A 143,628-nucleotide genomic window follows, 5' to 3' on the forward strand; every position below is an offset into this window, starting at 1 on the left:
CAGTGTGGAGATTACCTGGACATCTCTCAACAATCTCACCCAAATTCCTCGTTTAAAGCTCTTAATCAGTTGTGCCAGCCTCCATCCTAGAAATCTATTTCCCTCCTTACTCAGGTGAAGTCCATCCCGAGAGAACAGTCCTCTGTCCATGAATGCTTCCCAGTGGCCGTACATCCCAAAGCCCTCCTTATAGCACCACTGCCTGAGCCATCTGTTGATCGTTAAAATCTTGTCACACCTTTGTTGCCCTTCTCTAGGAACAGGCAGAAACCCACTGAAGATCACCTGAGCCTCAATTTCCTTAAGCGTCTTCCCCAGTCTGGCATAGTCACCTTTGATATGTTCCAGCGAGAATCTAGCTGTACCATTTGTTCCCACATGAAGGACAATCAATGGATTCTTTCCCGCGCCCATTAGGATCCTTTTCAGCCTCAGGTCCACATCCCATATCTTAGCACCTGGCAGACAGCACACCCTTCTTTTCTTCGAATCAGCTCTAGTTACAAGCCTGTCTAGTGGTGATATTCTCCTGTCTATCCTCTGTTCCCTCTGGCTGCAAATCCTCTTGATTCGTATTCACCCTTGCAATCCTCTGCAACCCATCCCGTATCCTCCTGGGGCTCATATTTATTTGGTGTTGTCTCCATTGACTCTTCCTCTCTTCCTATGGGGCTAGCTGCTCTTCTCTTCTTCCGTGCCCTTTCACCTTCAGCGACCGCCTGCTGTGCCACTTCTTCAATTTCCAACTCTGCAAACCTGTTCCCGAGTTCTATTTCTCCTTCGCTAGCCTGTCTTTTCCTCTGCCTGGTTCTCTTAGTCACATGCTTCCACCGTCCACTTTCCTCACCCAGCAGTCTCCCTTCAGAATTCTTTGGTCCTGTTTCCATCTGCAAGTCTGAGCTTATCCCTTCAGCCTCCTCATGTCTTTGCTCCATCATCCGCTCGAACCCCCTTCTACACTCTACCGGAGTTTCCACCTACTTCTCCAGTCCTCGGATCTTTTCTTTGATCAGCTTTATCAGGCGGCACTTCATGCAGACGAAACTCTTTTCAGGTACCCCCTCCAAAATCGTGTACATGCCGCAGCTTCCACATCCAGTCATCCTTCTTGTTTCTTGCACTGCTGCCTCTGTATCGGTCATAGCCTTCCCACCTAAATCCTGTTAGTCCAGGAAACACAAATCAAAACAAACCCCCAACAGGCACCAGAACACCAGCAGACCACCCCCCACTCCCTTCACTAGGCTGTCAGTTCCTCTGCTTAGGTCTCTACATCTCTCCCACAACCTCCCCCTGTAAACTCCTACTGAAAACCCCCTGTTTACAGCTCTGTTTGCTGGCTCCTGTGCTGCTTCAGCTGTCTGTATGGTTCATAATGTTACAGAATTGTAACAGGACAGCTATATGATACTTTTCTGAGTTTATCAATGATGTCTGTATCAGTTCAAGTTTGGAAAGGCTGGATTTCTAATGGCCAAGCACTGGTCTCCAAAATTCCCCCCGCCCCCTCGAAAGGGGAGGGGGAGAATCACAGTATCAAGTACAGGCAAGTCTCCTCTTACACAGGGGTTCCGTTCTGCGGTTAGCGCCTAAAGCGAAAACCGCGTATAGTCAAAATTACATTGAGTTGAATGGCAGGCGGAATTGCCCGCACTACAAAAACAGTCTTTAAATTATTTTTTTTTGGCCGACCCATGTAAAGCTGAAATCGCGCATGTTAAATGCGCGTAAGATGTGACAGACCTGTAGTAAGGTTAATACTTTCAATATCAAAGCAAAATTTGGAAATGCCTTTTGTATTCTAAAATGCCAAGGTCTAGAGTTGGATAGTATAGTACGTTATGTGTATAATGCGCTCACTTGTGTTGCAAATGTTTCCTCTGGGTGATCTTCAGAAGAGAATTCAAATGTCTTCAGAGAGTGGCTCTTAGGAATTAAAAAAAACACAACGCTATTTCCTTTTTATAATAAAAATTGAGGTAATGTTTCTCCTGGAGAACTAACATCATACACTGGTGATACCATACAAGTGAAATCTGACTGAGAGGAAGTGATTTTTAGACAGAGTAGGGGGATGGACTTAACACCTGTAACTAAAATGCTAGAATAAATTGTCTACTAGACTGAATATCCCTGCCTCATCCAGGGCTGACAGCTCCTGTTCCACATCTAAAATATTCAGCAAAACAAGGAGAAAACAGTATTGACATTCTTGATACTTTGAGGGCAAACACAAACAAACTTTAAAAAAAGTTAAAACTAATGCCTGTGTTCATCAAACAAGGAATTAATATCTTAGTGAATTCTATAATGATGCAGTTATATGCTTGGCAATGTTGAATACTACTTACCAGTCTTTTTTTATCTTGATATGAATGAGAGGTGATGTGTAACAAATGAAATTTATCACAGATATCCCCCCCCCATGCAAAAAGTAATAGTGAAAACAGAACACTTAATCTTTAACTGCATTGAAGGGCAAAACTAACTGAAGCAAAAGAGCTTTCAGATTTAGTCCATACATCAATGGCTTTCATAATTTCACTTGCTTAGAAATGCATTGGGTGGTTTTCAGGTGTGGAGAATGAGTAGGATCCCAATTTTCTTGGAAGATTGGAAGATATACGGTACTATAAAAGCATTGTCCTGACTTATGGTAAGACTTGAGGGAATTAAAGTTTCTACATTAGGGGGCTTCTAAACATTGCTATAATGAGTTAACATTTGCATTAACCTACTAAATATTGAATTTGAGGAGTTTATTATGGTTGAGACCATAGCTCACTTTGAGATCTACAAATATATAAATATAAAAAGCATTTTACAAAGGAATGGAAATCTCCATTTTACAGATGAGCAGACTGAGGCACAGAATTCTCAAATTTAAAAAAAAATGGAGAAAGAGGAAAGATTTATTTTTAAATGTTATTGAGAAATAAGTCACTAAAGCAGTGTCCACTACAGAAATTTGGCACACTACCATGGTGGTTATAGCACACTTCTAATATATATTTTGTTCACACAAGTGCTTGTAATGCTATAATAAACTTTTAAGTTAGTCTTGCAAGACTATACCACACTGTGGTCCACCATTGTCGGTGTCCACTGGTGCAGTGTTGGTATGGACAGATTGCTGGTGTAATTGGCCTATGGTGTGCCATGCAGTGCTTAGGTGGGCAGTCTGGTCTACTTTCCGCATTTCACTTTCCAGGCATCAAGTTAGCAACAGCCTCCAACTATACAAAAAATATTCACTGTGGAGCAAACCTGTGTGAAGCTTGTGCTGGGAAAACTGCAGTGATTAATTCGATTCAGGTCACCTGCATGTCTCCAAAGAGGTGCTCTCAAGCATTTGTTCAGTTGGCCAAAGGCAGACATGTTGACACTGGTAGCTGAAGAGAGGTGATTTAGGGTCAATTGAATTCTGCTCTGCAATATTTTAGTGCAGTGACAGTCAGCTAAAGGGCCAATCATACATTGGGGGAGATACTTTTGGCCTGCTCTGCTCCATTTGTCCCATTCAGGTAATACAGAAGAAGCAGAAACCATCCCCAAATCCCCCTCTGGGGATTCCATCAATGTGAATGAGGTGTTGGTAGTATATTCAGCACCTTTTATCTTCCTCCCCATAGTCTTTGGTGCAGGGATCATGTTGTGGGCAGGAATGGTGAGTGGCTAATGTGTGCTATCCTCTGGTTATCAACAGCTGGCGTATGGTTCTTGGTAACCATTTCCAGCTGGGCAGAGAATCAGTCAGTCGTAACTGTTTTTTTTGCCTACAGTTTTTTGTCCCTCTTGAGCGCAGAGAGGAGAGGAAGCTGCCCATTGCTAGGGGCTCCCCTGAACTCAGGCAGAGCCACTCAAGCATCTGTCCTTCTCTCCTGGGGTTCTTACAGCTTTGCAGATGATGGAGCAGCCAGAACCATCTTCTCCTCCCTCCCCAGCAAAGCAGCAGGAGAGCTGCTGATCAACTGCAGCAAGCAAGAGAGCAGCTTCTCAGTCCTCCTGCCTTGCATCTGGTAGTGCAGAGGAAGCAGTAAGAGGCAATGTCCCCTCTGCCTCCTTGTGGTCACAGAGCTGATTGACGTTCAACTGAATTACTAGGTGCAATTCGAGAAGCACATTTTTCGATTCATAATAATGACAAATTTTCTTAAGTTACCCTGAAGGGCCACAAGTTTGGAAACTGCTGCTTTGACGCATTGGTTCTCAAACTTGTCCAAGAGAATGTGCTAGTGGCTTGTAGAGAACTGGCTTATCATATAAAACAGCTAGAAATATTTATTACGTAGGTGGCACATGGATATTAGCAATTGCGAATGAAGCAAGGTGGCTCACAAGTTAATTTTAAAATACAGCCTACACTAGAAAAGATTTTGAGATGCTCTTTTCATGTATAGATAGGCACCATTTAGAGTGTCAAGCAGTAAAGCAAGAAGATAGAGATGGGTCTTGTATAGTAAGCCCTGGAACAATAAACTAGTCTGATTTACAGGGGAAAATTCACCCCTTTTGCAAAGAGCTGGCCTGAGTTCTCAGGACTTGCATTTCTATCTAGCCCAAAGTGCTTTTGGATTGTATTGGTGAGGAACACGAGGTTATAGATAGGAACAGGAGAGGCAGACCTCCCACTATCTGCAAGAGGTAGGTGAGATTCCTCCACAGGCAAGACTACACACTCCTTCAGGGATGAATTGTGGCCATTTCTGATTTGTTGGTAGATTGCTGTATACCACATGCCATCTCTACCATCTTTCTCCTAGTGTGATGATGATGGGTGAGGTAATATTTTATTGGACCATCTTCTGTTAGCAAGAGAGAAGCTTTTGAGCTCTAGGACACCAATTCAAGTTCAGCTCCAAGTCAGTAGTGAGTGAAAGTTCTTGCTATCGGATGGCCACCTGATTGTCTTCATGGACTGATTTTATTGGTCTAATTCACTTTCCAGTGGACAGGTGTTTATATCACATTTAGCTTCGCTGCTGGTAATTTCATTAGGGAGGGTTAAAACTGAAGGCTGATATACACTAGACCAGATTCTCAAACTTCATTGCACTGTGACCCTCTTCTGACAACAAAAATTGTTACACCACTCCAGGAGGGGGGAACTGAAGCCTGAGCCAGCCCAAGCTCTGCAACCCTGGACAGGGGAGCCAAAGCCAGAGCCCCACATCCCCCAGTTGGGGTGGGGGAGGCTGTAACTTGAGACCTTACACCCCAGACTGAAGCTCTTGAGCTTTGGCCCCGGCCAGTGGGGCTTGGGCTTCAGCTTTGGCCCTTGGCCCCAGCAAGTGTAACGCCAGCCCTGGTGGCCCCATTAAAATGGGGTGATGACCACTTTGGGTTCTCAACCCACAGTTTGAGAACTGCTGCACTAGAAAACTAGATTGACCCAGCTGCATTGCTCAGAGTCATGACAAATCCACAATCCTGAGTAACTTGAAAAGCTGCGACTTCTTAAGTGTAGACCTGCCCTTAGACTAGACTGCTCTTTGCCTCCCAGTTTCCTCTTCTCATTTGTTCCAGATTCTCTTTGAGTCTTAATTTTGCACATTTTCACTGTAGTGAGTTAATGTGATAGTTCTGTGCAAGGATCCATTGTAGTCTTGTTTTGTTTTGGGTTGGTTCTTCCAGTGAGTTGTAATTTTCAATTAGCATGGGATTGGTTGTACCACTGATCAGGAAGATAAGGTTGCTGAGCCCATGGAGTGATGATATATATGTGAATCATAATTTGTTTGGATTTAGTTTTCTATTTTCTAGTACTTGCTGTTTAACATATATCATAGTAACACCTAAACACTTCAACCAAGGTGGCCCTATTGTGCTAGGTATATAAATGATTGTCTCTGTCCCAAAGACTTGTGGTGTTGGAAATGTTTGTGGCTTTGGTTGAGATCCCCTCAGAAGTTGGTCATTTTGTTGATTAGCCAGAGGAATCTGCCTGGTTCTGCTCTTCAGCTGTTGCTGCTAGTTTATGTGGATGATTTGTTTGCAGTATTGCAGATGCAAGGAATTCTGTTGGGGTTTTATCCCAATAGTGCAGTCAGTTGTTAAATTTTGACCCCAGCTTTCACACTATTAGAATGGCTTGGACTATGCTGAGTTGAATAGTTCTAGCAGAAGCTTACACAACCCAGTAGGTATCTCTAGTGGTTTTATTTTAAGGCGTCTGGTTATACCCCCCCCAAAATGTGGGGACCTGCCTGAAAGACCCCCTATGATTATCTTATACCAGTTGAGGTTAAAACTTTTCCAAGGCACAGTTTTCTGCCTTGGACAGATACTGCTGCCTCTACCAAGTGATTTTTTTCACAAATATTCTGGGAAGGGTCACTTGGAATCCCTATCCCCTCTTCCCCCCAAAAAATATCCCCCCAAGCCTCTTCACCCCCTTTCTTGGGGAAGCTTGAGAATAAAATATCAACCAGTTGCCTTAGCAATGTGAGCACGGACAAACCCCTTGTCTAAGGACTTTGGAATCAAAGGATTCTTTAAAAAAAAAAAAAAAATCTGAAAACTTGGGTTTTAGGGATTAAGTACCAAAAATAGCTTTCTTGGGGTTCAGCTTACAGGTTACAAGCAAAACAAAAGCACCTGGGGTTAGCACAGAGGAATCCACAAACCAAAACAACTGAAAAGGTTCCTAATCACATCTGTCTTAACTTTTCCTTGGTTACTTATATATCTGGGGTTCCAAATGAGTTTATAGGTATGATGCTGCTAATTTCCCAGATCTGGCTTTAAGTTTACAGCTCGTTGCTCCCCTCCCCTTTCTCCAGCCTTAGAGACAAAGACAAAACCCCCAGACCAGCAGTTTTTCCAATTTCAAAAGGTACAGACTCCTTATTGGTTCCCCTGGTCAGGTGCCAACTCAGGTTAAGCTTCTCTTAACCCTTTACAGTTAAGGCAATTAGGGTACAGCTGCTAAGGAGGATTCTATAGCTACTGATTGGCTGTGTGTCCATAAAAAGGAGCTACCCACCCCTCATTTATCACATATGGTATGGAAAGTCTGTAAAAGTTTTGATTTGTAATTGATTTACAAATCTGAAACTCTGTGGTGCATGTTTTGTGAGAACTGGGTGTGTATAATTTTAGGGTGTGTTCAGGCTCCATGTCTTTAATACAATTCTGGTTTGGGTTGTTCTGAGGTTTTCTGATTCTTTCCCCCTTGTCCCCCAGTTGACCTTTAAAGTCCACGTACTGCAGTAGGTTTTTGGAAGATGTATGTTTCTCTCGAGACCATCCTGCATGGGTGATCGTATGCCTGTAATCTGCGTACAGCAGGTGTTTTAATTGAAGTCATTTAGTGGGAGTCCTGGGCTTGAAGATTGCTGCCATAGGGGTGTTAGTACACTGGCACACAGGTTGAACAATGTCAGGTAGAGATTACCATCCCTGTTTTACACTTTCGTTCTCAAATATTCTTTCTATTCTCTCTTTGCATATGATATTAATATTTTTAGCTTCATAGATTCCAAGTCCAGAAGGGATCATTCTGATCATCTAGTCTGACTTATAGTACGACAAAGGCCATAGAACTTCCCCAAAATAGTTCCTAGAGTATAGCTTTTAGAAAAACATCAAATCTTATTTTAAAAGTTGTTGGTAATGGAGAATCCACCACAGCCCTGGGTAAATTGCTCCAGTGATTAATTACTCACTTTTTAAAAACAGTATGCCTTATTACAAGTCTGAAATTGCCTAGCTTCAACTTCTAGCCATTGGATTATTATATCTCTCTCTGCTAGATTGAAGATCCCAGTATTAAATATTTGTTCTTCCATGTAGACACTTAGTATGTAATCAAGTCACCTTTTTCTTAAGCTAAATAGACTTAGAGCTCACTTACTGTTAAGCATGTTTTCCAGTCCTTTTATAATCCTCTTGGCTTTTCTTTGAACCCTCTCCAACTTATCAAGATCCTTTGTGAATGGTGTACACCAGAAATGGACACAGTATTCCAGCAGCGGCCTCACGAGTGCCGAATACAGAGATAAAATAAGCTTTCTGCTCCTACTCGAGATTCCCCTTTTTATACATCACAGGATCACGTTGGCTCTTTTGACTATAGTGCCATACTGGGAGTTCATGTTCAGCTGATTATCCAACACAACCCCCAGATCTTTCTCAGGAGCACTGTATCAGAGGGGTAGCCGTGTTAGTCTGGATCTGAAAAAGCAGCAAAGAGTCCTGTGGCACCTTATAGACTAACAGATGTATTGGAGCATGAGCTTTCGTGGGTGAATATTCACTTCATCTACAGTGGGTACAGGAGTAGTAGTCATCCATCCTGTAAGTATGACCTGCATTTTTTGTTCCTCAATGTAACCTTTATATTTAGCAATATTAAAACACATGGTTTGCTTGGACCCAGTATACCAAGAAATCCAAATCAGTGACTTGTCTTTTGTTGTTTATCACGCTCTCAATATTTGTCATCTGCAGACTTTATCAGTGGTGATTTTATTTTCATGCAGGTCATTGATAAAAAATATTAAATGGTGTAGGGGCAAGAACCGATCTCTGTGGAACTCTTCTGGAAACACACCTGCTCAATGACAATTCCCTGTTTACAGTTACATTTGAGCCAGTTTTTAATCCATTTCTTGTCATGTTAATTTTATAGAGACAAAGTGGGTGAACTAATATCTTTTAGTCAGTGGATCGAATTCTGTTGGTCAGAGACAAACATTCGAGCTTCCACAGAGGAGTTCTTCAGGACCTGAAGCTCAAAAGCTTGCTGTCACCAACAGAAGTTGGTCCACTAAAAGATAATACCTCACCCACCTTGTTTTTCTAATATCCTGAGATCAACACAGCTACAGCAACACTACATACATTATTTTATATCATTCTAATTTTTTAGTCAAAACTTATGGTACCAAGTCAAATGCTTTAGAGAAGTCTAAGTATATAACATCAACACTTACTTTTATCAACCAAACCTTTAATCTCATAAAGAAAAAAAGTTGTAATTCATGCAAATCAACATGAGTTTATGGAAAATAGTCAAACTAACATTACCCTCCTTTAATTCTTTATTAATCAAGTTTCTGTACCAGCTGCTCCATGAACTTGACTGGGAGTGATGTCATGCTGACAGGCCTATAATTACCAAAGCTTTTATCCAGTTTTTGATCAGTAGATGAGTTTATTAAGATCATAATGTCTTCTGATCAGTTCTATTTAGCAGCAATTTCAGGTTCAAACTGGGTGCCTTTAAAGTCTATGAAGCTTCCCTTCATCTGTTGTGTATATAGATGAATCTGTATTCTAGGTTTTGTGTAATCAGGGAATTATTTCATTAACAGTGGTAAAAATGGGTAGGCAGGGTTACCCAGAATCAGTGTGACACACTTAATGTCAATATTGAGTTAGGTTTGCAACTTGACCACAGCATGAACATATGGGCAGAAAGCAACTTGGTCATCAGTCAGCTGCCCTTCCCCTCTTGGTACTATTTTACCCATTATCATCTGCTCACATAGCTTGTAGGTTGAGCAAAGCAATGATACTAGTCAGTAACTTTTTGCAGAAGTAGGGTCTTTATGTGGTTTAATAGTGCAACTGCTTTAGACTGTCTTCACAGCCTGGGTATCTGCATTATCGCCATGCAAGAATTAAGTCAAGCAGCAACTTCTGTGCTCTTGTCCTGAAGTGTAGTAGTAGTTCTAGTTCAAAAAAGAAGACACACAATGATTCAAGACGTCCACTGCTTGTACACATTCCACCATCCAAGAGGCTGAAGTCTGGATAGAGCTGGGGCTCTCAACCTTTTTCTTTGAGGCACACCCCACCCATCCCCCACCACCCTAAACATGCTATAAAAACTCCACAGCCCAGCTGTCGCAACTATTTTTCTCCATATAAAAGCCAGGCCAGCGTTAAGGGGTAGCAAGCAGGGCAATTGCCCAAGGCCCTGCAAAGCTAAGTTGCTCAGACTTTGGCTTCATCCCCGAGTGTTTGGGGCTTGGGGTCCTGGGCTGCTGTCCTACAGCATGGGGCTTTGGCTTTCTTCCCTGGGCCATAGCGAGTCTAATAATGCTGGCCATGCTTGGCAGCCCCCTAAAACCTGCTTGTGGCCCCCCCATGGGTCCCCAGACCCTGGTTGAGAACCACAGGGATAGAGCTTTGCCTCTGAAAATCCCTTACCCCAAAATACTAATGCAGAAGGCTACACAGAACAAAATGGAGGGAAGTGCTGATGATCTTGAAGAACCTGGTTCCTTCAGAACTCCTCCCTCCTGGCACTGACCTCAAATGAAAACATTGGTGTATTCTAAATCAAGTGAATGCTGAAGTGGCAAAGACTAGTGATAATGTGACCAAATGGAAGCAAAAGAATGACCCCAAAAGTGAATGTGTAGAGCCTAGGCAAGCAGTTGCATCGCATCAGGCAGCGTTCCCCTGTCAATATCTTGTACTCCCACAGATCTGTTCCAGATAAGTGATAACACCAGATCTTGACTGTGGTTTTGGAGCTGCTGCTGCTTATCAGATGCAGAACTTGCCAAGCCAATTTGTGGCAGCTTAATCAGTGAAGTGTAGAGCCCTCAGATCACAATCAAATCTGGTCTGAGGACAGTTGTCAATGATGTGTGATATCTGTCTTTGGCCACAGCCGCATGTGGAATTCTCTTGTTGGCCCCAGGAGTGAAGGCTGACTGCACATTGACCCTGGCCTGTTCAAAATTGGTTCAGAAGGGCCAATAAGTGGTGTGGCAAATCAAAGCTAGGTCCAACCATGATCGGGTTAGTTACAGGAGACTGGTTTCTGACATGAGCTGAAGACCATTCTTCACACCACATTGACATCACAGAGAAATCTGAGCTGGACAAGTGGCACCACAACAGGTGCCTCGACCAGCGCACTCTTGGGTGGTCCAAGACATCTGTGTATAGTGGTAGGCTTGGGTTTGCCCTGATCATCTCAATCATTCTGGATGTAACATCCTCATGATGGAAGTCTGGAGAAGTGATTCTGATTAACACAGGGAGCCATGGAACTGGTGTGGGTCGAATCATCTCAGTTATGATGCACATGGTTGAGTGTAGTTGTGTGTTAATCAACTTGACATGAGATTGATCTGGCTCTGTGTCAAGCACAGTATTGCTACAAAGTAACTGAGGGCTAAACCAGATTATCTGAGAGTTGGCTCCCTGTGAATATCAGCCAGTTTGCCTAGAAGGTTGTTACATGACTTCATCTTAGCAGCAGTTTTCCTCAGGTGGTTAAGATATGAGAGAGATCTATCTAGGGTTACTCTGAGGTAGACTAGGTAGGATTTGTGTGTTCAAGTAATGATCCTTGAGAAAGATATTGAGTTACTGGGCTACTCTGGCCCTGTAAAGATGGAACACACTCAAAACTGGGTCACATTTAGTTGTAAATTCAACCAACTATAGTATCAGGCCATCTTAAACAAGTGAGCATTTAGGGTGTCCTCAAGTTCTGGGAATGACCGTGCTTGGATGCCTAAGCAAATGTTATCTGAACCTGCAGAAGTGGGTAAACAGAAGATCATTTGTGTACAGGTTGAAAGCATTGGTGCCAGCACAGAACCTTGGGTAGATCATGCCACACGCTATGAAGAATGTCAATATTGCACAGTGGTAACATAGTACCCCAATGTCCACTCTTGAAAGTCACTGCCTGGCCACCACCCTATGTCCAATAGTCTGCTTCTATGCCTAGTTCACCACTGAGTAGTACCTTTCTCTGCTAATGTAATCCTAGACTGCTGTTTTTGTAGGGTGAGGGACGGAGGGGAGGCAGACAGGGCTGGCTTGGGGAAGGAGAAAGAAAATGGGCATATGGGTTCCTTCCACTGCTACAGCACAGTGCATGAATCCCAACTGTTTAAAGTTCAGTGATCTCTGCCAGTTGGTTAAGTCCCTGTAACATACCAGAAACATTTGGGCACCTCTCACCTAATCAGTTCCCTGCCACTGCAGGGGCCTCAGACATTGGTAGAAAGTTGGGCTCTTCTGTTCTCTGCCAGTGGCACACAACAGTTTATTCCCCATGGAGTTAAAATGTTTTAGTCTAACCCAACATATTGGACTCAATACAGGGATAACAGGGTGAAGGTTAATGGCCTGTTATATACAGGTCAGACTAGAAGGGACCATTGGATCATCCAGTTTAAAACTGGAATTCAGATTGCCACATAAACCTCCACAACAAAATTGACCTTCCTAACCTGAACTGGTGCTCAACTGACGAATGGTTATCTGGGATAGGTAGGTTCCATAGGGTAATTCATGGAGAGTGGAAATTTCATTCTGGTGGTGGGATGTTGGGGCTAGCTCACTACAGAATTAGGAAGGAGCTTTTCTGTAACTCTGAAGTTCAGCAGCTGTTGCTGCTCATCCCAGATCTTAACAATTTTGTTCTACCAATCTGCTCATGGTCCAGACCCAAAAGTTGTGCTCTTTCATTCTCAAGTACCACAAAGACCCGGTTTCTTTGGGGTAAGGGATATACAACCATTGCAACAACACCTCCAACTACTGCTCTGTCTCTGCCTGCCTGCAAGTTCAGGTACAGCTTTCGTTGTATTGCTGCAGACACCATGCAGCTGCTTTTCTCAAGCTCTGGCAGAAACCTTTCTTTCTTGAACATTCACCTTGACCTCCATTTTGAGAAAAGCCCTAGAGGAAATGTACTGGTGCCCAAGGATTCATAGGAATTTCTCTCCTTCCATACTTCTGTTGGCTTCTTCAAAAGTTGTCAGAAGTCTCTGCTCCTGGAACTCTAGGATAGGGCAATGCAACTGCAGTACTATAAGTTTTGCCCACATCCACATATGCACTGAATTAAACATGGACTTGCTGTATTGTTGATGCTCAAGTGTGCTAACCAATCAGTTCAATTACCAATGATTCAGTTTTTCACTGTAGACACAGCCTTTTTGAGAAACAGATAGCACTGTTATGCTTGCTCTGGTGCAGCAGTGAATGCAACAGCATGCTTTTAAGAAGGAAATAGTATTTTTAAAGGACATATACTTAAAATATAGGGCTTTTTATAAAGAGTATACACCTTTTAGTGGCTTATTTTGTCAATGTGCTCTTAAATTATCTAGATTTGTATTGCAAGAGTTTCTGAAAGTCCATCACTTTGTATGATCTGTGTTACATACTTAAGCCTGGCTGTATTAAATATTTTCAGGCATATCGTCTACTTTTCTTGTGCTCTTTCATCTATTTGCTGATCTACTGCATCTTTCTGACCAGACCCCTCTCATGCTTCCTCTGAATGCCTTTCCATTATAGAGAATCATTACAAGCTACTGTTCCAATGCAACTTTGCCTTTCTTGAATCAAAAATATGCAAAAATGTAAATATACAGAGTGAGTGGGGAGAGAGATTTCCTTGCACGACTGGTGAAAATGTTTGGAAGTGGCCACATTTTCAACTTGTATTTTGGATTAATCTTTAAAACCACTCAATCCAGATTGCCCTTGGATACTTCAGTGATATGTCTGGGTCTAACCGCAAGGAAATCCTTTAATTAAAAAATTCTAAGCTTATTTTTCAACTCCTTAGAAGTAGCAAACTGCTCCCTAGTGACCTATTTGGATACAAGTGTTTGGTTTAAAATCATCTGGGACTCATTTATTATGGAAAAGTTTACAGACAATATAGAATAGTTCCTGCATAATTTGCCTCCCTTTTTTAGAATGTAAACAAAATAACCGTATTGATTCAACTTGTTTTAATAGAAGCTGAATAGGGATTACATGCAATGCTAAATCCAGTATTTGACATTTAACAGGAATCTGTGTTTCCTGCTCATGCTTGGTTTAAAGTGAAAGTGGTGTGACAGTGCCTCCTGGTGTCTGAGTCAAACACATGGTGAACAAACAAAAAAAACTTCCTGAAATGATTTGGACTATTTTTAAATTGTATTTTACAATGTTTAAAGGACCAGTTTCAATGTATTGTGTGCAGAGTGTGTAACTTGATGATGTTTTTGCTACTATGGAGTGACTTGAGTTTAACAGACCTTTGACCTTATAGCTGAGAATGGGAAGAAAAAAAATCCTGTAACATCTTGTTGGAGAACCTCCATTCCCTACAGAGCATAAAAGACAAAAATAAGAGCGGTCCATTTGGGAGATATGTGGGAACAAGCAACTGCTACTTGTCCTGTACCCCAGCACCCTTAAGCTGATTTTTATAGGGGTGAGCTGTAAATTTGAAGCTGGAAAAAAAAAGTGCCTTAATTTATAAATATCAATATGTATTTATTGACAATTTAAAGAAGAACTGTAAATACTAGAGAGGAATTATGACTAGTGCATGGATTAAGGTGTGAGATTAGATAAATCACTTCGCCTCTCTGTGCCTGAGTTTCCAAGAGTAGTTTTTTAGGGGTAATTTTTAGCTACCAATGTGTGAGAGGATGAATTGTTTTGTAAAGTGCTTCGAGGTCCTTGGATGAAAGGTGCCATAAGTGCAAAGTATACTGTACATTTTAAACACTGTTCTTGGCCACACAAACTGCAGGCAGGAATTGATGCAGATTGATTTAACTCAGATACAAGCATGAAGCAGGAAAAAGGTTCAAAAGAGCAGATTTCTGCCTGGCTGACTTAGCCTTATACTGCCAGTGTTCCCCATTTCAGCCTCTTCTATACAAATTTATAGCAAGCAATTTGCACACAGACTGACCCATTTGCCCCCTGCCTACAGAATACGTTTAATCTCCAGAAGCCCACATGCCCTTTCTCACAATGTGATCACTGTCTCAGTTTCTAAGTGTCAGTCAAGTGTACTCCAGTTCGTCTGTTTGGTATTTTGTCTTCCCACTTTATTTTCAGGATCCTGTGCAGGCATCTGCTGTTCAATCTGATGTGCCTAGCCTATGTAGCCCACATTTCTGAACCATAAAGCAGGGATGACGGCCCGTGAGTCTCATAAATTCGCATCGTCACCTTAGTCGATGATTTGCTGTTATTCCAGGCACGTTTCTGTAATAGGCCAAAATTCTTAGCTGCTTTTCCAGCTCTGTTTGTCAACTAAATCTGAAGAGCAAGATTCCCGCTGTGTATAACCCAAGTAACAAAAGCTGTCAACGATGCCAAAAGATTTACCTTGCAGAGGGATGTCAGGCATTGGTTATTCCACCCCTTGGTACATGATCACAATCTTCTTGAAACTAATTCTCAACCCAAAGTTTCTGCGTGATGCAGAAAATCTACCCAAGGGATTTTGCAGGGAAGATTCACGGTGGGCGACCATGGCCGTGTCATTCACAAACAGGAAATCTCTCAGAATCTGCTCTTTCACCTTCTTTTTCACTCTAACACTTGCGATGTTAAACAAGCTTCCATCTAGTCCAGTTTGAAGATAACTGCCATCACTGTTGCCCTTAAATGCATGAAGAAGCAAGAAACTCAATAGAGTGTCTTATGGACCTTCTTCCCTCTCATTTGCAATCAATATTTTTTGGGGCAACTAAGGTAATTGCGTGCATGGAATGGTAACATGAGGTATTTGTTTATATATTTTAACTCTGATTTTTTTAAAGTGAACAGTGGTTTTTTTTTTCATTTCATCTCTCTCTCCCATCTATTATGTTTCTCCTTGAAGGAGCCGTGCTTAAAGTCTTTGCCCTGTCTACACGGCAGCTTCTGTTAGGATTGGTGGAATTTGCACCACTATAGAAAAAATACACATTTTCCCAGTATAGACACCTCTCCCCCACAATGGCTAGCCACTCCAGTTCCACTGGACCACCCCATTGTCAGTACTGTCAACCCCAAGTGTTCAAAAGACATGAATTGGGCTCTCCAAAAAATCATTAGATTGGCTTAAAACTAGTGAGATTTTAAAAATTCAGGATTCTTTTATTTTCCTTCTAGGTTTGGGTTTTCAAGCTTTTCCCTGCAACCCTGAAAGCTAGAGACTTGGGGGAAAATAAAAACTGCTGAGTGTCTCATGTAATATCACAACACCAGGAGCTTGGACTTTTAAAAAAAATCAAATATTGTGAAACTCACTATAAAATTGGAATTTAAAATTGTTTTTACAGTGGGAACACAAGCGCAAAGTAAGATGTCAGTGGAACTCAAGTCTCTTGACTCCCCATTGTGTAGACTCCGTTATTCTTCAAGTTACAGTCCCAATGTCTAAGTAAGGTGTGTGCACTCCTGTCCACCTTTGATCAGAGATGTTTTAATCAGAAGTGTATAAGAGGCCATGTCTACACCCTACACACCCCTTTGCTCTGAACCGAGGATATAGGGAGGGGGAGACGTGCTGCTGCTCTAGTTCATCTCAGCTGGCTGTGGATAGAGATGGAGCATTGCAGCATCCATAAGCAAAGCTATTTGACAGTTTACATTTCTACTTAATGTTCTTTATTTTTACTTTATTTCTTTTCCTGGCAGTTTCAGGCCATGGGGTCCCCATGCCTCAATCCTTGGTTTGCTACAGCTAACTAGGGCATCTGTCATGTTAGCCTCTGTAGCTTTTTTTCTGCCCAAAATTCCAGGCTTCAAACCCTGCCAGACCTGTCACAGATCCTCCCTCCTCCCTTAAGATCTGTGGAGCATTATTGAGAGGATCCAGGTCAATGGCTAGAGGGAAGGAGCAAAATTCATCCCCCAAACACACTGCTTCTCCTCCTTGCAGTTACGTGAGCTTCATGTATAGACTGGGCTAAAGGCATCCTTACTGAGAAACAGGGGATAAATTCTGCATACACAATTGGTCAGCAGCATGCTCTGTGTTGGGATTAACTTGCTAGTGCAGTCATGAGAGGGTTTTTTTTAATATTTGTAATGGGATATTGAGTTAATACTGTTAGTCAATGGAAAAGAATCCCAGTAGCTAGTCTGAATTTTATATGTGTTTGACATGGTATTAAGCAGGCTGAGGTCTCTGTCTATCAAACCCTGGACCTGGTTTAATACTGTTTAATATTGGACAGTGACTGGATTATGTTAATACTTTTGGCCTGTGTATTATATCTAAACTAATACAACTCCTCACAGGGTTTGTGCTGGGATCCCATTTTCATCCACCTCCCTCAAAGATCATCACGACAAATGTATCCTTGCTGGGTTGGGGAGCTCACCTTACGGACTCCATAGTACAAGGTAAATGGATCCCTCTAAGGCTACGTCTACACTACAGCATAAAATCGAAATTACTAAAACCGGGGTTGGCAACCTTTCAGAAGTAGTGTGCCAAGTCTTCATTTATTCACTCGAATGTAAGGTTTCGCGTGCCAGTAATACATTGTAATATTTTTAGAAGGTCTCTTTCTATAAGTCTATAATATATAACTAAACTATTGTTGTATGTAAAGTAAATAAGGTTTTTAAAATGTTTAAGAAGCTTCATTTAAAACTAAATTAAAATGCAGAGCCTCCTAGACTGGTGGTCAGGACACAGGCAGTGTTAGTGCCACTGAAACTGAGCTTGCGTGCTGCCTTTGGCACGTATTCCACAGGTTTCCTACCCCTGCACTAAGAATTGCTGCTCCACATCAACATTCTTGCCCTCATTTTCTGCCCAGGATCAAGAATCACAACTGACAACAGCACAATGATGTACTAGATCAACAGCCAAGGAGGAGCAAGATCTCAGTCTTCGTGCACAGAAGTGATGAAGCTCTGGAATTGGTGTCTAACCCACCAAATCAGTAGCTGCCTACCTATTGGGTCTGAAGAACATCTTAGCAGACACTCTGGACAGGCATTTTTGCCAGGACCACAAGTGGGAGCTGGGCAATCCTAATTCTTGCAAGATCTGGGCCTCCCCACAGATAGAAATCTTTGACATCATCCAACATGAAGTGCCAGCACTCCCCCTCAAGGGGAGAACTCAGCTGCAATTCTCTGGGGAGATGCCTTCCTCACACCTTGACCTTGGATTCTGTTATATGCCTATGTTCCAACACCACTGCTCCTCAGAGTCCTGAAGACACTGAAACAGGAGAAAAGTGGTTAACCTCAGAGCCCCATCATAACTGAGACAGGTTGGGTTCCTGGACCTGATTTCTCTAAGTCAAAGGCCACCTCTTCTTTCTTTGGTCACAGACCTCCTGACCCAGGAGTCTGGCCATGTAACTCATCCCAATCTCTCCTCGTTACACCTACATGCTTGGCTTTCAGGCCTACAGCAGGATTGTTCTCTTGAGGTGCAGTCCATGCTGCTGAAGAGTAGAAAATCCACCACAAGGAAAACCTACCTCCCAAAGTGGAAGCGTTTCCAGCTTTGATGCGCACAGCGGTCATTATCTCCATGTGAAGCTCACCTCTCTGTCATACTTGGCTACATGTTAAACTTAAAAACCCTTGAGTTATCATTCAGCTCCATCAAAGTCCACCTAGCTGCCATTTCAGCCTTTCACCAACCAGTTGAAGGGTTTTCAGTTTTTGTGCATCCTACTACAAGATTCCTGAAGAGACTGATCAACCTCTTTCCTCACCTAGGACAGCCCGCTTCATCTTTGGGTCTTTATTTAGTTCTCAATGTTAAGAGAACCTCCATCCACCTTGAACCCTTGGGGAATTGTTTGGTTCTGCACTTATCCTACAAAACCATGTTCTTTTTAGCCATTATTTCAGCCAGAAGGATAAGTGAATTGGGAGCTAATGATGGCGGTGTGGTATTTCAATCTTTTCCCTTCTACTGGCACCTCCTGTAGGTTACCAATCTTGCTAGGTGGGTCTTCGATGGCTCAGCCCTCTGGCCAAGAGACACAGTCAAGAATAGACCCCTTCAAGGACAGCAAAGAGCTCACCTGTCTGCCCTCACCAGGACCTTGAGCACCGTCTCTGGGCCCTTTAAACCCAGTCTTTTGCTCAGGTTTGTGAAGAAGCCTTATCCTCTTCTCTGGACTTAGGCCACTTTGCCAGTGTGGAGAACCTGGACCTGCTCACTACTCCAGGTTCCAGTCCAGGGACCCTATAAACAGCAGGCCTGCACTGCTTCCATCAATTGGTTGCTGCTGTGATCCCTAGGCCTCTTCCTACCTGGTCCCTTTGCCTTTGCCCATTACCTGGGTTATAGTTCTCAGGTGCTGTCTCTCCCCCAGATCCAGGGTATTCAGTCAGTTAAGCTCCTTTGGCCATGGAGCAGAACCCTTCCTAGCCCCTCTGCTCCCAGCCAGGAACCACCTTGTAAAGAGCCTGCAGCTTTTTATCTAAGCCTGTGGGCTCTGATTGGCTGCTTCCGTCAGACCTCTCTAGGCAGACCTGGAAACCCCACCTCTGCTGCTCCCTCCTGGGGCAGGGTTTAACAGGACTGCAAGGCCTCCAGCAGGGGACACTGTCACGGGGCTTTTGTAGCTGATCCACTGGATACAATTTTCTATCAAGACAAGGTGACTCTTAATCCTCATCCTCATTTTCTATCCAAAATGATGTGAAAAATGAACCAGAATCAGGACATGCAGCTACCGTTTTTTTACCCCAGAACCTCATACTTCAATGGAAGAAGCCAATCTACTTACTCTAGGTGTGAGAAGCCCACTTGCTTTCGATCTCAAGAGGACCAAATCCTTCAGATCCTTTCCTAGGCTCTTTGTCTCCATTGCAGAGAGAATGAAGGGAGTGTCTCTTTCCACACAAAGATTGTCTAAATGGGTCTTCAGGATGCACCTTAGTCTGTTACAAAGCTTCTGAGGTGCACCTTCCAGTTAGGATGACAGCTCATTCCATCAGAGCTCAATCCATTTCTGTAGCCCTGCTTATAAACATGCCCATTACAGACATTTGCAAACCTGCCATCTGGTCATCTATACACACCTTTTCCCAACATTATGCTGTCATTCATGCCTCCAGATCAGATGTGACCTTTGCTGAGGCCATTCTCCAAACTATTGTAAACTCAATTTCTCAGCACCCTCCTCCATAATTGAGATACTGCTCGGGAGTCATCTAACATGGAGCACTTACAGGGACAATAGCTCGAAGGAAACTACTTATATGGACACTGGAGTTCTTGGAGATGTTTTCTCCCTATGGGTGCTCCACTAATGGCCCTTCTTTCACCTCTGCTTTGGAGTTCTCTTCTTCAGACTGTGTTTAAGAAGTAACTGGAGCAGTGGTGGTTCCACCCTTCCTATATATCCTCATTCTGGAGCATGAGGGTGTGTATGACAGGGACCCGTGGACTCTGCTGATGAAAAAAATCTCTGATTGAAGGCTAAAACATGTGAACATCTAATGTGGAGCAACCAGAGGGATAAAACATCTTGAAGAACTCCAGTTACTGTACAAGTACCTGCTCCTTTTTTATCCTGGGCTCTCTCCTCTCTTTCTTTCATGGGTGTAGTTGTCTTTCTCATCATCTTTTTCCAGTGTCTGTTATCCTTCTGATTTAATTTGTAATTTTTTTTTACACCCTACCTTCCTCTAAATGTTTCCTTCATCCCTCTCATAGAATGGCTTGCCATTAAAGGCTAGAGATCTGGGATCAGTGAACTCTGATTTCCAAGTTGGCACACCTGAGCAGGAATCAAGTGATTTCCCCTATAAGATCAAGAGGAAGTTGCAGAGAAAGGGTTGGGGTGTTGCATAGGGAGACTGGGAAGTGAGACTACAGGCAGAAAAGGCATGGGAGGGCATCAATAAGAGGGTAAGCAGATGTACCTTGAGTTTTATTTTAAGTTTACTTTGTAAATAAACCGAGACCCCAAGAAACAGTGTTGTGAATAGACAAAACAGGTATGTGAAGTTTGTTTGAGGAACTAAGAGGAGAAACTGAGGTAAGAGTCCACTACAGGTCTGCTCTGGGGCCACTAGGGGGTGTTTGGGATGATTCTACTCAGGGTACGTCTACACTACGGAATTATTCCGATTTTACATAAACCGGTTTTATAAAACAGATTGTATAAAGTCGAGTGCACGCGGCCACACTAAGCACATTAATTCGGCGGTTTGCGTCCATGGTCCGAGGCTAGGGTCGATTTCCGGAGTGTTGCACTGTGGGTAGCTATTCTGTAGCTATCCCATAGTTCCCGCAGTCTCCCCCACCCCTTAGAATTCTGGGTTGAGAGCCCAGTGGCTGATGGGGCAAAAATCATTGTCGCGGGTGGTTCTGGGTAAATGTCATCAGTCATTCCTTTCTCCGGGAAAGCAACGGCAGACAATCATTTCGCGCCCTTTTTCCCTGGATTGCCCTGGCAGATGCCATAAAACGGCAACCATGGAGCCCGTTCAGCTTTTTTTTTTACAGTCACCTTATGTGTACTGGATGCCGCGGACAGAGGCGATACTCCAGTGCTACACAGCAGCATTCATTTGCTTTTGCATGATAACAGAGATGGTTACCAGTCGTTCTGTACCGTCTGCTGCCAGTGTAATTTGACAATGAGATGACGGTTATCTCCTTCTGTGCTGTCTGCTGCTATCATGGGTGCCCCTGGCTGAGATCGGCCGGGGGCGCAAAAGCAAAACTGGGAATGGCTCTCCGAGTCAATCCCTCCTTTATGGTTTCTAAAAATAGAGTTAGTCCTGCCTAGAATATGGGACAAATGTACTAGAGAAGCAGTGTATCAGAGAGCACAGCTGCTCTGTGTCAGATCCCGCAGAAATGATGAGCTACATGCCATTCACAGGGAGTGCCCCTGCAACAACCCCACTCGTTGCTTCCCTCCTCCCCCAACCTTCCTGAGCTACCGTGGCAGTGTCCCCCCCATTTGTGTCATGAAGTAATAAAGAATGCAGGAATAAGAAACACTGAGTTTTTAGTGACATAAAATGAGGGCGAGGCAGCCTCCTGGTGCTATGATAGTCCAGGCAGGACATTAAGCATTGTGGGGGAGAGGAGCCCAGCATCCCGCTGCTATGATAGTCCAGGTAGGACAGAATCTTTTCTTTTCACATGAAAGGGAGGGGACTGATTGAAGCTCAGCCCCCAGTTGCTATGATGAAGATGGTTACCAGCTGTTCTGTACCATCTACCGGGAATGACTGGGAGTCATTCCTATTTTCACCCAGGCGCCCCCAGCCAGCCTCACCTGAAGCCAGCCAGGAGCGCTCACGGGTTCATAAGAAGGACGGTTACCAGTCCTACTGCACCGTCTGCCACCACGGAGGGGAGAGCAGCAGATACTGCTCTTCACTGCTGCAGCATCGCGTCTGCCAGCAGCATTCAGTAGACATAGGGTGACATTGAAAGAAGTCAAGAAACGATTTCTTTCCCTTTTCTTTCATGTGTGTGGGGGGGGAGGAGGGAGTAAATTGACGAGCTATTCCCTGAACCACGCCGGACAATGTGTTTGAACATACAGGCATTGGGAGCTCAGCCAAGAATGCAAATACTTTTCAGAGACTGCTGTGGACTGTGGGATAGCTGGAGTCCTCAGTACCCCCTCCCTCCCTCCATGAGCGTCCGTTTGAGTCTCTGGCTTCCTGTTACGCTTGTCACGCAGCACTGTGTAGCCTGTAGATTTTTTTTTCAAACGCTTTGGCATTTCGTTTTCTGTAACGGAGCTCTGATAGAACAGATTTGTCTCCCCATACAGAGGTCAGATCCAGTATCTCCCGTACGGTCATGCTGGAGCTCTTTTTGGATTTGGGACTGCATTGCCACCCGTGCTGATAAGAGCTCCACGGTGGGCAAACAGGAAATGAAAATCAAAATTTCGCGGAGCTTTTCCTGTTTACCTGGCCACTGCATCCGAGTTGAGATTGCTGTCCAGAGCGGTCACAGTGGTGCACTGTGGGATGCCGCCCGGAGGCCAATACCGTCGATTTGCGGACACACTAACCCTAATCCGATATGGTAATACCAATTTTAGCGCTACTCCTCTTGTCGGGGAGGAGTACAGAAACCGATTTAAAGAGCCCTTTATATCGATATAAAGGGCCTCGTAGTGTGGACGGGTACAGCGTTAAATCGGTTTAACGCTGCTAAAATTGGTTTAAACACATAGTGTAGACCAGGCCTCAGTGACAATCTCTCTCTTCCTGCCTGGCTCCAACCCCCTGTCAAATTTCTGCACCTCCCCACTTTGGATGTCCTGTCCCTCAGATCTCTTGTCCTCTCCATTCTCCTAGATCAGTGGTTTTCACTCTGTAGTCCGCTGACCCCTGGGATTCTGCAGACTATGCCTAAGATTTTCTAAGGGGTCCACCCCTCCATTTGAAAATTTTTAGGTGTCTGCAAATGAAAAAAGGTTGAAAATTGCTGTCCTAGACGCTCTTTACCCTTTTTTGCTTTTCCCTGAATGCTCTCTCTCTTCTTGGGACTCTCTTTATCTTTTCAATGGGCTCCTTCTTCTAACCTCGCTCTACACAGATTTCCATTCTTGGCTCTCTTTCCTTTCCCCCACATAACAAGAAGTCTCACCCTCTCACCCCTCCTAGTAAGTTCCCACACATCCTTAGTGTTTTCCCCAGGGCTGGCTCCAGGCACCAGTGAAGGAAGGAGGTGCCTGGGGCAGCCAATAGAAAGAGGAGGCACTCTGTCCATTATTGGGGCGGCACATCCGGGTCTTCGGTGGCAATTTCACGGCGGATCCTTCAGTCCCTCTCTTCTTCTTTGGCAGCACTTCGGCGGCAGCTCAATCGGGTTTTTCTTTTTCTTTCTTTTCTTTTCTTTTTTCTTTTTCTTCACTGCTTGAGGCGGCAAAAAAGCTGGAGCCAGCCCTGTTCCCCACACTGCAGTCCCCTTCTTTATTCCATTTGGACACTCAACCTCACTGAAATCTCAATAGTGCCCTGCTTCCCTTTGCATCAAATCCTCTGTCCCAGCACCCCCCACCCCCATTGCACAGCAGCTTCTGCTCCTTGTATCCCAGCCTCTAACTCATCCCTTCTGCCACTGACACTTAGTCACTTTCCTGTTCTGCCCCACAGTGCTGCACCATCTCTCTCTTACTCCTTAACACCCCGCTGCCAACCTATTCTGTCTCCAGCAGCTCCTCATTTCCCCCTTGCACCTCTAACTAGTGGCACCCCAGTAACTCAGACTTGATGATCTAATGATCCCTTCTGGCCTTAAACTCTATGAACCCCCATCTTAGCAGCCCCTAAGCACCAGTCACCTCTTCCCCAAAGGTCACTAAGTATTACACACCCTCTACCTTCCATCCCCCTGCTCTGCCCCCAGCCTCCCATCTGCTTATCCTCTGCTATCACCCAACCTCCCCACACAGGATCCTCACGGCTGGCCCATTCTCCCCTGAGCCACCTTGGGCTGAAGAGGCTGGGCAGGGGCAGAGCAGCAGGAAAAAGGAGTGTCATGGGGCCCCCTGCCTGCTAGGAGGTGGGCTGCAGGGAGTTGGCCGGAAGCCCCTGGGGCAGGCACTCTGGGTGGGGGCCCTAACTCTGTCTACAGCCTGGGCCTGAGAGACTGGCAAGGTGTGGCGGGACTTGACTGTGGCCTTTCCATCTGCTGTCTTGCCTAGCAACAGGGCTATCCCTTTTGTGATTGGGTGATATTAGCCTCACCCCCGCCCCCCCCAAGGAAAGGGCCTGAGGGGAAACCAAAACCACCTAGCGCCTCAGGATGGCATGAGGCAGAGTCCCTCGCATTCTCATTGGCCGAGGCTGCTCTATCCTTGCCCTGATTGGCTATCCAAGGGGTGGGCTGGGCGGTCTTTAGCCAGAACAGCCTCGTGCTGGTCTCTGCGGTGAAGGTAGGAGGGAGGCTGGGAGGCAGCCGGCTTCTCCCCCCACCCCCCCCGTTGCGGTGCCCAGCCTGAGGTAACTGTTCCAGCAATCTCTGCCCTGCCCCCACTCGGAACAACGGCCCCACCCCACAGTGCCCTGTGTGTTGAGGGGGGAGGGTTGCTCTCCGCTGGGCAGTGCCCCTTCCACGTCCTGCCTCTCCAGCAGGCAAACTCGGCGCCGGAGTCAGGTGGTTTGGGGCCTCAGGCACAGCACACGGCCAGGCCCACGGCTCACCCTGCACAGGGTCCTGGGGCTCTCGCAGGCCCCTTTTCTCCCCAAAGTGGCAGGGACATGGGGCTCCTTTAGTGAGTACATTGGCGAGGGCAGCTGCGCTGGGCCTGCCGTGCTTTTCTCCTGCTGCTGCTGCTGCTGAAGTGGCTTTGGCAAGGCCCGGCAGAGCACTGGGTCTTGGCAGTTACGCCCCAGTGAGCTGCACAGGGACATTTGCACCCTTCAGAGCTACTCTCTCAGGCTCTCTACAGACTCAGATATACGTCACCGCATCAATGAGACCTGGGCCACAGGCTCCAACGTAATTTCACAATCACAAGGCTAGAAATTTACTTAAAAACAAAAAGCTCAGATTCTGATGCAATCCCATGACTCCAGGAGCTGAGGCCCTTGACATGGGTCTGTAGTGCCTATGTTTTATTTTGGCCCTGCACAAACTGCTCTTTTAAGAAATCTCTGTATTTTGTGCAGGGATAACTCTGAGAAGAGAGGATTATGTTGGGGGTAAGGGAGAGATGGATTAATTTTCCCTGGGTATTAACACCATCTCTAAAGAATACTTCCCTTCCCTTGTGTTTGCTACCAAAGATTGCTCCTTTCTTTTCCTAGAGATTAGCAATCCCTTCTTCCTCCTATTGTGGTGATTAACAGACCATTTCACCTCTGCCACCCCCAATTATTTTTCTTCGCCAGGGGATCACACTTCTCTTCTCTTCCCACTCTCCACCCAAGAATCTTCTGCTCACCCTCACTCTGGTATCTTCCGGAAGCTGAAATTGTATGCAACCTCACTTTATCTAAAAGCTTGACTTCCTTGATGATCTGTTTAAGGGGGAGTTTTCTCTGTCCAAGCTATACTTGCAACACTTCAGAAACAAATGTTATAAAAATAGTTCAGGATCTTACTGTTACTGTAACATTATGTTGTGCTTGAATTTAATAATAGTTTGTTAAAATTGCCAATAATTTAATTTCATTGGTATTATTTATGAGCACACAGTTAAGATAAGGAACAACGCTGGGAAAAGAACAAATGGGTATAAACTGGCAGTGAATAAATTTAGACTGGAAATTAGAAGAACATTTTTAACAATCAGAGGAGTGAGGTTCAGGAACAGTCTTCCAATAGGAATAGTGGGAGTAAACAATTTAACTAGATTTAGATGGAGCTTCATACATTTATGATTGGGATTATATAAACTGGTTGCCTACAATAGCAGGAGACTGGACTCTGATTCAGGAGGTCTCTTCCAGTCCTATGTCACTAATTGCAAATAAGGTAAAAATAAAGATGCCTTTGATTACTATAGTTTTTAATGAAAAAATGGGAGCATGTAAGTCTGATCATGCAACCTTTTTAATAAGGGATATTTCACTGGAAATTCTGAATGAGAAAAGAATGATGAAGTCTTTCTCTATGGGAGAGTTTTACCTCAAGTAAGGCCCCTGTCTTCAGTTCACATTGATATAAGATAGGGCCTTATCACAGTCCTTATCTCAGAAGATATAAAGTTCTTTGAGATGCTGGGATGAAAGGTACTATAGAAATTCAAAGTACTAGGGTTATAGCATGGGTGCCTGGGTGGCTTATGAGGGGGAGTCATACCATTTTTGGGATTATAATGTTCTGACAGTTTTGTATTATTATTATTATTATTAATACAAGGTGCTAGATGGCTCAGAAGGTTAGTAATGGGTTATGTTAGAATTTCACCCCTACATCATTAATTTGAATTGGTGCAGGTAGGTAGCATCCAGCTGAAATTGTTTGTTAACCTATAGAAGTTAAATTGCTGATTTCAGTCTAGATTCTAGTTGCAAAATGTATTGACAAATCTGTATACAAGTTAATATATCTCTAGCATTCATGAGCACATATTTATAATTGCATGTAAAAAATCAAGTTTCCAATTCCAATCTTTAATACACACAATACTTATCTAGTAAAATCTCATATTGCACAGTTTAATACAGATGACCTACAGGGAAAATATTTATCATAAAACTTCATATAATGTAGAGAGAATCTTTGACTATGGGCACTTTAATGCCAACTATTATTTTATTTTCACAGGATGACCATGCAATCTGAGTGGTACAAAAAAGCAAAAATAAAATGTGCATTATATTGCTCATTATAACACATCATGGCCCCAATCATGCGAATACTTATACCCGAGTAACTTTATGCATGTGAATTGCCACACTGAGTTCAGTGGGACTACTCATATGTAAAGTTGTTTACATTAGTGTTTGCAGGATTGGGACTTATGTTAGTACAATACAACTGTTCTGTATTTCATCTTCCATACAAACTATACATGAAAATGCTTAAGCTAAATAATACAGTTACAGAGAGGGAGTCTGCAAAGCAGTTGTGTATGAATTTTTTGTTATATCTATGGTTTCTCTTGACACCAAAATGGATATAGAAAAAAGATTTATTGGTGCCTTTTATTTTACAACTTATCTATATAATCATCTCTATTGTTAATATTGTCTTTTTTTATTTTAACAGGAATCTTCAATACAAAAATGAGACATAATCTGGTCTGTCAGACACCTCGCACTGTCACTGTTCATATAAAGTCAAGTGCATCTAGATCACACCAGCAAAATAAATCTATTAGTCTAAAACGTCCTATTTTTAAAGACAGTCAGGAAAATTGTGAAAAAGATGTGCACAGTAATAAGTCTAAACGTCCAAAAGGTGCATGTCTGGTTATTCAGCGTCAGGAAATGACTGCTTTCTTTAAACTATTTGGTAGGTTAACAATTATACATTTGGAGTAAAATGTGTTGATTGAACACAAATACTTTTTATAAGCAATTATGTTTTCTAAATATAACTTGAGAGTGCTTCTCATGCATACGTTAACAGCCATATCTTGCGCTGAAGTGGCTGAATATTATTCCTCAGTTAACTGAAAACACTCCCATTCCTCCACCACAACTGTTATATTTCAATGTATAAATATTTACATTTTAAATAAAAATAACTACAAAAGGGCTGTCAAACTGCTGAAAAATACACTGCTTAAAGATAAAACAAAAATCATTTGGCCCTTCCTACACATATCATTTCCTTTCTCTCCCTTTTATTTCTTCCTTCATCCCGATCCCACCCTAGATGTCAGCAAGGCTCTCTTTGCCAATATACATTTGTTTTACATTATGTTTCTGAACAGATCTGAAAGAGGCTAAATTTCCCACCAATGTAAGCAAATACATTATTGTGGGAAGAAAAGCCTTGTAGTTATGTATGGTGGAAAGTGAAATGAATGTAGAAGGAAGAAAGGTGTTTGGAGAAATTAGCATTTTTCTCCCTTCCATATAATTTTTGTTTTTTTCTGCTTCAACTGAAAAGAGTGAGAAATAGAGGAAAGCTGTTTTAATGCTGACTTGAAAATATTGAGTCAATCAGAGTAGAGAATTTATAGTAGCCAATTACAGTAAATTTTCATATTTGCAGAATGGTTATTAAAAGTGGTACATTGATTAGCCAAGCCATCAAATTTGTTTTGCTTACTAATGGTTGTCAGACAGAATCTCTACACTCTCAAAACTGTGTGGTTAATCAGAAATAATTGTAAATTACAATGCAAATTATATACAACCCGTTAAGAGTGCAGGGAATAAAATAAACAGAAAAACACCATACAGTGACTTTCAGTTGAGTTGCACTCACTAATGTTAACAGAGAATTTGGTTCTTTGTGTTCTCCATTTTGCCTTTGTTATGGCTTCTCTTTTTGCTTTTGTTTAGATTTTTTTCTAAGCCTAACATATCTCTTCTGTCAGCCGCTCTGCTCCTTACTGATCAGTCCAGCCAATCTTTTTTTCTTTGGCTTGATAAAATGCCCATCTGTATCTATATCTGTAGAAACAAATGCTTCCTCCCTTCCCCACCCAATTAAAAAAAGATCATTTTTTTCAGTTGAAATATCACCACTGTTTTTTTGTTGCAGATGATGATCTAATTCAAGATTTCCTGTGGATGGACTGCTGCTGTAAAATTGCAGATAAGGTAAATTTGGTATCGTTTTGGTGAATAGGCCACTTTTTGCGCCTTTTACTTTTAATGACTTGATATTGTAATATGAAAATAAACCATATTCTGCTTTCTAATGTATTCACACAGCTTCTGGCAAAGTAACATAGGAAACAATTTATGCTTTTCTGAGTGTGGGAAATTAATAAAATATAATCTTGTGGTGATGTCAGAAACAGATTTAAAAGATGTTACGTCCTTTTAGGAAATTTTATATATAAAACCAAAAAATACTAATGTTGTATTTTAATATTTTTTGTTTTTCTAACAGTATCTTTTGGCAATGACTTTTGTTTATTTCAAGAGGGCTAGCTTCAGTATAAATGAGCACACCAGACTTAATTTCTTTGTTGCTCTGTAAGTATTCTTTAAATATTTGGTTGAATTATAACATGTTTTTCATTGATTTAGTTCTGTGTTTATTCCATTCATAATTTTGATTTATAAATTAGGATTCTTATGGGGAGAGGTTTCACATCACAACCCTTCCCCATATGAGCAGGATAGAGAAAAATCCATTAATTTGCCCAGGTTAAAAACTACTTGAGATCTTTTCTTTGAATAGCGCCCCCAGACTTTGAAGCAGGGACTTGAAATTTGGCAGGGGGATTGCCTTTGTATTAAGGGAGTGCCTTTTGCTATTCCTGTGACAATCTGCCCAAATATGACCAAATTATAAGCCTTTAAAAACTGCAGTTCATACATGTTGTTCAGTAGACACTTCTTCAGTGTTAGCAGCTGTAATCTCCAAAAATTCTTACTCATGAAGCAAGCTGAAGATTCTCACAGCTCCTAGCTGACAAGACTGCGACTGCACCTACACCATCCCCACAGAGCAACTGAGCATGGTGCAGAGTCTCAGAACAACTTTCCCTATAATGGCTCCTCCTGGCTTGAGGGCAGGAATGGGCACTGGAACTGAGAGGAAGGGAGTCTGTCTCTTCTGTGTTCTTACTGTGCTTTTCCCCACCACTGCGTCTTTATTACAATTGGGACCCAGGCAGCATGGAGAAAGATGTCTGATTCAAATGCAGAGTAGACAAACCAGACCTGGGAGAGGGAAAGGAGTAGGTTGGGACAAGGAGTCTCATGAGACTGGAATTGGAGCAGGGAGAGAAACTGTGACTGAGAGTTGAAGGTGTGAGATGAGGACTGGCTGGGCAAGGAGATTGGGAACCAAAGAGAACGAGCTAGGGTGTGGAAGGAGAAAAGAAACTGGGAAAAGTAATCAGGGACAGGTGGAGAGGGAGACTGATCCTTGGAGGGAGACTGAAACTTGGATACAATGGGGAGGAGGGAGAGACTGGTTCAGGAGCTGTAAGGGGGAACTTGGATTGCCGGGGCATGGGGACTGGGGACAAGGAGTTGGGGCCGGATGGGGGACAGCCAGGGCCACCCAGAGGATTCAGGGGGCCTGGGGCAGGGCCAGGTCTTCGGCGGCAATTCAGCGGCGGGTCCCTCTCGGAGGGAAGGACCCGCCGCCGAAGAATGAAGTGACAGCGGTAGAGCACCCTAAGTGCCACCGATCACGGCTTTTTTTTCCTGCTCTTTGTGGTGCTTGTACTCACCAGGCGGCACTCCGAGGCTTCGGCAGCACTTCAGCAATGGGTCCTTCACTCACTCCAAGTCTTCGGCTGCACTGAAGGACCCGCCACCAAAGACCCGGAGTGAGTGAAGGGCCCACTGCGGAAGTGCTGCCGAAAACCCGGAGTGGCTCGCGGGGACCCTGCGGGGCCCGGGGCAAATTGCCCCACTTGCTCCCCGCCTCTGGGCGGCCCTGGGGACAGCTGGGACTGTCTGGGTAAGGAGACTAGGATAAGAAACCTGAGGAGTGGAGACTGGATTGGATAGACAGAGTGAATAGAGCTAAACTCCAACGAAGAAGTTTCTTGTTGTTCCCCTTGGCAGGATGAAGCCACTTTAGCGCAGCATGGTCAGTTTGTAGCTGGAACCGCCGTCCCCAAACATATGGGCGTAGCTTTTTCAGGGCCTACACAATGGTGTAGCATTTCTTTTTACTGACTGACCAGTGACTTTCCCTCTCAGACAGTTTCTTGCTGAGAAACACGACAGGATGGAAGTTGTGATCCGGTCCTTCCTGCATGAGAACTGCTCCTATACCACGCTTAGATGCATCCGTGGTTACTAGGAATGGCTTATTAAAGTTCGGGGCCCTGAGCACAGGGTCAGACATGAGCGTCGCCTTAAGTTGGGTAAAGGCCTTTTGACACTCATCAGTCCAGTTAACTGCATTTGGCTGGGTCTTTTTGGTCAGGTCGGTCAGTGGCGCAGCAATTTGGCTGTAGTGTGGTACAAATCGCCTGTAGTACCCGGCCAAGCCTAAGAAGGATTGGACCTGTTTCTTTGACCTTGGGACAGGCCACCTTTGGATAGCATCCACCTTGGCCTGTAGGGGGTTTATGGTTCCTCGACCCACCTGGTGCCCCAGGTAAGTCACTCTGTTTTGGCCTATTTGACACTTTTTGGCCTTAACAGTTAGTCCGGCCTGCCTGATGCGCTCAAAGTCCTTTTCCAGGTGTAGTAGGTGTTCGGGCCGAGTCTGAAAAAATGGCCACATCATCGAGGTAGGCAACTGCATATTCTCCCAGTCCTGCTAGTAGACCATCTACCCGCCTCTGGAAGGTGGCGGGTGCATTTCGAAGCCCGAAAGGAAGGACATTGAATTCATATACCCCCGCATGGGTGACAAATGCTGACCTCTCCTTGGCAGGTTCATCTAGCGGTACTTGCCAGTACCCCTTGGTTAAGTCTATTGTAGAGATGAACTGGGCACGTCCCAACTTCTCCAATAGCTCATCGGTGCGTGGCATTGGATAGTTGTCCGGACAAGTTACTGCATTTAGCTTACGGTAGTCCACGCAAAAGCGTATTTCTCCATCTGGTTTGTGTACCAGAACCACTGGAGATGCCCATGCACTGGTAGATGAGCGGATTATACCCATCTGTAGCATGTTCTGGATCTCCTGTTCTATAGCAGCTTGGGCATGAGGAGACACCCGGTAGGATGGGGTTCTAATGGGGTGAGCATTACCTGTGTCAATGGAGTGGTATGCCCGTTCAGTCCATCCTGGGGTGGCTGAGAACAATGGGGCGAAGCTAGTGCACAGCTCCTTGATTTGTCGCCGCTGCAGACGTTCCAGAGTGGTTGAGAGGTTCACCTCTTCCATGTCACCGTCTTTTTTCCCTTGGCAACAAGGATCCAGTGGTGGGGAGGAGACAGACAGGACAGAAGGGATCAAATTTCAGGGAAAGGGGCAGAACAGTCTGTGCCTGAATCTAGAGCACACTCCCTTCCAGAGCCTGGAATTGAACCCATTTTTCCTGTGTCTCTCCATGTCTCTGCTGTCAGCAAATGTGTGTGAAACTAAGTGGCAAAGATGGCAACAGTTACTGGAGCAGGGGGACTCAATTCTGGGTCTCCCACATTAGTGGCTTATCCTCCAGGCTATAGAATCATTCTCACTCTCTTTCTGGCCTAATGACTATTTAAAATTTATCCAAAATGGACAGCTGCAACAGAAGAAACTGAATATCAGAATATCCCCTAGGCCAGTGGCTAAGACACTCCTTTGGGAGATGGGAAATTCCAATTTAAATCCTTTCACCTGATCAGGCAGAGGGGAGAATGCAACCCAAGTCTCCCATATCCCGAGTGAGTGTTATAATCCCACTAGGCTGAAAGGAGGTGCTGCCATCTCTGCTGCCTCCTCGGTTTGTATGAGCCCCAACCCAATAGGCATGCTTTGATGACATCTGCCAGATCGGGCCCTGAAGGTGAGATAGGCAGAGGAACACTTATCTTTACCTGGTTAGAGGATCTCACCGGAGCTTAGGCATTAGATAGGTGTCTGGACACCCTAGAGTGAGGCAGCAGCACGCATGCCCAGAGGCAGAAATGTAGGCACGTAGAGGACTTTTACAGTGAAAATTTAGATGCTGAGTGAATTTAGATGTTTATTGGGTTAAGCAGCTGCTGAACCATGGGTTTTAAGGACCTCACTGGTGCCTAAATTTTTCACTTAAGAATCTAAAGTGGGGAGTTAAGTGCCTTGTTCCTTTTGTGAACCTGGACTTTTGTGTCTGGGCTGCTAAACTTTCACGACCCTTTAGCAAGCTGTACTAATAGCTGATTGTGGTGGGTTTGTGGCTCTAGATAGGAGGTAACAATATTTGCCTGTGGTCGGGGGCGGGGGGGAAGGTAGGAGGGACAAAACCAAGGAACAAGAAATATTTTCTGAAAGAACGGAGAAATGTGGATGTTAAAAAAGTGAGTTCCCCTTAAAAATGGTGTTGTACCTATTGTATGTTTTTATTTATTTTGCTGCTTTATTAATGTTGAATATTTTTTGCTTCCTGGTTTCTAAACAGACTTGGTTTAGGAAGTACAATTTTCACACGTAGACAAGGCCTGTAAGGCCTTAGTTTTAAAGCAGATCTATCACTGACATTTTCTTTAAACTTTTATACCTCAGACAATGTATTTGTGCCTCATATCCTAAGGAGTCAATCAAAAAGTATTCATTTTAATGTGAGGATGCCCTGTTGATTTGGCAAAGTAGTGAAACTGGATTATATTTAATGTATGTGCCCATCCAGTGAACTTTAGCACAAAGCCAGTTGTTATGCTGTTTCATATATGTTTGTATTAATGGATTGAAGTAAACCAGAAAATTCCTTTTATCCTGGGAGAAGTCTAAAATTTGGTAGAAAATTTCCCCAAACTAGTGGAAGTCAGGAATTATTTTAAAGGTGTGTAAAGTTAAAATCATGTGATGTGGTGACTCGTGGTTGGAGATCCTTAATATACATTTTTGTAGGTATCTTGCAAATACAGTTGAAGAAGATGATGAAGAGTCAAAGTATGAAATTTTTCCATGGGCATTGGGAAAAACCTGGCGGAAGCTTTTCCCTAACTTCTTAAAGTTAAGAGACCAGCTCTGGGGTAGAATTGACTACAGGGCTATTGTAAGCAGACGTTGCTGTGAAGAGGTAGGCAGGCTTTTCATGCATTCAATTCTTGAGCTATTTACACCAGTTGAGGATCTGGTCTGATATATATTAGATACATTGTCTTTAACAGAAATGTATTGATAAACCAGGGATTAAGGGGAAAAAAGCACCTGAAATTTAATGATTTGCCTATTCTGTTTTTAAATGGATTATTTTCCTTTGCATTTAATATGCATTCTTAGGAACTCTGGCCTGGATTCAGGAAGGGACTTAGGCTTGCAACTGTGAGCACTGTGGCACCTAACTTCTAGGTGCCTATAAAACCACAGAAATACCACCATAATCCACAAAGTCTAAATTAGGTGCCTAGGGTCCCTATATAATGAATGGGAAGAGTTAGGTGCCTTAAATACGATCTACAAAAGCCATCATATTAGGTGGGGAGCTGCCTATGTGAGCCAATAAGAGGGGTATGCAAAATGGTGTCATGGAACTAAGGGGGGCAGGGATAGTTTGGTGGTTTGAGCATTGGCCTGCTAAACCCAGGGTTGTGATCTCAACCCTTGAGGGGGCCATTTAGGGATCTGGGGCAAGAATCCATCAGGGACAGTACTTGGTCCTGCTAGTGAAGGCAGGGGACTAGACTGGACTTAATGACCCTTCAAGGTCCCTTCCAGTTCTATGAGATAGGTATAGCTCCATGTATATTTATATAAGTGCCTAAATCTAGGCCTCAGGGACACACCTATCTCTTCCTAGCAATCCATATATAGGAACCTGTCTCCTAGAGCCACGTGTCTTAAGTATCTAAATAGTTTTTTGCAGGAATGTTAGGCACCTGCCTCACTCTACACAAAACAGCCAGAGGAGAAGGAGATAGTGCCACTTATCTTCTAATGTTTATTGCAGTGGTTATAGCACTCACCTGGGCTGTGGGAAACCCAGGTTCAATTCCCCCTTCTGCCAAAAGGGAAGATGGGATTTGAACAGGGCTCTCCAGTCTCTTTTCTCCCACTCTGGCAGAGGGAAGAATTGAACCTGAGACTCCCACTGGGTGCTCTTACCACTGAGATAAATGTTATAAGCCAGGCACCACTACCACCACCTCTGAACAGATTTTGAATGGGACCTGATTTGGTATGGGGCCCATGAGCACACCTTCTGGATTGGGCCCCTCAGATGATTTAGGGGGATGAATGCATATCTTCCCCAAGCTTGTGAATTGCTCTGGCACTTAGGTGGGAGACAGGTGCCTGGATACCTAGAGTGAGGTAGCAGTGTGCATGCCCAGAGGCAGAAACTTAGACACCTTGGGAACTTCTACCCTGAAAACTTAGATGCTGAATGAGTTTAGGCTCCGACAGGGCTTGGTAGGAGTTTTGTGGATTGCAGTAGAGCCAAAAACTGGGACTGAAGCCATTGGGTGCCTAAGTCTGGGGTTTCATGCCTAGCTACCTTTGTGGATCCAGGCCTCTGTTTTTAGGGTAAACTCAATAAACCCCTGTTTCAAACTCCATATCCAAATTTTTAAAAATTTGCTCACATAGCCAGTCCACCTTGGAAAGTTTTACATTGTGCCACTGAGCATTCACTACCAAAGTTGCTGCATGAGTTTTTGATGACCAGAGTCCAAGTGAGCTGTAGTCCACAAAAGCTTATGCTGAAATAAATTTGTTAGTCTCTAAGGTGCCACAAGTACTCTTGTTCTTTTTGTGTCTTATACAGATACCCTATTTACTGTTGGTCCTGAATGAAGGAATTTGCAGCAAAGAGGAAACTGTTTATGCAAGTCACCTCATTCAGTTTAGAATTATTTCATTTTTCAAACTACTTAGAAAATTGTCAATTTCAATTATTAGATAAAAGTTCAATACTTTGGATGAAATCCTGGCCCAAGTGAACTCAACAGCAAAACTCCATTTGACTTCAGTAAGACCAGGATTTTACCCTTTATTTCTAAAAATTAAAGGTGTTTTAACAACCCATTAATTGCTTTTGCATTATTTCATTCTGTTTTTCAAACCTAAGCTTAACAGAAAAGGAAAAAAAATCAACCTGATAAATACTATTCCTCAGTATTCTCTGGCTGGATTTATTCCTACTGTCAGGAAGGGCCCCGTTATGACATGTGGGATTGAACTGCAGAAAGTAGTGAAATACATTTTCTGTTTGGTTTTGGAAAAGATGGGAGCTTATCTATTTCCATTAAATATTGTGAAACTGCACAGTTACAGCCTAGCACAGTGAGAACTGATACCAGATTTAAGATTGTTTGGGGAATTATTTTTGTTTCCTCAAACAATTTTTTCTGTAAGGAGGTTCCATACTGAAACTATGGCATCATCAATTGTTGGAAAGCATGATGGGGTTTACATTGGATAAGTGGAACGGCACAAGACTTTGTCAAACTGTAAAGTTAAGGACATTTTAATTAAGTCATCCAGAGTGGTTCAGCCAGCACAGAGCACTTCTAAGTGCCCTACCATTCTAAACCAATGATGTGTATTTCTCAGACACAGATATGATGGAAACTGAATGTAGCTTTTCTTCCTTGAATCCCTACATCAATTAGAAATTAAAGTGATTATTGCATCACCAAATAATTTTTGCACAGAGGCGGTATTTTGAAACTTGTTCTTTCCACCGTAACGTTCAGTTTCATACAGAGGTTCCATCTTCCAGGACAAACATATACTTAAAAATAGAAATTGGTTTCTCTTCATTTCAGTTGTCCAGTATTTGCTTATTGTTTTTCTTACACTGGTTCTATACATAAAGATTTTTCTAATCTAGGTAATGGCTATTGCTCCATCACATTACATATGGCAGCGAGAACGTTCCATGCATCACAGTGGGGCTGTCAGAAATTACAGCAAAGATGAAGTGCAGCTGCCCCGTGGACCAAGTGCCACACCAGCAGATTGTTCGCTTTGTGGTAAGAAAGGAAGATTTGTAGGACTGGGATTATCATCCTCATCTTCTTCATCCACTGGGACTTTGGAGATCATGGAGCAACATGTATCTCAGGAATTGAAGGACACTTTCCCAGTTGAAAAAATGCTAGTTGATCCTTCTCCTTGCTGTTATTCCCAAGGTACAGTTTAGTATTGTAAGTCGCTTTCATTTACTTAGTTTAGGTATATATTTATTAACTTGGAATCTGCTGTATCTGTACAGCACAGGGGGTCTCAAACTGGGGGTTGGGACCCCTCAGGTGGTCATGAGGTTATTACATGGGGGCAGGATGTTGCAAGCTGTCAGCCTCGACCCCAAACCCCCTTTGCCTCCTGCATTTATAATGGTGTTAAATATATAAAAATGTTTTTAATTTAGAAGGGGGCGGTCGCACTCAGAGGCTTTCTATTTGAAAGGGGTCACTAGTACAAAAGTTTGAGAACCACTTGTCTTGCACATCTAATATATCAGCATTTCTAAAGCACACATCCCTGCTGCAGGATTGAGCTCTGCTTTTCCCTTGCTCTATATGTAAGAAGTCTCTCACTTAACCAAAAGCTTGACATAAAGTGAGAAACAAGCCACTTCCTATTCCACTTGCATGTTAGTTTTGGAAAGAATGAATGTAGTGCTTGTGAAAGACTAGAATCTCCATTGCTTTATTTATCTACAGAATTCGGATAGCATAAATAGCAGCAATAAAAGCTCTTTTAGCTGCCCTGACAAGGTTGCTTATCTCTAACCTGGAGAAACACTGGCAGAGCAGTGTGATGAAGCTTTTCTAGTAATAAGACCACAGTGTAGTCTTCATGCCTATTAAATCCTTGGACACTCTACTAAGACTCAGATTTATGGGAATGGGGGCCATATAGACACCTAGACAGACACTACCAACAAATGTGCTAATTAATGCCAAGCATGTTTTAGTTTTGAATTGTGAACATTTATTAAATCAATTTTCTTGACCTCCAAGGATTTAGCAGTGTTGTGCAGCCAGTTAACAATCCCATTTGTAACCAGAACTCTATCCAGATTGTGTGCTATTCTTGGTAAAATAAATGAGTATATTTTGAGTAAACCCTTAGGAGACAAGTCTCAGATGTTTCAGTATCAGAAAGTGCATCTGTCTGTTTGAACAGCTAATGTTTTATCTTAAGGCCTCTTTTGCAAAACTATTCTGAGTTCTTTCCAGGGTTCTTTACATACTTGTAGAATCATAGGGTTGGAAGGGACCACAGGAGGTCATCTAGTCCAACCCCCTGCTCAAAGCAGGACCAATCCCCAGATAGATTTTTACCCCAGTTCCGTAAGTGGCTCCCTCAAGGACTGGGCTCACAACCCTGGGTTTAGGAAGCCAATGCTCAAACCACTGAGCTATCCCTCCCCTCACAGTTATGTTTTATTTCACCAAACTATTCTGAAGTCTTGTTAGACGAAATTTACTATCACAGTAACAGACTATTTTTATGACTTTTGTTGTAAATTACCCTTTCTTGTTAGTACTAATCTAAACACTCTGTGACTGAATGAACTAAAAATGTTCTAGGTCTGTGGAAATTATCCTTGTCTCTTTAACTGTTCTCAATTCTAACTCTTCTGGGGAGTTGACAAATCCTGTTAACTTTTATTCATAGCTACTCACTGACTTCAGTGGACTGTTGATGAATATATACTACTATGAGCAAGAAGTTGTCCACTATTAAGTTCTCACATTAATTCTGAAAATTCCTTTAACATTTCCTGTTTGTTAGAAGCAACAATAAGAATAAATTATGTTTATTTGAGTTTTAAGATTACTATTGTGAGCAACACAAGTTCAGGGTTTAAAAAAACAAACAAACAAAAACCAGTGCAGCTCTCTATCATATATATTCTGAACCTGATCACTCATTAAATCAATTGTTTTTTTCTAACCCACCTCCCACCCTAAAATCTTAGATAGCTTTTATTGTATCTGAGAAGTCTCCACCATATAAAGGAGGTCTTTGTTCATTTTTAAATTAAGTATTAAGACTGGATCATGCTTTAGATGATTATCTTTTGGTAGATTCATTTTATGAAAATGTATAAGGCTGAAATCTACCAAAATTTAAACATATGCTTAACCACTGGGCACTACACAGTGTGAAACATTAAATACATGCATACATCTTTGAAGGCATGGGATTAATTTATCTAAATAAAAATTGGAAACATAATAAATTATCTTTAATATCCATTTTTCCATTAGTGCAAATGGGATTGAAATGTTGGCATTAGGAATCCTACAGAGTGTTATACTTATTGTTTTGATATTTTCCATAAACTGTTCCAATTCTAAGGGGCTTTTTAAACATTGAAAGTTTTTCAGTTGTGTGATATTTATAACAGAAAAGGAATTAAGCAGACGAGTCCAGCAGAACATATCACAGGTTCAGCTCACTATTAAAATACTTTGCACTTACACAAAGCCTCCAATTTGAGACTATAATCACACTTCTGTCCCAATTTTTTAAAACTTACTACTGTTACAGATAAGAGTTAAGATTACTATATAGGAAAGAGATTAGGAAAAAAATTAGTTAATTTACTTCATGCATTTGATAGCACTTTGTATATAGTCAGGTTCACGGTGTCCTTGTGGATGGTTTCCCTTTCAACCTCAGAATACCCCATAGGGTAGAGAAGTTTTAGCATATCCATTTTAAATAGGGAGAAACTCAGGCACAGATTTTTCCAAAACTACATAAGAAGTGTGTTACAGGGATGGGATTAAAACTAGAACTCCTGACTCTTCAGTCCTATGCTTTGTCCACAGTACCATGCCTTCTCTTCTCCCTCTAACAAATAGTAGACATGCTTTCTGTAATGATGTTGAAAATGATCTGACCACTATCGGCCAAACAATCTTCAGCCCTGATTGACAAAGGTATAGCAAGAAAAATCTTGTCATTAACTGGTCTTTTTCTTTGTGTAAACAGTGCCTTGTAGTAAATAAATATAGATAATAGGGCCAAAATTCCATGAATTGCATTTCCTATTGACTCGATGTAGAATTATGCAAACATATTTTGCTCCTAGCAAAGGTGATCAGTATTGATTGGTACATAACAATGCAAACAGGAATTGCATCTGTAGCAGAATGCAGTTTGGTCTATTGTACTCTTACCTTATGTAAACAATTTTTTTTTTTCCTTTCTTTCTTTTTAATTTCTGGTAGATTGCAACAGTCTATTCACCAAAGAGAGAAAGATTAGCTGCATGAATCAGGACAAATCCATGGACTGGTTTACAGGAAATGAAGAATGAAATGTTTGACCAGAGTTATCAGATATAGCTCAGAATACCAAACTCATTGCAAGATCAATTATAAAATGTTTGTTTCTAACAGTATTGCATAGCTGTACCATAGTTCACTATTTCATTAGTGTCCCTTCTTTAGATTGTGCATGGAATATAAAAATGTACATTCAATATAAATCAAAGTAGTAATTTTAAACAATTCACAAGTCTACAAAATTAAACAGCCATTTACAACATTTAATTTTATTCTGGCAAAGTACAGTACTCAAATTAGCAGCTGCCATCTGGAGCAGTGTCTGGATATGCCACTTTATATTTCCTCAGCTTGATGAGAAATGCTAGTTAGAGGGAAAAAAAATATTATTGCCACAGGAACCTCAGTGTGCATTTAATAGATAATTACTATAAGTTATATCAACTCATTATGTCAATGATAAAATACTAGTTTAGAAAGAGCGAATGTTTGCAAAATATACAATACTATTTAACAAATCTTAAGATTATAAAAACATTTCCCAAACATTTCTTACCTGTGTGACCAGTTTGCCAAGGGTAAGGTCTAGCAATGTAAGGCAGTGAACCATATGGTTTGACATAATCAGAAAGTGATTCTGCTGAATTAAAATAAAAAAATATTTATTTCTTGGCAGGTGAAAAAAAAAGGAGAGTATTTTATGTCTAAATACTAATCTCTAACATCTTGCTTTCCTCTCTTTTGTTAATCCACTCCTAGCAGGCTGCTCTGGAGCCATCCATCAGTATAGACAGCCTCTTCTGCTATATTCACAAACCTATAGCTAGAATGAGCTGTACTGTCTGAATTTGCCAGAGCTGCAGCTTGCAGACAAAGCATCCTGTTTTTGGTTAAAGTCTGCCACATGCAGTCCCAAAAACACACCATAATCATAATGGACCATAAAGCAGCAACAGTCTGAATATGGGAGCTACCCTAAGACAACAGTTCCTGAATTCAAGTTTAAAAAATTTCACTCAGCAGCATGATTGAGCTGCCAATTAGAATTTATTTACTTAATTTGCAATTGGATTTATTAAAAGACCATCTCATTTACATTTATATTTACCATTAATATAGCTGCCAATCAAAATTTAGGAAAGGGCTTCCCAAAAAATATTGATTGTAGCCAGAAAAAGTTCATTTGTAGGGAAGGACTTGGGTGCTAAACCTGTTCTCCACAACCCAGACTTTCAGCTTCACTACTCCCAGTATTTTTTATAGGAAGTAGTACAAGAGCTAGGGGTGAGTAGATAAGGTGTCTGAAAAACAGAAAATGGTATTTTACGTGATTACATTTTTAGCTCTCAAAAAAACCCTCAGCCTCAATTTTTTATGATAAAAGTAACAAAAAACTGTTTGTTTATATTTCATGTTTAAAGACCCAGATTTGCAGCTTTCAGACTACAGAAAAAAGTTATACTTCAAGCCAACTACACCACCACCAAGTTTCTGTCTGGTAAGCATGGGCTAATACTTTTGCATCATGCAACAGCAATGCTTTTGGAAAGGAGTTAGAAAACCAGTAGATGCCAGTATGAACCAATGGCACTTGCATACATCACAAGCTGATAACTTTGGCTCATAGATGTGGAGGACATATGTACATCTGAAGTGATGTAAGCAGATTATTTGGGAGAGAAAGTGTGTGTGAAATGGTGGCAGACTTCTCTGAATTACATCTAGTTCAAAACAGATGTGGTGAGGGAGAATCTCTCTTCAAAGGGGGGAAAATTTACATTAGCTTCCTAGTCCAATGTTTCCCAAACTTGGGACGCCACTTGTGTAAGGAAAGCCCCTGGCGGGCCGGGCTGGCTTGTTTACCTGCTGCGTCCACAGGTCCAGCCGACTGCGGCTCCCACTGGCCGCGGTTCGCCGCTCCAGGCCAATAGGAGCTGCTGGAAGCGGCGCAGGCCCAGGGATGTGCTAGCCACCACTTCCAACAGCTCCCACTGGCCTGGAGGGGCGAACTGTGGCCAGTGGGAGCCGCGATCGGCCAGACTGCAGACGCGGCAGGTAAACAAACCGGCCCAGCCCGCCAGGGGCTTTCACTACACAAGCGGTGACCCCAGTTTGAAAAACACTGTCCTAGTCCAATATATATCTAATTCAGGGTAGCTCCTTACCAACATCGTCACTTTCTCCAACTACTGATTGATCCCGAATAGGAAGCTCTTCACCTTCTTTCGGTTGAAGTTCCTCATCAACAATTTGTTGAGGTTCCACTCTTGAGACTAACCTACCATCCTTCTGCTTAGCAGGGAGTACCAACCAATCTTTGTGAGTCACCTCAACAATCCTTTCACATAAGAGAGAGAGATGGCAGGTCCGTATTCCTTCCAACAGATCAATAACCTGTGTGATACTTTCAGAGAAATGGAAGAGATATGGTGTTACATTTTTCTATTTTGAGATCCTTTTATACAACTGCTAGTCCTGGACCTGTGCACTGCACTGTGCTCTTCACTTCTTGGTGAAGACAAAGCCATCAGTTTTAGTATAAACCAACAACAAATCTGAATACTGCACAGAAGAATGTGGGCAATTATCCTGCAGACATTATTCAGGTAAAACTCCCCCTGACCCCAATGGGAATTTTGCCTAAGTAAGGACTGCAGGACTTATACTGAGAGCAGCTCATAGAGTATTACAGGAACAACAGATGTAGAAAACTGTTACAAAAAATAATCATTTTGTATTTAAAATCTATTATACATAAAGACATTCTTAACAAAACTACAGTTATTTGATGTCTGAATGAAACAAGTTTATAAATGTCAGGTTTTAATACTTACTTTGCTAGGTATACAGCACATACACCACCCTGCTTAAGATTTGGATACACAACAGGCAAAGCAATCTGAGGGTTAAGCATATCCAAAGCTACCTATAGAAGAACAAGATAATTATTAAGCAGACTGAATAGACATAAATCAGTTTCTCCAAGTCAACAAAAGCAGAAAACAATGAGTTTGTTTATGGAAAACAGGTGATATAAAAGTGTGGTTTTTTTTTAATATAACACAGTTATAGCACAAATAAGTCTGCAATTTTTCTTGAACTTAATATATACAAAGTATATGCCTAGTTCAGCAGTGGAAATATCTATTTCCCCTCACAACTGTACTATTGCAAATGGAGACGGACAAAGTATGCTTTTCCCTATAAGACAGAAAGGAGTGAATGTATGGACATATCAGTGTTTCTTTTGAGGATGATGCACCATCAGACCTTCAAAGACACTTGCTGACAATGGGAGATGGGATTTGTCCATCCCTGCTAACAGAGGCTTGGTTGTTTCTTTATAGTTTATGCTTAGGCTAGAGGTGGGAAACCCACAATGGAGAGGATAAGAAAATTCCTTTTCATTTAATCAGAAAAAAAAATCAGATGCCACTCTCTTTAAGGTAGGGAGTTTTCTACTAAAGACTTACTGCATCAAATGTTATAGATTTCATATCCTCAGCAGCTGTTAAAATATCCTTATTAATGAAATCCACGTTATCTGGCCACTCTTCTGCATGTCCTATTCCCCATGCATCACGCCAACGCCTGTAATTCTTCTTCGCTACAGCATGGTGATCTTTTCGGATTTCATAACTTATAACACGTCCTCGAGGCCCAACTTAAAGCAAATGAAACACACTAAATTTACTATTTTTTTTTCCTGATTCAAGTTAACAGGTTAAAAACATCTAAGTAAATAACAGAACGGGTTAGTCTAAATTGTCTCCCCTTTCTCACCCTAACAAGTTATTATATAAAAGATAATCAACTACAATTTATTTTTGTTCAAATTTAAGTGATCCTGTGCATGTAAAAAATGCCAGATTAACATTTTGGAGGCTGAAATTTGTCTGCTCTATGAATAGATACAGCAGAGGCTGGCAGAACCATTTGTCTCAATCCTCACCTGGAGAGAGCATCTCTAGCAATAAGAGAAGAATTCAATATCTATGGTCCTTTCAGTCTCTGATCTCTCTGCTAATGCTGCCAACAATGGTATGGGCTCGACTACACGGCTGCAATAAAGTTATGCGCTGTATCTCTCCAGGGCAGATGCTGCGGGCACAAACCAAAAGGTTTCCAATGCACATTAATGTAGTCCTCTTCAGATAGGATTACATTAATGAGAACTAGGAACCTTTTAGTTTATGCCCGCAGCATCCACATGCAGGAGTTACAGTGCAGCAACTGCAGGGCATAGCCTCAGTTATGCCTAACATTGGGATGAGATTAAAGCAGTGGCCAAAGAGACTACAGTGAAACCCAATACACTTATTTTCACTTGTGACCCATATCAGAGTGCAGGTCTCCAGGAGTGAAACAGCAGCCTCAACCAGCACCCTGTCCTTCAATTAACTCGCTCTGTAGCAGATACAGGAGTTTGGGAAAGATAAACACGGACACGCATTCATTTCTAGTGCCTAAATCAGAATTGGTTTTACATTCACAGTAACAGAAACATGACTCACTTGCTGAAATTCACCTCTGTGTAGAGGGCCAACACAAGGTGTCTATGGACCACTTAAGCTTTGTGCCAACATTACACAACTCTGATTCCCTTCTCTCCCCATTCCCCTGCACAGCTCTGACATCCCCTTTTCCATAGGAGCAACAGCAATTGTGGGGGAAGGGGAGCCTGTGGAGCCCCTTTTCTACTATTGGAAGCAGCACAGAGGAGGTGGGGAGTTCTGGGTTTCTTCTCCAAGTGAGGGAAGGGGAGCAAAGGAGCTCCTTCTCCCAGCCTGGTGGAGCAGCCATAGAGAAGCATTTGGGAGGAATGTGGGGATATTTGTAGGGAAGGGGTGAAGGAATCAAAGGTTCCACTTTCTGGCCATTACCAGGTACGGCACTGGATAGGAAGGTGCCCAACGTTCCCCCCATTATGGTTCTGTTCTGTCAGTACATGAGTTCCTAGAGAGCAAAGACCACTTTGAGGATGATTCGTTATTCATTGAGAAATTGTAGAAAGAAAACGACATGCCTCTGGTAAATTTTGAGGACAGAAGGCTGTGAGGAATGCATACAGAAGTGGGAGAAGAATAGAGGTCCAGAATCCCTACCTCAAACCTGGATCTAGTGTATAGGGAACGGGTTCTACACTTCCATCTTCCCCAGGGGAAGCTCAGGGAGGTGTGAAGTAGCCCATTCATCTCGAAGAAATGTTCTGAGCTGAATGAGAACACCCCATGGTAGAGATGATACAGCCTGAAACCATGGGAGTTTATTGTTCCATTCCTCTCAAAGCATGTTCTCATCCTGCCCTCCTTATCTGTCAGCTCTTGTGGGCCTATGTCAAGCTTGCTGGTTCTCAGCACTGTAAGTGCTAAGCACTCCTGTTCTCAGCTCCCCAATACAGTCTCTGCATTGTATACTGGGCCATGCACTGACTATGCCTCACCCTGATCTCAGCAGTGAGTTTCTGTGCCACACATACCTGTTCTCAGTGCCTGGTGCAGACTTGGTTTATCATTCCTAATGCAGGGGACTTCATCAAGCCTATCCCAGAAAATAAAGTATCTGTTGTAGCTGGGACTCTGCAAATGGCATCAGAGCCAGCACAAAGGTGGCAACTAGTTCCTCCCATATCATCCTGGCTCCACCACTGCCATTTCAGCTTCATATTCCTGCCCTGTGACACATAGTTTGGTCAACCTAACCCCCACTGTAGATGCAGCTAGGTTGATGGAAGAATTCTTCCATCGGCCTAGCTAGTGCCTCTCAAAGAGGTAGATTAATTACATCAGTGAAAAAACCCCTTCCCATCAATGTAGGAAGCATCTACGCTACAGCACTGTAGTGAATGGTGTCAAGTATCGGGGGTAGCTGTGTTAGTCTGTGTTCACAAAAACAACGAGTTCAATGGCACCTTAAATTAAATTTAAGGTGCCACCGGACTCTGTGTTGTTACTGTAGTGTAGACATGGCATAAGCAAGTCTCAACCTTAATAGCAGAGCTGCTCCTCCACTATGATCACGACTTCAGCGATGCAGTCTACTTACCTACACACAAACAGGGGTGAGGAAAGAGTAACCCACGAATAGCAAGAAAGAGGCTAGAAAGGCAATACAAGAATACCAATGATAAAAATATGGAATGAAATTCAACCCCATACAGAGCATCAGCACAAGGCCTGTACACCTTATGACATCAAAATGCAGCCTAAATAACTTACAGGCTATGTGCTGGCTCTCTGCACAGTGCTAAATTTCACCCTAGGTAAACAGCATATATAAATCTGAAAAGCCACAGCAAATCCTGAAAGTGGACATAGAGAGTTTTTTTGATTAATGGAAAAGTAGCACTTGTTATACCAATATTTCTGTGTTGCTTCTGAAATAAACTCCTCTATTTGCTAAATCTAGGGTCTTTTACCTGCTCTTGATAGAAACAAGCTCATCCCACCAGACCCAGTACCAGTTTCCACCACAGTGTCTCCTTGGTTGATATCCATCATCATCAGCATTGCACTAATATCCTAAGGGTTAAAAGAGAAATAAAATACCAATACTTCTATACTGTATATTCAAACAGAAATATGTTAGGATATTGCTTAAAGCAGCAGCCTGATTTTCAGTAGTGCTGAGCACTTTTAGGTTCCATAGAAATCAACAGGAACTGTGGGTATGCTACATCTCCGAAAATCACTATGCACTTGCATAAGCCACCTGAAGCTCCTGCAGCTATTCAGATCAACAAAGCAAATATTAATAGAAAGAAGTAATTTACTAATACAGGAATGATAGGACTCCTTAATATAGTAAAACACAAGTGGCAAATTATGATTGTAATGTAAAAGCTAAAATATCCCACTGTAAAACACGGACTGTTTAGTAGGAAGGAAGCTGTCTAAAAGTAAATTGTATTGCTGTTTCCCTAAACTGAAAATGCTTGGATATGCAAATTAACAACAAAAGACTCTGAGACTACATCTCTAAAAAGGTTTTAAATTAGGACTACCCAAACTTTTATATGTGAAGGGCTGTTTAATAGAAATCCAAAGCATCTCCCAGAGCCTAAAGACTGGAACTGTACATCTAATCAAAGTTCCTGGTTTGAGCATTGGCCTGCTAAACCCAGGGTTGTGAGTTCAATCCTCCCTGGGACCAGGTAGGGATCTGAGGCAAAAATCTGTCTGGGGATTGGTCCTGCTTTGGGGTTGGACTAGATGACCTCCTGAGGTCCCGTACAACCCTGATAGTCTGTGATTCCCTAAATCCATGGCTCACCAGCCTAACCCAATGGTTCTGGTACCCATCTTGTAGCTGGGTGAACTGGGGTGGTCCTGCCATTTAAAAACCAATAATCATCAACAGCTTCTATTTAAACCAGTTTTTAAGTTAAAGTTGATCAGTTGTGGAAACATCCATTGCAACAACTGACAACCCACGCAACGCTGCCTTACCTTTGGATATGAAATAGTAGGTCCTCTCTTCATCAAAAGCACAAAATCTTCTAAGGCTGGTCTCCTTATCAGGAACTGAAACCCATTAGAAGTCCTAAACATTTGGCCCGGTAGCTTGCCTATTATCTCCAGGTGGCTAATAGCTCCCCAGTTGCTATTCAATTTCCCGACAGCTGTCAGGTTACGCATATGTTTAAACTCTGTGTAGGTTTTTCTGCGAAACTCTGCTAAAATCAAGTCCCCGGCTTGGAAAGGCACATCTTTAGCCGATGTGTTATGGGTGTCAACAGGCGTCTTGTCTTCATCCCTCTGCAGCTGTGCGGGGGGAGACCTACTGGCAGCAGGCAGCGGGAGGTGAGAGTCGCTGTTTTCACTGCTGTCCGCCTGCCTTGTTTCCCCCAGGTCTGCGCGCCGTATGTCCCTGATCTCTTCCGAGAGCAACTCCTCGGGTATCAGTCGGCTCACTCTTTCCAGAGGCGACAGGGCCCTTTCCCAGGCTCGTCTCCTCCGGCTCCTTGGCAGCTGACCCGGGTCCGCCTGCGATGCAGCCGCCGGGGGGGAGTCGGCTACAGGCGATGCACCGGCAGTGACCTGCTCTTCCGACTCGGCCCCACCTCCATCCCGGAGCGAGCCGGAACACAGCGCCCGGACCGACCGGAGGCGATGGGCTGAAGGCAGAGGAGGCGCACCCTGCTCCCGGGTGCGTGGGACCCCTAAGCGATCGCTAGCCTCAAACACTCCCCTGCCCAGCAGCGCCCGGCACCAGCTCGCCCGCCTCCTCCCGCATTGCGGCACCAACCCGGGCTTCCCCGGCCCCTCTCGCGCGGGCAGCGCCCGACTCTCCCTTCCCAGCACTTGCAGGCTCAGCCACCGCCTGGCACACTGCAGCATGGCTGCGCCGGCCGGGGGCGCTGCACACAAAGTTGCCGTGGCCGGGAGAGCCCGGGCGCCGCTTGCCGGTCTAGCATGTGCTGCTGGCTGGGCCCCCTGGGCTGGACTAAGCACTTGCTCACGCGCAGGCGGACTCGCCTTTGCCTTCCCCCTTCAGGAACCACGAGGGCCAACACAGCGACACACACGTGCGTAGTAAGCCTGCGACCGTCCGGATCCATGTGTTTGCCCACATGGCCCTGGCAGCCCCGATCAGAATGGCGTCCAGCAGCTGCTGTTCCCTTCACAAACAGCCTTGTGTTCCTTCGACTCCCTCACCCTAATAGTGTGAGAGTTTGAAAATGACCCATGAAAACCCTTCATCATGTAGGGGGAAAGATTTTTAAACTGCTTTCAACTGAATACAGACTGCGAAGATGGTTCCTTCCAAGTAGGAACAAGGGCGCGACAAGGAGCGGATCACTGATTACCTGTTCTGTTCATTCCTTATGGGGTACCTGGTATTGGCCGCTGTCTGAAGACAGGATAGTAGGGTAGATGGACCTTTGGTCTAACCCGGTATATCCGTTCTTAAGTAAGTGAGATTTGAAAGGCTTTGAAATACAATCCCATAAACATTCCTATCTATAAAAAGGGAGAATTTACTCTGAAATCTGTCCTGAAGATAACAAACATTAATCAAAATCCAGTTAAAGTATTTTGAACAAAAAAAATGCTATGAGAGTGCTAAGATTATTTATTATACCCTCTCATAGTTGTTGCCACACACCCTTCCCCCCAAAACAAGAAAACAAAAAACATACCTTGGCAGTAACAACTAATATGAACGAATGTAGTTTAAATCTGGCTTCTTGTTCAGCCAGACAAAAACACAAAGCATCATATTTTGATTTAAATGAATCATACGATAATTTAACTTTATTTGAGCAAAACAGTTTGGCACAAAAGACAAAACATAGGTAAGGCAGATATGCTGCCGCAATTTAATGTTTTTTAAAAAATACAATCAAAAGAAAATTACAATATGTTGTAAATTTGAATAGAACTTTGTTCGAAGCTTGTCTAGAGGTTTGTTTTCATTTACAATGCAAAATGGTGGAGAAAGAACAACTGCAAAATCACTAGGCCGGAGGTCAGGGATTGACTACATTTTCTGAAGATTTAAGGTTTTTGTCTATGTTGCAGCATGGTCTGTGCAATTTCTTTGCACCTTTATTTTTCAGAATGAATTATAAGGTCCTCATTTTCAATGAGCTCAGTGTGGATGAACCCTGACACCACAGGGAGCTCACTGCAGGACTAGAGCCTAAAAGAGGAAAGACAATGGGGATCCACTGATGGCATGTGCCTATTTCAAAAAACAATAGCTGAAAATCTAAAACTAAGATAAACCCATTTAACAATCCACCCTCCCTCCTACTCCTATCCTTTAAAACCTTCCGTAACATTCATTTCTGCTTTGTTGTTTACAAGTGTTACACTTCACTGGGAAAAAAATGCAAAGCTTGCATCAGAACCACAAGATATACTCAGGCCAAGAGTGAATTCTTACATTGTTACTGTAAACTATTATGTACTGTCTCATCCCTTGTCATCATCCCTACGGGACACAGACTTTGAGTAAAATTTTCAAAAGCGCTTATATGACTTATGAGCCCAAGTCTTGTTTTTAAAGGCACTTTTGAAAATGTTTTTGGTTGTCTTTTCTCATGTTTCTGTAAAATGACTATCTGATTTACAGCACCCGTAAATATGGCAATCATGTTAAAGCTCTTGAAGCTCTGACTGCGAGATGTGCATGCTTTTAATGGTGAACATAAGTCATTATACATTTATACTTGCAGTCTATAAACTACAATCAGAACAGGTTTCTGGGCTTTTCCGCCCCCCTCTTCTAGGAAAAACTATTTATGATAGAGACACATTAGTCATTAGCAATATTTTCATTGATTTTTTTTCCATCATATATAATTTTCCCCATGTTAAAGAAAGTAGACAGGGATTATTAAATGAGAGGGTATGAAAAAATTTACATTTGCAAGGAAGTATGTATTTTATGCTTCTTCTGACTGGATGTGCCTCAAGGGAATATAGAAGATATGTAATGGGTACAGTCAGGACCAGCGCTAGGGTTTTGAGTGCCCTACGTGGACGGCAATTTCGCCGCCCTGCGCGCTGGTCCCGCGGCTCTGCTGGAGCTGCCGGAGTGGTGCCTGCTGAGGGTCCGGTGCTCCGCGGCTCTGGTGGAGCTGCCGCAGTCATGCTTGCGGGAGGTCTACTGGAGCCGCGCGAGCAGGTGACCGTCCGCAGGCACCACTGCGGCAGCTCCACGGGAGCTGCCTGCCACCCCCTCCGGCGGCGCGGCGGCGCCCTGACCCAGCGGCCACCCTGGGCTGCCAGCTTCTGCTGGCAGCTCAGACTCCCTCTCTGTCCCAGCAGCAGCGGCTGCTCAATCATTTAAAAAAAATGTGGGGGTGCTTTTTGGCGCCCCCAAATCTTGGCGCCCTAGGCAACCGCCTAGTCCGCCTAAATGATTGCACTGGCCCTGGGTACAGTACAGAAAGGACTATGCATATATTTAACATGCATCCTGAAAAGCTGGTGATGCATCTGAAATGTACTTTTAGAAAATAATTGTTTACAGTGTACTGAATTATTATAATACATGAAAATTAATCCAGGTTTACATTTGGAAAGCTTAATTGTACTAGCAAAGCACTCCTAGAGTGCTACCGTGGTTGCAGCTTGAATTGGCAGAATTGTACTTTTGCAAGCATAGTTTATTCTAGCTCCACCTCTACTCATGCCCCCCTAAAACAACACCAGATGAAAGAAACTAGATTGGCAAAAGTGTGGTTGTATAGTTATAACTGTGTCTACATTAGGGGGCTTCTGCTAGCACAGCTACATTGGTCAGGAATCACACCTTTTCACATCCCTGTTTATATGTATATCTGGCCTGATACAACAATTTGCAAGGCACTGTCCTAATAATCAGGGGAAAATATAGAAATTACAGAAGAAAAATATCTCTTAAATCATCTAGTCTACCTCCTGATAGGTAGAGGATTGATCTCTAGATTACACTTTCTAGTACTTTTTCCATTCTTGCTTAACCACTGGGGCTACCACCACTATTCGTGGGAAACTATGTTGCATTTTAATAGACCCCAATGCTCAAGACTTTTTTTCTGATATCCAAGCTATATTTTCTATTTCCTATCACTCCCACAGGATAATGGAGCAGCTAATACACAACTCAATTAATACAGGAGAGTAATATAATTAATGCCAATCTATATGGGTTTATGGAAATCAGATTCTGTCAAACTAACTTGGTATTTTTTTAATAAGATTGCAAGTTTGGTGTTGATGTAATAGACTTCTGTACCTTCCCCAGCCCTGAAGCTCGAAAGCTTGTACCTTCCACCAACAGAAGTTGATCCAAATAAAATATATTGTCTCTCTCAACTTCTGTAAGGCATTTGACTTGGTACTGCCTGACATTTTGATTAAAAAAACTAGAACAATATGAAATTAACGTGGCACACATTAAATGGATTAAAGATTGGCAGATTGGTCTCAAAATGTAATTAAAAACAGGGAACCATCATAGACAGGTGTGTTTCTAGTGGACTCACACAGGGATCAGTTCTTGGCCTTATGCTGTTTAACATTTTTACTAATGACCTGGCTGAAAACATAAAATCACCACTGAAAAAAGTTTGGTGATGGCACAAAAGTTGGGGGAGTGGTAAATAATGGAGAGGACAGGTCACTGGATTGCTTGGAAAGGTATGTGAAAGAAAACAGTATGTGTTTTGATTTAACTAAATGGGAATGTATAGGTCCAAGAACAAATATTTAATACTGGGTTCTTCAATCTATCACAGAAAGGTATAACACCATCCAATGGCTGGAAGTTGAAGATAGACAAATTCAGACTGCAAATAAAGTGTACATTTTTAACATTGAAAGTAATTAACCATATGACCAGTCATGGGGGATCCTCCATCACTGATCATTTTTAAATCAAGATTGGATGTTTTTCTAAAAGCTTTGCTGTAGGAACTATTTTGGAGACTTTCTATGGCCTGTAAAAGCAGCAAAGAGTCCTGTGGCACCTTATAGACTAACAGATGTATTGGAGCATGAGCTTTTCTGGGTGACTACCCAGTTTGTCAGACTCTTTTACAGCTCTAGACTAACACTGCTACCCCTCTGATCTATGGCCTGTCTTACACAAGAAGTCACATGGATGCCTTCTGGCCTTGAAATCTATGAATCTTTTGATCAGTTCTGGCAGATGTTTCTGCAGTATTTACTCTTTCCCAGTACCTAACAAGGAGATGAACCTTAATAAAATTAATATGCAACAATTATGTCTCAGGCATCCCTTGGTACAGTCACATTATCTCCTATATTTAACTGGCCTGCAAAATGAGAAGCCTTAAAAAAAAGCTTGTCATACACACACCTTTGGACACCCCCCAATCCCCTCTAGCACACAGACGGTACCTCCCAAAGCTGTCATACACAGCCCCCAGGACCCCATCTTTCACCCTTGATACTCTCATAACCCTCCCCTACCCGCCTCAAAATACTATTTGAACACACATCAGCCACCCCCGATCTCCTGTGCAGCCACCATCAAGTTCCCCCAACAGGCCTCCCGCTCCTGCCACACCGAGCACCCCCCACCGGCGCGCGGGCCTTCCACGCAGCGGAGGGGAGGAGCGGCGCAGGGGGAGCGCGTCCCCGGCCAGTGCGCCTGCGCGGAGCGGAAACACGTGGCCGCTGCGCCGCTGGCCTGGAGCAGAGGCCGAGCCCAGAGCGCTATGGCGGCGGTCGGAGCAGCGTGTGGTGGGGAGGCCCCACGGGCCCCCTGCGCCTTCTCCCCAGGCGGCCGCCGTTCCCTGGCGCTGTGCGGCCCCGACGGGCGCCTCCGGGTGTGGGACACGCCGAGCAGCCGCCTGCAGCACGAGTACGTGCCCTCCGCCCACCTCAGCGCCGCCTGCACGTGCCTGGCCTGGGCCCCGCCGGGGGGCCGCCAGCCTCCGAGCAAGGTACCGGGGCGGGAGGGAACGCGGGGCCGGGCCGGGGGTGCCGCCGCTGCCGCCCTGCACACCGCATGGCCCGCTCTCCCCACCCCCCGTCGCCATGTGGCTTCCCCGGGGAGAGCAGCCAACAGGCCCCGAGTCGGGGGGAGCCCCCCCACTACAGCCGGGAAACACCTCCCGTGTGACGGGGACACGGTCACGGGCCCCCAACCCCTTGCAGGCCTCCCGCCTCCTGTCCGCAGCACCCTGCCGGGCAGCGCTAGTACACACGGGCCACCGGCAGTGCACGTGGGGCACCCATCTCCGCTCGGGCCGAGACTAGGGGTGGTGGATTCGACAGGGCCCCGTCCCGGGGGAGCCGCTCCAGTGAGGGGGGCTAGTTCGCGCAAGTCCTAGGGGAAGGGAAGAATTAGGTGAACCCAGTCCTAGGCTTGCCGGTCGGGAGAGAGGAGAGCATGGGATGAGGCAATCTTACCACCCGTCGTGTGTGCGCCTAGTGGTGAGGTAGTCCTTGGGTGGCCCAAGCTGGTGTTAAGTGTCTCCTCTGGAGCGGTAGCAACACAGAGTTTACAAAAAGAACAGGAGTACTTGTGGCACTTTAGAGACTGACAAATTTCTTTGAGCATAAGCTTTCGCGGGCTACAGCCATGTCATAGGTTTCACCCCCACTCTGGACTTTAGAGTATAGATGTGGGGACCTACATGTGACCTTCCTAAGCTTAATTAGTAGCTTAGATCAATAGATTGCCACCCTCAAATGTTTGTGTCCTCTGGAAAACTCTGTCTCCCCCTGAAAAAACCTTCCCCTCCCTGGGTACCCTTGAGAGACTCCTCCACCAATTCCCTGGTGAACACTGATCCAAACCCCTTGGATCTTAAAACAATGAAGAATTACTCATTCCCCCTCTCTACTCCCCCCCCCCCGAATTTTTGGTGAGTCCAGATCTGATCCCCTTGGATCTAAAAAACAGATCAATCAGGTTCTTAAAAAGAAGGCTTTTAATTAAAGAAAAGAAAGGGTTTACAAACGAATTTAGTCACTATGTCTATGGGTCCTACAACTGTGCCTATGTATACTTTATATATATATGCCACAATAACACCTGTGGTGTCTTTCATTAGGGAGTTTCTAAGCACTTTAGAGGTGTTATTGAACTAAGACTACCAGTCTCTTTGTAATGTGGGTAAGTATTTTCCACTTTTACAGGTTGGGGAGTATGTGTCTTGCCCAAAGTCACCCAGTGTCCAAAGCTAGGAAGAGAACTAAGGAACAATGACTTCTTGCAGTTCTGACATACCTAGTACAGCCCCATTTATCCAAAATGCTTGTGTAATCAAAAATATCTGTGGATCCAGATAATTGCAGTTGGGGAGAAGCACTTGGGTAAGCCTTTCTCACCTGTGGCTGTGACAGAATGATTTGGCTGATAGGTAGTTCTTCTGAAATAGGTTTGTATTAGCCATATACATTAATTGAACCGTGTGTGTGTGTATAATAACTGTAAGTATCCTTTGCTCAAAGAATGAATTATATTTGTAACATGCTGTCCTTCATATTAGCTCTGTTGGTGAGACACTGTTAAGGAGAGAGTAATGGTATTAGGAATTCATACACTGTTAATTTATGTAAAATTCAGTCTCCCTTTGGGATAACATCTATCTTGCCACTTTTGCTCTTTGCAAGTTATTTATGGAGGGGAATTTTTCCAGGATTCAGGAATGATTTAAATAAGTATGACTAATATTCAGTGATTCATTCAGAGCAAGCATCTGGGAACTTGGAAATTCCAGGGTTGAATTTCAGAGCATTTATCTTATTTTTTTTTTACAGTTCATTACCAAACCAAAGGTGTGATCAGAATTAAAACAACAAGGCGCTAGCTCAGTTACATCCTGTCTACACTGAGATTTGAAGCCACCATCTCAACCATTTTGTAGGGATAAAAACAGTATTGAAATCTTGTTCAGAAAGTGCAGTTTCCCCCTGGCTAGTAGTATAGATAGGGTGTAACCATATTATAATATTTTTTATTTATGTAACATCTGTACAAGGATTTCAAAGTGCTTTACATACTTGTTTAATTTATTCTGTGAGTGCTCCTGAGTATTATCCCATATTACTGATTAGGAAATCTGAGAGATTAATTGCCCAAAGACACAGGATTTCTGCGGCAGAGAGAAGTAGTTTAGATCTCTTAACTTATTGTCCTGTACTTTAATTTGGTCAGTTATAACAACACACTTTTGAAAGCCCTATTTATCATTTGGTATCTGTGCTGACTGAAGAAACTGGGCCTGTCACACTTGGTGTATTGCATGTTGGGATACCATTTCATAGCATGGATTTGGTTTTGCCTGTCTGGATGGAACTGAAGTATGTTATAACCTGTATTATAGCTTTCAAACATTGTTATAACATGGTGTCCTGGCATGATACAATGTGTACATGAGCTTCTTAAGCAGCTTTCCAGCAAGAACTGTGTTTGAAAATGGTTCTTCAGAAAAGGGCTGACATGTTTTAAAATGTCTGTGTAGGCAGGGCTCTTTATCTTGTGTAAGGACCTTTGTTGAACACTGGGCAACATCTTAGTGCTAATTATCTCTTAACATGTTGAACTGTGAGCATTACCTGAATTTCAGCATGTTCTCTTGTGGAACTGGTAACTTTTCGTATCTTGTAGTATGTATTCTCTGTAGCTTTGTAACTTGTTGGTTTGTGCTCACATTGAATAAGCAGGGAAAAATAAAGCTCTGGTAGCTGAGCCAACTAAAAGATGCTTGTAACACACATTTTGTTTTCTTTTGCACTGGAAAGCTTTCTGCTAATGTATCATGCTTTAAGAACAATCATATGCCAGTAGATGCCTCTAGGTGGTGTTTGGCCAGGTTCCATTTACACAAAGGCAAAGTATGTTCTGGACTCTTGCCACTTTAATGACGACCACACATTTTTTGGCCAGTATGGGGATGAGTTGTAGAAATAGTGAGATCTTGAACTCTAATTCTGGGAATTCCTAGCTCTGTGATAGCTGCTTGGACCACACATCTCCCCAGTCTTTGTATATGTGCTTGTAGTGTGGGAGGTATTTTAGCTTTTGTTATGGTGACATTATTTTCTTAAAGTGCTGGTCAGTAGAAAGTCTCCCTGAAATAGTCCCTTATAAAAATCTACCTTTCAAGTGAGGCTATTATGGAAAAGCATGCCCTCTTAAAAGAAAAAAAATCAATTTATTTTACCATAACTGCTTTAAATAAAATACTAATATTCCTAAGTCAAAATCGTAAATGAATTCTAAATATTTCTTCAATCCGTAGCATCTGAAAAAATAGTAAGACACTCATGTGGCAGGATCAAGTTCTGTGTCTTGCACACGAAAGCCTAGATGTTGTCTGGTATCAAAGGCGTCTTGATCCTGCAGTGAGCTCTGTGTTGGGTCACAGTGAAGTGAATAGGAGATATTGCCATGTGGCAATCATTGCAGGATCAGGACCTAAGACTGGTTTGTATTTAGTTCTGTGGATATTTTTGGAAGGATGTGAGCGAGGGATTTTCTAGATCAATATCTAATCCTCGTGTTTGTTTAGTAGAGGGGTTCTCAAACTGGGGACCCTGGGGGTTGCAAGGTTATTACATGGGGGGCCGCGAGCTGCCAGCCTCCACCCTAACCCTGCTTCACCTCCAGCATTTATAATGGTGTTAAATATATTTAAAAGTGTTAATTTAGAAGGGGGCTCGCACTCAGAGGCTTGCTATGTGGAAGGGATCACCAGTGCAAACTTTGAGAATGACTGGTTTAGCACCTTTTATTCTAAAGATGCCATACCCAAATGCGCTCATTAGCCAAGCTTTTGGGAGCATTTCAGCAAAGACATAAGGTAAGTTAAAAACAAGTTTCCTTAGGAGAACCTTTGCTACTACTTGGCTCGCTCATTCTATGACATCAGAAATGATATGTGTTGATGGGCTTAGGTAAGACTTGCTTGTATTTATAATGTGTTCTGGAATATCTCTAGTGAACTAAGAATTTTGGGGAGGGGGGTAGGGTGATGGGAGGATGGAAGAATTTTAGATAAATTAGTAGGCGCTTCTGTGCTTATGGCTGGTTGCTTGCTATTTCAAGGAGAAAGGGTTTTCAGCACCCATCTGTGCTTAACTGGTTTAATTTTTCCTTTGCAGTTCATCTTTAGTATGAAAGACTATTAGTAAATGCAGATAGCATTTAGGGTCTTCCGGTACTGTGTGGGCATCCAGTGTGAACATAGGCCTCCTCTTCACTGACCAAAGAACAGTGTTTAATTAAACATAGTTTTAATGTGACTGCCTCCAAACAAGTTTAGTTAGTTGGTTTAATGTTCAGACCTAGTGTTAATCTAGATTTTAAAATCATGGTCAGCATGCATTAGACCTGGTTTGAAATGTTTAGTTCCAGGTATGAACATGCTTTGGGATGTGTGTTATAGTTTTTGCTGCACTCATGTTTTTGGTGCATTTTAAAAAACCCTTCCTTTGTCTCTGAAAATGAAGCCTGAAGTATGTTCGTGACAAGCAGAGACCTCAGCTATCCACTTAGGTTTGGCTTTATGTGAAAACTTCTGGAATGGAGTTAAGTTTTTTATTCAAATGTCAGTTATTCTGATTTTTATTAAACTGGCATAGAGTTAGTCAGCTAAAATTATTCTATTTTTGCTTCCCAAATATCTTACATTTAGCACTATGTCAAAAGTATTTAGAGTACTGCAACTTCAGGGATGCAAAGTCTCTCTCTCTGTCTCTCTCTCTCTTTGTTATTGCATTGTTTAAAATTTAAAACTTAAATGTGTAGGCTTCCAGATGGCCTGCAGCTCTCATATCTTTGGGCTTGGGCACAAACTAATTACATGTTGCATGTCACCTATTGTAATGTAAGAGAGACACCTATGTAGGTGGAGCAGCAAGGCTCTTGTTTTAAGCCCACAAGGAGTCCTTTTTGGGCTTCCTGGTGTGGTGCATTAGTGCAGATATCCTGTTCTGTAGAGGAAACATCGTTTTGTCTCTTGTGGGTAGAAAGTTTTTAAAAATGAAATCTGAGATGAGATAGTGTCTACATAATGTACAACAAACTTGGCAGAAAAATATTTTCCTTTTGCCTTTGGGGTTGGGACTGCTTCATTCTTCTGAAGCCCTTAACTCTTTAAGTATGAACACAGTCTGACATTAAACTCTTGTGAGCAGAAGTGTTGTGGTGGTGATGGCTTTTCCTCCTCCTTTCTTTATGGTTTGGCATCCTGAGAAACTGAGTCTAGTCTCCTTCACTTACCTAACCGCCATCCCACCACACTTCTGGGCAAGGAGGACAGGCTGAAACTGTGTAGAGATTGTCAGTGGCTCTCAAACTGTGAGGGCAAGGGATTAAAAAATGGTCTGAGCATGGGAGCCAGGAATTAGGAGTTATAATGCCTATTCTAATACTGACTTCCTTTGTGGCCTTGGGCAAATCACTGTGTTTTCCTAATTTTCCTCATCTGTAAAATGGAAATAGCACTTTCCCCTCAGAGGAGTTGAAGATTCATTTAATGTTTGTAAAGTGCTTTGAAAAATGAAAAGTAATATAGAAATGCTGAATTCTGTTATGGTTTTGACCTTCCCCTTTGGGGATGAAGCATACCCTGTGTATTACCTTTCAGCCTGGCTCCGGGAATAAAGCAAAGACTAGAAAATGACCTTGGGGTTTTCTTCATGGAACAACACACTGCCACTATGCTGTCAGGATGATTTCATCTGATCTTTTAAAATTAGATTTTGAGCCATAGTGGTCTAAATAAGACTCTTTGTGCTTGTCTACACTAAGATTTGTAATCCTGTTAGTTAACATGTTAAAAACATGATTGTGTCCTGTCTACATTAGAATTTACACACATTTGTTCCTAATTATGTTTGAACTCTAGGATTATGGAACCCTTATTTGTGGAAGCAGACCAGACTAACTTGTTACTTTTTTTTTAACCCCGCTCCCAATCTCTTTTCAGGAGGGTCCTCAGAGGAAAAAAAGGAAATCTGAAGCTGCAGAAGCAGGCGAACAGTTTGATCTACTGGCTATTGGTACAGCAGTTGGCAGCATTTTATTATACAGCACAGTTAAAGGAGAATTACAGAGCAAACTAGTAAGCATCACATCAATCTTTCTGTCTATTTGTAAGGTCATATCTGTTGCTCAGAGGGGTGGGCTAAGCTAATTTAACAAAGTTTTAAATTCTGAATGGTTATGTAGTTACATGCATGAATGGATATGTGGTATCCACAAGAATGTCAGAATAATTCTACTTCTAGTGTTGCTAGTATGTATAGACTGAGGAATTACTTTTTCTAGACTAGCCCAACATCATACGATTACATGTACATTTGTAATTTTTGAGTTCCTTTTAACTCAAAAGAATAGTAAGGATTTAGACACCATGAAATTCATCTTGGCTGTATTGCATCTTCAACAATTAGACAATATTCTGTGTTTGAGAATTAAAAAAATGGCATTGGCTAGCATGGAGATGCTTCTTGCGCTGGCATGTTGGCTTTTCTATAAAAGCATGAATCACCGACTTAGCTTTCCATATATTCTCAGCATATGGTTTTCCCAAACCCATCCGGTGGTGGGTCCATCCTGCTGTCGTTTTTCCTTCTTATTAACATCACCTCTTCTGTGCCTTTTCATTTAGCCTTGAATTGTAACAAAACAAAGAAATATAATGGTTGATATCAGTGATAATATTTTGGAATAGACATATGAGACTGATTTCCTCCTCCTGGTTTTAGACTTACACTATGCATCAATGCCCATGAGTGTGTGTATTATGTGTGGGAAAACATTTGTGTGCCTTGTTAAGCTGGGTAGTGGTTTAGCAACATTGGTTTAAAATTGATAGGGTGAATGCTGATATTTTGCTGGTGACACGTCTTTATTTTACCCACAAAGTTCATGTTTTTGATGGGTACACAGAAATGTTGACCATTTTTCTTGTTTAGGAACAGAATAGTGGCTGTCATTTAAAAAAAATAAATAAATAAAAAATTGGAATTGCAAGAACATTTCTCACTCTGTCATAACTGAAAAGTCATTTTTAGTTTTGAAATATATCAAATTAATTTTTTTCTCTGTCCATATTTAAGCATAATGCCTTGCTGTGATGATGCTTACTTGGTTTCGCTCACTGCTGACTTGCAGTGAAGACATTTTCCTCTTGGCTGTCTGAGCAGGCTGGTGCAAAATTAAATAGTAAAATTCAGTAAATTTACAGGAAACTCAAATTATGACTAAAAGCAGGTTAGCGATGCTCTTAGAAAACTGCATTAATCTTTTGGGAGAAGATCCAGTAACTTTTCTAGGCATGTGTTCACCCTCTCATTCTGGTTAGAACAGATTCTCAGTAAAATGCTGTTGCTGCTCCTTTGATAAGATTTGAGTTCTAATACGAGGTCTCAGATTGTAACCCAGTACATTTCCCTCCCACACTGATAGACTCCCATGTTTGGGACACATGATGCCGGGATTATTTGATGACTTGACCAGTGAGCCCTGTGATGGGATCCCTGGGGTGCAGCATGGAACTATGGGACCACTGTGACCCCTGAACTCTTTCCAATCTGGGCTGTCTTTCACAATGCCTCACTAGTGACCAGTAGCAAACATCTCCAGTTGCTGTTATTGTTCAGCACAATAGCATGTGGAGCACCACACCCAGCTAGATTGGATGAATGCTCCCAGAGTCACTCATGAATCACACAGAGAAAGGCACCAGAGCCAAATCTGTGCAGCTCCCAGCACGGCACCTCAGGAATTACACCATCTTGCAATGCTCAAGATGAGCAGTGCAAATTTATTAATTGGTTCACCATTTCATCAATGGAAAACAGATATATACTAGCCTTTACAGAATGTGAGCAGATTTGCCACACACTTCACACAAACTCATTGGTAAAGATAAACAGTAAAACAGATTTAGTGACTACAAAAGATAGATTTTTAAGTGATAAGCAAAAAATTAGTTACCAAAAGAAATAAAATATAAGCACACAGTCTAAACTCTCAACCCTGTTAGACTGGGCAACAACTAGACTAAGCAGTTTTTCCTCACACCACTGGATATTGCAGTTGATAATACGCAGATTTCACCCTTGAAATCCAGACCAGTCCCCTCAGGTGGAGTCCTTGTTGCTTGCAGCATGGGTGGGTGAAGGAGGAAGGGGCCATATGCTGGGCCTGTGTCTGTTTTGTACCCTCAGTTCTGTGTTCTTGGGGAGTACTAGTCCAGGCATGTCTGGATGGCCATTGCTGAGTCTCCAGGTTGAGCAGTTCCCTTGGTGTGGCCTCATGCAGGTGAGTCATTGTCAGGGTTCCCTCCCCACTCTGAACACTGGGGTACAGATGTGGGGACCTGCATGAAAGACCCCCCTAAGCTTATTTCTACTAGCTTAGGTTAAAAGCTTCCCCAAGGCACAAATTCCTTTCCTTGTTCTTGGACGGTATTGCTGCCACCACCAAGTGATTTAGACAGAAATGCAGGAAAGGTCACTTGGAGTCCCTATTCGCCCAAAATATCCCCACAAGCCCCTTCACCCCCCTTCGTGGGGAGGCTTGAGAATAATATACCAACCAATTGCCTTTAATATGAATACAAACCAGACCCTTTATCTTTGAGACCCTGAAATCAATCAGGTTCTTAAAAGAAGAACTTTATTATAAAGAAAAAAGTAAAAGAAGCACCTCTGCAAAATCAGGATGGAAGGTAACTTTACAGGGTAATAAGATTTAAAACACAGAGGACTCCCCCCTCTGGGCTTAGTTTCACAGTTCTAGAAACCAGGAATAAAACGCCCTCTTAGCATAGGGAAAATTCACAAGCTAAAACAAAAGATAATCTAATGCATTTCGAGTAGCTCCCTTGCTGGACTATTGTTGTTGATAGGTTTATTGACCCCTGCCCGGGTGTTGGTTACTTTCCTTGCTGTTGCCTCTGGGGAGCTAATATCTGGCTGGTTTCCCAACTTACATTCTCTTACATATGAAGTTATGAGAATTGTGTTTATGGTTGTTCAGTGACAGTCATACAACACAATTCTGATAGCTTCATATGCATTAATGATATACAGATATGGATAGAGAAATGACTTTAAACTGATCATAATCGTTCCCCTGATACCTTCTAAGGCATGCTTTTTATGTAAGATCACGATTATATAAAAATGAAGAATATGGGGGTTACAGGATGCTCTCCCAGGGTATCGAATGTCACAACCCCAACCTTCTCTAAAATCTCAGAGCTGGAAACCCTTCTGCTAGTGTCTCTGGTTTTCCTCCTCCTGCCTTTTCTCTTTTGTCTCTGCCCTTTATCAAAAAACTGGTATAGGGTATCAGATTTAGCTGCCTTTCGAGATTAGATCGTGACATCCCCATTTTCTTCCTTGTTTGGTCTATTCTTTGAGATATTCAGTAGCGTGATTAGTTATGCCCATCCAGTTGTTTTCTAGGCCTGTGAGCTTGCAGCCATTTTGATCACTTGACGGACAGGAGAGGTGGCTGATGTTTCTTGCTAAGGCCTTGGGTCTGGTCTGGTGATGGCTCCTTCTGAAGTGCTGAATACATGGAACTGGCACTTACTTAGCAGCTTGCTTGGACAGGAAGGCTCTCGAAGTATCCATCTGGGAGATATCTGTATCATCAGGGAAGAAGGCTAGCAAGATACATAGTTTATTCAGATAGCTCTGTTTGGGCTGTATTTATGTCGATGTAAGGAGAAGGGGGATGGTTTTCTTTATCTGTGACTTTAAATTGCTAGAGCACGCTTGAATTCTCTCACTAAACCTTTCATTACTAAAAGAATTTTAAAGGTGTAACCACTTATATTTCTAGCATCTATCTAGATGCATGTGTGTGAGACCATCTTAAAACTGCAGTATAGTGCCATCTCTCTGTTTTGAGTGAATAACCCTTTTCATATTTTCCATAACCTGATTTAGCTCCCCAAAAGTGGCCTGTTCGGTATGTTGATTGCACAAAAACTCATTAGCCAAGGCCCATTTCATTTGCCCATTAGTAATTAAACCTTTGTTTCTCTTGTAGGATGGTGGTCATGACAATAGAATAAACTGTGTACGGTGGCACCAGGATAATGGTTGTTTATATAGTTGTTCAGAAGACAAACACATTGTGGAATGGAACACACAGACCTGCAAAGTGAAGTGGTGAGTGAGACTGGTGTGCAGTCAATAGTGTCAGCATTACTTTTACACACGCCCTTCTTCCCCTCATGAAAGCATTTTGATCAGGTCTAGTTGGAGGTGCCATATTTTGCTATGCAAGGCGTTTGAACGCTGACCTTCATGCCAGCAGGAGCTGGTAGCCAGTCTTCTGTGCTGAAGGGAAAGCTGATGCTCTGCTGGGCTTCTGAGGAGGACTGTTGTGGCTCTGTTAAGGGCATAAAAGATGCACTGTGTCGAGAAAATGATTGGGTTTGGCATTTCTTCAAAATCAATTTTAAAAAATATCAGACATTCTGGTCACAAGTCTCAGCAAAAAATATAAATTTGAACTCTTTGAGTGCTTGCTCATGTCCATTCCATATTAGGTGAACACCGAAGAACACCAGTTATGAGAAAGGTAACTGTCTTTTATTCAGAACTGTTTTGGGGCTGTCTTCACAAACCATATTTCACAAGCATTTAATTTAGAACATGCTCTTGTATTATAAAGTAGGTCTATTGAAACTCTAAAATGTGCTGTGCAGTACACTGTCTTCATCTAGTATTTCACAGTCACATAGTTATGTAAATCTGTGTCAGCCTATTGAAATGCTGGGTATTCACCATTTTTGAAAACCTTGACCTGCATCTTCTGCTGACTTCATTGGGTGTGCACTCATTGCTTCTGAAGGTCAGACCACTTGTTGGAATGTTTAAATACAGATTCAGAGCATAACCTCAGGCACCCTTTATTTTTTTGTTATGAACAGAAAATTATTAAAGTGGTAAGACAATTGTAAAAGGCAGAAAATTCATAGATTATATTGCGAATATATAGCCACAACAAAACACACACACGTTCTAGTATAAAAGGGCTAAATATTTAAACATCTCTGAAATATGTCCATAACAGCTGTCTTAATTTGCTCGTTATATTGTATGCTGTGCAGAAAGCAGCTAGGGCAGCAGTATTGTCAGATTCATTTCCAGTAAGATACAGTAGCTAGCAGCCTGTCAGGTTGTCTGCATTACACACAACCATATGCTTGTACAGTTGCATGCCACAGTTAAGATTGTCTGTTAGGTTATGGATATCACTAACTGTGTCAGGCAACCATACTAGTGCTTAACCTGTCTGTAGTATACATAAGGTGTTTTTGCTTTTGTTCACGGTAGTGAGGGAAATGATGGCAGCATGTCTATTCTAGCTAGTTAAGACTATATGCAGCTGTGATAGTTCATGACAGATTTGTAAAATGGCTTACGCCACAGGTAGTGATCGCCCCAGGTAATCTAGACAGGACTTGTTAAACTCATACCTTGCAAGAACTGAAACCTTTGAAACTGAACCAGCTTTAAAAAATAGGAAATCTTAAAAGGAGGTTTTTTTTCCCCCCTCTGGTGCAACAGTAAGTATATCACACAGTTTTACAGAACATCATGGGATTTCACTATTAACATTGTGTTCAATAGTTCATTGGTTTCTCTGACTTGAACAATATGTATGATATGGTTGCCACATTGGTGTTGAATCTGGTTGTGGCAGAGAGACGTCACAAAATGTGAAAGATTGTGTAAGCCTTTCTTTTTAAGTAATGCACAAAAATGCCCTTGTAGCCTGACTACTGAGAATGTTTTCAGCAGAACTAAATTTGATGGAATTCCTCAGTCCCCAGTCTACTTTCTATACTCAGCACCTCTTGGTTTAATAGCTTCATGTGTATTAAACTATGGGAGTGTTTCTGTTTCCTGTTGCACTGTTGTAACTCAGCCACCACCCAATGTAAGGTTGAGAGGGTGAGTGCAGGTGCATGAGAAGACTTCTTTTTTTATTTATCTGCTGCTGAAACTTTCTGTATAAAAGCTTGACCACTGTTAAAACTCTCTTGTTTTCATCCGTCTTGTGTTGTCTATCTCAGGCCTTAACTTAAATTGATACATCGGTAAGGAATTGACTTATATTAAATCAACATCAGTAACTCTTAAATGGATTAACAAGTGTTGATCAAAGGTGATTTGCACAAATTTGACCAAACATCTCAACTGCGTGTAGACAGCGCCTCTGTTTACTACTGCTACAAAACTGGTGGATTTCACATAATTTTTCTGAGTCTATAGAAATATCTGTTGGTTTTCAGCAGCAGAATAGTGGACTCTTGTGAGATGTCTCTACAATAGATATTTAGGGTAAAATTTTCAAGTGCCCTAATGATTTAGGAGCTCAGATACTGTTTTCAAAAGTGACTTGGGCACTTAGGCTGCTAATTCATTTTTGAAAATAGGTCTTGAACTGCTAAATCAAGAAGGCGTCTTACCCTTAACCCCAAACACAGCCGATACTCTTTGAAACACACAATAGTCCTGTTTACAATAAATTATTTGCAGTAAAATATAATATGCAAAACTCATTGGGTTTTAGGTTCACAAAAGAATTGGTAAGATTTCATTCAGACTCTTTTTTGAGCCTCAGACTTTCTTCAGCATTGAAAATGACTCCCCCTTCTGTAAAAGTGAGTAGTTTTTAGGCAGAAGTTTGTTCCTTCCATTCAGATTCAAACAACAGAACCAATGTCATACTTCTCTATCCTGAAACTGCTGTGTCTTACTCATGTAATCCATGAGACAGTCAAGATGATACCCTTGTGCTACGGTTGGAGGTTGATGCACATCCCACTGAAGTGAATGGAAAGAATTCTGTTCACTTCCGTGGGCATTGGCTAAAACCCATAAATCGGGCCACATTTTCTTTTGTGGTGAAGCAGCTTTGCACATGAGCACCAAAACAAAGCAGTCTGAAAATGAGCCATGGGAGGGTCACATTAGTTTATGGGGATCCTCTAGAGCCAGCATAATGGGATATGGGTTTGAGTAGAGTAGAATAGTTGCATGAACCCAAGCAGCTTCATGAACCTCTTAGGGATGTTAGCATTTAATAAAGATTAGAGAAGCCTTCAGGCAGTTCTAATGTACACCAAGGGAATTGACCAACCAGCCTTTTGCACACCCAGAGCGGAACAAGGAATGCAAAGGTGGTTTAAATCCACCTTTGCAGTTCCTTCCTGAGCTGTATTGTGCACTCCTCTGCTGCAGGTGATATTACTTGGAGGGTACTGTGTTCTTGGATGCTGAGCCATCCACAAACACACTGCCATTGCAGGCCCCTGACAGGCTGGGGAATGGCTGCGGGGCTGGGGAATGAATGGCTGCAGGGCTGGGGAAAAATGACCTATTTAATATGAGATGGTATCCAGTCACCGGCATGCTTAAGACACCCTCATTGGCCCTCCTGTAGTTTCTCAGGCACTACTTCTTTCGCCCCCATTCTACTATTGCTGCTGCGATTTAGTACAGAGCAGGGAGGGAGTAGTGAGCTGGCCATCTCATGAATTCTCTCCAAGCGAAGTTCTTTTCAGAATGACTTTCTGCAGATGGCATTTTCTGGTTGAAGTGGTAGTTCACATTGACCAAAAGTAGCACAGTAAGATGTCACATGAATCAGAACATCATCATCATCACGTGTACCCCAACACATACCAGATACTTTATTGGCTCAAGCCCGCCTGTTGTCGTGTTTGTATTTCATTTTGTTCAACATCAGTATCAATCTTCTAGGGACCACATCTATCCTCCTGTTACGGCACAGGCGGTATGTGACCATTGGAACCACGCTCAGCTACAGATGAGTGGGCTCCTGCCCTGTGACCTGCCATTATTGTGCTGGGTTCATCATTGTCCATGGCTTTCCTACCACTGCTATTTGTGGCTGATGGATTTGAAAATCTTATCAGGCACAAGAATGTGCAAATGATACTAACAGCTATGCAGTCCTCACCACAGTTGGTTTGTTGTGTTTCATGGGCATGGCCTGTGATTTTTTTTCAAGCACTCTTTAACTATTTGCTTTTTTGATATGCTAAGTCTGGAATCTTTGAAAATTCAGTACTACGGACAATGTTTTCAGAAGTGAGTATGGCGTTTAAGCTCCTGTGTCACGTACACACTTTAGAAAATTTTACCTTAGGAATCCAGAGGATGTTCTCGGACGATTGTGTAAAGTCAGATACTAATACTTATCCTGACATTGTTGTGAATGTTAAATCAATTTTCTCTGCCCATTCATTAAGCAGAATGCCTTGCTGTGAAGATACCCACTTGGTTTCGCTCACTACTGATGTGCAGTGGGGACAACTTCCTCTTGGCTCTCTGAGCAGGCTGGTGCTGACTGCAATACTGTGAAACAAAGCTGAAGGCAGCAATTACTAGAGGGTCAGATAGCTGTTTATTATTTTTTTTAATTTTGCAAAATCTTTGAAAATTAAAGAACAAACCATATCCTCTTGACTTGTAAGTGCCGTCTTTGATAAAGCTAGCACTCAGTAGGACACTTAATGCAATGTTACAAGGGTTATCATTGGTGTAGCTCCACTGGTGGTGGTGGTAAGGGTGGCAGTGCTTGTGCAGACTTGCCAGCAGCAGGCTACTGTAGCACTGCCACTAGTGGGAATTGGAAGAAAAATGCTAGTGTGGACACAACCTTAGGTTGTCACAGGGTCTCTCAGATTCTGTATCTCAATCTGTATAGTACTGTATTGTCTTTAAAATTGCTTTAATGCCTTTGTTTGACCACTGTTGTCGTCTTGTCAGCTGGTACAGTCATTCTTTCAATATCTAGCTCACAATGTGTTTTGGAATTCAGAATCTTGATACAAAGGCTTTGCCAGTGTGCTGGTGTGTGTTGGAAATTATGAAATGTATCTGGAATGTGGAGTGAGTCTCTGAAGTGATCTTAGTAAGAGAGAGTGGGACTGATTTGGCCTCTCCTTTTGCTGCTATAAGTTGCTCTAACAATATGGCATCGGTGCAGGTAGCTCTGTACTACATATAGCAGTGCATATGGGTGGGCGGAGGTGTTCCCATAGTGCTAGGTGCTGCACAGGTTCTAAGCTGCTGCACTGCCCTTATTTAGCACTGGGGAGGCTGCCATAAGTTACAGAAGCAGGTAGGGTTGCTCGAACCATTTCAGTCCTGCGGCAGCCCAGAATCTGAAAGAAACAAAGGTAGCATAAAGCAACCGTTGCCCCCCTCTTGCCCTGGGTGGTACTGCACAGAATCTAGCCAGATGTGTTTTGAAAGGACATTCTCAGGGTATTGTCTGCATTGCAATCAGGGCAGCGAGTGCTATCTTCTGTAGACCTACTGGTGCTAGCTGTATTCTAGCTAGCTCACTAAAACTAGAAGAAAGGATGCTGTGGTGTGAGCTTCACAAGCCTGCCTGATTCCCCTGAGTACATATTTGTCTCTGCAGCTTGCACTGAAGCTTTCACCACTGCTTCCTCACTTCTATTTTTAGTGAGCTAGCTAGAGTACAGCTAATGTGGGTTTGTCTACAGAAGCTGCCATTCACACTCCTTACTGCAGTGTAGGTGTACACTCAAATATGGGTACCTGTAAATTTTATTCTTCTGTGCCATTTCCCTGAAATAATTCTTTAATAATTTAAACAGAATAGTTGACTTCTTACAAAAGCATTAAAAGAGAATTCCAAGTAGATGTTGTTAAAAACCATCAGTGTTGTGGTGATGGAAGTTAACAGTTAGTAAGTAAAACTAGGCGGTTATAGAAGATTTCTTTGGTCTCGGTAAGTGCCTCAGCCCATCTCTTCTCAGTTCAGTTGTCAATGCAGCAGTAAGCTTGTATGTTTCTCTTAATTCTTTCACTGGAAGCCACATTTGTTGTTTTTAGGAATCTGCAAAAGCAACACCATCTTGTGATTAATTAGTAGTGTGCAGATATGTCTCTGCTTGGCTTAACGATAAATTTAAAAAATTGTCAGAAGAAGTTCTCTCTCTTTCCTGGACTACTTTTTGGCTCCCCCGGAAGGGGTGGATCTTCCTGGAGGAGCTAATCCTCATGCATATATTTATTCCTTAAAGAATTTTCTTATGGCAGCATTGATCTCAGTGGATTGCCCTGAGTCTGTTTGTTACTGAGTTCTTAGTAGCTTACCAAGCCAAAAGTACCACAGGATGTTTGATTAGCTAATATTGCTTCCATGCAGGTCACCTAAAGTCTTGTTTTTGTAGCTCCATCACTGGAACCAACACAGTCCTTTGATCAGTTCAGCTTGTGGATTTGCAGATGCCTGAAAAATCACAGCTAGGGGCCGGATTGTTCAGAGGTGTGAGTTTATCATGTGACCTGTATTCAGTGTCTCACAGTAGCTGCTCAAAGCATTTAACAATGGTTGCTTTCCTATCCTACATTGTGGGAATGAATGTTTGAAAGAAACCATATTCACTGCAGTTACCTGCTGCTGTAGATAACTACGAAGACATTTATTTAATTAGAATATATAAACTGAAGGCACACCAACAACATAAAAATCACGCTTCTGTCTGAAAATCCCTTACCTGCATTTGTGACAAGTTACACATAATGTTAGTGTGATTGAACAACTGAAGGGGTTAAATACAAAACCTACCGAAAAGAGCAATGGAAAACTTCTGCTGTTCTCTCGCCTGCTGTAGCTGCTTATTGTCTGACTACATCCTTGCTATCTGTCATCAGTATCACAATATAGCTCTTCCTTGCTGTATAGTTTCATATCTAAATATTTGATATGGAAGGAATTTTTAAATAGTAACATATGATTTTTAGTCTTATTTTATATTGATTGGTTTAAAATATTTTTAAATGTGCCCAGAGCAGAATATTTAAATAGGAAAGAGTCAATTTGGATGCTTTTTGCTTAGTCTTTTCCTTTTCCTCTTCCTGTTCCTCTTTGGAAGAGTATATGAAAGCAAAGAACTCTGTTGAATTGAACATAGTATTGCCCGTGAAATGTAAACCTTCCATTTAGACTTTTCTGTTGGATTGTCAAGGATGGTGTGGAATAAATTAGCTTGGTTTTGAAGATATACAACCTTGTGAATATTGCATTGAAGCATTTCGGAAAAAACTGTCTTAAACTTGTAACAATGAACCAGATGTTTATGATGGGGTTGCGTGAGTCACTCCTTACACTGAATGAACACTGATTGTCCTCTTGTAGTTTAGTGGCTTGCGTGAAGTGTGTTGGTCACTGACTAGTTCCTAGTGGAGACAAGTGTACATGGCAGTGTTTGACACTTTTATAACACCTTTATTCAAGGACCTCAAAAGTCCCTTAATGAACTAAGCCTCAACATTGGCACACAGCAGAATTACCCTATTGGGAGAGTGTCCAGAAAAAGTTGAGCACACTTTCTGGGGTCTGGTGCAGTAGGAATCATGTACTACTGTGGCCCATGCTACACCTGTTTCGGGTGTACTGGACTTTGGGGCAGTCAGTCCAGAACCTTTCATCAGCATTACATACACTGAGATGGTAAAGTATGGGCAGCAACGGACCAAGACTGTGTGGCCTTTTCATTTGATGCACATTAATATTCTTGTGTGTAAACGGCTTTGGTTGTGGGGGGACAGAAAACTAATTGCTGTGACACAGCTTGTAGCTTCTTAAATCTATTGCATTTTTCTTAGCCTCTTCAACATTGCTGCTCTGAGTTTGAGATATATTAACTGGTGCCCCTTTCCTTTCTCCCTTCCTCTGTTCCCTTGCAAACAAAAATCTAGCAAATGGAAAGGTGACAATAGCAGCGTTAGCTGTCTGTGCATCAGCCCAGATGGAAAAATGTTACTTTCCGCTGGTCGAACTATCAAACTGTGGGACCTGGAGACCAAAGAAGTCTACAGAGTAAGTGAATTTTTTTTATATACTGGATCTAAAAAAAATCCTTCCCTGATTAAACTGACCTAGTGTGGCTACTATTTCCTAGTGCAGCATGTCCAAGTTGTGTCGAGTATAAAGAAATAATTGTCAGTCCAGGGGCTACTGGAAGTTGGTGCTATGATGATACCTTCAACTGTGGTTTTGACTTGCTGACAGTTGAATGAGGACACTAAATTCCTTGGCTGTGTCTGAGTGTGCTGTCAGCAAACCAACTATTAACATAAGCTTCGTATGGCTCATTTTCACTGGATGTCCTCTTTTTTTTTTACGCATTTTCTCCTAATTCTGTCTCTAGAGACATAAAAATAGACCAAACCAGCTTCTTTCAGATATGACAATGGACTCTGCCAGCAGCATTCGGCAGAGACCCAGTGCTATTAGACTTCAGACAGCATCTTTCCAATCTTAATGTAACCAGCTACATAATTTATCTGTTACCTTTCAGGTTGAGAGGCATAGTAGCAAACATCCTGTTAGGTACACAGACAAACCTGGTCTAAACACATGGAACTTAATTACTTGCTGGTCATCTCCAATTAAAAATAATAGGTGCATTGACCAACCAGTATGCTCAACTGTAGGCTGAAAACAAAAACAGGTCTTCATTTTCTTGTAAGCCTCATGAGAAGATGAATAGATGGGGAAGTAACTTTGGGCAGTAACAGAGGTACCTGTGTAACACCACCTCCTGGGGTAGTCCCACAGGGGACTGTGAAAAATACAGAAGGTTGTTGGGGAGGATGACGTTTTCTCTCTCTTTTTTTCCCGATCTGAAATTCCACCTACCAGTCTGTCTCTTTTCCTTGTGTAACCTCTTTCATTTCTCTCTTGATGAATATCATGAGGTTCAAGGCAGCTGGATTCTAGTTCTAACTGAAAACACTGTAGAAACGTCTTGACATATTCTGTAATACTTGGCGATGACCTTTGCAGCTTGCATAATGTTCTTTTTCACAGCTTGAACATCAAAATGTTACCATTTGACTACTTTTCACCATCTCATCACAAATAAAATTTCATTTCCTCTAGAATTTCACAGGCCATGCAACAGCAGTTTCAGCGCTAGTGTTCACCACAGTACGACCTCCAAATGAAAGTCAACCCTTTGATGGAGTTACGGGGCTCTATTTCCTGTCTGGAGCAGCACGTGACCGGTTACTCAGTGTATGGTATGTAGGCTTTTCTTGTGAAAATCTGTTGATACTCAGTTTGAGCATAGACTTTTCACAAAAGTGCGAATTGAATTCTTTTGCTCATAGATAAACAGAAGGGTTATTCTGGTTTGATGCGATGATGATTCAACTGTGGTTTCAATTCACTGACAATAAAATGAGGATGTGAATTTCCTTGGCTGTGTCTGAGCATGATACCTGTAGACACTACTCAGGACTGTAATACATGCTAACAACATTGTTACATGACTGACTTCTTTGCTCTTAGTGTCTTATTTTTAAAAAAGTGTGCGTTAAACATGCACGTTTTCTTTGCACTTGGGTATTGTTTTGTACAAGAATCTTGACTAATTTTTTTAGTAATTTACAGTTTGGGGCTAGAACACTCTTAGAATTTTAAGAAAACATATGATTGGCACGGTGAGCTTTGAATAGTTAAAATACTTTTTAGTTGATAAGTCTTTAATCCACATAGAGCTGGGTTGTAGATGGTCACTGTTCAGGGGATTTATAATATTGTGCTCTCCTTCAGTGATGATGCAGAGAGTAGCAGAGTAATGAATGTTTTTTCTTACTACGCTAAATATGTGCTGTTTGTGTCTCCAGGCAGATCAGATCAGATAGAAGAGACAAGAATGCTGTGATGTCTTTTACTGTTACAGATGAGCCAATCTTTGTTGACCTAACAATGTCAGAAAGCAAAGAGGAGGTAAGAGAAGTAGTTTGAACTTGTACATTTTTGGTTTCAAGTTTTCAGTGCTGATTTCTTCTTAATGGGGGGAGGGATAGCTCAGTGATCTGAGCATTGGCCTGCTAAACCCAGGGTTGTGAGATCAATCCTTGAGAGGGCCATTTGGGGAACTGGGTAAAATCTGGGGATTGGCCCTGCTTTGAGCAGGGGGTTGGATTAGATGACCTCCTGAGGTCCCTTCCAAGCCTAGTATTCTATGACTCTAAAACACTCTGGTGTGTGGTAAGCAAGGATGAGTGTTGAATGCAAATTAATGGGTTTGTTTGAGAACTGGTGTTAGACTTGGGAGCTACAAAGTAACAGCATTCAGACTTCCGTCCCTTAAATGTTTTTCAGCATTCTTGTTGAAAATGTTAACTGACTCTAAAATTGAAACAATTTATTAGCAGTCAGTTATTTGCCACATCTTGTAGCACAAAATAAGCATGTTTCTTTCCAAAATACGGTTCAAGTATTGCCATGGTTTTCCTGAAATGAGGAGGCAAGGACAATCCCACTGAATTTTGAACGAACTACAATTTAATATATTGTATCAGGTATGCATTCCATAAGTCAGATTTTTAGCACGTTAGGATGTTCTGCAGGAAACTTCTACATAAAAGAATCGAGGAGTTAAAACAGATCTTTTTCACAGATGACACAGCTGAAGCGTGTTCCATAACACATTTCAGTCTCTGTTTAAGCCTCTTCCCTACATCCTTCACCTTTCTTCTTAAAATGCACTACCTCAAGCCAGGCTTTCTACTTTTTCATCCATTGCTGTAGAGATCTCAGATAGAATATGATATATTATATGTATATCGGTAGTTGGCCAAAGAGGCACGTTATGGCTGATTTGCTGTCTCGCATACATGTTCTATAGAAACAGCCTCCATGTAGATATGCTGAAAATCCTGCTTTATTAAACAGTTACCAAACCTATGCCTCTCCACTTGTGTTCAAGCCATTTTAGTGGGACTGCCTATATCAGTGGTACTTCAGTAGATTTAATTTAAGTTCCTACCATAGTAGCATATGTTAATTTCTCATGATGTATCAATAACTGGAAGTTTGTTCTCTGATCTAATAAAGACCCTATATTGTGACTTTCTTTCAGCCAGTGAAGTTAGCAGTTGTATGCAGAGATGGACAGTTGCATTTATTTGAACACATCTTAAATGGGTAAGTTGGTATTCTAAAAATTCAAAATTCTTTATCTTAACCTTATATTTTAGAAGAACCCAGCGATACCGCAAGGCAGTTTGTAGTCATTTCCGAGTATGGTCCTGTTCAGGTCTTAAACTGTTACATCCTTGTCATAAGATAGGACCCAGTTGCCTCTCAGACACTATGTTTATTTCTCAGAACTTGTGTTCTGTAAAGTTGGTACCTTGGATATGTAACTGTGGGAGACCATTATCTAGTGGCTAGAGCAGAGGACTGTGAAAATTAGTTTCTTGCATTCTACACTCAGCTCTGCTATTGACTGTCACATTTAGACAAGTTGCTTAACCTCCTTGTGCCTCACATAACCCACCTTTAAAATTATAAACTGTTGAGATTTAGTTGATTGGAGAGCTAATAGAAGGTGCTATAGAAAGGCAAAGTATTCTTGCTTTTAACTAAATCTATTTTGATGAAATAATTTCTTTTCAGATACTGCAAAAAGCCCTTAACATCAAATTGTACTATCCAGATAGCAACATCTGGAAAGGATAGTGACGCCATGCCAAAACCAGTCCCTATTCTAGCAGCTGCATTTTGCTCCGACAAGCAGTCATTACTGCTTGTGTATGGAAACACCTTACAACCCGTCATTGAGAGAATGGTATGTAAATCCTACTCGATTTGCAACCTAATGTTTTGTAAGCATGTAACACAAACTCCCAACTACTCTCTGAATGGAGGAATTTTTAATGTGGACTTGCATAGCAAGGTAAAGCCACTCCTTCCTGTGGTGTGTCCAGTGCCCTTAGTACAGCTGTCTGAAAGGGAATTTTGATTCTGCTTTCTTTTTATTAAACACAATATAGCTAATGTTGGGGGTATTTCCTGCTGTTGTTCCAACAGGCATTGTTGACCACTCCATTGCAGCAACTTTAAAACTGGTGATAATAAATTTATGCCTCAGTTGAAGGTCCTCCATTACCTGAACAAGTTCCCTTGAAAGACATAGGAATCTGGTGACTTGGGGAAAAGCACAGCAACTGCTTTCCTGAAGTAACCGAAATTTCACTTTACTGATGATGCCTGCTAAGTTATTTCTAACCTGCTGAAGTAGCTTCATGAGTCACAGTCCACATAATTTAAACACACCATTGTTTCTTTTTTCCCCCATGTTAGTCCTTGAACACCACTGAATCTCACATATGCTTGATAAGGGATGTTAAAAAGACCATGGCACTTCAAACAGAAATGTCTGTATCAAAGGTGAGTGTTTGAAAGAAACTAGTCCCTGTTCCAGTTTTTTATTTATCAATACTAAGCCTTGCATTTTAGCAGAGAAGATAGGGTTCTACACTGGTTACTTCTGAGGAGAAGTTCAATAACAAATAGCATTCCTTGAACAAAATGCATCTCATTGGCTTTTACTGGTCCTAGCACACAGTGCTTGAATGGAGATAGGGTATTGGTGACTAGGACTAGTACTGCTTTCATCTCTATGCTCAAGAGTAGGCATCTCCAATTTTTGCCAGTTAGGGGCAGATCCTTGCATCATGACAACTTGCCCTTGCAGCCCTCAGCTGAGCAATGCTTGGGTGTTCTTGTTTTAGTATTTCTGTAAAATTAATCCTGCCTTTTTTGTAGATTCTTAAATCCAGTGTCCTGTCTTTTCTGTGAGGTGGCCTTCATATGTTCTAATTCCCAGGGATACAGCACCTGGGAATGTGAACTTGAAATCCTACACAGCAATGTGTGTTGAGACCATTTTTCACCTCTGGCCCATGTACAGGGTTCACAGAGTATTAGAAGGAAAGGGTACCTTGAAGACACTTATCAGTAAGTGGCTTTTGGTGAAGGGTGTTGTTGCTGTATAATCCTTGCCCCTGCCTTTGTAATTTGGAGTCTCAGCTTTCTTCAGGTTAAGAATTTCTGAATTAGTAGAAAGAACAAAAAGGCAGAGGATGCTCCCCCTTTTTTACCCTGGGAACCCTGTATTATGATATGAGTTGGCCCGGTGGACACTCTGCTCAGAAGATTCCTGGCTTGTAGACTCAGTGTGCTTAGCCCACAAGTGTAAATGTATAGAGGTGGCATTTTCTTAAACTACACTTACTGATAACTCTGAGTTGAAACACCAAGAATCTGTGGCACACTTCATTTTGCTGTATGAGTTGGCTTATTAGGTTTCGGATTACTGCTACATCTCTGGGTTTCTGTGAGCCTGATGTGGGCTTGTGTTCTTTTGTAGTCATGAAGCCAATGATAGACGCACCAAAGTGAAAGCTATAGGGAATCTTGGGCTTGCTGTGATGACTTTCGTCTTGGTTTCGCTTATTGCTGAATTCCATGAAGACACATTTCTCTTGGCTGTCTGAGCATGCCTTCTGGAGAAGAGTTCCATGTGTCATGCACTTGGCACTTCCCTACGAATATCTGTAGCTGGAGTAGGTTTCAAAACCTGCTGTACTGTAACAGCCTGAAACTAGAATATCTCTTTTTGCCTACTACACCTAAATCTTACTGGAAATGAGGTGATAGAAGGAGTTCGCTACAGTCATTATAGTAGTCTGTATTGGAGCACTGACATCCAGTGCTACTGCTCACTGGGAACCTATCATATTTCAAAGCAAGAAGGATTAAGTCGGGTCAGTGCTTGAATGGATGACCCCTAACAGGTTTCTGCAATAAGTGATTATTGGAATTCTGTATGTGTCACGCTTCCATGCATCCGCACTGATCCAGCATAATCACTGTGCTGCTGGATGTGCTGACTTTCAGTTGAGACTTACAACTCAACTTCCTTGTATTCATTAAAGATCCCATGGTGTTTCTTTCTGTGATAAAGGGTTGCTTATTCAAGCATCCTGGCCTGATTTAATTCAGATACTTGTATTCTACCTCCCTAAATGAGAACCACTGCTCTAGTGTGCAAACTTGATTGCACGCCCCCTTCTTTTTGTCTGTTGTAGTTTATGCCCTCTCTCCTGCCGCACAAGTACATATACAGTAACTCCTCACTTAACATTGTAGTTATGTTCCTATAAAATGCTACTTTAAGCGAAATGATGTTAAATGAATCCAGTTTCCCCATAATTCGTGTAAATGGTGGGGGGGGGGGAGGGAGTTAGGTTCCAGGGAAATTTTTTTTTGCCAGACAAAGGACAGACACAGTATACATTTTAAACAATTCCAAACTGTACACAGCAATGATGATTGTGGAGCTTGGTTGAGGTGATTGAGTCAGAGCGTGGGATATTTCCCAGGGAATGTCTTACTGCTAAATGATGAACTAGCACTTGGCTGAGCCCTCAAGAGTTAACACGTTAATGTAGCCTCACACTCTACAAGGCACTACGAATGAAGGGAAGAGACACAATAGACGCATGGCAGTGGCTGCAGACATTCCGTGTGGAAACTGAATGTAATAATGAACCCACGCTATCCCACTGGAGTGCACCACTCCCCCCACTTTCCAAAGTGCTGGGGGGTGCATATGTGTGTGAGACAGACACACATCATGTATGTGAGAGAGAGCATTGCCCATTTAAGTAGCTGACTCCACTGTAAGTACACTGCCTTTTTAAGGAGATCGGCAAGTTGAGACAGCAGCTGCTGCCAGCAAGCTCCCTTCGTCCTGGTCCTGAGCTCTGTCGTGTCCCCACCCTGCTCTGTGGAGATGGGGTACAGGAGCTAGGAGAGGCACCCTGATATCAGCACCCCTTTTCCTCCCAACCTTCTGCACACCATCAGGAGGCTTCTGGGAGCAGCTCCAGGGCAGAGGGCAGGTACAGCACAGGGCAGTGTGGGGAGGGACATCTGAACTTTTTGACAATTGATAGCCTGCTGAGCGACTGCCACACCAGGAACTTAAGGGAGCTGATGAGGGCGCTGCCGACCTACCCTAGTTCCAAGCCCCCACCAGCTAGCTCCAACGGGCTGCTCTTCTTGCAAGCAGTGGACAAAGCAAGCAACAGCCAAAGAATGTTGGGAGCATTGCACAACCTTAAACAAGAATGCCTTTCAGCAGTAGGTAGGGCAATCCCTGTTTGAAGGTGTTACATTTTCTACACTTACTATATACATTTCCAGCAAAGATACAAGTGTTTCTGTTAAGTGTAATTAGGAAACACTTCCTCTAGTTGAACACCCTGGAATATAAATAAATGATTCTCACTTGGTGCATAATTAGCCCAGTTAAAAATATTAATTGAGTTAGTTTAGCAAATGGTCCACTTGGATCAACCTTAAACTTCCTTATAGGACTTTCTTGTCCTACTACCAGACATGGATTCTGAGAGGAGATATTAATATGTGGCAGGGAATGGTTTTGCCGTGTGTCTGGGTCTGAAACAATAAACCAGTGTTTTGGACTACAGAAAACACACCTGAACATGTTTCCTATTTGTGTGTGAATGTCTCTTTATCGCTAGGTAAAAACGCCTGTTGTGAGCAAAGAAGCCAAAGTTTTAGTGCCTGGAATTCCTGGACATAGTGCAGCCATCAAATCTCAGTCCTCTGGAATGCAGAAAATGGAAAGCAAAAGAAAACCTGGAGACAAAGAGGTAATCAAAGTGCTCTTACTAAACAGTAATAAGCATGCCAGATTGGACTGTTTCCCCTTTTGGCCAAAATAATGACCGAGAGCTAACTGTTATACTATCAGTTGATGTGAATGAGTTTCGTCTGGGATGAGCTCCCCTACAGCTGTGAATGATGGCAGTCTTGCATCCAAGTCCTACATGTTGCCCACAGATCTACCATGTTGTTGAAGAACTTTATTGTATTCTTGCCTTCTCTCTGCTGGAGCATGTTGCTGGGCTTTGGACCCCCACTTCTCAACACAGGTGCCATATTCCCTTTCTCCAGCTCGTCTTGCTCCTTCTTTCCTGAATGTCTCTGCTATGTCATGAGAGATGAGAACTTGTCCTGCGTAAAAAATATAGCAAGATAGGATTTGAGCTTGAGAACTGTTGCAGAGGGTTCAGTGCTCTTCAGCTGGTGGCTCAGAAAACACCTCTGAAAAAACATAATTGATAGAGTCCGAGCCTTATGTATTTGGTTGCAAGTTGGTTTGTGACACTGTCCATATTTATTTCTTCTGCAGGATAGCATTGAAGACCGTCTTGGTGCAATGGATATTGATACTGTGAAAATAAAAAGAAAAGGTGGCCTTCCACAAACTGACAGCTTTGCGGTGCTTTTGGTTCAGGGCTTGGAAAGCAATGATCCTAATATCTTAAATGTAAGTGTTATAAGAGCACCATGTGATGCTCAGTTATTCTGCTTAGACTTGTGAAGTGGCTTCTTGTGCATACTAGACTGTATGACTAGTGTTATTTTTCCACTTGCGCTCCGCTGCTTTTTGCATTATCCCACTGCCTTGCAGCATAGAAACAGAAGTGCCTTTATGTTTACCTGTCATATATATGTTGTTTTATTGATGACATTTGCTAATTTTTTTCTATTTGATCTGCTTTGCAAGATGTCTTCTGGATTTCCCCCCACCTCCCAACCCCTGGATTTCAAAGCTAGTCGATTTGTGTTGTACAACATAGAAATGTAGGGCTGGAAGGGACTTTTGAAAGATTTTCATCTCACACTCAGGCAGGACCACATACAGTATATCTAGACTATCCCTGGCAGTTGTTTGTCTAAATTATACTTAAAAGACCTTCAGTGATGAGTAGTCCACAGCCTCGCTAGGTAACATGTTTCAATACTTAACTATCCTTATAGTTGGAAAATTTTTCCTAATATGTAATTTAAATTTCCCTTGCTGCAGATTAAGCTGATTGAGTGTTTCTTGTTCTACCTTCAATGAATGTGGAGAACAATTGATCAACATTCTCCTTTTAACATATTTGAAGACTATCAGGTCCCCATTAGCGTCTTTTCTCAAAATTAAACATAACATTTCCTCACAGGTCAGGTTAAAATAGTTATCTAACCATATAAATTCTGTAGTGTCACAGTTGACTTGTTCTTCCATTAATGTTAATAATGTGTCACTTTTTCCTTTGGGTTTGATTAGAGCATGGTTTCTACTTAGACCTGACTTGAGATCTTCTGAGTGGATATGCTTTGGATAAATAAGTATTGGAGGGCCCACAAGTCAGTTGATTGATAAACCTGCTGTTGGGGGTGTGTGTAGGAATGGGAGGGTTAAATTTAAGAGAAATTTGGTGCTGCATTGGGAATCCTGAATCTGAAGTCCTTTATCTACAGTACAGGTGGAACACTGACAGTAGCTAGGAAAACTTCCTCCAGCATGCCTCAATCTTTACATGGAGTGGCTACATGATGGATAAAATGAAGTTGTGTCCATGACCTAATCATTCCAGCATTTTTTTTCATGAGCACTATATTTACTGAAAAAACACCTCTTCTGTAATTTGCAAACATGCTAGCAGCTTTTTTGCATATCACTCAAAGGACTTGCTTGTCTCTTTAGAAAGTGCCCCATTAATGACGACTCCATGCTCATCTTGTCTCTGGCATACATGTGCTCAAACTTTACATACAAGGTTGAGATGTGAGCATCAGAGATTCAAACCTCATCTTTTTCTGTCTCCTGTTCTGTGCCCTGTAGATATGTCCTTGGTGTCCTTGATTGTATACATACGTATTTATTGATTGATGTTTCTCTGATCTCATATTTTCCCCCTCTTTTCACAGAAAGTGCTTCAAACAAGGAAGGAAGCTTTAATAAAGAACACAATAGCTAAGATACCTGTACATGCGGTCATTCCATTGCTGCATGAGGTAGGAGAATTACTGCTGTAGAACTTCTGCTGTTGTAGAACAAGTTAACGCTGGGCTTTTCTTCTTGCTTGGGAAGTCCAAATATACACCGGTTTTACTCCATAGATTCGGTGTGGAGGTTATCCAGTATTGAAGCAGTTTTTGTCTTGACTCTGACAATTGTCTTCTGAGGCAAATATTGGAAACAATATCATTCCCAGAGTTGGGCTTATTGTCCTCGTTGTGTTAACGAGGTATTAGCCTCATACTGGTGTGGGCACTTATCAGAGGCCAGCTTTGACTAGTTTGACTTGTCACTGAAATGTTTAATTCAGGAGAGCTGAGTCAGGTTCTGCATTACTCTGAAACCGTGCAAAATAACTGCACATTCAGTAAACTTGTCTTACTGTCAGTCCTGCTAGGGATTAACTCTGGTGTTTTTTTCCCACAATAAAAACTAGGAAGATGGTTTTGTGAAGACACAGGTCTAGGACTCAGGAGATCAGAGTTCAGTTCCTGGTTTTGCTATTTCCTCCTTCTGTGACTTTCTTTGAGACTGAGTGACTTAATATCTGCGCCTCAGACCCTCATGTATAAAATGGGGATAATTCTCCGACCTGAGAGGGTAGTGTGAGGAGAACTCCATTCATACTTAGAGGCACTCAGCGATACTACAGTGATGGGGACCTTATACATACTTAGCTGGCATGGTAGCAACAGTGTTGCATTGAACTTGTACTTCCAGTTGAGGGGGAACATTTTGTTTACAGTGCTTAAGTCCCATTGTCAGAAGTGATTTAGGAGCCCAAGTCCCATTGACTTCCAATGATACTTGGATTCCTAAGTACCTTGAGTCACTTTCGAAAATTGGTTTTAGAGCCTAAGTCACTTAAGCATTGTTACCTTTTTTAATCTTAATTCTCTACATGTATTCAACTAGATTTGAAAAAACCCCACCAGTTGTATTTGGACTGAAATGTTTCAAGTGTAACTTTACCCAGAAGTGGATTTCTCTTTTGAACTGATAACCGATTCAGACACTTCCCCAAAAGCAGTCAGTGCACTGAACAAGGACATAGTGCAACCAACATGAGCTTCACAGTGTATGTCTTTTTTAGCACTGGTGATTTCTAGCAGACTTTAAATATCTGAGGATTTTTGTGCCCTGATTTCTGGGTTGATATACAGATGTAATGTTAGGATGAGAACTGTCATGTATACCAGACTTCTAAGTGACCTCATCTTTCTTTCTTCAGCTTACAAAGAGGTTGCAAGGTCACCCATACAGGTAAGAGAAATGATTCACAAGGAAGCTTAGCTGACTTTTAAAGGAATGGTGCTTTTACATTTGTTTGGAGGAGGCCCACGGTAGTGATTTTAAAACTATAGCCTCATGAAAGGAAATATCTGACTTGACTGATGGAGGTTCCAGCTGTCTGGGGGCGTTTCTCTCTGAACTCAGTCTGTTTGAGAAATCATTGCATACATCAAAATGTAAGAGAAATGGAAAAGGGCATCTGAGTATGGAAACAATATTCCCTTAACTCATTATCCACTGGACTTCTGGCCACTTGTATCAGCAGTTTATGATTAAAACAAAATAGTTTAACTCACAGCCAGCAGCTAAAACCTACAAGTATCCGTATACATATAAAGTAGTAGAGTTGAGGACAAATATCCAAAAATCTGTTAACTCCAGCAAGAGGACAGGGAAATGAAGAAACTGCATATGTCCATTTTGTGATATTGCATATAAATCGAAATTATGTTATCACACATAAACAGATAACTTCAGTAGGTGCCTTAATTGCCCTAGAGAGAAATGGCTAAAACTTAGGCATTCTTATATTTTTGTTAGAGAAACAAAATATGCAGTAAATGCAGTGTGATTTTTGAATGAATATAATACACAGTAGTACCTCTGAATAAACTTTATACTGAAATGTTTTTGATTGTGCACTTTTATTGTGTTAATAGAAGAGACATTTTGCTCGGTGGAGGGCTTCTAAAATCTCAGTTATATTGACCAAAAATCTTTGTTAACGCAATGGCCTTTTAATGTTTCAGAAACTTAGTTAAAATCCTTAAATGAATAGGTCAGCCATTAAGAAAGAAGTGTGTGTGTATATAAATACATCTATGAATTATGAAACCGCTCTTAATAAACGGGTTAAATAAGTTGCAGTTAGAATATACTTATTCACTGCCTTTCCCAAATCAGAATGTCACTTATAACCTGGAGTGGGGGCCAGAAGAGTGGCAGAAGTGTATGTGGGGAGGGGCGGGGTCAAGTAATCTCAGATTTAGTTTCTGATTTCAGAATTAAAATAGTGCATACACTGAATATTTGTATATCTGTCAATATTGGGAGTTAATGTGGTTTGCAAAGATAAATACCACAAAGGATAATCTAATCTGAATTGTATATTAACCTGTAAATCACAAAATAGTAAAACTTGTTTATATTGAGAAGAATTGTTAAATAGCTACTGGATTAGTCATCTCAGCACTGTGTAGAGCCTGTTCTATCAGTACTGGGACCAGTTCAGGACTCCCAGAGCTATCTACCCTGTTAGGTTGGGAAGCAAATTTACTCCACAATTTGAAGAAAGAAAGGGGAAAAAAAAAAAGAATGCTTTAGATCTTTGATCAATCTAAACTTGTCAGGGAAGATATTGGAAGCAACAACGAAGAGCAAATTTAGTACAACTCAGACACTTAAATGACTGTTCCAGTTCTAATGGAACTGTTTACGTCTCCTATCTGTGTAGATGAATTGTTCTTATTTCTAGCTTGGCTTCTCTTTTCTAAAACAAAATGCTGCGGCATTTTGATTTAAACCATTTTAGTGGTCAAAACATAAGGGGTTCATTCTCTTGGCTACACTCATTTTTGATTTATTGTGCTCTTCTCTTCTCCAGTGCCTCACAAATGGTCCGGTGGCTAAAATCTGTTTTCACTATACATGCATCCTACCTTTCCACAGTAAGTATCTTGCTCTATGGTCAGTGCTTGCAGCTAACTAAAGTGTACCTCTGCTCTTCCATTAAAAGTCAACCCTCCTAACATCCTAATCTGGTGCTACCACTGTCTAAATGAACCTCTCCAAAAAAGATGTTTCATGTCATGGGCAACACTTTTTTTGCCACAACATGCTATAAATTACCTGGTAGCTGGCATTATCCAGTACAACCATTAGCTCTGAATCAAACTGCTTGGCCATGCGTCTGTTAGTTATGGAGTTACACACAGAGCTGGCTTAATATATGATGATCTAGCCTTTTGGGTGAACTTCTTAAACAGAAATTGCCCAAGTACTTTCCTACTGCAGACTAACTGGAAACTTTCTCGAGTGCAGCTAGCTTTACTGCATAAAAGTATGCTGGAAGTGGAGTATTAGCTGGGTGTCTTGGATAAGCTAATGCAGGAGCATTTAGCCTCTTGGCTTCTGGCTTCAAAGCCTGCCACAAGTGAAGGATGAATTTAGTCTTGACCTAGTGATAAGAAACCATTAGTTTGGCGCAATTGGCCTTCTGTTCCAGAAAGCTCCAGGTCTACAATATGGGAGTTCGTAGGTTAGCATTGATGTGCATTGACATTCCCAGACTCTCAGCTGATACTTGTGCAGTTCCCATTCATACTAGCCCTTCCCATCAGTTCTCTTAATGCTGTAAACCACAGTCAAGTAAAGAAGGAAAATTAGATCTGCATGAGCTGAAAGTGGATAGAGCCAAGCATTGGTTTAGCAGACTGCTTGAAGTAATAATCGTTCATATGTAGTGAAATCTCAGTTCTCATTTTGTCTGAGACACGATATGAGCAAGGATTCCATTTTAGGTGCTGCCTATGCAGTTTAGAATCTTCTTATGAAGTGGAAGAGGACAACAAAACAGCCTCATTCTTGTGCTTTTTTTCTCTAAAGTTGCCAGACCTGGTTCCTCAGCTGGGTATGCTGTATCAGTTAATGGAGAGCAGAGTAAAAACATTGCAGAAGCTCTCTCGCCTCCATGGAAAACTCTATCTTATCATCACCCAGGTGAGTTCAAGCTATAAACGTTGGAGTATAAGATGGAAATCATGTCGGAAGTAGTGGTTGTCTTCAAATTTGATGCAACGAAACCTGCCATCCACAGCTCAGTACAATTGCTGGGTAGTCACACTGATAATGCTGAAGGCAGCACAGTTGATTAAGGAGCATCTTGCTACTGACCATATTTTTCTAAACTGACTTAATATTAGTTAATTGGGGATGTGTTTTCATTGAAGGTTCAGTCACATTTTTCCTTCTGATTTATATGCTGACCCTCAAGATTTTTAGACTGGAAATAAGTAGGAGAATTTTAAACCACTTAAGATGCGTGTCTCTTCTCTTTAATATTATAACTTTTCTGCCCATCCTAAATACTCAACTGTTTTAAAACTACAGATATGCATGGAAGAATAAAATCCAGGCTTGATGAAGATTTCACTTAAATTGTGATGAGTTTTGTAAACTCTTGGTAGGTTGTAAGGTTGGATTACATGACTGCAATTTATTGTGATATTTGCAAATTTCTTTTAGGTCGCAGCACTGGAAAAAATACAGGATGCAACTGATATTAATCAGACTGCAAAACTAGTGTATGAGGAAGGTGAGCAGAAGACTTCATGTGGGGTTACCTTGAACAGATCGAACCATTGTACACTTAGGGTATGGCTACATTTGGAATTTCAAAGCGCTGCCGCAGTAGTCAGAGCGGCAGCGCTGGGAGAGAGCTCTCCCAGCGCTGCACGTAAACCACATCCCTTACGGATGTAGCTTGCAGCGCTGGGAGCCGCGCTCCCAGTGCTGCTGCCCTGATTACACTGACGCTTTACAGCGCTGTATCTTGCAGCGCTCAGGGGGGTGTTTTTTCACACCCCAGTTGCAGCGCTGTAAAGTGTGAGTGTAGCCAAGCCCTTAGTGTAGCTCAGCTGCTTTACTAAGGTTACAGCTAACGTTTGCCAGCCATCCACATTCCAATTCTGTGCCTCTCGCTGTGTGATCTACCATGGAGGATTTGCTTGAAGACTGGAGGGGAAAAGGTGGCATGGAGTTGTCAAGTAGCTTTTTGGTTGGTTGGATTTTTTCCTCTCTGGTTATGAAAACTCTGGTGGTAACTGCAAACTTAACTCTAGTGCCAAGAATCCAGATTTGTTGGCCCAGGTCTGTAGTGCAGAATGCACCTTTCCTGAAGATAAATCACTAGAAGACGCTTCCAAATCTGTCCAGAATCCAGAAGATTTAAAATATCTGTAGACCTGAGGTTTGGGTCTTATGTCAACTCTGAAATATTGTGCATAGGATGATTGAGCAACAGTGCTTGATTTATACTGATCAAAATAACCTAATGTTCAGTTTTGGTAGATGTCTTAAATGGCACAGCCAGTTAATATATGTAGTGGCACGTGATCTTGGATTTCATTTGAGTAAAGACTGCATCAAACCTGTTGTGTGCTCCTGACTTATGTAGCATTTTCCATTTACAGAATCCTCCGAGGATGGTTCTGAAGATGAGATGATTGCAGATAAAGATTCAGATGTAAGTAAAATTCTTTGTCCAGGACTTCAGTCCTTCACTTGACTGATCACAGAAATATAGGATTGCAAAAATGCTTGTACCAAATATTAAGCTGTTCCTGGTTTTTTGTTTTTTTTGTTCCAGGAGAACTGGGATGAAGATGAAGAGAAAGGGGAGCAATCTGATGAAGAGAAAGGGGAACAAGCTGATGAAGAAAAAGGGGAGCAATCCGATGAACAAGAAATGGCTGTTGAAAAAGAAATCAATGGGGAGTCTGATTTGGACCCAGAAAATGAAAGTGAAGAAGAATAACAGATCGTTTTAAACAAAAACGAAACACCTATTAAAAGAAGTGGGCTGCCAGAACTCTAAAATTCTGGATCACCTTGCTGAAAGTAGCTGTAGTCACATAGCCAGGCATGAGTCTGCACTCCCCATGTGCAGAGGCTCTTCTGGGCACTGTGCATTCCTGAATCCAGAATGTTTAACCATGCCAGCCTTCTCTTGTCCCATATCCCTGAGCTTATATATAACATTTCTGCCATCTCATGGTCAGATTACACCCATTTCATGGACAAGCATATTTGTATTCAAGTGAAATAAACCTGCCACCGCCATTTGTGTGGTTAACTTGTTGCAGCTTTACATTGAATGTGTTTAAAATATAACAGATCAAAGATCAGACTGTACCTTCTCTTGTCGCTTCAGTTAGCGATAGCAAGTGGGCATCCTGCTGCATTTTTTCAAAATAAAATAAAATAAAAATAAATATTTTTGTAATATTTAAATTCACTATTGAATTTCTTCATTTTCTCCTCATAGGTTTACCCATGCCTTGGCAATGTCTGAATGCCAACCTGCTTTCAAACAGCTTTTTTCTTTTTTAAACAAAATTGGACTTGACTTTTATATGTATGTATAAATCTATAGCTTTTTTTGTGCTTCAGAAGGACATTAGAACTATCAGTGGTTTCTAATTTGTTTTAATTGATCCTGTATATAAGTTTAATGCTGACCCGGGAAGAGACTTCATCTTGAGGGGGAGGGGGAATGGAAAAAAATTAGGGGAGAGGGAGGGTGATTGCTTGTGAATATGTAACGCAAAGTGTATACGTTTATTACTGATTTTTAATCTCTCAGTGGCAGAACAAGGATTGCTATTTGCTAAGGTAATGGAAGCTGACGTGGCATAAACACATTTTTAAGAGCAAGAAACGGTAAAGGTTTGAGCCATTCACCAGTATAATGTACAGTATATTTGTCTATAAATGGAGCTGTTGCAACTAAATACTGCCCTCTTTGTAAAGTGAATAAATATACATCTCCTTTACCAAATACTTGTTCTGTAATATATGTGGGGATAGAAGAGGTGGTGTGCTTGAGGGAATTATCTCATAAGCAGGTATCTCAGGGAAAATGCTGACCATGTTCTGGGCTTGAAGCACATCCAGTGGTAACTCAGATTCTCAGCTCCTGATGTCTTTACCTGTATCTGCCGGCTTCAGTGACACAAACAAGCATTCACTACATTTGGCTTCCAGGTGCTCTGAGGGAGAGCAAGTTGGATTGTCTCGTGTTCTGCATGGCATCATCTGCCAAGTTCACTTCAAAATCTTATAGATGAAGTTGGAAGGCAGGAGAAGCATGGCTTGGTTTTTCCCAATCCTAAGTGAGGTTTCAAAGTGTTGTCAATTGGAAAAAAAATCTCCCTGGTAGCGTAAACTAGGTGCACATTATACCTGTGCCATGGAGAGAAGGTAAATACAGAAGCCCGAGACCTTGCCTGCACACACTGTTACCAAACTAAGCTAAATTGATATGACCATTGTTAACCAATGTGTGTTCCCATGGAGAGGTCTGTACCAGTTTAAATTAATTTAAAACAGATTTTAGTGAAACCATTGCAACTTTTGAATGTTGGCAAATCCAAAGTCAGAAAATCCAGTCCCTTTTCAGAGCACAATGGCACTTTTACTGTTAGCTTTTCTTCATATCTGTTACATTGAATGAGCAGTTTGTATTTAAAGCAAAAAGGTAGCGGAATGCTTATGAGGAGACACTTCCAAGAGTGGTGCATGCTTAATACAAGAAAACTGCCCATAGTTTGAAATGAAATGAAATGAAATTTAAAATGAAATGTGAAGTCTCTCCCTTCCTTCCTTTCCTACCTGCAATAGTGGGACCATTTCATTATGGCTGCTGTTTGTGGTGCTGGCAGTAACTCAGGTGATGATGTTCTGCCAACTGAGAAACTTGACTGGCTCAGTGATCGTATCTGATTTATGCTCTTTGTGTAATATGAGATTCTGAATGCATGAACCCCATCCAGGCTCTTAGGAACTGAATGTGCTCCCATAACTTACAGGAAAGGTAATTTTCCTGAGATGTACTGTTATGTCCCAGATTGGACCTATGACATGGATGTGATAGGAATTCACTCTTGAGTTCATTGGCTGGGTGCCTTCACTAGTACCTCATATTTAAACTTTGCAAAGTTGGATTGCATGTAATTGGTTTCCCTGCATTGTGTTATATCTGTCGCTGGTTTTGCTCTTGCTTGTGTAGCTTTAGGGACTCCCTGTGAGAGTCCTGAGTTTCATACAGGGATAGGAAAATGCTTGTCTGCTGCTATAATTTTTGGATGAGTGCCAAAAAAAATTGCTTGTCCAAATAGTTCAAGGGCTAATTCTTGTTCCTTGTGATCTGCCACAGCTAGAAACAAAGGCTGTAAATCATAGATTCTCAGCCTGTGGGCGGGGGGACAGATCCAGAGGGATGACCATTCATTTCTAGATAGGAAGGTACTGAACAGAAAAACGGTTTCTGGTATGGAAAAGGTTGAGAACCACTGCTGTAAACAACTGTAAAACTAAGGCCTGGTCTACACTACAAAAGATTAACTGCTATACCTATGCCGGCAAACCTTCTAGTGTAGAGACAGTTATAAAGACACAAGTGTGTTTGTTTTTGGCAGTGTAGATTATACTGGTTCAGGGAACAAAATAAGCTATATTGCCAAAACACTTTTATGCCAGTACAACCATCAACACTAGAGAGCTTAATTGCTATAGCTATTTACTTAGATATAAAAATAATCACCATACATAATTAATCATACAATAAATATAATTAAATTAAACCTCAACAGCATTTAAATCAGTTCTGCAGGGATTCCGCCACCCATCCATCTACCCACTTCAGCCTCTAGGAAGTGCACCCTGAGTATTCTTCAGAGACCCGGTTAAAGATGTCTGGCAGCCTTCCCAGAAAATCTCCAGATTTGGCTATTATGGACCAACCTGTGTCCTAAAAAATCACATCCTTAACTGACATATCTATGCTGGCAAAAAAAAAACCAAATCAAAACAAAACACTTTCTAGTGTAGACCTGGCCTATGGTTCCAAGCTTTCCTGAAACACACAGAACTAATACTTTGCATTTCTCGAACATCCACCATTTGAGGATCTCAGTGCGTTGCAAACATTAATTAAGCCTCATATCCTGACAGGTTGTACTATCCACCATAAAAAACTGAGGAAACTGAGGTGCACAAAGTGGTTTTAAGTGACTGCCCCAGAATAGCCTGACTTTCAGAATGCAAGGGTCACCTAACTTGTATTTGGGATTACTGACTTCAGCAGCAAAAATCATAGAGCCTGCACCTGGTTTTGATTTCAAATGTGAAAAGGTACTCTTTCAGCATGACCCACGTGGCATCCAGAACAAAGAGTAGCTAGTTTTACAAAAGTCACTATTTGTATCTGCCTCAAAAGCCTAAGGGTATGTCTACCCTACAGGATTATTCCGATTTTACATAAACCGGTTTTGTAAAACAGATTGTATAAAGTCGAGTGCACATTAATTCGGCGGTGTGCGTCCATGGTCCGAGGCTAGCGTCGATTTCTGGAGCGTTGCACTGTGGGTAGCTATCCTGTAGCTATCCCATAGTTCCCGCAGTCTCCCCCGCCCCTTGGAATTATGGGTTGAGATCCCAGTACCTGATGGGGCAAAAATCATTGTTGCGGGTGGTTCTGGGTAAATGTCAGCAGTCATTCCTTCCTCCGGGAAAACAATGGCAGACAATCATTTCGCGCCCTTTTTCCCTGGATTGCCCTGGCAGACACCATAGCACAGCAACCATGGAGCCCCTTCAGCTTTTTTTTTGACTGTCACTGTATGCATACTGGATGCTGCTAACAGAGGCGTTAATGCAGCACTACACAGCAGCATTCGTTTGCTTTTGCATGATAGCAGAGACGGTTATCAGCCGTTCTGTTCCGTCTGCTGCCATTGTAAATTGGCAGTAAGATGACGCTTATCTGTCGTTCTGTACTGTCTGCTGCTATCATGGGTGCCCCTGGCTGAGATCTGCCGAAGGCGCAAAGGCAAAACTGGGAATGACTCCAAGTCAGTCCCTCATTTATGGTTTCTAAAAATAGTCAGTCTTGCCTAGAATATGGGGTAAGTGTACTAGAGAACAAGTGTATCAGAGAGCACAGCTGCTCCGTGTCAGATCCTGCAAAAATAATGAGCTACATGCCATTCGCGGGGGTACCCCTGCAACAACCCCACCCGTTGCTTCCCTCCTCCCCCAACCTTCCTGCACTTCCGTGGCAGTGTCCCCCCCATTTGTGTCATGAAGTTATAAAGAATGCAGGAATAAGGAACAGTTCTTCGAGTGATTTGCTCATATCCATTCCAGTTAGGTGTGCGCGCTGTGTGTGCATGTCTGCCGGAAACTTTTTACCCTAGCAACTCCAGTGGGCCGGCAGGTCGCCCCCTAAAGTGGCGCCGCCATGGCGCTTGATATATACCCCTGCCAGCCCGCCTGCTCCTCAGTTCCTTCTTACCGCCGTGTCGGTTGCTGGAACTGTGGAGTGCAGCTTGCTGTCCTCCACGTCCCTAGCTCTCCTTCGTTACTGTCAATAGTTGTAGTTGTAAATAGTTTAATAATACAGTTAGAGTTGTATAGTAAGTAGTAGTTATATATAGTTTATAGAACTTGTTCGCAGGTTGGGCTGTTGCCCTCCCCTGCGCCCGGCACCGGGCCCATGCCTGGTTCGCCGGGCTTCAAGCAGTGCTCGGCCTGCAAGAGGCCGATGCCAACTAGCGATCCCCATGACGCGGGCCTGAAGTGCCTTGGGGAATCGCATATCGCCGAGAAGTGTCGCATCTGCAAGGCCTTTAAGCCTCGAACAAAGAGAGAGAGAGATCAAAGACTGCGGACTCTCTTGATGGAAGCGGTACTGAATCCGGTACCATCAGCGCAGCCGGCCACCTCTACACAGGCACTGGACCGCGCCGGCACCGGAAAGACACCCCGGCACCGCCCATCCCCGGCACCAGGATCCGATCAAAGACCCTCGACGTCTGCGACATCATCTCGGCAGGCTCGAGTGGAGTGCCCGGCACCTAACTCTGCCGCGGCACCGCCTGCAGGGTTGCCGTGGACTCCGGGCCCGGAAGGTCCATCGAGTCTGGCCCCTCCTAGCTCCCCCTTAAGATCTGGGGTCGAGCCATTAGTCCCGTCCACGCCGGAGACCTTCGCTTCGGCGCAGGACTTGATAGCTCTGAGCCATCTCAGCCTCAATCCCCGGTACCCCCGGTGCGGGTCATCTCCAGAGGCAAGCCGATGTTGAGAGCGCCGTCTCTGGAATCCAGGCATCGATCGCCTTCGAGGCCCCGACGACATGGACACTCACGCTCTCGGCGCCGCTTACAGTCCGGGCACCGCTCTCCTAGGTGGCACCGGTCGCACTCGCGGCGCAGGTCGACGTCGGTACGGTCCCGGTATGGCTCTTCTCCATACTGGGACTCTAGGAGCTGTTTGCGTCGGCAATCAACTCCCCGGTCAACCTCTCTTCACCGAGCCGGTGGCAGGTCCCAGTCCCGGTCGACCTCCCGGCACTGTGTCGGTGGTAGGTCCCATTCCCCAGCGCCATCCCAGCACTGCATCGGACGTAGATCGCGGTCCCGATCCTGGCACCGAGCTGGAGGCAGGTCCCGGTCAGGATCCCGGCACCGAGTACCAGACCGATCCTGGTCCCGGCACCGGTATGGCTCCCAGTACCGATCCTCGGCACCGAGAGGATCGTCGGCATCGGGACTGAGGGAGGCCTATCAGCCGAGTTCGGCACCTCCATGGCCTTCGAGGCAGCCATCGGTCTCCTCTCAGGCGGACAGCGTTTATACGCTGGGCCCGGACAGACACGCGGCCCTCTTCCAGGACACTCTGCCTCAAGACCAAGGGCCACAGCAGTGGGGGTTTTGGACTCCCTGGGCGTACCATCTAGCCCAGGGTCCGAAACATACTTCTCCCCGGCCTGCGGCGGACCGAAGACCACCAGAGTCAACGCTGTCTCGCCCCCCTCCCTCTCCAGAAGGTGAGGACAGGTCCAGCCACCAGGACCCAGAGCTCCCTCTGGAGCCGGAGGGCCGGGTCCAGACGGAACCCCCTGTGGACGCTCTGCTGCCAGGGGTCTCCTCGTCATCTTCCCCTGACGAGGCAGTGGCAGGCACCTCGTCCTCCAGCCCTCCCCCTCTCGACCTCAGGGCACATCAGGACCTCCTCAGGCACGTGGTGCAAAACTTAAATTTACAAGTGGAAGAGGTCGCTGAGATCGAGGATCCGGTGGTCAGCATCCTCTCCGCAGATGCTCCCACCAGGGTTGCCCTGCCTTTCATTAGGACTATTCAGGCCAACGGCACCACTGTCTGGCAGTCACCGGCCTCCATCCCTCCTACTGCACGAGGCGTGGAGAGAAAGTACATGGCCCCCTCTAAGGGCTCTGAATTCCTGCATGTCCACCCGACACCATGCTCCCTCGTGGTACAGTCGGTGAACAAGAGGGAGCGCCATGGACAAGAGGCCCCAGCGCCCAAATCTAAAGAGGCGAGGCGGATGGACCTCCTAGGCCGTAAAGTCTATTCGGCGGGGGCGCTACAGCTCAGGGTCTCCAACCAACAGACCCTCCTTAGCCGCTACTCTTTTAACTCCTGGGTAGCGGCGGACAAGTTTAAGGAGCTGTTGCCGCAGGAGGCACGTCAAGAATTTGCGGCGATTCTTGACGAGGGCAAGAAGGTCGCAAGGACCTCGCTGCAGGCCTCATTGGACGCTGCAGACTCGGCCGCTCCGACCCTTGCCTCAGGGCTTACGATGTGCCGCATATCCTGGCTTCAGGTCTCTGGCCTTCCACCGAAGCTCCAGTATACCATCCAGGACCTCCCCTTCGAAGGCCAGGGCCTGTTTTCAGACAAGACAGACCCCAGGCTAAAGAGCCTTAAAGACAATCGCGTCATCATGCGCTCTTTGGGGATGCATGCGCCCGTGACGCAGTGCAGACCCTTCCGGCCGCAGAACCAGCAGCAACAACGCCGGCCGTATCCCCAGTTCCGCCCACGGCAGGACCTTAATAGGCGCCGGGGCAGGAACAGTAGGCACAGACAGTCGGGTGGCCAAGGGGGGCAGAACCCAGGCTCCTCCAAGGCCCCACCCGGACCCAAGCCTTCATTTTGAAGGTGCGCCCGAGGGCGCAGTACCAGTTTCCCCTTCGGATCCTTCCCCACAGTTTTCCAACCGTCTTTTGTTTTTCCTCCAGGCGTGGACCCGAATAACATCAGACCGCTGGGTCTTATGCACTGTACAGGCCGGTTACCGCCTGCAGTTTTCATCGCCCCCCCTCCCACCTCCCACCCTCGTCCCTCTTCACGGACCCCTCTCACGAGCAGTTCCTCCGTCAGGAGGTACAGACGCTCCTTGACAAGGGAGCCATAGAGGAGGTTCCAGAGAGCGAGAAGGGCAAGGGGTTTTATTCCTGTTACTTTCTGATCCCCAAGGCCAAGGGAGGCCTCAGACCTATCCTCAACCTGCGAGAACTCAACAAGCATATGGTGAAGTTGAAGTTCCGCATGGTATCGCTGGGGACATCATCCCATCGCTGGATCCTGGAGACTGGTACGCCGCCCTCGACATGCAGGACGCTTACTTTCATATCGCCATATTTCCACAGCACAGGCGTTTCCTTCGCTTCGTGGTCGACCGCAAGCATTATCAATTTGCGGTCCTCCCATTTGGCCTTTCTACGGCCCTGAGGGTATTCACGAAATGCATGGCAGTCGTCGTCGCACATCTTCGGCGCAGCCGCATTCACGTGTTCCCCTATCTCGATGACTGGTTGGTCCAAGGCACATCAGAGCTGCAGGTCCGCGACCACGTCCGCAGGATCAGCAACCTCTTTGCTGCCCTAGGCCTCATTGTCAACGTGGACAAGTCCACTCTGCTCCCCACGCAGAGGATAGAGTTCATCGGGGCCGTTTTGGATTTCACCTTGGCCAGGGCCTTGCTACCATTGCCCAGGTTCCAATCGCTATCGGCCGTCATTCTGCTTTTGCAGGCGGCCCCCCTGACCTCCATAAGAACATGTCTGACCCTCCTGGGCCATATGGCAGCCTGTACGTTCGTGACAGCGTATGCTCAATTCCGCATGAGGCCTCTCCAATCTTGGCTCATCGCGCAGTACCGGCTGGCCAGACATTCGTTAGACACAGTTGTCACCATCCCCCAGGGGGTACTGGACTCCCTCCGGTGGTGGCTAGACCAGTCTGTCGTGTGTGCAGGGCCCCCGTTCCATCCGCCCCAACCCTCGGCATCCCTGACGACGGACGCCTCAGATCTGGGCTGGGGGGCGCACAGCGGAACCCTGAGGACTCAGGGCCTGTGGTCCCCCCAGGAACTGGACCTCCACATCAACCATACGGGAGTTGAGAGCGGTCCGTCTTGCTTGTCAAGCGTTCGTCCATCACCTTCAAGGTCACTGTGTCGCGGTGTTCACCGACAACACGATGACCATGTATTATATTAACAAGTAGGGCGGCACCAGATCCTCTCCCCTATGTCAGGAGGTGACGTGGCTTTGGGAATTTTGTATAGCCCATGCCATTCACCTCATGGCCTCCTACCTACCTGGAGTACGAAACACACTGGCGGATCGCCTGAGCAGATCCTTCCGCTCACACGAGTGGTCCCTTCGCCCGGACGTCGCCCTCTCACTCTTCCAGAGGTGGGGTTGTCCCCGGATGGACCTCTTCGCATCCAGGGAGAACAGGAAATGCCAGGCATTCTGCTCCTTTCAGGGCCGGGAGCCCGGGTCATTAGCGGGTGCCTTCCTTATCCCATGGGCGACCCATCTGTTTTATGCATTCCATCAGTTTCCACTGGTCGACAAGGTCCTCCTCAAGGTGCGCAGGGACAGGGCTCGCGTGATTCTGATAGCCCCAGCGTGGCCCAGGCAACATTGATACCCCATCTTGCTGGACCTCTCAATAACCAACCCAGTTCCCCTGCCCCTTCACCTGGATCTGATCACCCAGGATCATGGCAGACTCTGTCACCCGGACCTTCGGTCTCTGCATCTCACAGCGTGGCTCCTGCGTGGCTGACCAGCTCCGAGTTACGCTGCTCTACCCCGGTTCGGGAGGTTCTCCTGGGCAGTAGGAAGCCTTCCACTAGAGCTACGTATTCAGCCAAGTAGAAGCGTTTTTCCTGCTGGTGCTCGGAGAAGGGTTTTCTCCCTATGGAGGTTTCCATCGCCAATATTCTGAACTACATCTGGTCCCTCAAGGTCCAGGGTCTGGCGATACCATCCCTTCTGGTTCACCTAGCAGCCATCTCCACCTTTCATTCGGGAGGAGATGGCCGTTCTGTCTTCTCCCACCCTATGGTGGCAAGATTCCTGAAGGGGCTGGAACGTCTCTACCCACAGGTCCATCCCCCTGCCCCTTCATGGGATCTCAACCTCGTTCTGGCTCGGCTCATGGGCCCTCCATTTGAGCCGTTAGCGACTTGCTCCCTGCTCTACCTCTCCTGGAAGACCGCCTTTCTAATGGCCATCACCTCAGCTAGACGGGTGTCGGAACTCCGGGCCCTCACAGTAGACCCTCCATATACGGTCTTCCATAAGGACAAAGTGCAGCTGAGACCGCCCCCTGCCTTTCTCCCTAAGGTGGTCTCAGCCTTTCACATTAACCAGGAGATCCTCCTTCCCGTCTTTTTCCCAAAGCCCCATTCATCCCGCAAGGAGCAACAACTCCACTCGCTGGAGGTCCGTCGGGCACTAGCGTTTTATGTGGAGAGGACCAAACTGTTCCGCAAGTCCCCCCAACTCTTCGTGGCGAAAGCGGACCGTGTCAAGGGCCTTCCTATTTCCTCGCAGAGGATATCCTCGTGGGTAACGCCCTGTATCAGGACCTGTTATGACTTGGCTCACATCCCTACGGGCCGTGTAACTGCACACTCTACCAGGGCGCAGGCGTCATCACTGGCTTTCCTTGCCCGAGTGCCGATCCAAGAGATCTGTAGGGCGGCGACCTGGTCATCGGTCCACACTTTTGCTTCCCATTACGCCCTGGTCCAGCAGTCCAGAGATGACGCGGCCTTCAGCTCAGCAGTGCTCCATGCCGCTACTTCTCACTCCGACCCCACCGCCTAGGTAAGGCTTGGGAGTCACCTAACTGGAATGGATATGAGCAATCACTCGAAGAAGAAAAGACGGTTACTCACCTTTGTAACTGTTGTTCTTCGAGATGTGTTGCTCATATCCATTCCACACCTGCCCTCCTTGCCCACTGTCGGAGTAGCCGGCAAGAAGGAACTGAGGAGCGGGCGGGCCGGCAGGGGTATATATCAAGCGCCATGGCAGTGCCACTCTAGGGGGCGACCTGCCGGCCCACTGGAGTTGCTAGGGTAAAAAGTTTCCGGCAGACGTGCACGCGCGGTGCGCACACCTAACTGGAATGGATATGAGCAACACATCTCAAAGAACAACAGTTACAAAGGTGAGTAACCAACTTTGACTTGTTAGTGAGATAGCAGCGGGAGGCTGCCTCCCCCTCATTTTATGATAGTCCAGGCAGGACATTAAGCCATGTGGGGGAGAGGAGCCCAGCATCCCGCTGGTATGATAAGCCAGGCAGTACAGAATCTTTTCTTTACACAGGAAAGGGAAGGGGCTGATGGAGCTCAGCCCCCAGTTGCTATGATGAGGACGGTTACCAGCCGTTCTGTACCATCTACTGGGAATGACCAGGAATCATTCCTATTTTCACCCAGGCGCCCCCGGCCAGCCTCACCTGAGGCCAACCAGGAGCACTCACGGGCTGATGGTGATGACGGATAGCAGTCATATTGTACTATCTGCCACCGGGAAGGGGAGAGGAGCAGATACTGCTCTTCACTGCCGCAGCGTCACGTCTACCAGCAGCATTCAGTAGACATAGGGTGACATTGAAAAAAGTCAAGAAACGATTTTTTCCTTTTCTTTCATGTGGTGGGGGGAGGGAGTAAATTGACGAGCTATTCCCTGAACCACGCCGGACAATGCGTTTGAACCTACAGGCCCTGGGAGCTCAGCCAAGAATGCAAACACCTTTTGGAGACTGCTGTGGACTGTGGGATAGCTGGAGTCCTCAGTACCCCCTTCCTCCCTCCATGAGCATCCATTTGATTCTTTGGCTTTCCATTACGCTTGTCACGCAGCACTGTGTACGCTTTAGCATTTTGTCTTCTGTAACGGAGCTCTGATAGAACAGATTTGTCTCCCCATACAGCGATCAGATCCAGTATCTCCCATACGGTCCATGCTGGAGCTCTTTTTGGATTTGGGACTGCATCACCACCCGCGCTGATCAGAGCTCCACGCTGGGCAAACAGGAAATGTAATTCAAAAGTTCGTGGGCCTTTTCGTGTTTACCTGGCCACTGCATCCGAGTTGAGATTGCTGTCCAGAGCGGTCACAATGGTGCACTGTAGGATACCGCCCGGAGGCCAATACCATCGATTTGCGGCCACACTAACCCTAATCCGATATGGTAATACCGATTTTAGCGCTACTCCTCTCATTGGGGAGGAGTATAGAAACTGGTTTAAAGAGCCCTTTATATCGATATAAAGGGCCTCGTAGTGTGGACGGATGTGCCGTTAAATTGGTTTAATGCTGCTAAAATCGGTTTAAACGCGTAGTGTAGACCAGGCCTAAGACTATTGTTTTTCTGGTGAACTTGTAAACTGTTCCTGGAGGAGGAGCTATGACATTCCGGTGAAGGGGTGGGGGAAATATCAGACTGAATATATCCATCTGACTTGGATCTCCCCACTTGCTGTTGCTGCAGTGTCTAGAGTCCTATTCCCTCCCTAGTGCTGATATTAATTTGTTTTGGTGTGAAGGGGGTCAGATCAAATGCTAATTCTAAAATAGGTCTTATCTGAATGGGGGATTTGGCTGACAGTTTGTGCAGGTATCTGATAGAAGTGCCAAGATGATGGCTTGCTAGAGGGTCGGACACTTCATAACTTGTGTAAGTTGTTTACTGCACACGCCAGGGGTTCCTTGCATCCCTCCACTTTTGCTCACCTATTCCACAAGCTCCTTGTGTGCCACCCTCCCAGCATCTTCTCTTTCAGGGACTCCCTTCAATTCCCCCCCAATCTCTTCCTTACCAGGGTCTCTTAGTGCGCATTCTCCCATGAATGCAGCTTTGCGTGCACCCCATCCTCTGCATGATCTTTGAATGCTGTAACAGTCAGTACCAAAGGTGGCCAGTAGGTGTCAAAATTGCTCTATGAAAACATCCTGGGCTAGGAGAGCACAAAGATAGGAAGAGAGTTAATGAACTTCAGGCTGGCTTAACCCCGTTGCTGCTGACGCGTGCTGTTGGGCAGTGTGGCTCTGCAATTAATGTCGACTGTCATGGCTGTGCTTAGGCTTAGTTTTGCCAGGTACACAAATCTCTGTGCGTGTCATTTCTTCTGCTGTGTGCTGCCAGCCCTTTCAAATGTTTTCTGACCTTGTAAAGCTCTGCTGGGGAAATACTTCTTAAGCAGGCCTCTCTCTGATTACAGTCTGCCGTTGCTGTCCTGCCGCGCTCTAAGGACATAGCATAACTGGGAGTATTGAAGTTTCATTCTCAGACACCCCTGCAACTCTGTGATGTGACAGAGCTGAGATTTTTTTTATAAGGCTTTTCAGTTTACCTTTAAATTTCCCTGTTCAGGGCTTAATCATCCAACATTAAACACAAAAACCTGAAATTGTTAGGAGCATGTGCAGATAAGAGACGAAGGAGAAAAAAATGCCTGATGGGGGTGTCAGGGAAGGGGAGAGCAGAAGTGGAGTGGGAAAGATTTGGGAGAAGTGTCTGTACACATTAGCTCAAAAAAAAAAAAAGTGTAGCAAACCTATTATTGCTGCTGTTTTCAGTAAAATGTTTGAAAACTGAATATGAAAAATAGAGGTCTGGCGTGTGCACCAGCACCCGAGCTCTAGGCTGGGCTGGGGGGATGCTGGCATGCAATCTCAATTTTTTTGCCTTCACAAAACTGTACTATCCCAGGGAAAATGTAATTAAAGAAATGAAGTCAGAGAAAACCTCTCTCCTCGTCTCTGCACAGTTCTATGTTGGTGTTGGGTTATGCATACTGACTAATCTATAGCCGATGTGGTGTTGGTTTCCCTATTCTCTAGTAGCAACGGGAAGGAAGGGGGCAGAGAGAGGCTTTCATAATAAATGTTCTAGCTTGCCCATGTGAGCTTGGCGAAACTATGCAGAAGACCTGGATCAGTGGCTCAAAAGCTGCTAGAAGCCGGTTGACTTGGAAATTTTTTTCATTGTTGTATGTGACAGTTAAGCATTTTTTGAATGAACATGCAGTGGGTGTGTTGTGAATCTTCAGTTCTCCAGTATGAACCAGATTGAATAGCGTTGGCAGGGACATTTCTTCCTACCATCCCAATCAGCCAAATAGGGCAATAACTGCCTTGTTGGCAATGTGCAGGTTAATGTAGCTGTTCAAAGCATGTTACAAATATTCAGTGCTATAAAAAAGGTAGTAATGTGCTGCAGAATCAGTTGAAAATTAGTTCCTCTTGCCAGGTCCTGAGTTCAGGGGTCTGTGCATCCCCTGCAACAGTTGATAAACCCAGAACAGTGTGAAGAAGGCAGCCTCCTGTTCTGTTAATGATGTAGTCGACCATTCAGAGGTGGTGCTAGCCCATTTTGGGGAGCACAACACAATAAAAAGCAAATAGGGGGCCCCTTTGAGCTGCTTAGGGCCTTAAGCAATTGCTTGGCCTGCTTATGCCTAGTGCTGGCTCACCAACCATTCAATAGATCGCAAGGTCCTGTATAGACCTTAAGCTCTCCAGGACAGGAACTGTCTGTGTACATACAGTATGTAGTACGATTCTGATTCTCAAAGCCTGGGCCTCTGGGCACTACCAGAATACAAATAATGAATAGTAATTGCAGCAGAGATACCAGACCCCTCTGCTCAGGTTTTGGCAGCTTACTTTAAAGATCAAGAGTTTTTAAGCCAAAGAGAGAAAGTGGCTTTCAATTTAGGGTGGGTTAGTTCCAGAAATAATGGAAAATATGAAAAACAGCCCCTCTCTGAAACACAGCATATAGCCACCAGAGTTTGTCCTTGTCATCATGCTGATGGGTTTTAATGACTCAGCTGCTGTCCAAAGTGTAATCCTTTGGTCCACCTTTCGAGCAGCTTGTCTGGTTGCACCCACTTTTGGGTCCCTTTTCTAAAACGTGCCAGAACGCCTAGAATTCCCAAAGCCAAAAAAAATCCCTCTATTTAGTACAGAGCCTGACGCTCTGTGCAATAAGAGGTCCATGTGTCCCCATTGCTGCATCTGCATTGACAGTGATTTAGTGCTACTCACTATAGTGCTAAAATTTGCACGTGTACATGACTCTCATGGAAGCTGGGAGTGGAAAGGAAGTCATGGTCAGACTCAGACTTTCCATGGTGCTCATAATCGTGGAGATGGAATTAACTAGCTCACCTTAAATGCCTTGGCTAAGCAGCAAGCAGCCTTAGTGATGTCTTCTAAAGCTCTTAGGAATTGGAGATAGATCAAACCTATAGGATCAATGAATTTTCATGTGTCTGTACACGTAGCCCTTGTTTTCTCTGCACTTCCAATGTGCGTGCATGTTTATACACTGGCTCCTGTGTGAATATGCACACTCAGTCTTTCCCTAATACATGCGCTCATGAAAGCAGGAATTGTTTACTAGCATCAACAGTAGAGAGCACTTGTCCCTTTGTTATTTTACTGATTTCCCAAAGTCTTGGCAATAAAGTTGTCTATAGTACTTTAGCACCCAATGGCATGTTTCTGGAGGAGTATTTGTGTGTGTGTGTGTCTCGCTCGCTCTCAAATAGTAAACTCACCCGTTATATTCAGCTGCTGACCCATGGGGGGCAATAAGAAATGATTTATAACCATGGCAACAGTTGCTGTAGGAAACTGGGATCAACAAGAATCTTTCATGTTCACATCAATGAGTGTATTAAAAATCCTCCCACTCTGAGTCGAACAAGACCATTTGAGACACTTTTTAAAAAATGTTATAGAGGTAAGTGAAATTGAAATCATATCAAGCAAAATGTCTAGTGCTGGGACTGTTGACACCCTAAGTTTTCTTGAAGTGGAGCTACTTGTTATCAGAACCTAAAAAAAAAACCCCAAAACCTTCCTACCCCAAAGTGAATGTGTCTGATGGATGATGTCAACTGGAACTGGTAGGATTCTGCTGTTCCTTGTTTTACTCAATTTATGTGTTGGTTCAGTGATTTCTGTAACGCAAAATGCTTTTGATTGAACTCTTGAATACAAGCTGTATGAACTTGGTTGGTATGTGTAGTAGCTGTTTCAGTTGATGGGTTTCCAGCGTTTTGGGGGTTAAAAAAAAAAAAGTTTGGTGATCATCCAAACTCGTGCATCTGTGAAATTTTACAATTGTCTGACACCCAAGTTTTTCAGAGCAATGTATAGTTAATAATATAATTAGAGAATCAGTGGGGAATTTTATACATTGGCTGAAAGGCATCGGAAAGAGATGGATCAAAAGTTTGGAAAAGAGAACTGTAAGGAGTGAGGGGAGGCCGGTTTGGAAAGAATTAATGAAACCAAATTCCTGAGGAGGCCCTAAAACAGATTTTTATCCCTATGGAGAAAGACCTATTAAGTCAGCTTGTGACTCTTTGGCAGAATTCTCAATTTCAATTAAATTCTGTTTTAGGTGGTGGACAATTTTCTCTTTAGTTATCAATATTATTAACCATTTAAAGGAGGTCATTACACTGTGGTTTCTCTGTGTAAGGAGCTGAAAGCCAGAGGTGCTGCAGCTTGTGGAAGGAGTTTTCTGCTGAGATGGGAGTTCTATGGCACAGCTGATGCTTACCCTGAGCGCTGGAGTGATGATTTTGCTCACACAGATCTGTTCATTGTGACCTGGTTGTCTTCACCTCTTGTCTACTTGGGCAAACTGTCCTTATTATGGTTTTGAACATAAATTCTGCATCCTGATACTTCGTTCTGCAGCAGTGGTTCTCAACCTTGGATCTGGGGTGCCCTAAGGGGCTGTGAGCAGGTTTCAGGGGGGCTGCCAAGCAGGGTCGGTGTTAGACTCACTGGGGTCCAGGGCAGAAAGCCAAAGCCCCACCGCATGGGGCTGAAGCCTGGGGCCCTGAGCCCCCCCACCCAGGGGTGAAGCTGAAGCTTGAGCAATGTAGCTTCACAGGGGCACCTATGGCATGGGGGCCCAGGCAATTGCCCTGCTTGCTACTCTCTAATGCCCGTTCCAGCTTTTATATGCAGAAAACCAGTTATTGTGGCACAGGTAGGCTGTGGAGTTTTTATAGCATATTGGGGGAAGCCTCAGAAAGGAAAAGGTTGAGAACCTCTGTTCTAGAGAACATGAAGGAAAAAGACAGGAACAGCTGTTCCAGCATCAGCTGGCTTTTCCTCCAGGTTCTATGTGCTCATGAGCAAACACTCTCAGGAGGAGGAACAAGTTTTTGTGCCAAATTCTTGTGGCTTTTCTAGTGGGATTTTGCTACAGCTTCAATACGTGATTCATTGAAACAATAAAAGATCAGAAAAACTGCACTGCTTGCACTTCTATGCAATTAAGAGCCTTGATGTTTATGGAGAGGACTAGGTGGCTCCCAGGCCTTTCTTAATGCTAGAAGATTGCCCTGCTAACAAAAGAGACTGATTTATAACATTCTCCTGTGTAATGGCAGGGCTGATCTCATTATCTCTAACCCATTCTTCCTAGATGGATCTCTGGCAGAACTGTGACTACCTCCAGTGGTGACTCCTCAGTCTCCCTTGCCAGCTTATTCTTAGTTTTTATCTGAATGGGTTAGTGGGCTGATAAATTACCATGGGCATGGATGGGATTAATCTCTGCTCACTGGCTCTGGCTTGAAAATTCCTTCTCTTCAGAACCCAGCTCCGCCACTGGACTGCTGGTTGACTTTGGGAAAGTCACCTCATGTTTCTGTGCCTCAGTTTCCCCCTGTATCATGGGGATAACGATACTGATCTCCAAGAGCTTTGAGATCTACTGCTGAAAAGTGCTACACAAGAGTTGGATGTTGTTTGAAGTGACTCCTGAGGAGGGAGCTGGTGGGAGGTGGTGATCAGAGGGAGGGAGCCAGCTAGAAATCGTCATCAAGGTGCATAATCCTGCCCCAGGATTCCTCTTCTGTAACTTGAGTCACCCTTTGAATCTTTCTCACTGTGCAGAACTGGTGCTGGGATAAGTGATGGTCCTGTCATGGTATCACCATTTCAAAAGGGAGGCAATAATAGCACTTCATCTACCTGCTTTACTAAGATGCACAAGCACCATTGTTTCTATCTTATAACTGGAGAAACTGAGGCACAGAGAGGTTGTGCTTTGTCCTGGGATGAATGGTGAGTTAGTGCCAGAGCTAGGAATACCCAGGTCTGCAGATTTCCAGTCCAGACACCCTATTCACTGGACCACAACTAGGGAGCTGGCTATTGCCGGTACAGCAGCAGTTCTCAACCTGCAGGCTGCATGCTTTAAAAAAAAAAAACAAAAAAAAAACCATTCAAAATTTACCCCTCTGGTCTGGCAGGGTTGGGGCTGGCTGAGGCGGAGACAGCATCTTGCTACCTGCCCCAGTGCTCCTTCCAGCAGGGGGCTGGAGAGTGCTACAGAAAAGCAGGGGGCAGGAGAGTGGGTCTGTGGGTAGGTTTTTTGGGGGGCACTTGGAACTAGGGGTTTGCCGGAGTGCTGTAGCATCCCCAGGGTTTAGGTGGGGCTCCACTCCTGGCCCCTCTTCTCAGATCCTGGCTGCCAGCCCAGGCCAGGCCAGGCACTCTGCTTCTGGCCTGGTGCTGGGGATCCCGGCTGCCCATCCCTGCACTGAAGCACTCGGGGTCCAGATCTGGCTGCCGGCTGCTGCCCAGCCCCATGTGATGGGGTTCCGCTGCCAGCTGCTGCCTGGCCCTGCGTAGCGGGATCCTACGGTCTGGCCCCATGCAATGGGTCTGGATCCCGGATGCCCAGGCTGTGCCCAGGGCTCTGCTCCTGGCCCTGCTCTGGTGGGGGTGTTGGGCATAGGGAACTGTGGGCAGTTTTTTGGGGGAGGGGTGCTGTTCTCAACCTGAAGCCCACATAACACATGGTGGGCCGCATATGCAGGCTACAATGATAAACAGGTTGAGAACCACTCCAATACAGAGTGTGTGGTCTTTGTAGCAAGGCTTGGATATATCATCAGCATTAGTTGCAGTGGCCCAGCAGCCCACTCCCATAGGGAACAGGGTCCCTGGTGCTGCTGCCTCACCTGTAGGGAGCAGGAAATGAAGTTCCTGGCATGTCTTAGTGGACAGTGTCCATCTTCCCTTTCCCCATTTTGCTTCAGAGTGGAAGAGACCCCAGGAGCGGGGTGACACAGTGAGACCAGTGGTAAAGTGACTGGATAATCTATCTTGGGACAGAGCAGGGTTAAACACATGTTTAGGGTGGGCCCTGGGACTCCTATGTAATTCTTGCACAGCAAAAAAAAAAAAAAAAAAAAAGGTCTGGCAGTGAAATCTGAACAAAGCCTAGGAGAGCCAAAAGGTAAGTAGTATAAAATCCAAATGGTGATGACTGATGACTTCTTCCAACCCTACAGCTAAAGGAGAAGGGATCAACATTCAGAAACTGTTTTTCAGCAGCAGGAATTGGCATCCAGTTTCCCCCTGCCACCCAAAACTGGAATTGAACCAACTTTTAAGTTGGAAGTTCAGTTGATGTTTTCAGCTCTCCTCACAGGGGTCTTTGTTCCCTGATTCCACCAGGGGCTGGAAGCAAAAGTGCTAAAATAACCATCAAAGTCTATGCTGTAGATTTTGAACCTAGCTCTGCAGTCCCCAAAGTGAGAAGTCTTTTAAAGATCCTTAGCTGCTATAAATTGCCATACCTCCATGTCAGTTACACTAGCTGAGGATCTGCCCCCAGAACTTAGAATATCAGGATTGGAAGGGACCTCAGCTAGTCCAACCTCTGCTCAAAGCAGGACCAATTCCCAAATAGACTTTTGCCCCAGATCCCTATATGGGCCCCTCAAGGGCTGAACTCACAACTCTGAGTTCTTCTTCGAGTGATTGCTCATATCCATTCCAGTTAGGTGTACGCGCCGCGCGTGCACATTCGTCGGAAAACTTTTACCCTAGCAACTCAGTGGGCCGGCAGGTCGCCCCCTAGAGTGGCGCCACCATGGCGCTCCATATATACTCCTGCCGGCCCACCCGCTCCTCAGTTCCTTCTTACCGCCCGTGTCGGTCGTTGGAACAGTGGAGCGCGGCTTAGCTGACCTCCACTTCCCTAGCTACTCGTTTTCTCGTATATAATTATGCAGTTATAACACTTTTATATATATATTTGTATGGTTATACGTGTTTTCTTGCTAACATGGTTAGTTTAGTTAGCGGGGTTCAGGAAGTAGCCCCTTCCATGAGCCCAGTGCCGGAGCCATGCATGGCTCACCGGGTTTTAAAAGGGGCCCGGCTTGCCAGAAGCCGCGGCCGAAGAGAGATCTACATGACTCCTGTTTGAAGTGCCTCAGGGAATCACACTTGACAGATAAGTGCCCCATTTGCAAGACTTTTAAGCCGAGAACAAAAGGTGCGGGACTTTCACTTACCCCTCCACCTTGGGCGCCGAGCGATGTTCAAGCGGCGGGCAGAAGCGCCTCCTCGGCACCGGACCCCGCCGGTACCACCAAGGCCTTTCGGCACCGACCGTCGCCGGCACCGATGTCGACTCGGCACCGCTCCCTTCTTCCGAGGTCGAGAGAGTCTACGATTCCTGCTGGTGCCTGGCGGCTCCCCGGCACGCGCCGTGGTTGAGCCCCCTGCTCCCGCTGCTTCCGTGCCACCTGCATCGCAGCCAGAGAGCTCGCCTAAGTTGCGTTATCCGGCACCATCACCTGCAGAGGCACCGATGACTTCGGCTCCGTCGATTCCAGTCCCCCAGGACCATGGAATCCGGTGCCTGGCAGCTCCCCGGCTCGCGCCGTGGTAGAGCTTACTGCTCCTGCTGCTTCTGTGCCAGCTGCACCACAGCTAGACAGCTCGTCTAAGATGGCTCGCCCGGCACCGACGACGTCGGCACCGTCGATCCCGGTCCCACGAGGGCCGTAGAATCCGGTGCCTGACGGCTCCCCGGCACGCGCCGTGGTTGAGCGTATTGCTCCTGCTGCTTCCGTGCCAGCGGCACCGCAGCCAGAGAGCTCGTCTAAGTCGGATCGCCCGGCGCCGACACCTGCTACGGCACCGATGACGTCGTCACCGTTGATCCCGGTCCCACAAGGGCCGTAGAATCCGGTGCCTGACAGCTCCCCGGCACGCGCCGTGGTTGAGCGTATTGCTCCTGCTGCTTCCGTGCCAGCGGCACCGCAGCCAGAGGGCTCGTCTACGTCGGATCGCCCGGCACCGACACCTGCTGCGGCACCGATGTCGTCGGCACCGTCGATCCCGGTCCCACAAGGGCCGTAGAATCCGGTGCCTGACGGCTCCCCGGCACGCGCCGTGGTTGAGCGTATTGCTCCTGCTGCTCCGTGCCAGCGGCACCGCAGCCAGAGGCCTCGTCTACGTCGGATCACCCGGCACCGACACCTGCTGCGGCACCGATGGCGTCGGCACCGTCGATCCCGGTCCCACAAGGGCCGTAGAATCCGGTGCCTGACGGCTCCCCGGCACGCGCCGTGGTTGAGCGTATTGCTCCTGCTGCTTCCGTGCCAACGGCACCGCAGCCAGAGAGCTCGTCTACGTCGGATCGCCCGGCACCGACACCTGCTGCGGCACCGATGACGTCGGCACCGTCGATCCCGGTCCCACAAGGGCCGTAGTATCCGGTGCCTGACGGCTCCCCGGCACGCGCCGTGGTCGAGCTAATGCTCCGGCTGCTTCCGTGCCAACGGCACCGCGGCCAGAGGGCTGGTCTAAGTCGGATCGCCCGGCACTGACACCTGCTGCGGCACCGATGACGTCGGCACCGTCGATCCCGGTCCCGCAAGGGCCGTAGAATCCGGTGCCTGACGGCTCCCCGGCACGCGCCGTGGTTGAGCTCCTGCTCCGGCTGCTTCCATGCCAACCGAAGCCTCTGAGGCACCGACAACATCGGCACCGTCGATTCCAGTCCCACAAGGGCTATCGAATCCGGTGCCCGACGGCTCCCCGGCACGCGCCGTGGTTGAGCGTATTACTCCCGCTGCTTCAGTGCTGACGGCACCGCAGCCAGACAGCTTATCTAGCTCGGTTCGCCCGGCACCGGCACCTACCGAAGCTCTGATGACCTCGGTACCGTGGATCCCGGCCCCACGAGGGCCGTCGAATCCGGTGCCTGACAGCTCCCCAGTACGCTCTGTGGTTGAGCCTGCTGTTCCCTGCACGCCGGAGATGTTACCAACGGCGAGGGCTCTCAGTGCCATGACAGAGTCAGTGCTGCCTGACCCGGGCACCGCCGGTACGGGTAATACAGTCTCTTCAAGGGACTGTCCCCTGTCAGTACAGCAGAGCGGCACCGTTCATGATCACGGTCCCGCAGACACTCCAAGTCCTGTCGGCACGCCGGACACCACTGGCAGTCCCGGTGCTGTTTTCCTCGGTACTGGTCACACTCGCTGCACCGGTCGGTATCCCGTTCGCCGACCCGCTATCGGCACCGTTCCGACATCTGGCACCGGGGCAGGTACCTTGACTCCTGTAGCTCTTCTCCGAGCCTCGAGATCTCGGTCGACCTCCCGACACCATTCTGGTTGCGGGTCTGGATCTCGTTCCAGGTACCGATACGCCTCCCGATGCCGGTCCCCGGTGCCGAGTTGGGCAAGGTCCGAGTGAGTCAGAGACTCGGCCCGTGCCTTCTTTCGTACCTCCATGGCCGTCCGGACACGCATCCGTGTCATCCCATATGCGCAGATTTTATGCTCAGGACCACGATCCTGATATGATGGCCAGCGGGCGCCAGCCCCGAAGCAGAAAGAGCCTTGGCGAATGCAAGGTGTACTCTGCAGGGGCCCTGCACCTCTGGGTAGCAAAGCAACAAGCCTTGCTTAGCTGCGATAATTATAGCACCTGGGTGGAGGAGTTTCTCCCTCGAACCTCCCACCTGGAGTTCGCTGCCGTCTTGGAGGACGGGGGAAAGAATTTACCCTTTGTTGGTAAAGGCATCTTCGCGGCAGACAGCCCCAGACTGCGAAGCCTGCTGGACATTAGGGTCCTAATGCGTCTCAGCATGTATACGCCAGCGACCAAACGCAGGCCTTTATGGCCCCAGCCGCCATACTCTGTGCCTAGCCAGAGGCAGAACTCTGGAGAACGGCAAGGCCAAGGTGGTCGCAGACAAAAGTCAGGCCCCCTAAAAAGCCAAAGTCAAGGTCCCTCGCAATTACCACTGGGACAAAAGACGGACCTTCCAAGGTTCGCCGGAGGGCGGTGTACCAGTCGCAGGACGGGATCCTGATCCCGCTTTCTCCTGGCATGGCCCCAGTTACTTTCAGATCGCTGGGTCCTGCGCACGATGGAGCATAGGTACCACCTTTAAATTGCTCCAGCCCTGTCCCCCTTCAGCGGACGAAAGGGGCTAGGGGTTTTACTCCCGTTATGCCCTAGTCCCCCACTCGAACTCAGGTCTCAGACCTCCCTGGTCCTGCATGGACTCAACCGGTTTGGGATAAGGTTGAAGTTCTGCATGGTATCCCTGGGAACCATTATTCCATCCTTGCCTCCTGGGGGCTACTATGCCGCCCTGGATAGGAAGGACGCGTACTTTCGCAATGCCATCTTCCCTCTGCACGGGAGATGCCTCCGCTTTATAGCCAGCGGTGAATACTCCCGGTTTACGGCCATAGTCGCCGCCTACCGTAGCTATGTCGGATATGCGTTTTTCCGTATTGGGACGATTCGCTTATCCGAGGAGACTCTGAGACACAAACCACTCAGCCCGTGGGCATCGTCACGGTCTTATTCACAGCTCAAGGCCTGATGATTACTATAGAGCAATCCACTCTGGTTCCCACGCAGAGGTTGGGCTTCCTAGGGGCGATCTTGGTCTCCTACCTAGCCGGAGCCTGCTTATCACAACTGCGGTTTTAGGCGATGGCAACAATCATCTGAGGTCTGAAGGCTTTCCCAACGACCTCAGCTCGTTCTTGTCTCAGTCTCCTGAGTCCATGGTTGCCTGCAAGTTTGTAACCAAACACGCCAAGCTCCGCCTCCGTCCTCTCCAAGTCCGGCCCACCTCGGCGTACCGCTTGGACAGGGAGCCAGTGGTCATGGTAGTCACCGTTCCCTCGAACGCCTTAGGCTCCCTAGAGTGGTGGCTAACTCCCTCCTTGGTGTGGACAGGGATGCGGTTTCATCCGCCCCAGCCCTCACTGCCCCTGACGGCGGACGCATCATCTCTCTGCTCGAGTGCTCATGGTCACCTCCGAGCTTAAGGCCTTCGGTCTTCTAGGGAGCTGGCATTCCTCATTAATGCCCCAAAAATGAGAGTAGTCCGCCTGGCATGCCAGGGGTTCCAGCGGCAGCTGCGAGGCCGTTGTATCTCGGTGTTTACAGCCAACTCAATGGCCAGGTGCTTCATAAGTATTCAGGGGGGACATAGTCCTTCCCCCTTTTTTGTCAGGAGGCCATCCATTTCCGGGTCTTTTGCATGGCCCACTCGATGGAGCTGGCGACGTCCTTTCTCCCAGGCGTTCGGAACGTCTTAACTCTTTGACTCAGCAGGTTTTTCCTGTCTTACGAGTGATCACTCTGCCCCATGTGAGGCGTCCCGCTTTCCGGAAGTGGAGATGGTTCCTCACACAGACCTGTTCGCTCATCGCGAGAGCAGGAAATGCCAGGTGTTCTGCTCCTTCCAAGGTCTCTCCTCGGAATCGATCTTGGACGCATTCCTGATGCCGTGGAACGGCCAACTGCATTATGCCTTCCCACTGTTCCCACTGGTTCGTTACGTCCTGCTCAAACTCCGCAGGGGCAGAGCGTGCATCATCATGATCACTCCAGAGTGGTCCAGGCAGCACTGACATACCACGTTGCTCGGCCTGTCAGCCCAGACCTCATCACTCAGGGCAATGACAGGCTTCGCCACTCGGACCTGCAGCCTCTTCGCCTCACGGTGGCTCCTGCGTACCTGAGTCGGGGTGACAGGCAGCCTTCCACCTGGTCAATGTACCGAGCCAGGTGGAAGCGTTTCCTTTACAGCTGCAGTACGCTCGATCTTGCTCCTGCTGAGGTCTCGATCCCCTCTATTTGGCCTGCCTCTGGCCTTCAGCGGCAGGATCTGGCGGTATCATCGCTGAGGATACTCTCAGCAGCCATCCCTACCTTCCAGCAGGCTAAGATGGACGTTCAGTGTCCCACGCTCTATGGGTTCGAGGTCCCTCAAGGGCTTGGAGCGCTTGCACCCTCGGGTGCGCCGCCCAGCCCCGCCCTGGGACCTCAACCTAGTCTTGGCCAGACGGGTCTCTGAGATCAGAGCTCTTACGAAGGTTCCACAAAGACAGGTGCAGTTATGACCGCACCCGGCTTTCCTCCCTAAAGTGTTTTGGCCTTTCATGTTACCCACAGCTCAACGCAATGGGCATAACCGTTGCACTCCTTGGACATCTGTGGAGTGCTCGCATTATATTGTGCTGACAGAATCATTGCCTACGGCGCCCCAGCTCTGCCCCGGTAGCGGGCCAAAGGGAGGGCTTGCTTGTTTTCCTCTCAGAGGATCTCATCTTGGGTGATGGCGGACATCCCCACTTGTTATGATTTGGCTCATAGTTCCCCAAGCCACATCACCGTGCATTCTACCAGGGCTCAGGCTTCATCTGCCGCCTTGCTGGCTCGTGTTTCTACCCACGAGACCTGTCGCGAAGCTCCATTGGTCCTCGGTCCTTACCTTTGCTTCGCAGTATGCCCTGGTTCAGCAGTCAAGAGAGGCTGTAGCCTCTGGCTCGGCAGTTTTATTCTGCCACATTTCACTCCGACCCCACCGCCTTTGTAAGGCTTGGGATTCACCTAACTGGAATGGATATGAGCAATCACTCGAAGAAGAAAAAACGGTTACTCACCTTTGTAACTGTTGTTCTTCGAGATGTGTTGCTCATATCCATTCCGCACCCGCCCTCCTTCCCCACTGTCGGAGTAGCCGGCAAGAAGGAACTGAGGAGCGGGTGGGCCGGCAGGAGTATATATGGAGCGCCATGGTGGCGCCACTCTAGGGGGCGACCTGCCGGCCCACTGAGTTGCTAGGGTAAAAGTTTTCCGACGAATGTGCACGCGCGGCGCGTACACCTAACTGGAATGGATATGAGCAACACATCTCGAAGAACAACAGTTACAAAGGTGAGTAACCGTTTTTTTACCAGGCCCAATGCTCAAACCACTGAGTTGTCCCTCCTGCTCAGGGTACTTTGAACAGTTAAACCTTCCACTGTGGCTTTGGCTCCCACTCTTGTGCAACATAAATCTTTCTCCTCTAGACGGGAGGATGTTGCTAAGTCCTCAGAAGCCTGGAATGTTTGAAAAACAGAAAAAGGAACATAACAAGGATGTCTAAAGCAAAAAATGAAAGCAACTTTGTGGCTATTTACATGCACTTTGGGGCCCTAGAGGAAGCTAATCAACTTCCCACAAGAATAGGTGGGGCAGGGCAGGAGTGACAAATGTATGGACTGGTAGCTGGATCCAGACCGTAAGTCATATTTATGTGGTCCACAGGGCATATCCAGATTGGGCAGAATTCTCATCTAAGAAACAAAAAAAAACCAAACCCCAACCCCCCTCTTCCTGGCTGCAGAGAGCATTTTCCACACATGAACCAAGTTTTGCCTGAGTCTGCAGACAGCCTGAAACAGCGACTCAGGGAGTGGACTTCAATCTGCCTTGGAGGGGATGGGGAGTGTCAGTGTCATAAACAGATAGCTACGGGTTAATGTTCTTTTACCTGTAAAGGGTTAACACAGGGAACCAAACACCTGACCAGAGGACCAATCAGGAAACAAGACTTTTTCAAATCTGGGTGGAGGGAAGTTTTGGGTGTGAGTCCTTTGTTCTTGGTCTGTTCTTTTCTCGGCTCTGAGAGTGATCTTTCTATCTCCTGGCTTTCTAACTTTCTGTTTCCAAGTTATAAGTACAAGGATAGTAAGACAATAGGTTTATATAGTTTTTTTGTATTTACATGTGTGTAGTTACTGGAATGTTTTAAATTGTATTGTTTTTGGATAAGGCTGTTTATTCATTTTTTTCCTTTAAGCAATTGACCCTGTATATTGTCACCTTATTACAGAAACTATTTTTAATGTCTTTTTCTTTCTTTTTTATATAAAGCTTTCTTTTTAAGACCTGTTGGAGTTTTTCTTTAGTGGGGACTCCAGAGAATTAAGTCTGCAGCTCACCAGGGAATTGGTGGGAGGAAGAAGTCAGGGGGAAAATCTCTTTGTGTTAGATTTACTAAGCCTGACTTTGCATACCCTCTGGGTGAGGGGGAAGAGAGAGATTAGGTCTCTCGGTACTTGTGTTTCCAGGACTTGCAACAGGGAGGGTAGAATCCCTTTGTTTAGATTCATGGAGCTTGCTTCTGTACATCCCTCCAGGAACCCAGGGAGGGAACACCTGGAGGGAAGGAGGGGGAAGGGAAATGGTTTATTCCCCTTTGTTGTGAGACTCAAGGAATCTGAGTCTTGGGGTCCCCCAGGGAAGGTTTTGGGGAGACCACAGTGAGCTAGGCACTGTATAATTCCTAGCTGGTGGCAGCAATTACCAGGTCCAAGCTGGTAACTAAGCTTGGAGGTTTTCATGCTAACACCCATATTTTGGATGCTAAGGTCCAGATCTGGGAAAAAACGTTATGACAGTCAGCTCTAAAGCCCAATGATGACACAAACAGCAATGAAATAGGTAAGTGTGTTTTAGCAGGGGGGTGAAGCTCTTCGGAAGTGGGAGTTGCTGCACTGAAGGCAATGCAGAGGAAAGAACAGACATGACTGTTAAATAGGGCTGAGGGCGCGAAACAGTGACAGGAGGATGAGGAAGAAACAGAAACAAGGGGCAGGAACAGCGGTGGACCTAAAAAGGACATTTTCTTAATGAGTGAATGCATCAGTAAACCATGGGACAAATAACTACATCTAGTTATTACATAAAGGCAATATTTCCACCGCAGCCCCCAATCTCTGCACATGTCTACCAATACCATCAGTGAGCATTCTGCTGTGCGCTGGGAGGAATGTGTATCACAGAGCTTGTACCCTGGGCTACTAATTAAACGTGGAATTCAAATGAGTTTGACACTCCTGCTGTAGGGTGCTCCTGAGACTTGCACAGCTGATCTTATTTCTGCTGCAAGTAGCAGAGAGGGGAAACAGAGGCAGACAAAGGAATGAAATCCATCTCATCTGCATGATCAATGGCTGGCGGAAATTGGCCATACTCCATTGAAGGCAATGAAATCACTGAAGGGGTACTGATTTACAAAAGCTGAGGATCTGCCCAGAGACAGAAACAATCACGAATGAGTGGCACAGTAAAGAGGGGAAATAGCTGATTAGACAGTGAGCTCATTTAACTTTGAGGCTAAGATTTTTTTTCTCTCAAGGATTTAAGATTAGAGCCCTAATTACAGCTGATGAGAGATGCCCTGATCATCAGAAATAGGGTTTATTGACTTGGGTTCCAAGCGTTGTCACATTATACCCGTTGAAGGATTAGATTAGAGTAGATCCTCCTGTACAAATCTTCCTTCCATTAACTTCCCCACTCAGCTTGACTCTCTGTTGCCAGATTAGTTTCTCTTAAGGATGCTCTCATTTCTCTTGGCATCACTTCCTTTGTCAGTCCTGGCTTTGTTTATGGCTTCAGTGCCAGGAGCCAAGCTGCTGGCTTGGGGAGGCAGATAAATGGCACAGGCTAGAAGCTAGCTTTTAGCAGCACTTTGTACTCTAAAGTGCTTTACAAAGTAATAATTTAAGAGCTCATATATTGGGAAGGGGAGAGAGATTTGGATTCTGCTCAGTTCCAAGTGTCAGAGTCATGAAATTCAGATCTAAATCCAGATTTCCAGAGTTTGTGGGGGATTAGCTCTGTGGGTTTGTTGGGAACCATTTCAGCTCAATGCCTGAGAGCACAGCTAGCTGGCAGGGTGGGAAGGAGAGATGTAAGCTGTATATGAGATGCTCCCATAGATGAAGGATGGTGGGGAAAGCAGAGATGAAATAGTTTAGCTCCAGCTCCCCTGAATGCCTCAGAGGATGTGCTCCCCGCATGTAGCCCTGTTCTTCCTTTCCTTTCAGCAGGAGTGTAAAAATTGCTGGAGCTGGAGCTGGCAGCTTTCAGTTTGGTGCAGGGACACTTGCCTGTGAGTGTGATTATTTATTTGCTATAACTTCCTCATGCGCCCTAGCTCATCTACACCAACCCTAGCAGGATTTTGGTGACATGCTCTGTGCAGGGCGGGCTGGTTCCCCTTGGCAGAGATTAAAGTTCTGACTCTGGACCCTCCCACACTTTATTACTTTTTTTCCCCTACCAAGTGCATAGTTCTGCTCTAGTTACCCTGTCACTTCCTCCCGCCCCCATTAGAGACCACAGAGTGAAGCTAACAATTGGCTCAGTGGCACTTTGAATGCAGCAGCCCCTTGAAGCCTGGAGAAATATGCTGCCCCTCCCACTTCTTTCTTGAGAGTGTGATGGTGGGACCTTTCTCTTCTTTTCTGCCCTGCCCCCTCTCTGTTGTTTTGGTTGCTTCATTTATGACAGGTATGAAATGTTGATTGTAAATTCTTAGGTCAGCGACCTTGGGATCCCTACTCAGTCACCTGGCCCACTTCTGGGCACAGTCTAAGGAATTTATAACTGTCTACTGGGCGTCTTGTGCTACCGTCCATCACCCTAGATGAGCATATCTCATGGCAATTAGTTTGGCAATAACAGAAGTTCCTAGCACACTTCCTGAAGTCTGGCTCTTCTCCCTTTGTAGGTTACAGATAGCTCCCAGCAAGTTCATCCATGCTGGGATTTCCCTGTTACTGTCCCAGGTGCAGTGCCTGCTAGTAACATTTTCTTTACCTGTCCGGCCTTTGGGGGATTCCATGCCCTTGGGATAATTCATTAGTCCTTTCCAGCCAGTGCTTAATCCTGACTCCTAGAGGTTTATTTAACAACAACATCACTCCAAATCTATGCCACATAACAAGGAGCTCAAACAGTTGGACTATCTTGGTCACAAAAGTTACTCTTAAGTTTAGAGTAGCTGGGGCTTCCCTGGCATAGACCTTTTCACAACCCCATCTAACATGAAATTTTGCTTGAGGGTATTTGATGGCTGTGATTCACTGGGAGATGCTCTGACCACCTCTCAACCATGAATGCTGCTCTACTCTGACACTGTTCTTTCTCAAACTCCTGAATAGAGTAAAATGAGAGAGCCAAAATAATCCTCATAGCACCAGCTTGGCTGAAGAAGAGGGTCCCAGACCCAATTTGCCTTTCCCTGAAGCCAGCTCTTCACCTGCCTCTAGCTCTGGATCTTCTGACACAGGAGCTGGGGAAACTACAGCATCCCAACCTTTCCCAGCTACACCTCAAGGTCTGGCTCCTGGATGGCTCTCAAGCTTAGCGATGGACTGCTTATCCAAGGTACTGAACATACTGCTGAATAGTACAAAACAGTCCACAAGAAAGACTTCCTTGCAAAAATGGAAGAAATTCCACTCCTGGCTGAATTCCCCAGTGGGTCCACACTTCTTTGTCTGCTCTAGTATTGAAGCACGACAATGTACAAAGTGCCAGCATGGACTGGAGACATAGCTATCAAAAATCTCTAATGAAGGCACAGTAGTGTGTGTGCACACCTGGAGTAGAGCACCCATGGGAATAAAACATCTCAAAGAACTCCAATTACTGTACTAGTAAGTAACCTCTCTTTTCCAGATCTGAACTTAGCAGCTCAGCCTGATCTCTAAATGTCAAAGTAGTTTACAGGCTAAATTTACTTTAGACTAGTTTCCTGCTTCCTATGATGTAATGCTTCCATTGTGCCCCTATTACCAGCATTAAAAGGAACACTTGAGAGATCTTACTCCCAGCAGCAAATGAATCCATGCTACAGTGCCAAGAGATATGCCATAAAGCTGGTTACCAGATCCAAAGCGACAGGGATAGATCTAGAACAGAAGAAGTCTCCTTCTTTGACTTTTGTAAGTGACCATTAACACTAGTGAAAGGTGCCAGGTTTGACAGTTTTGGAGTCTGAGGTCCTCAGTCCACAGAGGAGCTTCAGCACAGGAAAGGCAGTGAAAGATTCATCCACATGTCCCTGCTCATATTCACGATCTGTGACTGGGAGGAACAACTGCTAGGAGCAAAAGGAGAATTCAGACTCCATGGCCCATCTGAGCTTAACCTGTCTGACAACAAGAGACTCAGTGGTGCTGCTGATTGTGTGATAGAGATACTGGTTCACTAGCAACTTGACTGAGGCTTAAAAACTCTTTTCATGCAGGCCATTGAACAGCCATCAGATGATGATGACTTTTCTTGATTACTGTCCTGGGATTTAGCAATCTGGAGAAGGAAGGCTCTGCACCCTACAATCAACCCCCTGAGTCTTCCAATCCTTTGGACAAACAATATTCAATTGCAAGTCCATAGTACATATCCTTGTCATTTATAATACTTCAATATTTGTAATTCCCCTCTCACTCCTTCCATTCCAATTAGTCCTTGAATAGTCTCTGTCTGACACCTGGTGTTTTACACTGTGGGCCCATAGTGATTTGTTGACCACATTGAAACACCCCTGTCTAATTCCTGGTAATATACTGTTGGGCTTGTTGTAACATGCTGTGAATTACTGATTGTAGCACAGGCCAGAATGTATATCTATCCATCTCTGTATTTGGGGTGTTTATCTGATCTTGCAGTCACTGCTATTACATGTCAGTATTGTTTATGAAGCCTGAAGGAATTAAACACCTTATTGTTTACAAGGCCATAAGTGAATGTGAATCAGCAAGTTGACATTTAGATAAACATTCATCAAAGGAATGAAGCTGCTGCTAAAGTTGCACTTAATTGGGTAGGTGATGGATCTGTCCCACAAAGACCAGACATTAGGTGTGCTGAATTAAGAACATAGGAATTGCCAATCTGGATCAGATTTGAGATCCATTTAGTCCAGTATCTCATCTCTGACAGTGGCCAGCACCAGATACTTCAGAGAAAAGTGTAAGAATCCTGCAGTAGGCAGATATGGGATAATCTGCTCCCATATTACATCTCATCCTGACCTCTGAGACTGTCGTAAGCCCTGAAGTATGAAGTTTTAAATCCCTTCCAAGACCTGTTAGTATTAACTATTGTATGCAGTGTTACCATAGCCATGTTGGTCCCAGGATATTAGGGAAACAAAGGTGGGTGAGGTAATATCTTTTATTGGACCAACTTCTGTTGGCAAGAGAGACAAGCTTTTGACCTACACAGAGCTGCTCTTTAGGTCTGGGAAAGGTACTTAGGGTGTCACAAGATCAAATAGATAGTTTAGTAGAAGTATTGGTTTCAGAGTAGCAGCCGTGTTAGTCTGTATCCACAAAAAGAACAGAAGTACTTGTGGCACCTTAGAGACTAACAAATTTATTTGAGCATAAGCTTTTGTGGGCTAAAACCCACTTCATTGCATAGAATGGAACACACAGAAAGAAGATATTTGTACATACGGAGAACATGAAAAGGTGGGAGTAGCCATACCAATTGTAAGAGGCCAATCAATAGAGATGAGCTATCACCAGCAGAAGAGGAAAAAAACACTTTGAAGTGATGATTGCTCATCTCAATTGATTGGCCTCTTACAGTTGGTATGGCTACTCCCACCTTTTCATGTTCTCCGTATGTACAAATATCTTCTTTCTGTGTGTTCCATTCTATGCATCCAATGAAGTAGGTTTTAGCTCACAAAAGCTTATGCTCAAATAAATTTGTTAGTCTCTAAGGTGCCACAAGTACTTCTGTTCTTTTGGTAGAAGTATTTAGCACATATTCTAAGGGACCATTCAAGGTGAAGTGGCCTGTTGACAGCCCTGTAGTATACGACAAAAAGAGGGGGTTAGTGGGGGTCAGATTGTTGTAATAAACCATAAATCCAGTGTCTTTCTGAAGACACTGATTTTTAGTGTCTAGCAGAATAATGAATTTAAGCTCCCAGCTCATCTTTTGAAAGTATCAAGCAGGTTTCCTTTGAGGATGAGGTCAGATATAGAGTGATTGCTCTGGCCGCACACCCCTAGTTGTCACTGACCACCCCACTCTGATATCTCTGCAGGCTATCAAACTAGAACCAATACTTTATGGGAACCCCAATCCTGAAAGAAGTCTTTCCTGAACCCTGTCTGTGGCCTTGAAACAACCCCCCAACCTCTTCAAGCTCGTTACCAGAAGCAAGCTCCCCACAGACCAGGACCCACCAACTCAAAGCAGCACCAGACCCTGTCAGAACAGTAGATGCAAAACCTGTAGACATATTTCCACTGCTACAATGATCAACTCCACCCCCAACACACCTTTCAAGATCTATGGGTCCTACATATGCCTATCACAGCATGTGGTGTATCTCATCCCTTGCACCAGATACCTTAACAACAACTGTGGGTGAAAACAGACAATCGCTATGCTCTGGAATTAACTCACAAAGGAAAATGAAAAAGACAAAAACACTCTATAACCGGAGGGTGAACACTCTACACAAAGTGATCACTATATCTGACCTATCAGTTGTCATGCTCAAAGGAATAATTATTAAAGGAGTATTAACTATTATCATTTTTGTGAGTCAAACAAGGGCTTATTTTCACTATAGAAACTGGCTGGAGGAAAATTAGTCACGTGATTAAGGCTAGGAGTGGGTCTAGTTTTGTTGTAGAGTAGCTTGAAACTCTGATGCCTTTGTTCTCGGAGTACTGTATCTCTACTTTGAAGAACTCTCTGTCTGCACAGACAGTGGCTCTTTTGTTCTCGGCTCTTTACAAGGAGCCCATCACACGGTGCTATCTCTCCTGAAGATGATAGGAGTTTTGCTTGTTCTTGACTTTCTAAAATAATGATTTTAGATAAGAGAGTATATGTTTCACCCTTTGTATGTGAAACACAACAGGTTGTATCTCCCAGTTATGATTGTTCTGAATGCTGAATTTGACGGTGGTCAGTAAGAAGCCTGAAACTAGATTCTTCATTTATGCTCACTCACATTTTAACAGTTTTCACCATCATCCTTTGCTTCCTTTCCTTGTGGAAGGTCCATTTACTATCCCGAAGCACATTCTGCACCTTCTCCCTCCAGTTCTATTCCATCTGCCTCAAGTACAACACTGAAAATAGCAGGAATTGGCCTTTCTCGTGGTATTTCTCATGGAAATCAAGAAGGGCAGAGGTGTAACTTTTTTCCTAGTTTACCAAGGTATTTTCCAAACCTCTAAAATTTAAGGTTTGAGACTTTTTTGGTGGTGGTGGGGTGGTGATGGGCATGAGAGGAGAAGATTCTGTTCTTTTCAGCCAAACCCGTTTGCCCAGTCCTAGGAAAATCATGTACTTATTTACATAGGGGAAAAAAAGCCTCAAGAAATTTGATGTCTGGTTGTTGCCTTGGTTCAAGTCTTTTTATGCCTTTTAGAACTCCTGCTTGGAGTGTCAGATGCTTAAAGGAAACAAACAAACAAACCCAAATTATGACCAGCTACAGCCTCTTTAGCTTTTAAAAAAATCAACTAATATATATATATATATATATATATATATAAGCTTTTAATTACAAAGCTAGCTGCTGGGCCCAGCTCAAGGAGAGGTAGAAGGAGATTGTGTATTAAAATGTAAACACATGTATTGAATGACTGAGTTCCAGGCAAAAATCTGGAAGTTTCATGAACATCTGAGAGAAGGACTTAGTGTGGGTTAGGCTTCTCCAAGGGTTGTGTACAGGTCAAACTTCCTTTGAAGCCAAATCCAAAAGAAGGAAAAATACAAGTGATCTGATGGTGTCCCCCATTCAGAATCCATCTAACGTCTATGCAACTCTCATATTGTACTAAAGCCCAAACCAAAATAAGAGCCAACCGAAGCAACAATGAATGATGATTCAGTTTAATTACACCCTCTTGAATGAACTGACTAGCATGTGCGCATTTCACTGTCCTTTAGGGGCTCCTCTTGGGTGCTGTGGAGTACCTGCTGGTTTGGAGAGTTGGTTGGCTTATTTATGAATAAGTTATGAGACAAACGTAGCTCATTTTGCTGTCTGCAAACCAATTCCAACTTTATTGAATAGATTGATTATTCACAAATAGGCACCTGATATTTTAGATAAATGATTTTCAGCCTGTGGATTATTCTCAGAAAGGTTCAGTACAACTGCCTGCTGTTTGTTATTCAGGGTGTATGATTGGTCTCATGAGTGATATTTCTGCTTCCTAAACAACTGACTGAAATTTCTGCGACGGAAGAATAACAAACAAATAAATAGCACACTTGTCGGTAGACATTTTGAACAAGTAATTATCTGCAGAATAAGATTTCAATATTGTCACTCTGTATAACCCTGAAGCCTAGACTGTCTGTATAGTCAGTGTGAAGTGACATAAACTGCTATGAGCATGCTTAAGAGCTCTTTTTGTAAAGAATATCACCAGGTTGAATTATCACTGAGATTCACAGTCTGTTACTCTCCAGTTTATAAGTTCCCAGCTATTTTGACTATATGAATTATACCCATGTGGTATATAATTACAGTAAGGGATATTTCTGTGCCATGACAAGGGTCCTAGGTCATAGTGACATCAAAGGTAACTCAACCAATTGCCACCCTTACTCTACAGCTAAGTTGTGTGCAACAATTACATTGGTTAAATGAGGGAGAGTAGTGGATTACTTGGTCCATTTCCCACAGTTCTTCAAAAGCACCCACACAACACAGCCAGCACAAACAAACAACGTCAAAACACACAGAGCCATTCACCGTAGTGTATGCCCTTCATTCACCACCTGCACAAACCAACACAACTCTTCCAGTGTGTTGCAACAGAAACAGCTGGGAACATGGCTGAGACACTCTCAGTTCAGAACATTACCAGCTGAGCCTTGTGGAACCAAATGGAATGTTGGCACACACAGGTTCTGTGGCAGTTGGAATGTGACAGTTGATTAGAGGAGGTGGGAGTAACAGCTGTGGGGGACACACAAAGGTGGTGGTGCCTGCAGCCATGGGTCAGCTCTGTCACAAACAATGGGGAACATGTTAACACAGCAACATTGGTCAACGCAATGCAACACATGGAAATGAGCCCCAAAGCACTACCTACCTATGTCGCTGTACTGCCTCTGGATGATTTCCTGGTCACTAGCACACACCGCTTTGTGTTGTTTTAGTGTGGCTACTGCTGCAGTGCTTTGTGACACCATTTGATGAAATAGTACACAGGCACACTGGGGTGAATGCCTGCCACAAGTACTTAAATAATCTGACTCCATGCCATACTGAAATGGGCACAAGTGAAAGCCTTTCCCAAAGCTACTGGTGTATGGTGGCACCATTACCAGCACCACTCTAAGCATTGGTCACCCACCATGCCAAGAAAGAAAGCTCCCCACACTGGCCAGACAGAGGCTACAAGAAGGAAAACATTAAGGAAAAATGAATCAGATACAGCGCATGGATGATGAATTACTTGGCCAAACTACCACACCTGTGTAACAGCATCGGCTCTCATCCACTATTTTGTGCTAAACATCTTGAAACTTTAGGCTTCGCCAATGTTTTCATGAATAAACCAATGGTTATACAAATACTCGCAAACAAGGAATGACAGAACACAGCCCTTCTCCAGCAATGACATCAAAGTGAGCTCTCACCCTGTTGATTCACAAAATATAAACTGACCTCTCTTGGTACTGTTCAGCCAGCTCTGTTGGGTTGTTAGTAAGTGTAAGGCCTTGTCTACTGGTTTATTGTTGTAGGGTTGTTTATGAGAGATGGGCAGTGCCAACTAGGTTTAATTAAGGTTGTTTGTGAGGCAGTGTGGGCTAGTTGCTAGAGCACTGGATTAGCATGTAGAAGGACCTGGGTTTTATTCCTGGGTCTGCCACTGCTTTGCTGGGCGATCTTGGAGAAGTCACTCTCTCCCCTCTGTCTCAGTTTCCCCATTGTAGAATAAGGATGTGATATTGACCTCACATTTTGTGAGAAGTAGGCACATTTATTATTTGTGGTGAGAATGCACATGTATTAAGCTGTGCACACTTATTTTGTATTGGAGAGTTAAATATCAGCTAAGGGGTGTCCACACTGGTTTGTTGTCGGGTTTCCTGAAACTGTGTGATTGGCATTGATGGGGGGTTATTTTGAGCATTTAAACAAAAACCAAAGCCCTAACATAAATAAATGAGTTTTGTACAAAATATAAATGAAAAAATACAAAATAGCTATGATTTATATATAAAAGCTTGTCATTTTGAAGAATCCCAAAGAGCTTCACAAATGATCTGTGCTATATGGAAAATTGCTGCACATTCCACATAAATGTGGCCACTTTTTAGGTGGAACATGGCAATTGTTTATCATTATCCAGCAACATATCACAACTGTTTAGCACAGAAACAGAAAATAAGGATAATACAATAGTGCGTCCAGTGGAAACTGTTGGGGGTATGTAGGCCAGCAGAATGTAAATAAATACATCTCTGCTTGACCAGATTCTGGAGCTACGGGGAAAGGCCATGGGCTCTTTAATAGTCACTGCAAGTTAGTATCTTAGTCCTACTTTCTCACCTAAAAGGGGGCACTTTCAGCACCACAGGCCCCTCAACATTCTGCTGGGCTTTTGATTTGATTAAGTGATGACTCCCAGAAGAGTGCTGCCTACTGACTTACCAGCACTGCTTTCTGCAGTACTCCGGTTTTAACTTGGAGGATTCCCAGCCAAGTATTGACCCAGCTTGACCTTGCTTAGTTTGTGAAGTCACAGCCCAAAGCAGAAGTGCTAGAAGCAAATTGCCTGAAGGAGGTCAAATGTTGGGCCACTTTCTTTTTGTAGTATAAACCTTCTACACCTTGTGAAAGATAATGTGGAAAAAATGTAATTTTTCCACATGGCAAAGGCAGCTTCTGGCTTTACTGTATTAAAACAATTGGTGGGTTGTAAATTGTTTTGGCTCGGCCTTAGGGAGCTAGTAATTTCTCCCCCTCCCGCCCTTCCTCACACCCCCCCTCCCCGTTTTAAGCAAATACATTGGCAGGTCACCCAGTCTCCCCTGGTCCCACAGATCTGTTTCCTTCCTGTTTGCCAAATGCCTAAAAAAAGGAACCAATCAGATCACATTCACCTAATGGATTTATGAATCTTCTTAGGTGCCATCAGGTCTAATTTCTTAGCAAGCTGTGACAGTTTAACACCTGGGCAATAACTGCAGAGGGGTGATGGATGGCTAGGGGACCACAGAAACCTGGGATCATTACTAAGCTACAGTAAAAGCCATAGCCAAGCCCTGTGCAAATCTTCCCCAGTGTTAATGGAACCATCTAAATAAGGGTGAAGGTAGGTTTCCCTTGTTGTCATTGTTGCAGCAAAGTTATTTCCTTTGTAGTTCATGTCTTTTGCCAGGTGACCTGGAACTGTTTGGCAAGCTGAACTTGAATAGGTTTTATTTACTACTGGGCTTTATTGAACTGTGGTTTCACCCATTTTTAAAGAGATCCTTTAAGGCGGAATGAGCTGTATTAACCTATTACTTCACGCAGAATGCACTTGAATCACAGCAATTCACTATGTGATATTCTGGTGTCTAGATACTGTGGGGATGGTGCATTAGAAATGCCTTAATTAGAGTACTTATTTCCATGCTGACTTTGTAGCAGATTAGGTTTTGTGTTGTCATAAACAAATAAGAAAAGTTAATAGCACAGAAGTACTTTGTATCTCTTTGACTGTAAAGGGTTAACAAGTTCAGTGAGCCTGGCTGTCACCTGACCAGAGGACCAATCAGAGGACAGGATACTTTCAAATCTTGAGGGAGGGAAGTTTTTGAGCTGTGCTGTTAGTTTTGGTTGTTGTTCTCTCTGGGGGCTCAGAGGGAGCAGATGTGCAGCCAGGTTTCTCTCCAATCTCTCCAGTACAGGCTCTTATAAGTTCAGACTAGTGAGTACTAGGTAGACAAAGCGAGTTAGGCTTATGGTTGTTTTCTTTATTTGCAAATGTGTATTTGGTTGGAAGAAGTTCAAATGTGTATTTGGCTGAAAGGAGTTCAAATTGGTATTTTGCTGAAAAGATTTTAATTTGTACTTGTATACTTAGGCTGGGAGAGTATTCCCAGTGTCTATAGCTGAAAGACCCTGTATCTATTCCATTTTAAATTTACAAAGATAATTTTTACTGTTTTTCTTTCTTTAATTAAAAGCTTTTCTTGTTTAAGAACCTAATTGTTTTTTTATTCTGGTGAGATCCCAGGGGACTGGATCTGGATTCACCAGGGAATTGGTGGGGAGAAAGGAGGGAAGAGGGAGAGAGAGGCTGATTTCTCTCTGTGGCAGGATTACTTTTTCTCAGGAAGAATCTGGGAGGGGAAGAGAGAAGGAGGGGGGAAGGTGCATTTTCCTCTCTGTTTCAGGATTCAAGGGGTTTGAATCACAGTGGTCTTCCAGGGTAACCCAGGGAGGGGAAGTCTGGGAGAGGCAACGGTGAAGGAAAGAGTTTACTTTCCTTGTGTCAAGATCCAGAGGGACTGGGTCTTGGGGGTCCCCGGGCAAGGTTTTGGGGGGACCAGAGTGTATCAGGCACTGTAATTCCTGGTTGGTGGCAGCGCTACAGGTTCTAAGCTGGTAATTGAGCTTAGAGGAATTCATGCTGGTACCCCATCTTTTGGACACTAAGGTTCAGAGTGGGGAATTGTACCATGACATGTGTGTTCAAAGACTGGAAGGTGCAATTGCATCCCTGAACAAAGCTAGCACTAAGCGATAGCACTGATCCTGTGTGAACTGACTTGCTATGGCTCTCTGTCACTAGGAGAGGACCAAGTTGTTGGAATTTGGAACAGAAGTAGTTGCCATATGGCCTGGTTTTGGCATATCAATGGATCCTTTTGGGGTTCTGCTAGCAATGGTAAGGGTAGACTGGTTCAGAAAGTATATTGATTTCATTTCTGCTGGCTTGACTGAACCTAGGATGGATTGAAATGTACTATAAGCAGGGCTTACCTGTTGGATGTTGTGCAAACATAGATTGGAGACACTTATGTAAGACTCATAGGCTAAAACCTGCTAAGAGTGCTAGGGCTTTCTTTTTAGAGCTTGTTTATGTTCCAATAGGAGAAAAGGGCTTTATTAAAAAAAGAAATTTGCCATGCCCTTCATCTCTACTGTACAGCCAAGGGTCTCAGGGTATATTTTAAAACTATAAGTAAGGCTAAGATTTTGTCATGGTTATTTGTAGTAAAAGTCACCGACAGGTCACATGCAATAACCAAAAATTCACGGAAGCCCCTGACCTGTGTCTGACTTTTATTAAAAATAACTACGGCAAGATGGGGAAGGAGGAGGGTCCAGCACCCCCCGTTGCTGGGGCTCCAGTGCTCCCCCCATCCATGGTGACTGAAAGCACAGGGTCCCCACTGCCCACTGGCAGCTGTTTGGAGCTATGAGGTCTTCCCTGGCAGTTGGGAGCTGTGGGGTCCCTCCCCATCCGCCACCCCTGGCAGTGGCCCGAAGTTGTGGAGATCCCACTGCTACCCACTCTGTCAGCTGGGGACTACAGAGGTGCTCCCGCCTCCAGTAGCGGCTAGGAGTTGCGGGGGTGGGGGGACCCTGCTGGCTGACAGCTCCAGCCCCACCGTCCTGGGGTTGAAGCACATTCAGTGACTTCCATGACCTTTGTGACAAAATCTTAGCCTTACATGCAGGCACTTATCACTGCAGTGTTAGAGACACTGATGGAAAATGGCAATTATTTTTAGTGGGGAGTTTTTTCTATATTTCTTGCAAATATTTTTATTTTCTAATCTGAAACTGAAAAATGTTTAGTTTTCAAAAACAGCTTTTCTTTAAAAAATTAATTGTTCAATACAACTTTTCAAAAACCAAATCTTGGATTTTTTTACCAAATATTGTTTGGTTTTCAATTTCTGTTTTTATAGAAAAAATGTAAAACTTCCTCCTCCAAAATGAAAATGTTGATTAGAAAATGTTTTCATTTTGATTGGAAGGCTCTTTGCCATCAAAAAATAGTTTCAACAATACGTTTTCTTAAACCTCTAGGGCTAAATTCCTCCCTGGTGTCACTTCACTGTCAATGGAACTGCACCAGGGATTAACAAAATGGTTAAGGCCACCACCATCTAACACTGATGTTAGTTGGAGCTTTGCCACTGATTTCAATGCCCAAGGAGAGCACTGGGTCCGATCATGATGTCTTGGCCAGTGTTTCCTCCTCTGGCTCTAATATCTGAGGCTGTACATGAACTGTTGTCAGAGCCTGTGCTGCCATAGTTGTGATACTCGTTGGGATTCCCAAATATAAATTCTATTCTTTGTTTGGATGAACTAGTTACTGCTCCTAGACATAACACTAAGGACCTACACTAACCTCAGCCATGTCTCACTGGCTTGCCTGGATCTACTTGATTTGACGGCTGATGGATGAAGTCAGGGATGTGCTGAAAAACACTTTCAGTGTTACAGAACAACAGCTGCCCCATTACGATCCCGGACTTGACTCAGACAAAACTGATTTTCCTGAAACTTTGCTTGATCTTGTTAGGGAAGTTTGGTAACTACTAGACAAAGCTTTTAAAGTTATGTGGTTAAATCTTGGCTTTGTTGAAGTCAATGGCAAAACTCCTATTGACTTCAGTGAGTCTGGGATTTCATCCATGGAGTGTTGAAAATTCGCCTCTAGTTGAATTTTGAATATTTTTCTGATTCTTCTTAGCTCATCATAGCTCCCAAATAATTTGATCTACAAACTCCAATATTTTTGTTTTGCTGGTTTTGCTGGCAGGAGGTACCTCTTAGTATTTATGGGAGATAAGAACAATGTTATGAGTTATAAAGAGCAAAGCTTATAGAACAATCATTTACAAATATAAACTGAACTTCTGACTCCAGCTTCTGGCTGAGCCAGAGATTTATTGGGGATAGATGGGTGCAGGGGCAGCAGGGTGGAGAGAAAGAAAGGATATATTATTATCCCATTTTACAGATGGGGCATTGAGACACAGAGAGCCCAAGTGACGTGCCCAAGGTTACACAGAAAGTCATTGGAAGAGCTGGAAACAGAACCGAGCTCTCTTGCATCTCAATTTAGTCCCATCATTATAAGATCATTTGTCCTCTCGTATCTGGGTGTTTTTCTTTGCCTTTTAACATTTAAATTTAACATGAACGTTACAATGCATTTCTACCTGATTAAATGGACTTGTTCTTTAAAGGGGACAGATTTCAAGCATGATAATGTTGATTCTTCCCAGAATAGGTGAAGTTAAAATTAATTAGATGAATTATCTAGGGTAGCCAGCAGCCCCCTACCTATTTATCCTTTTCCTTTTTTCTGGAGCAAACCTAATCTGCTATCTAAGGCACGCTAGACAGCTAGTTTAATAAAACAGCACACTGTTGAATGAACCTTTCCCATTGCATACTGCCTTTTCCTTGCCACTATGTTAGATGCCTTCCCTCCCCAGCTATTCCTCTGATACACCCCCTATAAACTTGCTACATGTTTCATTTTCAATGTCTGCCACAAACTATAGGTTGGCGCTATACAAATGAGGGGTTTTTTTGGCCTCCTTGGGCTGATGATTATGGAGCACTATCTACATGGAACAGTGGGGGGTAGCACAGCTCACCAAAAGAGCAGTTTTTGAAATGATGTGAAACAACAAGATTGAGGTTGGGTCCTGCTGCCATTTGACTTCAGTTGGAGCAGGATCAGGCCCTTGGCTTGTAATTCTCATACATTTTTCAGCTGTTTCAAGGAGGAAAAAAGAGCCAGAAATGCAGAATGGATTAATTCACTTCACGGCCTGGTTTCTACAAGACAAATCCTGGAAGCAAACCTAATGCAACCAGGCACATTCTTGTAGAAATAGTGCTTTTCCCCATCTCTCACACAGAGCATTGGTCAAAAGAAAATTGTGGGAGTAAAAATGTAATAATATCCCTTTCCCTGCACTCACAAAGAGGGACTTTTCCATGACTCCACTAAGGACTGTAACATCATGCAGCAGCCTAATGCCTGTAGCTTTTTTCGCAAAACAAGATGTCTTTTTCCCCCCCTTGGGCATCAGACTCACGTCCCAGACTGTTGGAGAATTTGAATAGTGAGTAGTTATTGAGGGAATGAGGTTCTCTCTCTTCATATCCTGTCTCCTTATTTATTTAATCATGGAATCCCCAGAGGCTGGAGAATAAGAATGCACCACAAGTCCCAGTCTCCCAGGGGCTGGTGCAGGGTTGTACCCTAGAGCCTGTGTTGTCCAGCCCACAACACACACTCTTTGTCCCGTTTTCAACAGAGATGGGCCCAGGCCAGAAGTGTTTATCTGGACCCTTAAATGTTGGTGGCTCAGATAAAATGGGTCTCAGATCGAGATCCTCTGTATCATGCCTGTCTCTGCTTTTAAATGTCCAGTATGTTCCACCACCTTCACTGGGAGACTGTTCACCTGCCTGCTAGGACATTTTCCTTGCCAATACTTTACTTTCCCCCATTTCATCCCTGTACTCCTATTTATACCCTCTGAGTCCACCTAAAACAATTCCTCCTCCCTCCTTGGTATTTACTGGTAGAATGAAACATAGTTCTCTATTTAACTAATGTAAAGACTTAATTTAAATGAAGAAACAGGTCCACATTTCCCATCCAACATCACTCTTTGTTGACTGCCCGAATGTACTGATGACCTCCTGTGACATGAGCTGTGCTATTTTAGTGCATGTCATAGAGGATTCAGGATTGTCAGACATTCTAGGCCAATCCAGTTTGCTGCATGTGACCTGATGAAATCTACGCAAGGTAAACTTCTGCTGCTGAATATGTCTCCTTGGCATCCTTCATCTCCAAGAAAAGGTATTTCCACCACCGTGACCCTCACTGTAATTTAAAATTTCTGAAGCTACTTATGATGCAATTGTTGTTAATTTACATGGCCTCTTCAAAGCATTAATATCGCCGTGGAGCACCTCCGCCTCAAGTCCTATATGAAGGGTGAATGCAACTGAAGAACATGGGCTCTTGTAAAACAACAAAACCTCCCTTCCTGCAGGAGAGGTGGGATTTTAAAGCCCCAGGATTGTAATTCGTGTTGTTAATGCTTATCGGTGACTCTCACCTGGGCTTCAGTGCAGTTCTATGGAAGAATAACTGACTTCACTCTTAGCAAGTTCCTCTGCATTGAGCATTTGTACTGCTGGACAGCAGCTTGCCCTGCCACCTCAAAGGAAAGTCTCCCAGGGCCCATCTACACTATGGAGTTACCTAGGCAGGGGAGCTGGGTACAAGACAGTTCCAATTTGTAGGGTACATTGCACTACAATAGTGTTCCATAACCAGGCTAAATAGGCCCATGCATATAGGCAGTGCCTTAGTTAGTACCATTCTTGTAGCTATGGCACCAGCCCTGAATCTGCCTGTCAGAGGAGTATGCAATCAACCTAAGCTTGGCCTACTGGATTTGTGCTGTGTATACATGCACTGGCTATGCTCTTGACATGCCAATGTTCCGCTACCTATGAAAGTCTCCTCTGCTTTTGCTCCTAGACAGCCACGTTTCAATTGTGATCAGACCTCAGACCCTTGTGTAAGATGCCCTGCGATTTGTTCTATACTTCCATTAAAATCACTCCCACTATGGTGGTTTTCAAGTGAAAACCAGGTTCTTTGAGACCCCTGATATTTCCCACTTATGCTAACCAGCATTCCTGTGTTCCCCAAACCAGATGAACAGGCAAAATCTCATGTGGAATATAACTATTCTGTGATCCAGAGTGAATAAACTGTGAGTAACAGCATTTGGATTTCAGTGCAGTTGGCAGAGAGCTGAAGTATGCAGTTAGCTAATATGCAATTAACTGGATTAGCAGCCCAGGCAACCAAATGGGGTTTGCTCAAGACCATGTGATTTTCATGCATGTAAGTGGATTAGGTAACAAAGCACTGAGCAGGTAGAGTACATTGTATCACTATGTCTGTGATGGATGGCCATGTTCAGCTGGGCTCATATCTATCCTGGAATTCACTCTCCTCTTGCTGCCTCACTATTGCATCTGGTCTGTTTAGTGGTGAGTGACTGCTCCCTGGGTGTGAGGCTGTGACATGATGGAAGATCATGTGGTTGCTATTTGAAACACATATACAGCTCAAAGTTGTATTCCTACTTAACTTCCCTTCTCCTTTACACCATGGTGTCCAAAGTATGGCCTGCAGGCCTATTACAGCCCAAAGAAGCATTTTAAAATGTGTCCCATGGCTGCCGTTTAAGATCAGGCAAAGCTCATTAACTTCAGGAACTCAAACAGGCCCCATTCTCTGTTCATCTGCTGCATGAAGAGAAGCACAAGGAAATAGGCTTATGTGCCTTCAGGGCCTGATCTTGCAGAGTGCCTAGGGCCTGCAGCTCCCATTGGCTTCAGAGGGCATTAGAGACCCTCAGCCTTTCCCAGGATCAGACCTTTATTTTGGCAGAGAGAAAAATGGTGGAGCCTTATGAGACAAATTAGGTGCAGGCCTCCATGTTCTTTGCAAGTTGCTAAACCAGTCCTCAGTGTCACAGGTGCCAGGCACTCTTGCTTTCTGTGGCCAAATCAGTCTTTTACATTGTTCACCATTCAGGATTAGAGCTGGTCAGAACCCAGAATTCCTATTCTACAGGAAATTACACAATTTTGGATTTTTTTTCATTCTAAATCAGAATGAAAAATTGAAACTTCCTGCAGAATGAATTCTGAGATTTTGTTTAGGAAAAAAAAATCAAAAATGACATTTCATTTCAACCTTATTGAAACATTTAAACTATAATATATAATATAATTATAGTAAATATTATTTTTATTAAACATAAAAATCCAAATTGAATATTTTGACCTTATCACAATGAATCAAATCAATAATTTTTTTCATCAAAAAATTCAAATAAGCCAACACTGTCTGCAGAAGATGACAATTTCAGCAGGAAAATTTACTGAATGGGATGCTCCAACAATTGTCCCAATCTTTGTAGCATAGACTAGTGATAGTGCAGACTCTGGGGCTTTTATCTCAGTATTCCTTTAAATAGGAGCAGTATCTATAAAATCTGTTTTACCTTAATTCTCAGCATATTAGCATCTCTGTAGTTTCTCACCCTCTCAGTCTGTGAGTTTGTGGACATTCTACAGAAAGAGACTGTTGTCTAGTGGTTGGACCAAGAGGAATTGGGTGCAGGATGCCTCGTCTCTATTAAAACTAACTTGCTTTGTGACCATAGGAAGGTCACTTAACTGCTTCATGCATCAGTTTCCCCATCTGTAAAAGGCATACTGTGTTTGTTATCTCATGCAGGTATTGTATTCAAACCGATGGGGCAGAAACCCCAAATCCCAGCACCTCCCGTGGGGCTGAAGCCCCAAGTACAATAATGTTTGTAAAGCTTGTCAGAAGCAAATTGCTGTATGCTGGAGGTGTGAAGTATTATATTAGTATTATAATATTCTCCCTCCCCTTCTTTGCCTTATTGTGGGAAAATGCATACTGGAAGGAGGGAGCAGGCACATGTTTACATGCAAAGGGGTGAAGACATTGCCATTTCCTTTCTCAAAGACTCCCATGAGCTTTACTCACAAAGCAGATTGACCTGGCGTCAGCCTGCAGAAGGTCAGAAAAATTGGCTGTGGGGAGTGTCTTAAGCACTGGCCTCATTGTACTGCAGTTGAGAAACCATTCGCCCCAAGATACATTTATGAAAACAAAGACCTCAGCTCCTCACGTCTTTTCTACTTTCATTCATTTTGAAGATGGTCTTATCACAACTTGATATGTGTCTCATTGTGTTGATGTTCCAAACTCTAATGACTAAGGCACTGCACTAGGAATCAGGAATCCTGTTCCTGGCTCTGCTGTGTGACCCTGTGCAAATCACTTTTTCTTCTCTGTGCCTTTTGCCATCGATAACATGGGGCTAAAGCTACTGATCTTCCGTGGCTTTGAGATCTGCAGATGAATGCTAAGCAGCATTGTTTTGGTGCTGGTTTATGGTGTGTTGATGTAGGAGTCAGAATGTTCATAGGGGCCTGAAGGGACCACTGTGATGGTTGAGTGTTCACCCTTGACAGTGGTGGGTTCTTATGTGCCTCAGGTTCTATTGTTGCCCTATGCCCAGCGTCACCAGGGCTTATCCTGGCTAGCAGTACTAGTAACTGGCACTCTTCTCCTCCTTGAGTCATTCCCATCCAATGGCCCTGTGTGAAATATGCTGGTGGTTCAATCCATTTCCTTGTGGGCAGGTATTCACTCCACAAAACTATAAACTAGTCTTTCCTTTGCAATGCAGCTTCCTCCATTCATAGATTATAAAACCAAAAGGGATCATTGTGATCATAGTCTAATCTCCTGCATAGCACTGGCCACAGAACCTCACCCAGGAATCTATGCTTCAGGTGCATCACTTCTGTTTGAACTACAACATATCTGTTAGAAAGACCTGGCACCTATCAGACATGACATCAGTGCCATCCCTCACTGAAGTCTCTGAGTATCATCACAGTTGGCACTAACCAGCATCCTTGTTTTGCAGTCTTGGCAGGAAGGCCAAGGATTACACAAATTATGGAGACTGAGTCACCCTCTCTCCTCCCAGTAGGGTGATCTCTGCATCTCAGGGATGAGGCACCTTACTGCAGGGCTCGCTTGCATTGACACTGCCTATATTCTACCTGTTCTTTGTACAGTCAGCCTCCACTGCTGTTAGCCACCTCAGCGCTTAGCCTTTGCCTCCTGTCTCATGGTGTAGCTGAAGCAGGTTGTTGTCCGGTACAATCTCATGCTTTTTAGAACACAGTGGAGCTGGGTGTAGTCTCTGTGTCAGTTTTACCATGTGGTTTCATTTTACATCTAGATTTCCTGTATTTGAACCTTCAAAAGGCACCATGTCTTATCCTTCAGGTCAGGGCTTAAATGCTCATAGAGTATTTGCCGGAGTCATGGGACTCAGGGCTTCAGCACCACATGGGGCACTGGTGCTTGGGGCTTCAGCCCCACGGGAGGTGCTGGGATTTGGGGTTTCTGCCCCATCGGTTTGAAAATATTTACCGGAGCACCACTCTGGACAGTTCCAGCTGAATTTAAGCCCTGCCTCAAGATTACTGAAAGCCACTCTTATAGATTGTTGGATTATTTGGTTTGTTCTTGAGGGCAGTGTTCAGAGAGGGAAGAAATAAATGGTGGAATTCAGCTGTAAACCTTCAGAGCTGGGTTGAGCTGGGGAGCAAAGCACAGGGGTGATAGGAAAGTAGGGGAACTCCTGCAGTGCTGCAGGGCTAGGCTGAGCTAGGGAGCAGAGCACAGGGGAGACATGGACAGTGTCGTGACTCAGGAGCCTTTTGCTTACTCTCTCCAATCACTGTCAAATTCCCTCTCATTGCACAGAAGTGATCGCTAGGATGATAATAGTGGAAATATTTTTAAAATAATATAAGGTCTCTTTAATCAATTTCCTTCTATTATTATTTCCATCAATATTTTTTCTTTTACTCATTCTATTTTTTAAGCATCAGAGGCTGTTTTGGACCTCAGCTCGTACTTATTACAGAGATTGTGAGCTCTTTCCTATATGTCTGCAAAGTCCATTCACACATATGGTGCTGAATTAATAATATCAGTCTGTTACTCTTGGTTATACAACCAGGGGATAGGGGGTGGGGCGAGCGGGTCTGTATAAGCTAACCTGCTCTGAATGTGTCCACTGGGCTCTAATTAATGTGGATGTTATGCATGCTCTCGTTCCCCATGGACTCAGTTGCAGTGGCATGTTGATCACGCAGGTGCCTGTCCAATGCCTGGCAGAAGTTGCTATGGGGAAAGCCCAAGGGCTCCCAATTCAGCAGAGGTTCTTGTGAGCAAAAGGTGCCTGTCACAGTGCCAGGAGGTTGCTGCTGCTGCAGCAGTGAATGGTTCTGCTGAACGTGCCTTTTGTGTATGTGTGTAGGATGCAAACAATACATGAGTGCCGCAATAGCTGAGCAGGTATCAGGTTATAGCCATGGAAGGACATGTGGAGAAGGTGGTCTGCCTCCTTCACAACTGGAAAAGACCCCTCACGCAGTGCCTCTTACCCAGACCAGGCCTGTTTCCTAAAAGCTCCCCCTTCTGCCTGTGAAAATGCAGCTCAGGGACTACCTGATGAGAGTGTTCAAAAGTTCAGTGGAACTTGTCCACATTGCCCACCATGAGGGGGAAGCAGTGTTCATCCATCACTGGAATCTGGATCGGGGAACGTAAGCATAGCTGATCTCCTTAAACAGCCGAGGGATGTTCAGTTTGTTTTTTCTGTTGAGTTGGCCTGAGGTCGATGGAGACTGTACAAGTGGTAGAGCTAGATGGACAGATTAGAGATTACTTTTGATCTCCTAAAAAGGAACGAAGAGTCCTGCGGCACATTATAGACTAACAGATGTGTTTTGGTCTCCTAACACTGTTTATTCATATTATTATGAACCCTTTCTGTGGCTGCAGATATCACGGTACAGACTTGTGAGTAGCTCTCATCCATTTTCCTTCCCTTGATGCTCCAAAGGGCTGTGGACACAGCACCTTCCATGTGGAACTTAAATTCAGCATCTATGGAATGCTGAAGTTACAGTAAGGCTAAGATCACAGAGAGGTGGCCTAGTGGATAGACCAGTAGACTGGGATTCAGGAGATTTGGGTACTATTCTTGGTTCTGCTGGATGATGATGGACAAATCACATCACCTCTCTGTGCCTCAGTTTTCTCATCTGTAAAATTGGAAAAAATGATTCTGTCCTCCTTTGTTAGGGTGAATCTACATGGGGGATTTAATCCAAATCTTTTTGAGGCACATCAAGTCATACCAACAGTGTACACACACAACACATTTTCCATTTTCAATTCGCCTTGCGTGGACACACAGTAGCAGTTTCCTGCAAACTCAGAGCATAACATTCTCCCGGGGTATCCAATGGTCCTTTGCTTTGCTGTTGAGCAGTGTCCTTGGGACTGTTTTTGCTGTGAATTGTGGGAAGCCAGCTGGGGTCAAATATATTTTTAAAAATCCCATGATTCTGCTGTCTCTGCCCCATACTTTCTTTCTGCGCTGGGCCACACCATTTTCAAGTTGCTGTTGGCCAGTATGGACCCAACAATGCTCCACAATGCTATGATGACAAGCGTGAATACTCACAGTCATCTTGGGCTGTATTACTGCACTTGGAACCGATGACTTCTGCACTGGCATTTGATTGTTGCATCAACAAACAGATGATGCAGGAGCAGGAGAATATTCTATAGCAGTAATCCTCCGGCAGTACCATATTGCCTCTAAATAAATCCATGGTATGCCCACATCTTGAATACTGCGTGCATATGTGGTCGCCCAATCTAAAAAAAAATATTGGAATAGGAAAAGGTTCAGAAAAGAGCATAAAAAATGATTAGGGGTATGGAACAGCTTCTGTATGTGGAGAGATAAATAAAACTGTGACTTTTCAGCTTGGAAAAGAGACGAATAAGGAGGGAAATGATAAAATCATAACTGGTGTGAATAAAGTAAATAAGGAGTGTTATTTACTCCTTCTCATAATACATGAACTAGGGGTCGACAAATGCAATTAATAGGCAGCAGGTTTAAAACAAACAAAAGGAAGTATTTCTTCACACAGTGCACAGTCAGTCTGTGGGACTCTTTGCCAGACGATGTTGTGAAGGCCAAAACTATAACAGAATTCAGAAAAGAAGTCAATAAGTTCATCATGGAGGATAGATCCATCAATGGCTATTAGCCAGGATGGGCAGGGATGGTGTGCCTAGCCTCTGTTTGCCAGAAGCTGGGAATGGACGACAGGGGATGGATCATTTGATGATTACTTGTTCTGTTCATTCCCTTTGGGGCACCTGGCCACTGTCAGAAGGCAGGATACTGGCCTTTGGTCTGACCAAGCATGGCCACTCTTATGTTCTTATAAGCACTGTGGACTTTACTGCTGTGGAGGTTTATCTGGTTATTCTGAGACACTCAGCTTATCTCCTGATGCCCAGGCTAATGAAGCCATACACAGGCTGCTGCTTGAACAGAAGGAAGGAACATTTTAACTATCAACTGAGGCTGTCTTCACTACCCGCCATATGGGTGGGTAGCAATCGATTGCTCGAGGATCGATATATCGTGTCTCATCTAGATGTGATATATCTATCCCTGAATGCGCTTATATCGATTCCGGAACTCCACCAACCCAAACGGAGTTGCGGGGTCGACATGGGGAGCTGTGGACATCGATCCCGTGCCGTGAGGACGGTGAGTAATTCGATCTTAGATACTTTGACTTCAGCTACGTTATTCACGTAGCTGAAGCTGCGTATCTGAGATCGATTTTTCCCCCGTAGTGTAGACGAGCCCTGAGTAGTTGCAGAATGGTGGTTGAGTGTGCATTTGGCCATTGGAAAGCAAGTGGCGCTGTTTATGGAATCGGTTGGAAGCAGCAGGAAAAAACTTCCAGCCATTAAAGCAACATATTGTGTTTTGCATAATATTTTTGAGCGCAAGGGGAAAAGCCTTACCGGTGGGTGGGAGGCTGAGGTGCGGGGACTTGCTCAAAGTTTCAGTCATCCAGTAAGGTATTCCACAGAGAACACAAACACGCATGGGCATCCTGACAGGGCTGCCTACTGTTCATATTTTGAGTTACATGCCTGAACAGGTTAGCTCGTGGGGGTGTATTGGTATGCAGACATTGTGAAAGCTGGGGTATTGTGTGGAGGTGGTTGAAGTTTAACATTCCCAATGTGCTTTTGTAAAAGCCTGTGTATTATTTCCACTTTATTTAAAGGATTTGCTGTGTTAAATGCAGTTAATACCCATAAAGGTTTTAGTATGAAAGAACAATAAAAAAAAGTTGTAATGAAACCAATGGAAAATAATATCTTTGTATTTGGAAACACATTTAACTAACCAATCTTCTTAAGCAGCCAACTGTGCACGGACCTTTAATTACTGCAACAGTGCAAACAAATCTCAAAGTGCAACAGCAAGAAACATTTCAAATTCAGCAATTTGGGGGGGAGGTGTGCATAAAGTTCAAAGTGAGTATACACCTTGCCTCTGGCTCTTCTTGTCCACATGGGTTCTGAGGTTGAGTGCCTTGGCTCAAAATTCTCAGGGACACTGTAGGGCTCTAAAGAGCTGGCCTCCCACATGAAGTGTTCTTGGTGCCCAGAGGTTGGACCAGAGAGGTAAATGGGAGCTGCTGGGAGCCCTGTTGTGGGGATGTGGAGGTTAGGAGCTGCTGCTGGTCCCAGTAGCCAGCATTGTCCAGAGGCTCAAGGACATGTCTGAATCCTAAATTACAGGACTGGAGGACCAGCTGGCCTAGCAGGAGGGTATTCTGGTTCAGGAAAGTGTCCATAAGTTGCCTCTGCATCTCTGTCTTTTTCCATACTCTCCTTTGCCATGGTAATGCTGTCCGTGGCCCCAGCCATGCTTTCCCTGGTCATTGTGTTGCTGTCCTGAGCCACTGCCATGAGCTCTTTGGAGCTCTTTCTCTCTCTGGTCCTCATGTCCAGCATCCACCTCTCAGCAGCTTTGTTTTCCTCTGTGACTCTGCCAAGAGCTCTGAAAACATCTGTCCCCAAACCTTCCTTTTTCTTCTCTCAGGTTGGCCAGTCTGCAGCAGTACATAGAGGCTCCGTGCTTGAAGATTTTGCTGTTGCAGGTGCTGGGGCTGGGGAAGTAGGGAATAAAAGTTGCTTATTGTTTGTATCACAGACAAGTTGTTGTCTTTTTTTTTTTAAGTGTGTATATATGACTTTACCTCCTTGAGACTCTTTCTATTCTTGGGAGAACCTCCGAGCTGGCAAGTGGTCTGCATTTATGGTGGGTGCTGGGGGCATTTGGCTTTCAGTCCACTGTATCTGCTTTCATGCTGTTAAGGGTGAGGAGGGGTGTTTGTAGCTATATTGCAGGTTGTTTTTTGCTCTTTTTTTTTTGTATGCTGGAGGTGCTACCATCACTTGCAGCAAGCTGGATAGTAATTCCCTCTACATCCTATCATAAACCTAGTCCCAGATTTGGACCTTAGCGTCCAAAATATAGGGGTTAGCATGAAAACCTCCAAGCTTAGTTACCAGCTTGGAACTTATAAAGCTGCCACCACCCAAAAAATTAGAGTGTTTTGGGGCACTCTGGTCCCCCCAAAAACCTTCCCTGGGGACCCTAAGACCCAAATCCCTTGAGTCTTACAACAAAGGGAAATAAACCTTTTCCCTTCCCCCCTCCAGGTGTTCCTGGAGAGAGACACAGAAGCAAGCTCCGTGAATCTAAACAGAGGGACTCCACCCTCCCCGTTCCCAGTCCTGGAAAACAGAATTACTTCCCTCTTCACCCAGAGGGAATGCAAAGTCAGGCTAGTAAATCTAACACACACAGATTTTCCCCTGACCTCTTCCTCCCACCAATTCCCTGGTGAGCTGCAGACTCAATTCCCTTGAGTTCCCCACTAAAGAAAAACTCCAACAGGTCTTAAAAGAAAGCTTTATACAAAAAGAAAGAAAAAATACATAAAAATGGTCTCTCTGTATTAAGGTGACAAATATAGGGTCAATTGCTTAAAAGAATATTGAATGAACAGCCTTATTCAAAAAGAATACAATTCAAAGCACTCCAGCAATTATAGACATGTAAATACAAAACAACAAACCATCTTTGTACTCACAACTTGGAAACAGAAGATTAGAAAGCAGGAAATAGAAAAATTCACTCCTCATAGCTGAGAGAGTACAGGCAGAAGACCCAAGAACAAAGGACTCACACACAAAAAACCCTCCAGCCAGATTTGAAAAAGTCTTGTTTCCTGATTGGTCCTCTGGTCAGGTGTTTCAGATTACTTCTTTCCAGGTGTCAGAGACATTAACCCTTAGCTATCTGTTTATGACATGCCCCCCAAATTGCAGACAGTGGGGAAGCTCACTGGCGGCGATTTCCTTCTAGAACTTTAAAATAAACAGATTAATACAACACATGCACCTTTACATATACCACTAAGTATATAACTAACAGACTTCTACATTTTAAGAACACTTTTTAACTACTGGATTCTGGAAAACTCTCACGGGAGAGTGCATCAGCTACTTTCTTAGAAGCTCCTGAGATGTGCTGAATATCAAAATCAAAATCTTGGAGAGCTAAACTCCAACGAAGAAGTTTTTTGTTGTTCCCCTTGGCAGGATGAAGCCACTTTAGTGCAGCATGGTCAGTTTGTAGCTGGGACCGCCGTCCCCAAACATATGGGCGTAGCTTTTTCAGGGCGTACACAATGGCATAGCATTCCTTTTCACTGACTGACCAGTGACTTTCCCTCTCAGACAGTTTCTTGCTGAGAAACACGACAGGATGGAAGTTGTGATCTGTTGCTTCCTGCATGAGAACTGCTCCTATACCACGCTCAGATGCATCCGTGGTTACTAGGAATGGCTTGTCAAAATCCGGGGCCCTGAGTACAGGGTCAGACATGAGCGTTGCCTTAAGCTGGGTAAAGGCCTTTTGACACTCATCAGTCCACTTAACTGCATTTGCCTGGGTCTTTTTGGTCAGGTCGGTCAGTGGGGCAGCGATTTGGCTGTAGTGTGGTACAAATCGCCTGTAGTACCCGGCCAAGCCTAAGAAGGATTGGACCTGTTTCTTTGACCTTGGGACAGGCCACTTTTGGATAGCATCCACGTTGGCCTGTAGGGGGTTTATGGTTCCTCGACCCACCTGGTGCCCCAGGTAAGTCACTCTGTTTTGGCCTATTTGACACTTTTTGGCCTTAACAGTTAGTCCGGCCTGCCTGATGCGCTCAAAGACCTTTTCCAGGTGTAGTAGGTGTTCGGGCCAGGAGTCCGAAAAAATGGCCACATCATCGAGGTAGGCAACTGCATATTCTCCCAGTCCTGCTAGTAGACCATCTACCAGCCTCTGGAAGGTGGCGGTGCATTTCGAAGCCCGAAAGGAAGGACATTAAATTCATACACCCCCGCATGGGTGACGAATGCTGACCTCTCCTTGGCAGGTTCATCTAGCGGTACTTGCCAGTACCCCTTGGTTAAGTCTATTGTAGAGATGAACTGGGCACGTCCCAACTTTTCCAAAAGCTCATCGGTGCGTGGCATTGGATAGTTGTCCGGACGAGTTACTGCATTTAGCTTACAGTAGTCCACGCAAAAGCGTATTTCCCCATCTGGTTTGTGTACCAGAACTACTGGAGATGCCCATGCACTGGTAGATGAGCGGATTATACCCATCTATAGCATGTTCTGGATCTCCCGTTCTATAGCAGCTTGGGCATGAGGAGACACCCGGTAGGGTGGGGTTCTAATGGGGTGAGCATTACCTGTGTCAATGGAGTGGTATGCTAGTTCAGTCTGTCCTGGGGTGGCTGAGAACAATGGGGCGAAGCTAGTGCACAGCTCCTTGATTTGTCACCGCTGCAGACGTTCCAGGGTAGTTGAGAGGTTCACCTCTTCCACGCCACCGTCTTTTTTCCCGTCGTAGTAGACACCGTCAGGCCACTCAGCATCATCTTCCTGGACTGTAAACTGACAAAACTGTAAATCTCTGGAATAGAAAGGCTTGAGAGAATTAACATGGTACACTCTGGGCTTTAGTGAGGAATTGGGAAATGCTATGAGGTAGTTCACAGTTCCCAGGCGCTCTTGGACCGTGAATGGCCCTTCCCATGATGCTTCCATCTTATGGGCCTGTTGCGCCTTCAAGACCATAACCTGGTCTCCTACCTTGAAGGAACGTTCTCTGGCATGTCTGTCATACCAGGCCTTTTGCTCTTCCTGAGCATCCTTTAGGTTCTCTTTAGCAAGGGCTAAGGAGTGTCGGAGGGTGCTTTGTAGGTTGCTTACAAAGTCCAGAATGTTAGTTCCTGGAGAAGGCGTAAACCCCTCCCATTGCTGCTTCACCAACTGTAATGGCCCCTTAACCTCGTGACCATACACAAGTTAAAATGGTGAAAACCCTAAACTGGGATGTGGTACAGCCCTGTAGGCAAACAGCAACTGCTGCAACACTAGGTCCCAATTATTGGAGTATTCGTTGAAGAATTTACGTATCATGGCCCCCAAAGTTCCATTAAACCTTTCCACCAGGCCATTGGTTTGATGGTGGTACGGGGTGGCAACCAAGTGGTTCACCCCATGCGTTTTCCACAGTTTTTGCATGGTCCCTGCCAGGAAATTATATCCTGAATCTGTAAGGATGTCGGAGGGCCAACCTACCCTGTCAAAAATGTCTGTTAGGACCAGGCACACAGTGTTAGCCCTGGTGTTGCCTAGCGCTACTGCTTCCGGCCATCGGGTAGCAAAGTCCACGAAAGTCAGTACGTACTGCTTTCCTCTGGGCGTCTTTTTTGGGAAAGGACCCAGAATATCCACAGCTACTCGCTGAAATGGGACCTCAATTATGGGGAGTGGCTGGAGAGGGGCCTTGACCTGGTCTTGGGGTTTTCCCACTCTTTGGCATACCTCACAAGACCGGACATACTTGGCAACGTCCTTGCCCAATCCCCTCCCAGTGGAAGGACTTCCCCAACTGGTCCTTGGTTCTGTTCACCCCAGCATGGCCACTGGGATGATCATGGGCTAAGCTTAAGAGCTTCCCCCGGTACTTAGTTGGAACCACCAACTGTTTTTGCGGCTGCCATTCTTCCCGGTGTCCACCAGAAAGAATCTCCTTGTATAAAAGCCCTTGGTCTATAACAAACCGGGATCGATTAGAAGAGCTGAGAGGCGGTGGGGTGTTCCATGCCGCCGCCCATGCTTTCTGAAGGCTGTCATCTGCTTCCTGCTCAGTCTGGAACTGTTCCCTTGAGGCTGGGGTCACCAGTTCTTCCTCAGACTGTGGACTTGGGCTTGGTCGCTCTGGAAGCGATGTAGGTGATGGGGTTGTTTCCCTTGCTGGTGAACCACTCTCCGCTGGTGCACCTGAGGGTATTTCAGGCTCTGGCTGAGCCTTTTGGGTATGGCTGTCTGTTGCTTCTGCCAGTTCTGGCTCGCTGGCGCCCTCTGGCGTTGAGTTTGAAGATGTGGTTGCACTTGCTGGTGCTGGTTGCCGTTCCAGTTCCGGACCTGGGACTGGAGGTGCTGTGGCTGCTTCAGTGGTTGGTATGGAATCCGGGTCCACTACCTCTGTCTGGGT

At 44.3% G+C, this 143,628-nt stretch overlaps 3 protein-coding genes and 5 non-coding genes across 9 annotated transcripts; 7 read left to right on the forward strand and 1 right to left on the reverse strand.

Annotated features, from left to right (window-relative positions):
• The first annotated feature begins 26,844 nt into the window (after window positions 1–26,844).
• Window positions 26,845–40,160, forward strand: SPDYA (speedy/RINGO cell cycle regulator family member A). The gene is made up of 6 exons (XM_030557333.1): window positions 26,845–27,646; window positions 28,850–28,908; window positions 29,204–29,289; window positions 33,771–33,942; window positions 36,697–36,997; window positions 40,058–40,160. Exons 1-6 carry the CDS (start codon window positions 27,418–27,420, stop codon window positions 40,144–40,146), a joined length of 936 nt encoding a protein of 311 aa, XP_030413193.1. The 5' UTR covers window positions 26,845–27,417; the 3' UTR covers window positions 40,147–40,160.
• Window positions 40,152–48,559, reverse strand: TRMT61B (tRNA methyltransferase 61B). 2 transcript variants are annotated; one of them, XM_030557332.1, is made up of 7 exons: window positions 47,563–48,559; window positions 46,533–46,635; window positions 43,588–43,778; window positions 42,949–43,040; window positions 42,280–42,518; window positions 40,671–40,751; window positions 40,152–40,478 (listed from the first exon to the last, which is right to left on the reverse strand). In XM_030557332.1, exons 1-7 carry the CDS (start codon window positions 48,451–48,453, stop codon window positions 40,411–40,413), a joined length of 1,665 nt encoding a protein of 554 aa, XP_030413192.1. In that variant the 5' UTR covers window positions 48,454–48,559; the 3' UTR covers window positions 40,152–40,410. The 2 variants fall into 2 exon arrangements, with proteins under 2 accessions (XP_030413192.1, XP_030413190.1); XM_030557330.1 differs by having other exon boundaries at window positions 40,153–40,478; window positions 40,671–40,754.
• A 4,708-nt stretch (window positions 48,560–53,267) lies between these two features.
• WDR43 (WD repeat domain 43) lies at window positions 53,268–88,178 on the forward strand. The gene is made up of 18 exons (XM_030557334.1): window positions 53,268–53,519; window positions 59,520–59,654; window positions 63,605–63,726; window positions 71,338–71,458; window positions 72,524–72,663; window positions 73,273–73,375; window positions 74,514–74,578; window positions 75,053–75,224; window positions 75,740–75,826; window positions 78,991–79,122; window positions 79,665–79,802; window positions 81,236–81,322; window positions 82,558–82,589; window positions 84,223–84,286; window positions 85,224–85,337; window positions 85,863–85,932; window positions 86,810–86,862; window positions 86,986–88,178. The coding sequence occupies exons 1-18, from the start codon at window positions 53,292–53,294 to the stop codon at window positions 87,151–87,153; spliced, it is 2,031 nt and encodes a 676-aa protein (XP_030413194.1). The 5' UTR covers window positions 53,268–53,291; the 3' UTR covers window positions 87,154–88,178.
• LOC115649557 lies at window positions 60,664–60,741 on the forward strand. Its single transcript, XR_003999869.1, has one exon. It is a non-coding gene; the product is annotated as a small nucleolar RNA SNORD53/SNORD92 (small nucleolar RNA).
• On the forward strand, window positions 67,857–67,934 carry LOC115649559. Its single transcript, XR_003999871.1, has one exon. It is a non-coding gene; the product is annotated as a small nucleolar RNA SNORD53/SNORD92 (small nucleolar RNA).
• LOC115649561 lies at window positions 71,607–71,690 on the forward strand. Its single transcript, XR_003999874.1, has one exon. It is a non-coding gene; the product is annotated as a small nucleolar RNA SNORD53/SNORD92 (small nucleolar RNA).
• Window positions 72,780–72,859, forward strand: LOC115649560. Its single transcript, XR_003999873.1, has one exon. It is a non-coding gene; the product is annotated as a small nucleolar RNA SNORD53/SNORD92 (small nucleolar RNA).
• Window positions 76,862–76,939, forward strand: LOC115649558. The gene has a single exon (XR_003999870.1). It is a non-coding gene; the product is annotated as a small nucleolar RNA SNORD53/SNORD92 (small nucleolar RNA).
• Window positions 88,179–143,628: the final 55,450 nt, after the last annotated feature.

Source organism: Gopherus evgoodei, chromosome 3 (genome assembly GCF_007399415.2).
Source record: "Gopherus evgoodei ecotype Sinaloan lineage chromosome 3, rGopEvg1_v1.p, whole genome shotgun sequence".
Classification (NCBI taxonomy): Eukaryota; Metazoa; Chordata; order Testudines; family Testudinidae; genus Gopherus; species Gopherus evgoodei.

Excerpts from the sequence above, each read along its gene's own strand:
- TRMT61B (XM_030557330.1), bottom strand. The coding sequence starts at position 48,453 with ATGCTGCAGTGTGCCAGGCGGTGGCTGAGCCTGCAAGTGCTGGGAAGG. Across the intron at positions 46,636-47,562 it reads CTACTATTTCATATCCAAAG|GATATTAGTGCAATGCTGAT; the intron begins GTAAGGCAGCGT and ends TTTAACCCTTAG. Across the intron at positions 43,779-46,532 it reads CTTGTTTCTATCAAGAGCAG|TTGGGCCTCGAGGACGTGTT; the intron begins GTAAAAGACCCT and ends ATTTGCTTTAAG.
- WDR43 (XM_030557334.1), top strand. The coding sequence starts at position 53,292 with ATGGCGGCGGTCGGAGCAGCGTGTGGTGGGGAGGCCCCACGGGCCCCC. Across the intron at positions 74,579-75,052 it reads TTTGAACACATCTTAAATGG|ATACTGCAAAAAGCCCTTAA; the intron begins GTAAGTTGGTAT and ends ATTTCTTTTCAG. Across the intron at positions 81,323-82,557 it reads TCATTCCATTGCTGCATGAG|CTTACAAAGAGGTTGCAAGG; the intron begins GTAGGAGAATTA and ends TTCTTTCTTCAG.
- SPDYA (XM_030557333.1), top strand. The coding sequence starts at position 27,418 with ATGAGACATAATCTGGTCTGTCAGACACCTCGCACTGTCACTGTTCAT. Across the intron at positions 29,290-33,770 it reads CTTAATTTCTTTGTTGCTCT|GTATCTTGCAAATACAGTTG; the intron begins GTAAGTATTCTT and ends ACATTTTTGTAG. Across the intron at positions 36,998-40,057 it reads TCCTTGCTGTTATTCCCAAG|ATTGCAACAGTCTATTCACC; the intron begins GTACAGTTTAGT and ends AATTTCTGGTAG.